This window comes from Syngnathoides biaculeatus, chromosome 4, assembly GCF_019802595.1.
Source record: "Syngnathoides biaculeatus isolate LvHL_M chromosome 4, ASM1980259v1, whole genome shotgun sequence".
Taxonomy (NCBI): Eukaryota; Metazoa; Chordata; class Actinopteri; order Syngnathiformes; family Syngnathidae; genus Syngnathoides; species Syngnathoides biaculeatus.
Window position 1 is genome coordinate 34,453,170 of NC_084643.1, and position 144,179 is coordinate 34,597,348.

The following is a 144,179-nucleotide window of genomic DNA, read 5'->3' on the forward strand; positions in this document are numbered from 1 at the left end:
ATGGTGAGGGGTGCTTTGGGAGTATGGGGTACCGAAGCCCCTGATACAGGCTTTTTTTCAGTTCCTGTAAGATCAGTGTTCAAGGTCTGCATTGCTCGGAGTAAGTCATACTTGTTTACAGTGAGGGTTTTACCCCACCAAGGCTTCCCTTTTTCACTGATGAGGTGGCTGGGGCATTTGATTCAGATACCACCTGGATGCCTCCGCATGGCATCTCCCACCGACTGGAAACCCTGTGGACGACACAGGACACGCTAGAGAGATTATATCTTCCGGTTGTCTGGGAACACCTCGGGAACGCTGCCCAATCCCGCACCCCAGAAGAGCTGGATGAAATGAAAGGGGAGAGGGAGCTCTAGACATCCCTCTGATCAGTGCCGGAAGATAGATGGATGGATGGATGGATGGCTTGATGGATGGATGGATGGATGGATTAACTAATCTTGATTCTCATATGATTCTGACATGTTTTTCCTATAAAAATAGTTATTGAAAATGTAAATTTATTCGCATAACGATAAATGTAAAAAATAAATTAAAAGATAAATATGTCGTTGTTGCACAGTCTGATATGGCTAAAGATGTAAATAAAAGATGCTTGACCTTTGCCAGCGCGTTTGATGACAACAAACACCTTTTAAAAAAGGGGATGTTTTGCTAGAATTTTTACTTAATTCCAATTAAATTTGATCATCTTTTGCCACTTGAGTGTCACACTACCCCGCTTTTCTATTATTTTTGTTGACTTTTTCTGTTGTTTTGCTTTGTCAATGAGTTTAATCGCCTCAGCGCTTGCAGGAATTAGTAACAACCATAAGAAACACACACAAACACACACACATGCAGGGCGAGAATAGTTTGCATGCCGTCAGGTTCTGTCGAAAGCAAACGGTGTGCAGACGAATTAACATTGTAATTAACATCCAATTAGACTTTGATTTGCCAGATAATTATACTGCTGTGTTGATGTTCACATTTATGAGAGGTGTTTGCTGTAATTAGCAGCGGTGGAAGTGTGTGTGTCTGCGTGTGTGTGTGGGTGTGCGGGTGCGTGTGTGTGCGTGTGTACTTGTATTGCGTGTGTAGCCGAGTGAAAGAAGAAAGCTGCAGTAAACTGTAAGTGCTAAAAAATGTTCGGCGAACTGTTGACAAAAAACGAGTTTTGGCATAATACATAATACAGTCAGTTAAGGTATTACTTTTTTCCCCCCAAAATTAAAACGTTTTTATTTTGTGTTTTTGTAATGACTGGAGACCACTGCAGTCCACCTTTCGCTCGAAGTTACAGTGAAGAAAATAAGTTTTTGAACACCCTGCTATATTGCAATTTCTCCCACTTAGAAATCATGGAGGGGTCTGAAATTTTCATCGTAGGTACATGTCAACTGTGTGAGAGATAATCTAAAAAGAAAAATCCAGAAATCACAAGGTATGATTTTTTAATGATTTATTTGTGTGATACAGCTGCAAATAAGCATTTGAATACCTGAGAAAACCAATGTTAATATTTGGTACAGTAGCCTTTGTTTGCAATTACAGAGGTCAAATGTTTCCTGTTGTTGTCCACCAGGTTTGCACACACTGCAGGAGAGATCTTCACCCACTCCTCCACACAGATCTTCTCTAGATCAGACAGGTTTCTGGGCTGTCGCTGAGGAACACAGAGTTCCAGCTCCCTCCAACGATTTTCTATTGGGTTTAGGTCCGGAGACTGGCTAGCCATGCCAGAACCTTGATATTCTTCTTAAGGACTCCTTGGTTTTCCTGGCTGTGTGCTTCGGGTTATCGTCATTTTGAAAGACCAAGCCGCGACCCATTTTCAATGCTCTGCCTGAGGGAAAGAAGTTGTTCCTCAAAGTCTCACAATACATGGCCGTGGTCATCCTCTCTTTAATACAGTGCAGTCGTCCTGTCCCATGTGCATAAAAACACCCCCAAAGCATGATGCTTCCACCCTCATCCTTCACAGTAAGGATGTTGTTCTTGGGATGGAACTCATCATTTGTCTTCTTCCAAACACGGTTAGTGGAATTATAACCAAATAGTTCAATTTTTGGTCTCATCTGACCACAAAACATTCTCCCATGACTCCTCTGTCATCCAAATGGTCATTGGCAAACATAAGATGGGGCTTGACATGTGCTGGTTTAAGCAGGAGAATCTTCCATGCCATGCATGATTTCAAACCATGATGTCTTAGTGTAATACCAACAGTCACCTTGGAAACTGTGGTCCCAGCTCTTTTCAGGTCATTGACCAACTCCTGTCGTGTAGTCCTGGGCTGATTCCTTTGTAAGGATCATTGAGACACCACGAGGTGATCTCTTGCATGGGGGTCCACTCCGATTGAGATTGAACGTCATGTTTAGCTTCTTCCATTTTCTAATGATTGCTCCAACAGTGGACCTTTTTTTCAACAAGCTGCGTGGCAATTTCTCTGTAGCCCTTTTAAGCCGTGTGGAGTTGTGCAATTTTTGTCTCTGGTGTCTTTGGACACCTCTTTGGTCTTGGCCATGTTCCAAGTTTGAGTCTTATTGATTGGATGTGATAGACAGGTGTCTTTATGCAGCTAACGACCTCACACAGGTGCATCTGATTCAGGATCATACATGGAATGGAGGTGGACTTTTAAAGGCGGACTAACAGGTCTTTGAGGGTCAGAATTCTAGCTGATAGACAGGTGTTCAAATACTTATTTGCAGCTGTATCACACAAATAAATCGTGAAAAAATCCTACATTGTGATTTCTGGATTTTTATTTTTAGATTATCTCTCTCACAGTGGACATGCACCTACGATGAAAATTTCAGACCCCTCCATGATTTCTAAGTGGGAGAACTTGAAATATAGCATGGAGTTCAAATACTTATTTTCTTCATTGTCGCTGGGATAGCCTCCAGCACTCCCCCGACCCTTGTGAGGGTAAACGGGCTGGAAAATGCATGGATGGATGGTATTTTTTTTCCTTGAAAAAAATCAATTTATTCCCTCAACATGAACACTATTTTATTGGGAATTTAAAATAAAAAAAGACTTTTAAAAAATATTGTAATTAAAAAAAACATTCTTATTGGATTCAGATAACTTTCTTTTTGCAATATTGTGGCCTTTTTAATCAAAAGCATTTCGCATGTGAGCCCGACGTGGAAGCCTTTGCCGTCGAGCTGACGCGGAAGCCATCCGACGCGCACATCGACACATTTAGCACCCCTGTCTGACGTACGCGAATCTTTTGTTACGTTATGAGAGACGGATTACGTCGTCCCCTGACTATTATTTTTTTTAATAGCTCTATACGCACCTACCTGTCATTTGGAACCCACGAAGCTCTTGTCCTTTGCACCTGTGCAATCCATTTTTCACGACGAACTGGGTATTTTGTAAAAGTATGAAGAGTGGATCCATCCTCCCGAGTCTTCAAGCAATATCCAGCAATACAACGAGCCGGCATTTTGGCGAACATGAAGGAACAAAGAGCTACCTTCCCGCAGGTAAAATTGGTACAAACTCATGAAGCCGCCTTAGTGGACGTCTGCTACTAACGTCACTTCCTGCTTCTTCTCGAAAACAAAGGATTTTCATGGCGGGAGTGACAAAAAGCCATATACGTCGAAATCATGTTGTCTGGCGAAAAAATGGATGGGTCCATTCCGGCTGCCTTTTTTTTTTTCAATAACATACTAAAAATCGTGCATTTCATGACAGTAGACCTTTAAGCTGCTGACCCTGCAAATCGACCTCGCAGAAGTGGAAGAAAATGAATGAATGGATTTTTTTTCTGTCCAAAATCTGATTTTTTTAAGATTTTATTTCTTTTATTTTAGTTTTTCTTTTTCTTGATAAAAATTGATTTCTTGAATACATGTGAACATTTTATAGGGAAACAAATATTTTTGTCTGCAGTGCATTTCACTCTCAAATGTTTTGAAAATCAACAATTTTGCTCATGTGTGTGTGAGTCAAACAACAAACTGTGATGTTTCACGTCCCCTTCCATTATATTCTAATTGTAATCTCTGTAGAATGTGGTTTAATTCCATCCATTCTTCCATATCGTATATGCAAACTTGGGTCGCCAACATGCTGGAACCTGTCCCAGCTACATTATCTTTGGGCAAGAGGTGGGCTACACCCTGAACAAGTCTTCAGACAAACTCAGGGGAAACAAAGACAAATGACCATTTCCACCTACAAGAAATTTTGAGTCTTCAATTAAAATGCAATGCATGTTTTTGAGATGTTGGAGTTGACCTGGAGAAAACCCATGCAGGCTTGGAAAATAGAAACTGCATACAGCAGAGCTTGGAGTTGGACCCAGGTCCTCAGAACTGTGAGCTAGATGTGCTGACCATTCGATCACCATCCCCCTTGTGGTTTAACCGTTGGAATAAATATGTTTGACTCAACATGACTGGTAGTACATGTTGAAATCTGTGTTTTAATTCCACAGCCCGGAGTCAAGTCTTCTATCAGAGGTCCTACCTCTAATTTCAACAAGATAGATGAGTGATAATGTTCATGAAATTTCCTGTTTGTCCCGGAAAACACCTTGTCAGGAAAACTATCTTGTAGTTAACCTGAGGGAATGTTTAAAATATGACTCTTAGAAATACGTACTGTAAATGACCGCCATTTACAGTCTTGAATACTACTGTACACATGAAGCACATTCATCATGATGATTTTAATTGTATTTGTATGTATTGTATTTTTGAATAAATAGAAAAATAACAGTGAACAGATCTTGATTCTCTTAAGTTTATTCATCCATTTTCTTCACTGCTTATCCTCACAAGGGTCGGAGGGAGTGTTGGAGCCTACAGCAGCTGTAGGTACAACCTAAATTGGTTGCCAGCCAATCGCAGGCCACATAGAGACAAACCGCCACAATCACAATCACACCTCGGGGCAGGTTAGAGTGTCCAATTAAGGTTGCACAGGCGGGTCTGGGATTGAACCCAGAACCTCAGAACTGTGAGGCCAATGCTTTACCAGCTGCGGCACCGTGCCGCCCTCATAAGATCATTATTATTTTTTTAAATAGTGCGAGTATTGGCTGTCTCCATATGACCTGCGATCGGGTGGTAACCAGTTCATGGTGTACAGGGATAGAATCACTCAATCACTCCCACGACCATCGTCAAGATAAGCGTCTCAGAAATGGATTGATGGATTTCATGTAATAAGCATAATTTGCCCTCTGAAGACGCTGTACACAAAGCAGTTATAATTGTTGTTATTATAAACTGGATCAAGACTAGTGTCATTGATTGTGTAGCGACACATGCTTGACTTTGGTACACGCATCAAGGGTTCAATTCTCGCTCAGTAACGGTGTTGATATGTCCCCTGCAACCGACTGGTGACGTATTCAGGGTGTAGTCAGCCTTTCACCCAAAGTTAGCAAGAATAAGCACCCCCAACTCTTGTGACGATCAACGGCATTGAAAATGAATGGATAGATAAACATCAAGTTTTCCCTGGTTTGCTTGTGTTAAGAAATACACAAATCCGAGCTTCACCTGAACGCATCACAACTTCAGGAGTTCGACTTGTGCAAAGTTTAGTTGTGTCATCCCGTTACGCCACATTTTCTCTAGTTTTTCCTTCAAAGTGACGTCCACGCAAACCACGGAGTTCGTTTGGAGTTTACCGTGGATACAAGTGAGCGAAATCTGAGTCAACCACGATGACGTCTCAGCGGTAATTTCCTCTATTTCACATGTCGCTGAGGATTTGAATGTGGTGTTCTGACATGTAGCATGTCACCAGTCGTCTGCTTCTTCCGTTCAATATCTCCAGATAAACGTTCGAAAATGGCCAAAAAGTCGCCCCACTTCTCCCCGGCGAGCCAACTTTCCCCCGGGCTCAGTTGGTGGTATGTGGCCGCCCTCGCTGTGCTGCTGCTGGGTGTTTTAGCCTCGACGGGCTGGGCGGAGGAAGCGTCCTGCCACGGAGCTTACGACCTCTACTTCGTCCTGGATAAGTAAGTCGTACTTATTTTCATCATGTCTTGCGTTGGAATCCTGAAGAAGAAGAAGAAGAAAAAAAAACAGCTTGATGGTGCTAATACCATCACAATTTACCCTAACAACCCATGTCAATATTTCCCCGAGTGGCTGTGGCCAGTTGTAGATGGCATAACAATGAATATGGCTTATCCTAAGTTCCCGATAAGTGTTTGAACTCCAATAAGCATTAACACTACTGTCCTGGACAAGCTATGGATTTTATTTTTGATTGCGTTTGAACCCGTTTAAACAATGGAGACGCTAACACATGCTCAAAGTAAAAGCGTGAGAACGTAAAATGTTACTTAGTCTAGCAGTTCTTAACTGTTGTCACCCTTGTGACCTGCATTTCCTTATTGTTACAGTCACGACCCACTTAAGAAATTTTTTTGTATTATCCGCACTCGGATTGCAGCCATGCTCCAGCCTACCCTAGCTATCTTCGGCAGGGGCAGGGTACACCCAGAACTGATCCCAGCCAATAGCAGGGCACACATAAACGGACAACCATTCGTACTCACGTTCAAGTCTACGGGCAATTGAAAGCTTTCATTTAAACTAACATGGATGGTTTTGGGATGCGGTAACAAAGAAACCAGAGTACGCCTGAGAAAAACCCATGCATATACGGGGAGAACATGCAAACTCCACACAGGCAAATGTCAACCCTGGTCTTCAGAACTGTGAGACAGCTATGTTAACCAGGCTTTTGGTGTGCCCATTTAAGAACAATGAAGATTTGGTAAAAAAAAAAAAAATAAGAAAAAGCCTCCGAAAACATGTACGGCAATTTTGAAGCGCCATTTGAAATGAGTTTGACATAGCAACAATATGTTGCTAGCTATGATGCGCCCAAGCCAGAGGCTGAGCTGCACTGTACGTCGCTTAGAGTACTGTTGATGGAGTAAACCTGTGACTGGAGCGCAAGTGAGCAATGTTTCCTATCAGTTACCTAGTGCATTCCTTGTGGGAACTTGGTACCCCTCAGTCCAATTCAGAAAAAGTCCGAGAATGCATGTAATTTTTTATTGGTCATCCATGACCCACCCCAAATAGGTCCACGCCCACTTTGGGATCCCAAATCACGAATTGAAACTGTTTTAAAGAGCATATATCATACAATAATAATCCTAGGTCCCATGCATATTTGGCCCTGAGTGGCTGGAGATGCCTTAATTCTTTTTTTTGTGTGTGTGTGTGTGTATTTGCCAAACATTTTCATTCTGTTAAGTCACTGGAATTTATGGTGCACATCTGTCCCGGACGAGCTGTACGATAAATGTCAATTTGATTGAGAATCAAGATTTCCCAAACAAGAAATAAATGGTTATACCAATGGCCACTACATCACAACATATCATGATAACTCTAGATGCTTTTCAAATATGTGCCCTTGTGGTATGTGCAGTGTAACGTTAGTAAGTGTGGTATATACCATAACAATAGGCTTTTCGTAAACATGCAAATTCCACACAGGCAGTGTTATGCCAGTTGGAATTGGGGCTTGTTCCTTGAAATGAGTAATACAAAAGTTGTGGATTTGGATTAATTGGTCCAAAGACATTAACTTTGTGTGGTTTAAATAAAAGAGTTGGAACATTAGTGTTCTGGGGTGGATCCCCAGCTAGAGTCTGTCCACATCACGACATAGATGGACACTCGACAGGGATCGGTTTCGGGAAACTTGTTTCTGTTGGAAGTCATCTTGCTTCTAATTCAAAACAAATTCATGTGTTCCCTTTGTAGCAATGATGCAAACGCAGGAAGAAAAAGTTGCATCATCACATAACAAACGCTCAACTTCCTGTGTCTCTGTCGCTCTTCTTGAGCCAGCACTTCTCCCTCCTGTATAAGTGAATTCTGACCCCATTGCTGGAAATTTTAGTCACCCTCTTTCATCAATGTTTGTAAGGTGGCGTCAAGTTCATTTTTTTTTCAGATTTAGGATGAAGTCTAAATTCATAAATCCCAGTTTCAATGCTCACAAGGGTCATGGGAGTGTTGGAGCCTATCCCAGCTATTTTCGGTACACCCTGAACTGGTTGCCACACAGTCGCAGGGCACATAGAAACAAATAGATGGATGGCTACACAGAGTGGGTGCGGCCTATGAACATGTGTGGACTGTCATCCGGAAAATACTATATTGAAAGAATCTGGAACAATCTTCCTATATAAGCAGCAAAGAGGAACCCTCCCCCCACCTCCCATTGAATTCCTGTGACCTTCGATCCATCAATTATACTGCATTACAACCCGGCAATATTGTATAAGTCAGTGATTTCCAACCTTTATAGAGCCAAGGCACATACTTTACAATTGAAAAATACCACGGCACACCAACAAAAGTAAATGTCACCAAAAATGGATCGATTAATTACTGTATGTACTTCCTGCCATCTAATAAAAGATGATTTTTTTTGTTCTGTCTGTCATTGTGCCTCACTGGCATAAATAGATGAATAAAGATTCATTATTTCTTAGAATAAATGTTTTCTTTTTTAGCAAATACATAAAATTGGATAACTTCGCACGACACACCTGAAGAGCGCTCATGGGACACTAATGTACCCCGGGACACTGTTTGGGAATCACTGGTATAAGTTATATTGGGATGTGGGCTCAGGGCCGCGTTGGAAATCCTTTGTCAGTTAACACACCTCACTGCTGTATCTATGATTGTAATTAAAAATATACCATACAAAGTCAAAGATATAAATGAACAACACCCAGAAACACAACCAGATTCTTTGAGGGTGAACTCATCTGAGATGGAGAGACACGGAAGTGTGCTGTCGGCAGATGAGTTTCAAATAACATCTTAGCACAGCATGGCTTTGTAGCAAAAGAGTGCGAGAAGTAGACTTGCCCACTCGAAGTCCAGACTTGTCTCCCATTGAAAACGTGTGGCATATTATGAAGTGCAAAATACAACAATGGAGGACCTGGAATGTTAGCAACTGGAGTCGTACATCAAAAATGGGAAGGCGTTCCACCTACAAAGCTTCAACAATGAGTGTCCTCAGCTGTCCTGGGTTTTTGGAATGTGTTCGAGGCAATCAATTCCAAAATGAGCAAATATTTGCCAAAAACAACAAACAAAAACACAACATTTTATCACTTTGAGCATTGAATAGCTTGACTTTGTAGTTTCTTAAATATATTATAGGTGGAAAGAATATGCAAATCATTGTATTTATTTATTTACGTTTTACACAACTTTCCAACTTCAATGGAATTCAGGTTTATAGATTTCTAGGTACAAGATGGTAGAATTCCTAAATTTCTTGTCCTAACTATTGATGTGAATAGCTAAGTAACATTACTTGTGAAATTCAGATTTTTTTGCCATGACAATAACTTTTTTTTCTCCAACAAATACAACTTTTTTTCATTCATATATTCAAATTAAACATTTTTTGACGAAAAAACTTTCAGATTAAATAATCACAATTTTAACATGATGACTTTTTATCAAAAATGTTTATTGTATGCTTACACAACTTTTCAAAAAAAAAAACTAAAAAAACTTTATTGAACAATAAAATTTTTATTTTTCAAAATGTTTTAAATTCTGTAAAACTATGACTTTTTGTAAAAAAAAATAAATAAAACACTTCTATAAAAGATGTTGCATGGAAGGCAAAAATCATTCTAGAAAAAGTAAGTGTGTCCTCAAAAAATATCTATTGCAGGATGCTAATTTTATTTTAAAAAAACATTTTCTTGGAAAATAATTGACACATCCACCCATCCATTATACATTTGATTTATTTTTCCATACATCTCTATGAAGTTATCCATCCATCCATTTTCTGAGCTGGTTATCCTCACAAGGGTCGTGGAAAGTGCTGGAGCCTATCCCAGCTGTCAACGGGCAGGAAGCAGGGGGCACCCTGAACTGGTTGCCAGCCAATCGCAGGGCACATGGAGACAGACAACAGCCACACTCGCAATCACACTTGGGGGCATTTTATAGCATCCAATTAATGGTGCATGTTTTTGGGATGTGGGAGGAAGCCGGAGTGCCCGGAGAAAAGCCACGCAGGCACAGGAAGAACATGCAAACTCCACACAGCTGGGTCCGGGATTTGAACCCCAGTCCTCAGAACTCTGAGGCCAACACTTTCCAGCTGCGCCACCGTGCTGCCAAGTTGAAGCATTATCTGGAACAAAAAAAAACCTTCCTGGTAAAATTGACTATTTTCTCGAAAGCCCTGCAGCTTTTTTACTGGAAAGTAGAAATTCTATAACTCTATTTTCTATGCCACTTTTCAACTGAATTCCTTAGAACAGAGGAGGAACAGAGGAGGAGAATAATCATAAACACGAATCCACATGATACTTCACCAAACCAAAAGATAACATTACGTAAAATTCACTGACGCTTCGTGTCTCGTGAATTTCAGCCTCGTTCTGTTCTTCTATCTCACTTCCACGATCTTTCAGGGATTTAGCTTTCTCTGTATAGCAGAGCAATAATGCTACTGTGTGTATAATATAGAGTATATGCCACAAGATGAGCAGCAGTGTTTTTGTCTACCTTCAGGTCAGGAAGTGTCGCCGGCGACTGGTTTGAGATCTATTCCTTTGTCAGGAATCTAACTGACAGATTTGTGAGGTGAGTGGCAAGCGTTCCAAGTTGCACGCTTTCACAGGATACGAAATGTTCCTATACTCATAATCATAATTTTGACTGCAATAATAATAATATTATTATTATATATATTATATATCGTGTGTATATATATTATATATAATAATAATAATGACCATGAGTGCTTATGACGATGACAAGGCTGTGTAGCTCTCAATGTATTACCCACTCAAATCAAAATGGGAATTAGAAAATTAGAAAAGACATGTCATAAAAAAGGAAGTTTTTGCAATGAAAACTGGAACACTAACACATTGAAATTATTCTGTACAAAAATTACGTTGTTTCACTTTCGGTATCCTAAAATATTTTGTAAAAAAAAAAAAAAAAAAACTTACAAAAAACTCCATCTTTTTCCCACACATTTTTTTTCTTAAAGAAATACGACTATAGTTGTAAGGATTATGATAAGGAAAATAAATGACGTAGAGTTGAAACTTTTAATAAAAATATTCTCAAGTTTTGGCTTTATCCCCTCCCCGTTTATTGGTAACTTTTCTACAACTACATACAGTATAGAGTAGACAATACAAGAATGAATGTCCGTCATAAGTAAGTAAGTTTCTTTCGGCTTGTCCCTTTCGGGGTCGCCACAGCGTGTCATCTCAGATGAACGCACATAATCCCACATTTTTGTTCCTGCTTGAAAAACACTTGCGGCTCCTCTCCTGACTTACGGACAACTAGGCCACACGTCCTCTTCAGACCCAAAAATTGTCCAACTCAAAGTGTTAACGGTGCTGCCGGCTGCCAGCTCAGCTAAAGGACAGACGGCGGTGGCTTCGCCAGTAGCGTCGCTCGCTCGTCTGAAAAAAATAGCAAAGGCAGCAGGTGGGAGTGGGTGGTGGAGTCGGGCACTCTTCTGTGCTGTGAGAACGGCCATTTGCCACGGGAGTGGCCGCAACACGTCCACCCCCCAGCCCCCTGCCCCGCCTCCTCCACTGCCAATCCTGCCACCCCATCTTCACACACACGCGCACACACGCACACACACCCGCACACTTGACTTACACTATATCGTCTCCGATTGACAGAAACAAACTGGACAAGCTAACTTTTAAATATGTATCTTTAAAAAATAACTTTGTTTTTCTAAGTCTACTTATAAAGTAACCTAATACCTTAAGGCCCGATTAAAGAAAAAAAAAAAAGTGCCTGCCTGTGAATATTATCATTCTTCCAGGTCATTTCATTCTCAGGGCATTAATTTGATTTGCAACTGGATTGTTCTGGTTTTAACAGTCCATTTGCAATCGATTGAGTGCCATGAGACAAAATATCTACTCTAGTACAGTTATGAAATTCCTTATGAAAAAATTCTCTTTTTTTCATTCTTGCAAAATTATAACTTTTCTTGAAAAATATTTATCCCCCCATAAAATTCCAGTTTTTCACAAAAATGAAAAAACAAAGAAATGTCTCATGGGAGTATTTTATTTTTCCCAAAAAATGTTACTTTTTAAGAATACATTTTTGTTTTGTTTAATATCTTTCCCTCAAATTTTTTTCAACAAATATGTCTACATTGTCATAACAGGACAGGTTCTCTCCCCTCAAAAATCTATTACAATTACATCTGTTTCATTGAAAACAAGCAACTTTTGGAAAATAAAACTTATTTCTTGATATGATAAAACCTTAATAAATTCAAAAGTATATTTCTCTATTCTGGTAACATTGGAACTCTTTCCTTATAATGTGCATATGTTTTCCTCAATTTTACTTTCCCCCCCAAAAAATGTAAGTAAAATTAATTCTTGTTAGAGTGTAGCAATTCCTTACGGCCGGGTACCCATCCGGGTAAAGCATTTCAGCAATGCTGTAAAGCATTTCAAAAAAGCGTTATTATTAAACAAAACATAACCACAAAGAAATTGATGTTTTTTCAGTCATCAGTTGTATTTGAAAAACAAAACAATATTTCACAAATTCTGCCAGCGTATCTAAACCTATGAACACAACTGTACATACATACAGTCATAAGTAACCCTGTACATACATTTACAAAATGTGAATTTTTTTCCACCCCCATTTCTCCTACATCCATGTATCATGTGCAGTATTTCATACATCCATCCATTTTCTGTGCTGGTTTTCCTCACAGAGTTTGCGGGATTGCTCGAGCCTATCCTAGCTATCTTTGAGCAGGAGGTGGGGCACATCCTGAACTGGTTGGCAGCCAGTCGCAGGGGGCATATAAACAAACAACCATTTCCACTCACAATCACACCTACAGGCAATTTATAGTTTTCATTTAATATATGTTTTTGGGATGTGGGAGGAGACCGGAGAAAACCCACGCAGTTACGGGGAGGACATGCAAACTCCACACAGGCGGGGCCGGGATTTCTACCCCAGTCCTCAGAAGGGAGATGCCAGTCTTCCACCATGTGAAGTATTGCCTTTTCAAGAATTTTTGGGGCAAAAAATGTGCATTAGATGTGAGATTACACGCATCTTTGCGTTTGAATCCAAATAAGACATGCAAACATTCACTTTTTTTTTTGGAAAACGATCAACATTTTGCCTTTAAACATCATTCATTTTCGCATTTTTTCATCAATTTCAACTTTTCAATTTTAAATACTGTAGTGTTCAAAATAACAGCATTCAAATCTGACTAACCAGATTAATCCATGTTGTCACCATATTTTTTGTTATATGTCAAACAAGTTACCAGTACGTGCAGTAGATTCTCGGAAAACCAACAAATCCCAGCATTCATGATATACATACACTTAAGGCTGTGCAATTGGGAAATTTGTTGACAGTGTTGTTAGATTTAAAAAAAAAAAAAAAAAAAAAAGCAGTGTGCCATTGACTTTACAAACTCCCCCTAGGCCCCCTCCCACTGCAACAAAATGTACACGATGTACCGTAATACAGCTAGAAGGCGGCGAGGACAATCTGTTGAAGATTGCTGCACACCAGGAATGCTTCTGTTCCGCCATGTGTGGCTAATGGCTATTCTATATCTGACCAATCCCGAAAGGAAGTCATCCAACCCATCCCGCTGTGTGTTTTGGCATAACTTCATGTATACAATCGCCGACGTCATTTCATGGATGTACAATGTGGCCATTTTGTGGGTGAGTTCCAAGTTGAAGTGGCTGGATTGGACCGGATCCGTGTGCAACTTGACGCCCAAGTCAGATTGTTTCATGCCACATGCTCACTTCAAAACACTTGTCTTTCTCTTTCCATCCAGTACATGTCCCCTCTTATAATTAAGGAGCTATTTAAGACAAGTGAACACAAAGTAGTCAGCGTGTTCATGTAACATTACCAAATAAGGGCCTTGCTATGTCACTAAATCTGTTCTTCATAATGCTGATATGTTTTCTTTGAAAATATTGATCAAAAAGTCTTTTTTTTGTTTTTGTATTTATTTTCAAGGCATAATTTTATGCGACTAAAGTCATATTTTTAGAGAGTAAAAATGTATTTTTGAAGATAACCAAATTCCTTTTCTAGTCATAAGTGCATTTTTTAATATAATTTAAAAATGTAGACATTTAAAAAAATTCAGGACAAAATGTTTTTGGTTTCTGGATAAAATAGTGTTTACCTTTTAAATATAAGCATTGTATAGACATTCTTTTCTTTTACAGAAAGTTTTTTTTAACTGGGTAAAATGTTGTTTTTTAAAGATATTCTTTTTTGATCATTTGTGATATACTCTTTGGCAAATGTTACTTTTTTGAGAAAACCTTTAAATATAAGTTGTCCTCTGATCAGATTGGAGTAATTTTTCTAAAATAAAAACTCAAGTTTACAACAGTAGTCCTATAGAGTAAAATTATATTAAAAAATATCAAAATTTTCAAAACAAATATTTTAGTTTAGTGTACATTTTTTTCAAGGTAATTTTTTTCAAATGAACAAAAAACACTATTACCATCATAATAATTAAAAAAAACTCATTATTTATCCTTGACAATGTCACAATAATCATTAAGGCAACAGTCATTATTTTGTCAGGATGGTTGATCAAAAAATAGGATATAAAAAAAAAAAAAACAACACAAAACCTAAATGTCAAAACTTAAAATGGAACAAGTTTAAAAAGTAAAATATGGTGCCAAGTATTTGTACCTTATGCTCCCACAAAGGTCTGTGGGAATGCTGGAAGTTGGCCGGTGTGATTTGCAACTTCACGCCCGGCAAAGCGAAAGTGGCACATTTTGTCTTTCCACCCAATATGTCCTCATTTACAATTCCAGTTTATACTTTTAACACAAAGGGAACAAAACATACAAACCGGCCGCTACTTTCAGATATTTCCAAGATGATTATTTCTCCTTTAAAAAGTGACACTTTTAATCCTTAAATCTGTTGCTCTACGGTCTTAAAAATGCACATCTTTGCTATATTTCTGTCCAACATTAGAAATGTCCAACCAAAAATAGGACAGCATTTCATTAAAATGACAGATATCGTGATGTAATATTGAGACCCACATTTGCTGGTTGTTGCAATCTTACATTTGATCGACATGATCTTTGTTTAAAAAAAAAAAAAAAAAATCCAGCTTCCTTCAACCTGCAAAATCTTAAATATCCATCCATCCATTTTCTAAGCTGCTTCTCCTCACAAGGGTCTCTGGAGTGCTGGAGCCTATCCCAGCTATCATCGGGCAGGAGGCGGGGTGCACCCTGAACTGGTTGCCAGCCAGTCGCAGTACTGTATCTTAAATAGAACTGAAGAAATATAGATTTTCAACATCCCAATAAATATTCATTTTCTTAGCCAGTACTTATCCTCACTATAGTCGCGGGTGTGTTGGCGTCTATCTCATCTGACTTCGGGTGTGAGGTGGTGCACACCCTCAGAACTGTTATCCACTGTTGCATTCATCTAATAAATAAATTTATTGCATGCAATAGGGGTGATAACTCAAAATATTTAAGATTTAAAAGAACAAAGATTTTGAAAAAAGAATGTATGAATGAGGTTTTCCTGTGTAAATACACAGTGATGCAGAATTTTAGTGTTTAACATTGACTCTATTTGCCTTTCACTCCTCTTTTGTACTACTTGAAGTACAAATGAAATCGCTAGTGTTTTAAAGCTGTGTATTTTTAATTTTCATTTACATATGTAAGGTCGCGGAAATGCTGAAAGATGATTGTGAAAAAGGTGTCGGAAAAACTTTAGCTGGATGAGCTGAATTTGGCAAAAACTCAGATCCTGTTTCCAAACAGAGCACACCATTTGTCACTTTTCAGTGTGAATGTTCTTTTAAAAGCGGTAAAAATTGTGTATTTACATGTATACATCCATGACTTTGTCTCTCGATATTGGAATTCAAATTTATGCAGTGAGTCCTCAAACTTTATCCGGTGTGCGTTAAAAGTGTCAGATACATATCTGTGCTTTGCAGGACATGATTCATATCACAGCAACATGCTAACTGTGACTTCTTTCAGACAGACAGAAGCTGAGCTTTAAAAAAATTGCTATATTTAGTATTATACTTACATCAGGTGTAGGAAATATTTTTTTTAATAAAAACGTTCCTCTGAAAAAAATCTCTCCCTTAAAATCTTTTGCTTCAAAATTAAAAAAAAAATCAAAATGTGCCCCAAAAATCATTACCCGAAAATATTTTTTACCTCAAACTCTTCTCCCCCAAACAAATCATTTTCTTGCTTAAAATATGTCCACAAAATCTTTCTTTAAGAAAAAATCACCCAAATCTTTTCCCTACAAAATCTTTCTTTTGAAAAAATATCTCTTAATCCCCCAAATGTTTAATCTTACCCCCAAATAAATATTTCATCCCCAAAAAATCTTGTTCCCACTCAAAATATCCTCCACCCTTCTTATTTCCCTCCAAAATGATATTCCGCCACAAATATTCCCCCTCCAATTTTTTTTTTACACCAAAATGTCCGAAAAAAGCTTTTACCTCTAAAAAAAACTACTCAATTAAAAGTCTCATGTTATTATGTGCTAAAGTTAATACACAATCCTACTCATATTGCCATTTTTTTTTCCAGTCCCAGGATGCGAGTGTCCTTCATTGTGTTCTCGGCCCAAGCTCACATTCTTCTTCCACTTACTGGGGATCGGTAAGCTATTGTTCTTCTGCTCGCATGTTAGCATATCAAGCGCTAAAATGAGAAAATGAGAAGAAATGAAAATGTTTGTATATCTTTTTCTTAAAAAAAAAAAGGAGAACAGTTTTAGCAGTAGCTTAGGATATAAAAACAACAATTATTTTTATATTTCAAGATATGAGATTGAAGATGGCTTGGAGAAGCTGCGTGCCGTCAATCCGGCTGGCGAAACCTACATGCACGAGGGTATCAAAAAGGTGAGTCACCCTTACCTTGGAAAACCTTTATCAGTTGGAACACCTGTGGAAAATGATGCTTGACTTTTTTGCCCATTTTTACCCTGCAGGCCACGGATCAGATCCAGGAGCAGACCATCAAGTCATCCAGCATCATCCTGGCACTGACTGATGGGAAGCTGGAAGTGTTTGTTCACGAGCTCACCGTCAAACAGGTGCTGTACTTTGTCATGTCATCATCTTTTTCCCAGCAGTTTCCTGGATTTCACATTTCTTGTTTTTTTTTTTTTTTTTTCGGCGTTCCTGCAGGCAGAGGAAGCAAGGAAGTACGGCGCTCGTGTCTATTGTGTCGGCATCAAGGACTTTGATGAGCAGCAGGTGAGGCTTAGGCAGGTTTAATGCTAACATCATGCGAAACACCATTGACAAGATAACACATATGAACATTGATGTCATGGTTATTCTAAACCCTCAGACAAAGACTACTCCACAGACAAGGAACAGCAACACATACAAACAGCTCATACATCAACACCCAGAGGTGATCAAACACTGTACACAGTGGACTTGCTTCTTTACATAAAATGGCCACTTTGGACTGGGACCAGTCCTGGCACCAACTCTGTGTGAAAAAGGGTATGATAAAAGAGCCTCCAGTGTCCCTTGCCGCTTGAGTGAATCCCCTGACCCACTTTCATGCACCCCACCCTGGTCTAAATGGGCCAAAATTACAGGATGCCCTGTGAAATCATTAAGGGTTGCTTTTGTTGCATCCCACCGGGAGAACACAAAGTTGAGGAAGAGACATCAAGGTTTCATTCACTTGTTAAGTCAGGCAGTATCTTCAGGGTTAGTGTGAAATCCTAGCTTTTCTCACACAACAATTGAGCCGCAGTTGCAGATGTTGATAATCATCATTGATCGATGTATCAATTTAGAACACTTTGATCTTACTGCGGCGGCACGGTGGCGCAGCTTTAAAGCGTTGGCCTCACAGTTCTGTAGTCCAGGGTTCATTACCGGTGTGATGGTCGGATCGCTCCCAGCGGTGAAAAGTCTTCTTGTGATTAAGTAATTAATGCGCATGCGATATTTTTGGAATTTACGGCCAATCTGAAACATCTCCATCCATGCTTCAACATGTGCCATTCGACAACTTGTCGCCGAGTGTTCATGTTTGCTATGGACGTCTCAGAAAGACAAAACACAGCGAATGTACATATGTGTGTATATCTCTTTATCAACTGTTGTTTTAGGGTTAGGATAAAACATATGTTAGCTCCCTCTATGTAGAAGAAGGGAAACTATGAGACTGGGGGATTTCCCAGTAAGCGTGTGCTACGTACCCAGAGTTCCCTTGTTAGTAACGCATGCGCATTAATCACAAGGAGACTTTTCAGCACGGGGGAGCGCTGAGACCGTCACACCGGCCCCGCCTGTGTGGAGTTTGCATTTTCTCCCTGTGACAGCCTAAATTGCCCCTAGGGTAATTGTGAGTGCGGCTGTTTGTGCCCCTATGTGCCCTGCGATTGGCTGGCAACCAGTTCAGCAGTTGTACCCCGCCTCCCGCCCGTTGACAGGTGGATTAGGCTCCAGCACTCCCGCGACCCTTGTGAGGATAGACTGGTGAGAAAATGGATGAAATGGATGATCTCGCTGCATGGATCTGTGGTTGACAGTTTAGCCTCCCGGACATCATATATTTATTCAAAATAGTTTTAAATTGTAATCAATCAATTGTGTCATTTCTGGGAAATAACGCATTGGTTTTAAGCACGGCAGACTGTATCACAGATCACATCTCCCATGATCCCTTGTGCACTGTCCATGCGCAGTGCAGGAAAAGATGCTGGACATAGAGAAGAGTGCAAAACCTGAACAAGTGCCACTTCTGGTAACCTTAAATCAGAAGTACAGTGGTACCTCTACTTAGGAAGATCGTTCCATATGTCATTTTGTAATGTGAATTTTAGCCAAGTAGAAGCGCATTTTACATATAAATAGCCGAATTGATGACTGAGAGTTTAGGCCGGATACACAGCCCGTGAGCATCCATACTGCACTCATGTCGGATACATTTACATCCACATTTTAAAATAACTGAATTATACTGTTAATATTGACGTGAAAAAAATCCATTATGTCACGTTGTTGAAAAAAATCTGAATTGACCTGCAGTGCGAACACAGTCATAGTCCTTGAACCAACCATGGATGGCGGTACAACTCGAATGGTTGTTGGAACACATTGACAAATTGTTACAATACTACATATTGATCGGACAACTAACCTATCGACTCAGCAACTGATCAACTATCTTACCTATTAAACACAATGTACTTCCCAACTAACCAATTGGCCTACTTTACTCCCGTCTACGTACCTATCTACCTACTTAATGACCCACCAACCAACTGACCGAAAGCAACCTCAGTTTTCAAATATACAGACATTGTTTATGAGAGAGACTCCCTTTGATTTTAACTCATAGCAAAGCCAGGATTTTTTTTTAATGGTGACTCGGCCCAAAGACCAAGTCAGTTTATGTTCATTTTCATTTCCACTATATTATTTTTCATCAGTTGAAAAAAATGACTGATTCATTCACTAGCAACAGATTTAGGAGTAGCAATCTTTGCTGGCCACATTTGGCCACCGTCAGGGCTTCAGGCGCACTAGCTCCAATTCAGTTTACTGTTCCTCAGTAACCATGGCAACCGCTGGTAACCATCCCGCTCCTGTTAAGTCCCATACAAAGGAAACATTAGTCTCCCATTGCACCACCATTGAGCATTTGCCACAGTTGGCCCATCTGCTCCATCGACCGCTACCAGCTCCCTCCAAACGGAAGGCTCAGTCCAACCCGGACGACGCCGTTCTGAAACCTTTTCTACCCCTTCCGCAGCTCGCCGACATCGCTGACACCCGGGACCAGGTGTTTCCTGTCAAAGATGGCTTCCACGCACTCAAAGGCATTGTCAATTCCGTAAGTGGGCCTTCTTCTTCTTCTTCTTCTTCTTCTTCTTCTCTCTCTCTCTCTCTCTCTCTCTCTCTCTCTCTCTCCTCTCTCTCTCTCTCTTGCTCTCGTGCTCTTGCTCATTTCTGGTGTTTTATTTTAAAGTAGGAAACTGCTCATTTCCTGAACCCAACATCACCCACGCTGGTAAAGAGAAATCCTGAGTGAGGTGTCAAAACTCGCACAGGCACACACAGTGCATGAGTGCATTTAAGTGGTGTGTGATAGCTTTTCAGTTGTGCATGTGCATCTCCGTGTGTGTGTGTGTGAGTGAGAGAGTGTGTGTTCCAGTGGTGTGTGATACTTTTCTACAAGTATTATTTTGTGTGAGCGTTTGTGTCTGACAGAGACCTTTTAACAGTGCATCAGTCGTTTATATGTGAATGTTTTAGTATGATGTGGGAGTGCTGCAGTAATGTGAACGTGAGAGCATTACAGTAGTGTGGTGTGTGTGTGTGTGTGTGTGTGTGTGTGTGTGTATGAGATTGATTCAGTAGTGTGTGAGAGGCATTCAATCGTGTTTGTCTTTGTGAGCATTTCAGAAGTGCTTGAGTGTTTCATGTGCTGAGTGTTATTATTGGGGCTTATTTCAGCAGTGTGAGATAATGTTCAGTAATGTCTGTGTGACTGAGTGTGTATCAGTAGCTTTTGTTGACCCGATAATTTTTTGGTAATGAGTGAGAACGTTTCAGCAGTGTATTAGATTTTTTTTAGGATTTTTTTTTAATACTGAATTTTTTTTTTTTTTTTTTAATTTCATTGCAGCAATGAAAAAATTGTAGTCATGAATCTGAGAGGTTTTCATTTTGTGTGAGAGCGAATTAGGGTGCAATAAAATACAGAGTACAGTTGCCTCTGGAGCGCGCAGATACACACACACACACACACACACACACACCACACACACACACACACAGAATTTGTTTGCATGATGTTTGAAGGCGAGGCCAGAAGAAACATCTGCTTGAGATGTTCCAGCTGTTTTTAGGCAAACATGGAGCTGCCACGTCTGCAGCCGGGGAGGACGCAAGGCCAAAGCGGTTGTTTTTCTTAACACAATCTGTCGTCCTGGCAATTGATTGGATTTCCCCAAAAAATTTCCCGTAAGAAATAATTGCGTCCGAAATAATTTGTTCTGGCATGGAATTGTAAAGTGTTATGGTGTATGTGAAATGTCAGTCATAAAAGTAAAAAAAAAAAAAAAAAAAAAAAAAAAGTAAAACCTATTTAACTAGATGTAATCACAAACAACTTGATTTTAATCCCAAAGGTTTAAGGCAAAATGATTGACATGACATTTTTTTTTGTTAAATGCTGATACAAGTTTAACAAAAAAAGAATAATTAATATTAAAAATAGTCTAAACTTTAATGACAAAAAAGTTGGAGGTAGTTTGCATCCTGTCCTATTTTTAAATGTTATTTGTGCAAACCCATTTACGTTTCATCTGATTTTTTTTTTTTTTCCCGATGTATTTTTTTAATTAATTTAAAGCAATTTCTTTTGACCTTTAATATTTTTAAAGTATCTGAATTTGGTCGGTTAGAATTTAATGAAGAAGGTGTTGCTGGTCAGTTTAGTTTAGGTCAGTTTTGATTTATGTACATTTAGGAGTTGATTGATGTAGATTTAGGAGTTAGGTTTTTTTTGTGGTATCTTTAGGAAAGGGGAGATTGGTGAAAAAAGTACGGCAGGATGACCAAAAAAGGTTGATGGTTTGAAACCTGTGTCAGACTCTCCCCAGTCAAAGTGTCCTTGGACAAGACACTGAACCTTAAATTGCCTCCACGTCTGCATTGTAACTGAGACTGTTATCAATTGATTTACCAGGTTAAATAAAGGATATTATTATTATTATTTTGAACAGTGGTATTGCTGCATGTACAGGAAAGATGAGATGGCTGGTAAATTTCTTAAATCTGAGCTTGCTGGCATGATTAGCAAAGTGGCATGCTGGTATGTTCAGAAAAGGCAGATTGCTGATACATTTAGGATTTCTTTTTTTAAATTTTGTGATTATTTTAATATAGCCCTTATTTAACCAGGACTTGAGATTGAAAATCAGAAACTCTTGCAAGGGAGTCCTCACCAAGTTATTGCTGCTAAGTTTAGGAAGGGTGAGGAGATTTAGATGTGTGGGCATAGCTGCTAGGTTATGGAATGAAGGGTAGCTGCTAAGTATTCCTGACAAATGGAGTGGGACGCTTCGATCAGACTGCTCAGTGAAGGCAAGCAACCCTGACATCTTTTTTTCTTTATCACTCTGTCAAGGAAGTCATTATCTAACTATAAACGCCACACTTCCTTTTTCCTGCAGCATCCCTCCATGCACCCTTGTCTTTTTTTAAATGCTTCAATAGCCCACTGTCACATTTGTTTCACAAACTTGGCAGTAAATACATCTCACTTGTCAGATGGAAGCTGCGACCAACCTGGGATGAAAAGTGCAAGCGCACGCTACGCTGGCTTAATATGCTTCTTTTTAACCACGCACTATTTGCATACGTTGTCTTTTGTTGATTTATTGAATCCAGGCAGTGGAACCCCTCACAAGCCTCTTTAAATGTTAATGTGGCATCCTCAGATATTTTTTTTTCTAAATACAAGCCTCGGATGTAATCGCGTCGCATAATTTCCCCATTAAAGCTGGAGTAGATGCCCCAAAGTCAGACCGGAGACGTTTTTCAGGTGTTGCACCTAATTTTAATCTGTTTTCAAAACTGACGCAGTCGATAACCAATCACAACCATGATGATAACGTGTCACTGGCATCTTTGTTTATGTGCAGATATTGAAAAAGTCCTGCACGGAGATCCTCAGTGTGGAGCCTTCAAGTGTCTGTGTCAACGGTAAGTGAATTTCAACCCAGGTTTTGGTCCCCATAACTCAATAGCAGCTCTGAAAAAAAAAATGGAAAAATTCAGCCAGTTAAATTTTGACGTTTGTAAAGATATTTAGGAAAGTATGGGATTCTGGCAAGTTGAGAAAAGCTGTGATTCACTGATCTGATTAGGAATGTGATTTGTATTTTTAAGAAAGGGGAGATTTCTGGTAGGGAATAAGAATTGCATGGCATAATGGGATGCTAAAGGAAGGACTGGTCCCTACTACGTTTTAATGTTGTTGTTGTTTTTTTTTTTTTTTTTTTTTTTTTGGTATGTTTTGGAAAAGTTCCATTGGTGTTATGTTAAGAAAAGCTTTGGAAAAGGTTGATAGGTTTAGGAAAGGGAGAGTTTGCTGGTACATTTCGGAAAGGGGAGATTGCTGGTAAATTTAGGAAAAGGAGGATTTGCAGTATGCGTAGGAAAGGGGAAATTCCTTGTGTTTAGGGAAGGGTGGGGTGCCGCTAAGTTTAGAAAAGACACAGTTTGCTGTTATGTTTAGGAAAGTGTGAGTTGCCGGTATGTTTAGGATGGGGGAGGTTGCTGGTAATGGCCCCGTCACACCATGACATTCTAGCCAGCGTCCTATAGCATTTGAGGAAACGTTGGTAGTCACCCATGGTCGCCGGGATAGCTCCAGAGTAGCGTTGTTTCCACGCCAGTGAACGTCAATGATCGCTGGGAATCGGCGTAGAACGGCGGTCCGGAAAAAAAGTTTTGAACATGCACAAAAGTTCTCACCGAGACCAGCGTTCATCAATGTTTAATTTTAAACGCTGCAGAACGTTCAAGAAGACCCGTGGAACGTTTTACTAAGGTTCGCTGAGCGTTGCACGCGTTTGCCTATCGTTAGACAGTTGTAACTCTAGCTTTACTTGGTTGTTACTTAATCGTTTGCTTTGCAGTGAACGACTCACTGGCAACATGTCATCGCCCACTGAACACAGCATGTAACCAAAGTGAAACGAACGTCGTTTGGTGTCAATTGAGCGTCATTCGAGCGTTTCCCAAACTTCCATTCATATGTGTATATAAACCGATGTTTTGTAAAAGCAAGGTCCATTTAATATTAAGCTACAGTAGAGAGCACCAACTAAGTTGATGAGCCACACAATGAAGTTATGGGAAAGAGTAGTGGAGGCTAGACTCAGGACAGAAGTAAGTATCTGCGAGCAACAGTATGGTTTCATGCCTAGAAAGAGTACCACAGATGCATTATTTGCCTTGAGGATGCTAGTGGAAAAGTACAGAGAAGGTCAGAAGGAGCTACATTGTGTCTTTGTGGATCTAGAGAAGGCCTATGACAGAGTACCAAGAGAGGAACTGTGGTACTGCATGCGTAAGTCTGGTGTGGCAGAGAAGTATGTTAAAATAGTACAGGACATGTATGATGGCAGCAGAACAATGGTGAGGTGTGCCTTAGGTGTGACAGAGGAATTTAAGGTGGAGGTGGGACTGCATCAGGGATCAGCTCTGAGCCCCTTCCTGTTTGCAGTGGTAATGGATAGGCTGACAGATGAGGTTAGACTGGAATCCCCTTGGACCATGATGTTCGCAGATGATATTGTGATATGCAGTGAAAGCAGGGAGCATGCAGAGGAACAATTAGAAAGATGGAGACATGCACTGGAAAGGAGAGGAATGAAGATTAAGTAAAATAGAATATATGTGCGTGAATGAGAAAAGTGGAGGGGGAAGAGTGAGGCTACAGGGAGAAGAGATAGCGAGGGTGGACGACTTCAAATATTTAGGGTCAACAATCCAGAGCAATGGTGAGTGTGGTAAGGAAGTGAAGAAACGAGTCCAAGCAGGTTGGAACAGCTGGCGAAAGGTGTCTGGTGTGTTATGTGACATAAGAGTCTCTGCTAGGATGAAGGGCAAAGTTTACAAAACAGTGGTGAGGGCGGCCATGATGTACAGATTAGAGACCGTGGCACTGAAGAAACAACAGGAAGCAGAACTGGAGGTAGCAGAAATGAAGATGTTGAGGTTCTCGCTCGGAGTGAGCAGGTTGGATAGGATTAGAAATGAGCTCATTAGAGGGACAGCCAAAGTTGGATGTTTTGGAGACAAGATTAGAGAGAGCAGACTTCGATGGTTTGGACATGTTCAGAGGCGAGAGAGTGAGTATATTGGCTGAAGGATGCTGAGGATGGAGCTGTCAGGCAAAAGAGCGAGAGGAAGACCAAAGAGAAGGTTTATGGATGTGGTGAGGGAAGACATGAGGGCAGTTGGGGTTAGAGAGGAAGATGCAGAAGATAGGCTAAGATGGCAAAAGATGACACGCTGTGGCAACCCCTAACGCGACAAGCCGAAAGGAAAAGAAGAAGAAGAAGAGAGCACCAACTATGGAAGATCCAGAAAGCAGCAGTTCGTTTTCGCGGAAAAACTCCACCAGACTATCCTCAACAGCCCGGTCCAGGATCTTGCAATCCTTTCTCAGCTTCTTTTTTCTCTTTGTCGGACCGTCCTCACTGGGGTTTGCAAGGTGTTTACGGTCCCCAGGGGGTGTCACATGGTGCGTGACTTCGCGGACGTGCTCTTCCTCCTGCTCTTGTTTTTCCTCCAAACACATTGCTCATGATAAAAGAGGCTTAGCTTTCTTACTAGCAGTGCTAATTGCTGAAGTCCACGCCCTAACTTTTTTTCTTCTCGGCGGCATGATGCTCACTGTTCTAACTCACGACACCAACTGAAGTGACTATGAACTTTCCAATGTTTTAGTGCCAGTTCCACTGTAAAAATTACACACCAGCAAAACGCTTTTCAGTCGTTATTCACCCATTGGTCACACGCTCAACACACTCCTCTTACGTTGACAAATCGCTCGTCGCGCCCCAATGACGCGTTTGCACACGCTAATGGTTTTTAGGGGTATCTTATTTGGTCGCTGTTACACGCTTTTCGTGCGTTAGACACACGTCAAAGTCATGCGTAAGACACACGTTAATCACACGGCACATGTGTCATCCACGTTTGAGAACGCTGAAAAATAGAACGATTGAAATGTTCAGAGGACGTTGACCAGAATGTCATGGTGTGACGGAGCCTTTAATGTAGGAAAAAGGGGGATACTGGCATGCTTCAGGAAGGCCAGGTAACTAGTATGTCTAGGAAAACAATTGCTGGCAAGTTTTGGAAAGTAAAAAACATTCAGCCTATTAAATAATTGTCATACATAAATAAAAATCAGCCCCCGACTCCCGTTTCACAGATGGATGTGACATTTTTTTTGGACATGTCGATCATAACAGGACGGGTAAAAAAGTCTCAAGGACCCATGCCGGAAATTAAACAAAATGTTGGCCATTTTGATGTGAAGGGGCCCTATTCTAAGCCCTCTTACTTTGATGGATTCCAATGATGGAATCAACCCGAATGAGTCGTAAAGCGCTCATAAAATCTCCAAACTATTTTCATTCCAGAGTCCTTCGACATTGTGCTGCGTGGGAATGGCTTCGCTTTGGGCCGGAGCAGCGAGAGTGTGGTGTGCAGCTTCATTGTTGACCAGCAAACCTTTAGTAAGTGTCTACCATCTGTGTTCACGAAATATCAAAAGAATTTAGCACACTTAACAAACTAATTTTATGTCGAGTTGAAACCAGATATTTATATAAATTATACAAAGACACATGCTATATTTCTTTATCGTTGCGGGACATGAAATTGGACAGAACCATTAGGACGACGAAAATTATTTCTATCTTCCAAATTTGGATTCTCAGTGCCGTATGTCTCTAGACTATTTACCAATGTATGCCGTGTGTGTGCGTTTGTGTGTGTGTGTGTGTGTGTGGTGTGTGTGTGTGTGTGTGTGTGTGTGTGTGTGGGTGCGCATGCATGTATGTGTACAGGCGGACATGTTTTACATTTATATATGCGGATGTAGGGGAATGTTGTTGTATATATTGTCGTATTTGGTGAATTTCTGTAAAGCACTTTGTGTTGAAGTGTAATATGAAATATGCTATCCATATTAACTCACTTTCATAAATCCCAGAATAATGACTCAGAATGAATTTTTTTTTTTTTTAGGTTTTAATTATTTTCTTTAAAGTTAGACATTTACACACCTTTAATTGGCATTTCTTTCCAATGCATTTAAACTGTACGACTTGGGTTCAATGATTTGGATGTCCTTTCACAAGATTTTTAGAATAGCTGACAGGAATATTGGCCCACTCCTTCTGACAGAACAGGTGTGAATGAGCCAAGTTTATAGGCCCCCTTTCTTACACACGCCTTTTCAGGTCTGCCCGTAAATCCATCCGTCCATTTTTCTACACCACGATTCTTCACTTGATTAGTGTCGCAGCTATACTTTCTTAGCTTTCCCAGTGTGTTCAGGAGAGAGCGAGGTTCCAACCTGAACTAGTTGCCAGCCAATCGGAGGGCACATAGAAAGTAAAAAAAAATGTTCCCACTCATATTTGGACAGCCCGATTTGAACCTGGGTACTCAGAACTGTGAGGCAGATGTGGTAACTACCTATCCATGCCCATAAATCTTGACTGGAATTTAGATCCTGGCCTTGCGATGGCCACTCCAAAACATCAGGGGTCATTTACCAATCATGCATACTCTAAGAATTGTGTTGAAATCATGCGTGTGCATGTTTCACGCACAAATCTGTGATTCATTAAGATGGTTGTACTTGTTTTTGGCATCTTCTTCTTTTCCTTTCGGCTTGTCCCATTAGGGGTCGCCACAGGGTGTCATCTTTTTCCACCTTAGCCTATCTTCTTCCTTTCTAACCCCAACTGCCCTCATGTCTTCCATACTACATCCATAAACCTTCTCTTTGGTCCTCCTCTTGCTCTTTTGGCTGGCAGCTCAATCCTCAGTACCATTCTACCAATATACTCACTCTCTCGCCTCTGAACATGTCCAAACCATCGAAGTCTGCTCTCTTGAATCTTGTCTTCAAAACATCTATCTTTGGCTGTTCCTCTAATGAGCTCATTTCTAATCCTATCCAACCTGGTCACTCCGAGCGAGAACCTCAACATCTTCATTTCTGCCACCTCCAGTTCTGCTTCCTGTTGTTTCTTCAGTGCCTCAGTCTCTAATCCGTACATCATGGCCTGCCTCGCTACTGTTTTGTAAACTTTGCCCTTAATCCTGGCAGAGACTCTTCTGTCACATAACACACCAGACACTTCCCCCTTACTAATCATTGCCACTTCCTGGTCCTTCACACTTGCCTCTTCAACGCTTTCTTCTCTCTCATTTTCTTCATTCATCAACTTCTTAAAGTATTCTTTCCATCTATTTAGCACACTAATGGCACCAGTCAACACATTTCCATCTCTATCCTTAATCACCCTTACTTACTGCACATCCTTCCCATCTCTTATCTCTCTGTCTGGCCAACCTGTAGAGATCCTTTTCTCCTTCTTTCGTATCCAACCTGGTTTACATGTCTTCATATGCCTCTTGTTTAGCCTTTGCCACCTCTACCTTTGTCCTACGTCGCATCTCGATGTACTCCTTTCGCTTCTCCTCAGTCCTCTTAGTGTCCCACTTCTTCTTCGCTAATCTCTTTCCTTGTATGACTCCCTGCATTTTGGTGTTCCACCACCAGGTCTCCTTCACCACTTTCCTACCAGAAGACACACAAAGTACTCTCCTGCCTGTCTCTCTGATTACCTTGGCTGTCGTAGTCCAGTCTTCCGAGAGCTTCTACTGTCCATCGAGAGCCTGTCTCACCTCCCCGCACAACATTCTTCCTTTCTCAGCTTCCACCACATGGTTCTCTGCTCTACCTTTGTCTTCTTAATCTTCCTACCCACCACCAGAGTCATCCTACACACCACCATCCCATGCTGTCGAGCTACACTCTCCCGACCACTACTTTACAGTCAGTAATCTCCTTCAGATCACATCGTCTGTACAAAATATAATCCACCTGCGTGCTTCTACCTCCGCTCTTGTAGGTCACTAGATGTTCCTCCCTCTTCTGGAAACAAGTGTTCACTACAGCCATCTCCATCCTTTTTACAAAGTCCACCACCATCTGTCCCTCAAAGTTCTTTTCCTGGATGCCGTACTTACCCATCACTTCTTCATTGCCCCTGTTTCCTTTACCAATATGTCCATTACAATCTGTACCAATCACAACTCTCTCGCTGTCTGGGATGCTCAGAACCATTTCATCTAGTTCCTTCTAGAATTTCTCTTTCAACTTTAGGTCACATCCTACCTGTGGGGCATAGCCGCTAACCACATTATACATAACACCCTCAATTTCAAATTTTAGTCTCATCACTCAATCTGATACTCTTTTCACCTCCAAGACATTCCTAGCCATTCCTCTTTTTCTTCTGACGATGGATCCGGTTTCCTCTTCTTCTTTGTCTTCGACCCACAGTAGCTGAATTTCCACCGACGCCCTGCAGGTCAGCAGTGCCGGGGGCGGGTGTTGTTAACCCGGGCCACAACCGATCTGGTATGGGATTCTTTAGATGAACACTCATATTTGTTTGGCACAGTTTTTATGCCGGATGCCCTTCCTGACGCAACCCTCTGCATTTATCCGGGCTTGGGACCGGCCTACAGATTGCACTGGTTTGTGCCCCCAATCTAATCTTGGATCAGCGTTTGAAAAAACATCAAACCTTTTTTCAAAATGAAGAAGCTATTGTAACTAGTTATTTATAAAAACAATAATAACGGATGATAATCACTCAAATCGTGAACTTACTAATCAATTGACGAATGTTCTAAATAACTGTGAAAAAGACACTACTCGTAACCTTTACCCTCATTTAAGTACTTGTACAAAATGTGGATTGTGTCCCCCACTGTAGCTGTCAGTCCAATATTGTTAGTCAATGAGCAGGAAATATGAGGGGTCGGATAAAAATTCCTGCATCTGCTCATATTGCTTAGTTTTCTCTAAACTTCAATTTTTTAAAAATCCCCACAATAATCTGATTTATGTCTGTCTTTGATTCTCCAAATGAAAATGTGTTGTAAATTGATTTATTCACATAAACTTTGTGTGATTTATTAGTAACACACTCTGACCGGCATGTCTTGAAAGATGAACAGGGCAGTTTCCGATGTCTAGAAATTTCACCCAAGGATTAAATAGTTTTGTGGAAATCAGAATCAGAATCATCTTTAATGGCCAAGTCTGTAGAACACACAAGGAATTTTTCTCCAACTTGTTAAGTGCTGGTTAAGGTGCTGCCCTAGTACGACATACAAAACAGAAAACAGGACAAGGATCTACATAGCAACAAGAACAAGAGACATTTCCATTTATAGGAATTATTCCTTATAAGACAAGATGTGAAATCTATATAGATAAGTGTGTTGACAATGTCATTTGTGCAAAGGGAGCAGTTTAAGTGATGAATCGTGCGGTCTGCAAAATAAATAAAGTAAAATCAGTGAATATATATATATATACATATATATATATATCTGTTTTCTTTGCTGCTTATCCTCACGAGGGTCGCAGGGAGTGCTGGAGCCTATCCCAGCTGTCAATGGGCAGGAGGCGGGGTACACCCTGAACTGGTTGCCAGCCAATTGCAGTGCACATGGAGACAGACAACGGTTGTACTCACAATCACACCTAGGGGCGATTTAGAGTGTCCTATTAATGTTGCATGTTTTTTGGGATGTGGGAGGAAACTGGAGTGCCCGGAGGAAACCCATGCAGGCACGGGGAAAACAAACTCCACACAGGTGGGTCCGGGATTCAACCCGGGACTCAGAACTGTGAGGCCAACGCTTTACCAGCTGAACAACCGTGCCGACCAAAATGTATGTGCTGTAGTTATTTTTACAGAGTCGTCGTCATCTTTTCCTTTCGGTTTGCTCCGTCAGGGGTCAGCACAGTGTGTCATCTTAGATGAACGCTGATCGCTGATCAGGAATTTAATGACTTAATTGCCAGAGGGAAAAAACCTCTTGAATGCCTGTTACTTTTGACTTTCATTGATCTGTATCGCTTTCCCGACAGAAGGAGCTGGAAGAGCTGGTGGCCAGGATGTTATCCTGCTTGCTCTAGACCTGGTTCATGTTGCGTGCAAGTCCTCGATAGTGGGTAGTTGCGTGCAAGTCCTCAATAGTGGTTAGTGTAGTGGCGACAATCCGTTCAGCAGTTTTGATTGTCCGTTGTAGTCTGAGTTAGTCCTTTTTTGTGGCGGCTCCAAGCCAGACTGTGATGGAGGTACACAGTCCTGATTTGATAACCGCTGTGCAGAACTATCTCAGCAGCTCTTGTAACAGGCCGTGTTTCCTTAGAAGCCGCAAGAAGTACATCCTTTGCTGGGCTTTTTTGAGAATGGAGGTGATGTTCGTACCCCACTTCAAGTCCTCTGGGACTGTAATTCCCAAGAACTTGAAAGTCTCGATGGTTGAAACAAGGCAGTTGGACAGCGTCAAGTGCAGCTGTGGTGAAGGATGCCTCCTGAAATCCACAATCATCTCCACAGTATTTAGAGTGTTCAACGACAGATTGTGTTGACCACACCACACCTCCAGTCTTTCCACTTCCTGTCGATACGCAGACTCCTCGCCGTCTTTGATGAGGCCGATGACCGTGGTGTCATCTGCGAACTTCAGGAGTTTGACTGTAGGATGCCACGAGGTGCAGTCGTTCGTGTAGAGAGAGAAGAGTTGAGGGGAGAAGACAAAACCTTGCAGTGCCCCGGTGCTGATAGTGCGCGTGGATGAGGTGGTGTCCCACAGCCACACCTGTGGTGTCCTGCCAGTCAGGAAGTTGCAAATCCACTGGGAGATGGCAGGCGAGACGCTGAGCTGTAAAAGTTTGGAGGAGAGAAGTTCAGGGATGATGGTGTTAAACGCAGAGCTGAAGTCCACGAACAGGAACCTTGCATAGGTACCCTCGTTGTCGAAATGTTAAAGGATGAAGTACAAGCCCATGTTGACGGCATCATCCACAGACCTGTTAGCTCGATAGGCAAACTGCAGTGGGTACAATTGGGGACCTGTGACCCTTCTGAGATGGTCCAGCACAAGGCGTTCAAAGGATATCATGTCCACAGATGTCAAGGCAACAGGCCTGTAGTCATTAAGACCTGAGACTGCTAATTTTTTGGGGACCGGTATAATGGTTGTGCGTTTGAAGGAGGCAGGTACTTCACCCAGTTCTCGAGACCTGTTGAAGATTTTTGCAAAGACAGGAGCAAGTTGGTCTGCGCAGACTTTGAGGCAGGATGGGGACACACGATCTGGGCCTGGTGCTTGGTGCCTGGTGTTTGAAGATCTGTCGAACGTCCCCTTCATGGATGCTAAACGGTGGAGTGGAAAGTGGTGAGGCTTGGTGGGTGCATCGTGTGGAATGTCTATTTCAAATCTGCAGTAAAAGCCATTTAGGTCGTCGGCTAGCCCGCTCTTGTTTTCTACTGGGAGTGAACGTCACCTGTAGTTAGTGGGTGATTTAAAGACCATGCCAAACTGATTTGGAGGCACTAACACTGAGTTGTTTTTCTAGTTTAACTGCATAGTCTCTTTTTGCAATGTTAATTTCTTTAGTCAGCTGATTTCTTGTGCGATTGTAGAGGGCACTGTCCCCGCTACGATATGCAATCTCTTTAGCCTGGCGGATTTGCCTAAATCTGGCTGAAAACAACGGCTTGTTGTTATTGTCTGATATCTTGTCTCATTTCTTTTGCCTTTCCAATGATGTTACACAAAAGGGCAGCAGATTTCAGTTCTGCCTAATTCAAATGCATCTTCAGGTGTCTCTTGAATCACCTCAAATGTCAGTAAACCTGACATCAGGGTTTTCTCATATTTTTTTAAAAGTTTACTAATCTTACTAGATGTAAACTTCTGACTTAGAAAAAAGTAATAAAAAACTGCCTGACACATCCTTCTCTCATTATCGTGGCACTTAGAAAATGGAACATTTTGGTCATAATAATTGATTAAAATAGGAATGATTTCATGTCAGGCAGTGAAAAACTCATGTCTTTATTTAGTGTATGGAAACATCTGGTTTCAAATGTGAAATGTGCTATAGAATGCAATGTGCTGTCCATCATTGTAAAATCGAAACAAAATAATATTTAATGAAGTACAATATGTAGTTTCTATGTGGGTCAACATGCTTCTTAGTTTGGGCTGCAATCTGTTTCCGACACATTTGTCTCTTTGGAGCTCATATTCTCAAACACTCGTTTGGCATGTGCCAATGCCAACAAGTTATTTTTTGACTGTTGACTGAAATACTTGTGCAGCATATTTTCTTTTTTTTTTCTTTTTAAAGATTCAACTTGTCATCAGCAGATGTCTTCGTGCGTGTCCTTTCTCAGTTCCGCCGCCCACTCGGGGAAAGGCCCGCCAGTCCCTTTTTTTTTTTTTTTTGGCTCCCCGCATGTGTTTCTGACGACCTTTTCGATAGCGGGGGCCACGTTTTTAATTACGGATGATGGTGTAGCAGGGAAGGGAAGAGTGTCTCGACGGCTCTTGAACATTTGCCACATATGCCAGACAGATGCCACCATCTTGTCTGTCACCTCGGCAGTTGGAGGGCCAAAAAAATGCCCTCAGTGGTCGGAGATTACAACATGGACGCACGCATAAACACATGAATCCAGACCTAACCCTAAAATAGGTCAGATATTATGATTTTGCACTGTTTGTGTGGCTTAAATGTGTCTTTTTCATATCAACTATTACGATGATTGTAAATGTGTTGTGTGCCTTTAAATACAGTGAATCTGGTTTTATCAATAGTGTGTGACATTCCAGCCACGCTCTCAGTAGGTGAAAATCCACAAAGAGACCATGCAAAAGTTTTTTTTTTAAATCCCTTCCACACGTGGTAAAAAATTTTGTAACTTATTAAAAAGCACTTTACTAATGTAACATAATACTACCTTGACTTGTGAGTGACCCCAACGTATGAGTTTTTTGAGTTACTGGCTGTCTCCTATATATACAATGGGACAAAAAAAAAAAGTATTTTGTCAGCCAAGCTCAGATTTAGGAGCAGTGTGGTTTTCGTCCTAGTCGTGGAACAGTGGACCAACTCTATACCCTACATCTTCGAGGTTTATGGTTGTTTGCCCCACTAATCTACATGTGCTTTGTGGACTTGGAGAAGGCGTTCGACCCTTTCCCTTGGGGAGTCCCATGGCAGGTGCTTCGGTAGTATGGGATACCAAACCCCCTGATGCGGGCTTTTCGATCCCTGTAATACCCGTGTTTGAGGTCCTCATTAATGGCCAGTAAGTTGGACTTATTTCTGGTGAGGGTTGGACAGTGTCTAGGCTGCTTTTTTCACTGATTCTTTTCATAACTGTTAGGGGGAGACTTTCTAGGTGCAGCAGAGGCATAGAGAATGTTTGGTCTGGTGGCCTCAGTATTGGATCTCTGCTTTTTGGAGATTATTTGGTTCTGTTAGCTTAATCAAGTCATGATCTCCCACTTTCACTGGAGCAATTCAGAGCTGAGTGAGAAGTGGGTGGGGTGAAAATCAGCACCTCCAAATCTGAGCCCATGATTCCTCAGTTGGGAAAGGGTGGCGTGCCCTCTCCAGGTTGGGGTTGAGATCTTCTTCTTCTTTTCCTTTCGGCTTGTCCCGTTAGGGGTCGCCAGAGCGTGTCATCTTTTGCCATCTTAGCCTATCTCCTGCATCTTCCTCTCTAACCCCAACTGCCCTCATGTCTTCCCTCACCACATCCATAAACCTTCTCTTTGGTCTTCCTCTCGCTCTTTTGCCTGGGAGCTCCATCCTCAGCATCCTTCTGCCAATATACTCACCATGTCGCCTATGAACATGTCCAAACCATCCAAGTCTGCTCTTTCTAACCTTGTCTCCAAAACATCCAACTTTGGCTGTCCCTCTAATGAGCTCATTTCAAATCCTATCTAACCTGGTCACTCCGAGCGAGAACCTCAACATCTTCATTTCTGCCACCTCCAGTTCTGCTTCCTGTTGTTTCTTCAGTGCCACCGTCTCTAATCCGTACATCATGGCCGGCCTCACCACTGTTTTGTAAACTTTGCCCTTCATCCTAGCAGAGACTCTTCTGTCACATAACACACCAGACACCTTTCGCCAGCTGTTCCAACCTGCTTGGACCCGTTTCTTCACTTCCTTACCACACTCACCATTGCTCTGGATTGCTGACCCTAAATATTTGAAGTCGTCCACCCTCGCTATCTCTTCTCCCTGTAGCCTCACTCTTCCCCCTCCACTTTTCTCATTCACGCACATATATTCTGTTTTACTTCGGCTAATCTTCATTCCTCTCCTTTCCAGTGCATGTCTTCATCTTTCTAATTGTTCCTCTGCATGCTCCCTGCTTTCACTGCATATAACAATATCATCTGCAAACATCATGATCCAAGGGGATTCCAGTCTAACCTCATCTGTCAGCCTATCCATTACCTCTGCAAACAGGAAGGGGCTCAGAGCTGATCCCTGATGCAGTCCCACCTCCACCTTAAATTCCTCTGTCACACCTAAGGCACACCTCACCATTGTTCTGCTGCCATCATACATGTCCTGTACTATTTTAACATACTTCTCTGCCACACCAGACGTATGCATGCAGTACCACAGTTCCTCTCTTGGTACTCTGTCAGAGGCTTTCTCTAGATCCACAAAGACACAATGTAGCTCCTTCTGACCTTCTCTGTACTTTTCCACTACCATCCTCAAGGCAAATAATGCATCTGTGGTACTCTTTCTAGGCATGAAACCATACTGTTGCTCGCAGATACTTACTTCTGTCCTGAGTCTAGCCTCCACCACTCTTTCCCATAACTTCATTGTGTGGCTCATCAACTTTATTCCTCTATAGTTTCCACAGCTCTGAACATCGCCTTTGTTCAGAAAAATGGGGACTAGCACACTTTTCTGCTATTCTTCTGCCATCTTCTCTGCTGCTACTATTCTATTGAATAAGTTGGTCAAAAATGCCAGAGCCACCTCTCCAAATTGTTTCTATACCTCCACTGGTAAGTCATCAGGACCAACTGTCTTTCTATTTTCATTCTAACTTCCCCCTTACGACTTACTTACCACTTCCTGGTCCGACACACTGGGCCCTTCTACTCTTCCTTCTCTCTCATTTTCTTCATTCATCAACTTCTCAAAGTATTCTTTCCATCGACTTAGCACACTACTGGCACCAGTCAACAGATTTCCATCGTTATCCTTAACCACCTTTACTTGCTGCACATCCTTCCCATCTCTATCCCTCTGTCTGGCCAACCTGTACAGATCCTTTTCTCCTTCTTTCGTGTCCAACCTGGTGTACATGTCTTCATATGCCTCTTGTTTAGCCTTTGCCACCTCTACCTTTGCCCTACGTCACATCTCGATGTACTCCTTTCGCCTCTCCTCAGTCCTCTCAGTATCCCACTTCTTCTTCGCTAATCTCTTTCCTTGTATGACTCCTTGTATTTTGGGGTTCCACCACCAAGTCTCCTTCTCCCCTTTCCTACCAAAAGACACACCAAGTAATCTCCTGCCTGTCTCTCTGATTACCTTAGCTGTCGTGGTCCAATCTTCTGGGAGCTTCTGCTGTCCATCGAGAGCCTGTCTCACCTCTTTCCGAAAGGCCGCACAACATTCTTCCTTTCTCAGCTTCCACCACATGGTTCTCTGCTCTACCTTTGTCTTCTTAATCTTCCTACCCACCACCAGAGTCATCCTACACACCACCATCCTATGCTGTCGAGCTACACTCTCCCCTACAACTCCTTTACAGTCAGTAATCTCCTTCAGATCACATCGTCTGTACAAAATATAATCCACCTGCGTGCTTCTACCTCCGCTCTTGTAGGTCACTATATGTTCCTCCCTCTTCTGGAAATAAGTGTTCACTACAGCCATCTCCATCCTTTTTGCAAAGTCCACCACCATCTGTCCCTCAAAGTTCCTTTCCTGGATGCCGTACTTACCCATCACTTCTTCATCGCCCCTGTTTCCTTTTCCAATATGTCCATTACAATCTGCACCAATCACAACTCTCTCACTGTCTGGGATGCTCAGAACTACTTCATCTAGTTCCTTCCAGAATTTCTCTTTCAACTCTAGGTCACATCCTACCTGTGGGGCATAGCCGCTAACATACATTATACATAACACCCTCAATTTCAAATTTTAGTCTCATCACTCGATCTGATACTCTTTTCACCTCCAAGACATTCTTAGCCACCTCTTCCTTTCAAATAATCCCTACTCCATTTCTCTTCCCATCTACTCCGTGGTAGAATAATTTAAACCCTGCTCCTAAATTTCTAGCCTTACTACCTTTCCACCTGCTCTCTTGGATGCACAGAATATCAACCTTTCTCCTAATCATCATGTCAACCAACTCCTGAGCTTTTCCTGTCATAGTCCCAACATTCAAAGTCCCTACACTCAGTTGTAGGCTCTGTGAATTCCTCTTTTTCTTCTGACGATGGATCCGGTTTCCTCCTCTTCTTTATCTTCGACCCACAGTAGCTGAATTTCCACCGACGCCCTGCAGGTTAGCAGTGCCGGGGGCGTGCGTTGTTAACCCGGGCCACGACCGATCTGGTATGGGATTCTTTAGATGAACGCTCATATTTGTTTGGCACAGTTTTTACGCCGGATGCCCTTCCTGACGCAACCCTCTGCATTTATCCGGGCTTGGAACCGGCCTACAGATTGCACTGGTTTGTGCCCCCATAGGGCTGCATTTTGGGTTGAGATCCTGGCCCAAAATTGAGGGCATCAAGGAACTTGTGGTATTTTTCGCAAATGAGGGACCAATGGAACAGAATATCAACAGGTGGATCGGTGCAGCATCTGCAGCGATCCCAGACTTTGTACCAGTCTGTTGTGGTTGTGAAGATGGAGCTCAGCTGAAAAGTGAAGCTCTAAATTTACCGATTCATCGATGTTCCTAGCCTCATCTATGCTGTCAAGGTCTGATTCGTGACTGAAAGAACAAGACCCTAGATACAAGCAGCCCAAATGAGATTCCTTAGCAGCGTATTTGGCTCTCCCTGAGAGATAGGGTGAGATGGGCTCAGAGTAGACCCGCTGCTTCGCCACCTTGAGAGGTGCCAGATTAGGTGGCTCCAGCATCTGACTAGTATGCCTCCTGAACACACCCTGATGAGGTGTTCTGGGCATGTCCCACCAGGGGGAGACCATGGGAATGACCCAGGACACACTAGAGAGAATACATCCATCAGCTGGTCTCGAAATGCCTCGGAAAACACCCCCCTGGGAATTGCTGGATGAAGTGGCTGGGGAGAGGGAACTCTGGGCTTCCCAACTGACGCTATTGCCCCCGTGACCTGACTTTGGATAAGAGGAAGAAAATTAATGGATTGGATGGATGGATAGATGGATGGATGAAGTCAGACACAAAAGGAGAACATTTCCCAGGGGCCTGATGTCACTCTTTACGCCATACCCCTTCAAGGCAACACGCTTTTGCTATTGCTGTGAATTTCTATTTGTCACAACGTACAGTAATTAAAATATATATATATTTTTTTTCTTTGTGGCAAATAAAAACACCATACAATAATACTTTCAAGCTTATACTTGTCTGTCTGCTGTGAGCACAATGTTCAATGAATGATGAAATGCAAGGAGTTCACTATATAGAGTAAGTTTAACATGAATAGTTTTTTCTCTCTCTCCAGATCACAAGCCAAGCGCCGTGCGTAATGACTACCTGCTCTGTCCTGCACCCAAGCTCTACGACGTGGGACAGTAAGTACTGTAAAATTCTTGTGCTTATCAGCAATTAATAAGTAATATTAGTCATTAAGGTTTAAGAAAAAAGGGAGTGATAAACAGTGAACTTCATTATTCACGGCATCATCATGTAAAAATCTGACATTTCCAGTGAAAATAGACAAAAAAAACATGATTTTTGGCTTTTGTACTGTATTACAAAACCAGTGGTACTGCATTAGTATGAGATGAAATAACATTTTTAGCAAAGGTTTACTGCTGCAACTAATCATTATATCAATGTTCGAGTAATGAGTTATTTTTTTAGTAAATCGATGAATCGAATAAAATACCCATTTATTAAATTGCTGTTATTATTAAATAACAGCAAATGATTTCACAATTATGAACTCCATAGTTAAGTGGTTAGAGCATTGGTTTGGTAAACCAGGGGTCGTGAGTTCATATCTCACTGGGGCCTCCACTCCCCATGAGGGGTTGCGTCAGGAAGGGCATCCGGCGTAAAAACTGTGCCAAACAAATATGAGCCTTCATCTGAGATGTTACGCTGTGGCGACCCCTAATGGGACAAACCAAAGGAAACTTACTTACTAGCAAATGATTTCATAAGTGCGGAAATAGTTTGCTGTATGAAAATTCCAGTGCTCTCAGAGTAATACATTTTGACTAATAAAAAAATCTAAATGTTTAGTCAGCAACTGATTGGTATGTATGTGTTTCACCTACCACATTGAGCAATAGCCATTCCTGGTTGTTCAACAATCCAGAACTCCACAAAGGAAATTGAGAACTAAAAGATATACATACGTAGTATGCATGACTACAACATGCACAAACTACAATTCCAATATGTAGTTGTGTAAAACGTACAAAAAAAAATACAATGATTTGCAAATCCTTTTCAACCTATATTCAGTTAAATACGCAATGAACTACAGTGGTATCTCTACTTACGAACATCTCTAGTAACGGAAAATTCAGGTAATGAAACATCTCCTTGGAAAAATATTGTCTCTACTTATGAAGGAAAATTCAGGAAACAAAAGGAAAAAATAGGCGCTGGATTCGCAGACCCCAAATTCCACTGAATGTAAACATCCTGTATCTTGGTTTGTGTGGCACGATAGAGCTGCTCTGACATTGGCTATTGCCGTATCATATTCCCGGCATCCCATTGCCTCTGAGGGATGTCAAGGTTTACTTTATAATGATACCCCTTGTACACTCAAGTGTCACCGAATCACACACTAGTGCTTTCTCAAGCTGTCACAAGCTAACTCACATTGGTAAAGTTCAACTTTTTCATGAATTTTTCGTTTGTGGGTTTTTTTTTTTTTTGCAATTTATTCATCTTTCTTCATCATGGGCCCCAAGAAACTCTAGTGGAATTTGGTTGTGTGTGTGTGTTTGTGGGTACATTTGTATATATGTTTTCTCTCTGCTGTCAAATGTTTCCCTCCTCTTCCATAACCCATGATTTTTGCTCGTCATTCACCCTTCTCTTGGCATAATTGCCCAATGCCAACGGTAAATGAACATCATTTTTATTATTGTTTACAGTATGTACTGTGAATGCTTATTTTTAGTGGGAGGGCTTGGAACTGATTAGGTTATATACATGTAAAAATCACTTCTACTTACAAAATATTCATATTAAGAAACGACATGCGGTACAAATTGATTTCGTAAGTAGAGGTACCAAAGTATTTATTGTTCAAACTGATAAAAGTTGTTTTTTTGCAAATTGTCACTCATTTTGAATTTAATGCGTGCAACACATTCCAAAAAAGGTTGGACATAGGCATGTTACGCGCTGTGTTATATAATGGTTCAGAAAGTGTTTGTGAACTGAGGGCAGTTTTTCCCATGGAATTCCCTCCCATTCTTGCTTGATGTGCAACTTAAGTTGCTCAACAGTCTGGGTTCTCTGTTGTCACATTTTGCACTTTATAATGCATCACACATTTTCAAGAGATGGGGTGACACTGAAGAGACAACAGGAAGCAGAGTTGGAGGTGGCAGAAATGAAGATGTTCAGTTTCTCTCTAGGAGTGAGTAGGTTAGATAGAATTAGAAATGAGCTCATCAGAGGGACAACCAAAGTCAGAGAGATAAAATTAGAGAGAGCAGACTTCAATGGTATAGACACATTCAGAGGAGAAAGAGTGGGTATATTGGTAGAAGGGTTCTGAGGATGGAGCTACCAAGCAAAAGAGCGAGAGGAAGACCAAAGAGAAGGTAGATGGATGTTGTGAGGCAAGACATGAGGGCAGTGGGTGTTACAGAGGAAGATGTACGAGACAGACTTAGATGGAAAAAGAACACACGCTGTGGTGACCCCTAATGGGACAAGCTGAAAGGAAAAAAGAAGAAGTGAGAATGTGGAGATGATTTCAGAAGCCGCAAGAAGAACCATAAGTGGACACGTATTTGTGGCGCCGTGGTTTTCATCTTCGATGATACTGTAATCCCAAGACACAACACAAACATTTGTCGGCAATCCAGTCAAACGTGTGATTGTGAGCAGGAATGCAGGATTATCTGTCATATTTAGTATACTTACACTAGTGTACATATGCTATTATCCTCTGATTTTTAGGCACTGTAATTCAGAGAAAGATGATTGAACATGCTACACTTTTAATTGCAATATGTTTGTGTGACATTTAGATTTGAACATTGAAAACAAAAACAATAGCTCTGTTGTATTATTCACTGCTACAACAAATATATTAAAGTATTCATACCAAATTTATCTTTGTACACATGCTCATATGTTTGGATGCATGTTCGTCATTGTAAGATTACGTAGAAAAATAAAATGTGTATTACTTCAAGACAAAAATCATCAATTTATTTAGACATTTTTATATTATTCAGATATATTAATTTTATGGGGCGACATTGTGGAGCAACTGTTTAGAGCGTTGCCCTCACAGTTCTGAAGACTTGGGTTCAAATCCCAGCCCCACCTGTGTGGCGTTTGCATGTTCTCCCCATTCCTGCGTGGGTTTTCTGTGGCCAGTTTCCTCCCACATCCCAAAAACATGTATTAATTGGAGACTCTAAATTGCCGTCAGGTGTGATTGTGAGTGTGGATGGTTGTTGGTATGTGCCCTGCGATTGGCTGGCAACCAGTTCAGGGTGTACACCGGCTTCTACCCAAAATTTCCTGGGATAGGCTCCAGCACACCCGCGACCCTTGTGAGGATAAGTGGCTCAGAAAATGGATGGATAACTTCATGAAGATGTATGGAAAATAAATCGTGATATCAAAATTGGATTTGAAACCATTGTGTGTGATAGGTATGCAAAAAAAAAAAAAATGAAATGAGGCGGGGGGCAAATACTTTCTCACGGCACAGTTTTTACTATACGCCAGTGCATAATAACCACAATTGAGTACTAGATGTATAAAAGGAAATCCTCACCTCCGGTCTGCGCTGCTTTTCCATGGCGTCTGCAAGATTTTGTTCTCTTGCTGGTGGTTGAGGTCCTGATGGCCATAGGAAAAATAGTTGCTCCCACCGCTGACTTGAGCCTCTACATCTGTACCCAATGCTTGCCGGTTAGAAGTGATCAACACAGAGTTTGGAAATCTTGCTAGGCACCTATAGCTGATCACATTTTTTTTTTCCCCTGTCGACTGACTTTTTCTATCCACTGATATTCCTTTTTTACTTGAAGACCCAAAACAAAAAAATTTTCACCACTCTCAGAAAAAATTGTACAACCAAATGCCACACAATAAACCATTGTGACATTGTTCAATCATATGACAAGAAATACACAAGGATTGACAGTATGGAACAATGGCACTCAACGTCGAATAATCGGTTGTTTAGTTCGTGTAACGTCACAGTGCTGAAGAGAGAGCCGAAAACTGGAAGGCGCTGGATGCAACAAGTAGAAGCCAGATTCTGCATCATATTTATTGGTTGAACTGCTTTATATCTGCTATATAATCAATTCGAAATGGTAGAAGTAGTTTCTAAAGGGGTTTTACTGTTAACAAGAAAAAAATTGCCATCTTTGTCCTCTGACTTTTAATCCATAACCATGACTATGCTACAGAGGTATCCTATCAGTGGAATAAAAATTATTGTTAGGATTAGATTTTAGAAAGGGTTAGGGTTGACAAATGCCAGCCTTTTCCTTTTTTACCCTCCATGCTCTCTAAATAATTCACCACACTGACAATCTTGGCAGTTGGACCCTCCTGCCACTCCTGCCGCTTGTGTTCTGCTGCCCATCTGTTGGCTCGAGTGCCACCCATACCTGTAAACTCAGACTACAGTCAATTGAGGGATTATACCATTTTCTCCCACCCTTTTTCGTTGTGTTCCATCAAACTCTGTGGTACTCACGTTTCGGGCAGGTCCCTGAGTTTTGGCATAAATTTGCCAGCTTCATCTGCCCCAACAGTTTGGGCGTCGTCCTCTTAATATTGGCCTTTGTTCCCACCCCAGACCCCCATTCAGGGACCCATGCCCGGGTTCATGTTGAGAGGGTCCCCTCACAGCCATCTCCTCGTCTGGTGTTTTCATAATGGGGCTGGGGGGTAAACGATAACCGGGGAGCCCTGTTGACACCTAGTGGTTACAATGCTAATGCTAAAACTTGTCAATTATTAAGACTGCTGCTGTTGTGGGGGCAGCTGCTGCCATCTGCTATGTGAAGACATTCCTGTTTTTGTGCGCTCCTTTGTTTTCATGACAACATTAGTATGTGCAACTTTCACTGTTTCTCACTAGGAGTAAATGAAAACGAGGAGCACCTAGGTTGTCTCATTAGTTTAGCTGTTGAAAGAGTAATTTTTCTCTGGATAAAGCTGTGTGGCCATCTGCATTGTCATTTTGTGCAGGATAAAACTATGCGAAGCTATGCAACTTCCTTCAGTTTGACTCCAGATAAAACATTTACATAATCATTAGGTTCTGGAAAAAAAAATTGTGGTCGTCTGCACACTCATTCACCTCAGGATATACTTGTAGTTATTTCACTCGAAATAAATCTGTGGCCTTCCGGATTTGGCTCTGGATAAATGTATCGAAAATTACCCCAAACCGATGCAATGCCTGAATCATACTACAAGACAATTTTTGGTCTTTCCAAATGCACCATGTCCGACAACTGCAGTAAAATCTTTCTGTATCTTGGCGAAACTGTGGCAATACTACATGACACGTATACCGAAACCATTGTATCCTGTATTTTATGACTACTGGGCTTTATCTTGTCAAATTAAATGCTTTCGGGGAGGCATGACCTGAAAACCTGTCACCTTTCACCAGAATGGGATATTGTACAACCGTTACCATGGTAGCAAGAAGTTGTTGTTGGATAACAGATCGCTGTGGCATATTTGGCGAAAAGAAGAACAATGAGACAAAAACATCCATAACTTTAGAGCATGATTACAGAGAACATATCAGTTCTTTTTAATCATGCTTTAAAGCAGGGGTGGCGAACCCGGAGCTCTCTGGGTGCATGCAGCTCTTTGGCCCATTTCATGCAGCTCTTGTGAAGACATGAAAGCATATTAACATTCTGTTGTTTTAATTTGCATGCGTGCACGTACTTTGCATGAGTTTTTTACGGTATTTGCGTGCGCCCTTTGCTTGAGTTTATTACGATAATTTCGCAAAACTGGCTTGCACATTAGAATGAAAATAGGTCAGTTTCCCATTCAGATAGTGATCTTTGGAGAACATAATGTATCAAATTCGATCTCAAAATGGAAGCCAAAAATGCACAATTAAGTGAAAATATGTGGATGAGCACAGACGTTTTTACCAGAGATGCAGAGGTCATATTTTTTGTTGAGCTCAACAGCCAGCCAGTGCCTTTTGTGTCAAACGTCTTTATCGGATTTCAAAGCTTCAAATCTTCAGTGACGTTTCCACTCAGTCCATGCTAACATTGACCTAAAATTTCCAAAAAGTGACTGAATTTAGCAGTAACAAGTCAGTCACTTTGAAAAATCAGACTGAAAAACAGATGCAGTTTAAAAAAAAAAAAGAAGCATCCAGATTCTAACTCTTGCATCATGCCAATAGGCTTGGAACATTGCAAGGGGCAAAAAGCCATACAATAAAGGGGAATTTATTAAAAAAAAATGCCATGATGACATGATCGCTGAAATCTTGTCCTGAAAACAACAATTTTAAACGATGGTATGATGGATGGTATGAGACCCTCAACTGTCCCGCCACACGATTGAACAAAGAATATTGGACATTAGCATGGCTACTGATTCACAGTTGCACTCAGACCTCCAATCATGTGAGTATTTCAGTCTTCCATTAGATGAGGGTTGTGACATACAAGACAAGACTTGATTGAACTGATAGTATGTCTGTGAGAGAGCACACTTTTTTTTTTAAAAGGAGAAATCCAGTGCTTTGTATGAACAGTGTATCCAATAGGTCGTTTAATATGTACCCTATTTTGACAATGTGATGCTAAATCCTCTCACATTTAATAGTGTTTTGAGAAGATTTTTGGCAACAATTCAGAATTTTCAGGGGCGCTGCCATTTTCGCGAGTCACATGATGTATGTGGGCGTATGTGACGTGTACCGTGGCGTTCCAAACGCTCAATTACATGGGTCACCATTATGCCCAGCTGTGATTTCTCGGATTTTTCCTCATCAGATGAAGAAATAGCAGTATCGGTTGATTGGGAAAACGGAGGAATACTTTCATACAGATGTGGACCTTTGGCTGTAATTAATGTTGAATATTCGGATGGTTCTTCGGGCGGAATGACGCGGTGTATGACTACTCGGAGGCCTACGTACAACATAAGAGCGTAAACACAGGCCCCTGGGAGCTCCGGGCCGGCAGCCGCGGATGGTTCTACGGACGGGAATGACGTGGAGTCTGACGAGCGAGCTCCGGTGGCGGGCCGCAAGGCAAGCTTTCAGACGGCAGAGGGCTTTAGCCAAGCTTCGGTGGTGGCTTTGTTAGCCCCGGACGTCGAAACTAGGCTAAAGCCCTCCGCCACCACCAAGGCTCGGCTAAAGACCTCCCCGGACGTTGACGCTCGACTCGCGGCCTGCCGCCGGAGCTCGTGGCCCACCTTCGGTGGCGGCGGAGGGCTTTAGCCTAGCTTCGGCGTCTGGGGCTGTCGAGAGTAAAGTGAATTTGTTGACCACTGCATAGAAATGTTGTTTCCGTTGCTAGATGACTATGCAGATAACCACGTAGCAAATTGCTCGAGACAGGAAAATTATTTAAATGGCCTATCCAGAGTCAAACGATAACGCCGACTACCATATAGCTAGTCATAGTTTTATCCATAGCCAAATGACAATGCTTATGACAACATAGCTTTACACCGCATAGCTTTATCCGACAAAGTTTTATCCAAAGCCAAGTGACTGTGGAGATGATTGCATATCTTTAGCCCACATTGCGTTATTCTGCATATCTTATTCAGAGCTAATGATCCTATAAATTTTGTGTTCCAAATCATTTTTCCCCATTTGAAGCTAAGGCACACAAATTGTGTCACATGTAAAATACTTGTGAATTCCGTACCATCTGTCAGGAGTCCAACATACACGTCTGTCATTCTGTAACATTCTGGATGTTCTCTCCACTGTCAGCAGAAGTCGCAGCAGAGTGATGCCTGCTGACAGCTCTCGCATATGCTCCCCCGTCAATTATTCAGCCTCCTCCATATTCCCGTCTTTACGGGAAAGTTTGAAAGCCATTAGCGCGTCCTGAATCCCCTGCCGTCATGTCCAGATGTACGGCATCGGCAAGGCTTAGCGTCTTCTGTGGCATCCGGATCATCTTCTGTTGCATTCTTGACAGATCCCGCAAAGAGCCAACTCACTACCCTCCCGGGTAGCCGTCGCTCAAGAACGCAACCTTAGAGACTCAAAACAACTGCAACGCCTTTCTGCGGCCACTCCAGTATTCACACTTTTTTTTAATAAAAAGTATATATATATATATATATATATATATATATATATATATATATATATAAAGTTATAGGCAATGCACTCATCACATTTCTAACTTTCATACATATTGAATAAGTTTACCTCTGTTAATATTGCAACAAAAAAATAAAACAGATGATCTGAAATGACAGGTGTAATAATGTGCTGAGGATGTTTCACAGTGTGTATAGTGTATTTTTAGCGTATAGTATTATGTTGGATGCAAACTGAGAGAAGACACAAAAACATTGAACAACAAGAAAAGAAATGTTGCATTTAAGATCCATAAAATCTGGCCTAAAACGGTCCTTGTGTGACAGCTTTACAGCGTCTGTGGGATCATACTCCCTGCTACGTGTGCTGGTTTAATTTATCATCATTGAACATTTTTAAAATACTTTTTTGCTGCTTGAAGACTGCAACATCAGGCTGTCCTTTCATTTAAGTTGCTTTCAAAGAGATTGGATTTTGATTTGTAGAACCGTGTTTGTTCTATTATGACATTTCAATGTTTTTAGCTTGTAATGTCAAACCTCTGTGTTTGTTGTAGGGATGTTTGATCTAGCAAAAAAAAAAAAAAAAAGTCACGATTCATATTTATCACATTTTTAAAATATTTTTTGAAAAGACAGTTTTAAAGCACTTTTAAAGAAAAAGTGTAGAAGTAAAGAAGCAGTTCAACATTTTGTGAACACCTTTTGTCAACACTCCTAATTAAAACACTAACTGCATCATGATATTGGAATACTGACTAAGCAAATAAGATACTTGTACACAAACACAAGAACAGTTTTCACTCAACAATGCAGGTAATGTCAAACATATTACGATAGTTTGAAGTTCGGAGTATTTTTTAAGGTACTACATACAAAATAAACTGCAACCTCGGGAATTGGAAAATACCTTGAAATGGAAAGATTATCATTTTACGATTTTGATGCTCCATAGCCTGTTTACATTATTGTCACTTTCAAATGTACACAGTATTTCCATCAGTACAGAATAAGTAGTTTTGTTATTTTACAAAACACCTGAATAATGATAACATGATTCCTTGTTGTTACCAGTGGCTAACTGCGAATGCCACTTGTATTAGCAACAGAGCCCATACTAAAATTATAGATTTTTTCCACATAATCACTTGGGTAGTAATTCTTCAAATGTTGTCTTTTTTGAGGGCGCACACATACCTTACACTTCCGCTAGTTCGTAGCATTTCTTCACGTCGCTTTGGAGATTCCATCACACAATTGACGTCTGCTTTGTTGCTAGGGAGAGGACAAGTGGCCCCCAACTCAGCACGCTCCTAGGACGACTAAGTCAACGTCTTAATTTCACGATAGGACGGCACACTTTCTTTTTACTCCTGCGACTTGGCGGAGATGGAGCAGGAAAAGGGCGTCTGTGATAGACGGCTGTCACACACATCCCATCCCACAAGTTAGATTGAGGAAATATGCATACAGCTGATAAATGAGATCAGCGTTATTAGGAATTCCTCTCTGGTTCCTGGCAGGACATGACTTGAATCAATATTACTGGCTCCAGGACATATGATACTGACTTGAGCATGTATGTTTTTGTACATGGGTACAAACATTCACTTGCCAACATGGCGAGTAGCACTCTGAACTTCTCTCGCCAAATGGATAATTTAGTCGGATTTGGCAACTGGCTAATGTTAGTTTTGGACCCTGCTCACAGAGGTGTCTCACTGATATCCAAACAGTACCATTAAAACACACCAGAATTGAGAGTCTACAAAAAAAAAGTAATTGATAAATAGGCTTTGGCTTTAACACTATCTCCTACTTCACTTGCTGATGACGCAGCTTTAGGAGCAGCAAAGAGGTTCAGTATCTTGCACAAAGATACTTGGACTTGGGTTACGTGGCATAATAGTTAAACCCACAACTTTTAGTTTGGGAGATGGCCACTCCACCAGCTGAGCCACACCAGGTCTGCATTAAAGTTCACTGATAATTGGATTTCATGTTAAAGCTCACTGACGTTAAAATAATTTGGATGAAAACCGAAATTGAAAGCGGTCCACATTTAATCTCACTGAATAAAGCTTGCCAAAATTTGAAAAAGTTCTTTAAAACTTGTTAAACTCAAAACATCCATCCTCAATCCACATTCAAACTGAGAACATTGGAAGCATGTGTGTTAAATAAAGCTCAGTGAATCGCAAAATAAGCACTAAAGCTCATAAAAATTCTTAGAGCACTTTAAATTTCAGCCAAATCTAAAGTTCATATGAAGCCTCACCAATGTTGAGATTGTATCAGATCTCCCTTAAAATAGAATGAGTTTCCCTTAAAGATCACAAATATCGGAAAAGTCCACGTTAAACCGCATTGGCTGAAGCTTGCCAAAATTCAGTCCACTTTAAGACTTCAAGACAGACATACATTGTAATATTCCATGTTACAACTGACACAAATCGAAGATGAAAGATCACCTCTACTAAGAGTTTTGATTAAAGCTACTTGAATTTGGAAGAAGTATTCATTAAAGCTATCAGAAATCAGAAACAGTACTTACTAAAACTAACAAACAGGGTTCAGATTAAAACTCAGATGTTTTTCCAAGTTCATAATGAAGCTCACCAAATTTGGAAAATGTCTCTATTAAAATTCACCAAATTTGGAAACGGTTCTTACGGAGCTTGTTCAACATCATGTTCTAACACGAAGAGTTCAGATTTGCTTTTCCTTCCGCGAAGGGATGGATACACTCTACACTCGTTAATATGAGATGTATGGGGCTCTGGGAGCATTGTGGTGCCTGTTAATTCTAAAATGCAAAAAGAAAAACCGTATAAGCGTAACACCAGTGGAAAATATTTTATCCTTGATTTTTTTTTTTTTTTTAACACTAACACAGTTTGACCGGCAGCATGACAGTGCCTATTTTTTTTCAACATATAGTAAGTTTCTTTGAACTTGTCCCTTTCAGGGTCGCCACAGCGTAGCATCTGAGATGAACTCACATTGTCTGGCACAATTTTTATGCCGGATGCCCTTCCTGACGCAACCCTTCTCAGGGAGTGGAGTCCCCAGTGGGATACGAACCCACAACCCCTGGTTTACCAAACCAATGCTCTAAGCACTGAGCTACATACTTCTAAGAATTAAGGCCAAAAATTTCTGTCTTGGTATGATCAAACCAGAGTGCCTCGTTTTTCACCATCTTGGAATTCAGACCATGAAGCCCTGTTTGGTGGAGGGCTGCTGTGCAGGTTGACTTTCTCAAACTTTCTCCCATTCCCTTGACTGGATCTTTGGAGCTCAGCCAAAGTGATCATTGGGTTCTTCTTTAGCTCTCTCCAGACAGCCTCCTCTCGGAAGGGTTTTTGTTGTCCTCAAATCTTCCATTTAAGAAAAGACCATTGTGCCCTTCGGAAGCTTAAGTGCAGCGGATTTTTTATTTTTGGTAACCTTGGCCAGTTCATTTTTTATGATTTCACTTACAAACACGATTAGATTTTTGATTGGATGATCAAAGATATTGAGATGGAATTTCAAGCTAAAACCAATTTCCGCCTTGCACCACGGAGCAGTCTAGTTTTCAGCATGTATACAAGTTTACAAGCGTTATGTGCACAGGCAGTGATCGTCATTCAGATTGAGTAGAATCACAACATGTGTTCATCCATGCTGAGTCAGTTCGCAAGCTGCAAATATGTAACTAGAGGTAATTTTTCTACATAAATTTTGTATTTCACCCAAATTATTTGTAAACTGAGGTGTTCTTAACCTGAGATTCCACTCTATTTGTATTATTTTATAATTTTTTTGCCCCTATATTATTTTAAACATTAAAACATTGATCAATCCATCCATTTTCTCTACTACTTCTCCTCCATAGGCAATATTTTTTAAAAATTGTAAACTTTTAAGAGGTCAGTCTGACTTTCAACATTTTTAAGCGAGGGTTATTTTAGATGGTATTTAAAAAAAGTTAAACATATATATAGTTTACAAAAATCCTCTATATTTTTTCTATATTTCAAATACCCTACCATTATGTGCATGAAATACATGGACGTTTGAGAGGTTTAATATAACTGATATTGTAAATACACTCTGTGATGATAGTGATACCACTGTTTTGCTCATTTATTTAATTTTTTTGCCATCATCAAGTGAACAATGTGTGGCAAATTCACTGGATGTTGAGCAGGTATGCGGTAGCAAGCCTCACAAAGTACTATGAGTTTTTTCGCTGGGCATGGCTTCCGGGGCATAATGGCCCGCAATTAAAACCCTAATGATGAACGGCACCGCAATTTCCATATGTCTACTACGCTCCGTTACCGTCACCTTAATGAGAATTCAGGATAGCTCGGAAACGCCTCAAATCCTCTGCCTGACAAAAAAGGTCTACAAGAAGAAGAAGAAGAAGGAGGAGGAGGGGGAGAGGAGAAAAGAGGCGTGTTGCCGAATGGTGAGGCCCTGGCCTGGAGTGCAGAATACTAACAAGGAGGAGTCTCTTTGCTTTTGGATTTGGCCTGAGGCGGCCAATCCTCTCGTGAATCCTAACAGATGAGCGAGCAGACCCTGTGTCCATTACGCCCCCCCATAAATATTCTGCTGCCTTGGCACCTTACCCCTTATTTACACGCTAAATATTTAAGCAGCACAAGGCATCTCGAACCCTCCCCCAACACCCCTCTACACCCCAGTGCACTCCAATGACGATTTTGGTCAACTTGTTGATGCCTCCCCTCTCATTTTATACTGTTAAACTAGCCAGGAAAAAGAATCCAATTTGTTTTCATTTCACACTGTTAGATCACTATACCGTGGTTCATTGTTTTCCAACCTCAATATACTGTAGATTTTTATTACTATTTAAGTTTAGATTGCTGCTCCTTCAGTGTAGTACTATAATCCAGATCCATAAATGTTTTTCCCTCAGAACAGAGGGAATATTTGCTTGAATGGTTGTATGCTTTGTTTGCATGTCTGATGGCTACATTCCTCCACCCCCCACCAAGCATCAAAAAAGTTGAGTAATTTTTTTCGTTCCCAGGACCATGGACGTGCTCATCAGCTTGAACAATGGCAAGTCATTCATCTCGAGTGCGTACACCATCACTGCCTCCACCTGTGTGAGTTTTTTTTTTTTTTCATTATTTGAATAGAAATACAGTGGTACCTTGACTTACAGGCTAAATTCATTCCTGACCTCAAATTACTCACACAGCAACTCAATTTTGCCCATTTAAATGTACTGGTATTAATCTATTCCAGCCCCCCCGCCCTCCCTCAACCTCTCACACACACACACACACACACACACACACACACAAAAAGGAATTTCTTTGTCACCATTGTTGCTGTGGTTTTACCACTCTATTGTAAACTTAATATACCTAAAAAACATTAGTCTCTCAGGTTGTCCGTTTGCCATTCAACATTAGCGTCTGCTCCGTGCTCTTTGTGTTTTCATTTTGAGTTAAATGATTCAATTCCAGCCAGCCCTTTTCAGAGCAGATTTCCCCACATTACCAGTTGTTTTGCTACATTTTGGTTGATTTTTCAAGACTCAAAGTACAAAAATAGATGGATGGCACAGATTTTTTTCTGTTGTTTAATAATCAGATGTACAATATAGAGTTGGTTTTCCCCCGCCCAAAAAAAAAAAAAATACTGGTTTCTGAAACAACACATACATATTACTGCTTGCATCATCCAGGTCACTCAATTCTCAGATTTGGGCTCACAATGCAAAGAAAAATTGTTCAAGCAGCAGGTTGGATGTCAGGTCACTTGTAAGTCAAAATCGTACCAATCTGTTAATTTATGATAAAATGAAACTATAATGACAATAATTAAGACATGTTTGCAGTCCAACGGTCTGGTGGTGGCCATCGTGTTCCTGGTCCTTCTTGCTCTGGTGGCTCTGGCACTCATGTGGTGGTTCTGGCCCCTGTGTTGCACTGTGGTAAGTCTATTATAGCACACAATTCAGGACTGACTGTAAAAAGGGACTTTGTATCCAGCACTCATATCCATCCTGCCTCTGAAAGTACCTGTAAAGCCGTAAAATTGTTGAGTTGACCTCAATGATGCAGAAACACAGGGGGAAAAAAAACAGAAAGCGGCAAATTTGATAGGCATTGTGAAAGGGGCTTTTTGCCTGGTTCCATTATTCCTAGTTCTGTTATAATCCATATGTTTTAGCGCCTTATAATATGGTGCAACGTATGTAAGTCAAGTCCACAAATAGACCTCATATTTGGTGTGGAAACTATGGCAAGTGTTGAATGTGGAACTCAACATCCCTGTCCCATTTTGCTGGGACACCTTACACAGGAATTACAATCCTGCTTCTACCAGTATCACCAAAGACGGAAAATTGCTGGGTCCACCCTCCATTCCACATTGATGATGTAATATAGAAACAGAGAAAAATGCCATCTTTTTCAAGCAACGGAAAAGGGGATTTCAGATGGGTCACATTAGTCCCTTCATTCCATATTACTGCCTTTCAAATAGAAAAGAATATGTTGCTTTCAATGCAACAGGATGACTGCCGAGTCACAACTGTTGAGTCGACTTTGTGCCCCTATTTTGCGTTGTTGCCATTTATACAGAATAGCAAAACCGGGAAACTGGGGGTTGAATCTTTTGAAGGTAGTGACAATGGACTGTTTTGCCTGGTCGCATTAGCCTTACCATATGTGGAGGTACCTTTTTTTACAGAGACACAAATGCTTTCAACACAAGAGTAACTATCTTCTGGGTTGGTTTCATGGCCCCATTTCAATGTTGGTACCTTTTACTTGGAACAGCTATGATGGAAAAATACCACCTTTTACAAACAATCTGAATTTTTTTTTCTGGGTCATATTATAGCTACCATTCCACACATGCACCAGGAAGACAGTCTTGTTACAATTGGCGTATTGATTTTGCACCCCCAATCTTCCAACCTTTTAAACAGAATCGCGATGCTGAGAAAAATGACATGAGAATGTTTTACGCAGTGTAAAAGACTCTTTTCGCTGGGTCACGTTCGTCCTAGATTGTCATTGATTTTCACACAGAAGAGTGGCAACTAATTTTAATACAATAGGATGACAGTTGGTCAGTCACTTTTTACAAGCAGTGTAAAAGGTTATTTTATTTCTGTCTTCCAAACATTGTGACTGAAACAGTGCGAATGACAGGATTAGCAAACAGAGCAATAACAGAACAGCGTAGCAATGGCTGCAAATCCGACAAAAAGCGCCATCAATCTCCGCGCTTATTATTAATCACGTCTGTCCCCCAGGTAGTGCCGTGACGCCAGTGGTGCTCAAACAAAAGATTTTGTTCGCTTTCACACAATCTGTCACCGGCGGGTGGCTGCCATCTTTTGGTGACCGTCTTTGCTTCCTTTTTAAGCTTCTTTGTGTGCCGTTGCTAGGCGACATTAGCGGCCAGCCGGCTGAGGTCCATAGGTTGCTCTGTGCTCTTGACACAATTTGCCAACAAGAGAGGCCATTTTGTTTCCTTTGAGGTGCTTTGATGTGGTTATTATGTTCGTCTTTGGCCAAATTCCAGACCAAATTTTGGGATGAAAGCAAAGTTCGGCTATCGAAGAATTAACTCTGCTTGTGCCCGTTGTGTATTGTCTGGGACAAAATGCAGCCTGGGAAATTCCTGGTTTTCAAGATTGTGTCAAAGGCAGAGAAAACACCAGACGATGGTTGAAATGACTGGTCAATGCTTCAAGTTTAGCAGTGGAATGACAATTATAAGTCCATTATAGGTCTATTACCGTAATTTGTCGTACATATTTTTTTTCCGCACACAAGGTTTCAAATCATCAAACCAATTTTAAGGTTACTCAGAGACAACCAAAGGAAATACAAAATACAGTTCTCAAATGATGATTTATTTGGCCACAAAAAAAATCCAAACCTTTCTGACCCCCTGTGAAAAGGTAATTGCTCCCCTCCCGCTCACTTGTTTAATTGACTAACCGCAAATTTGGGAAAGGTGACTTCACTTTCATAAGCCACACCCAAACCTAATTACCAGCATACTTGTTGACTCAATAAATTGTTTAAATGGAATTTGTCAGAGAATGTGAAGTAGGCTACAATATTTCAAGAAACAATGCATCATGCCACGATACAAAGAAATTCAAGAAGAAATGAGAAAAAGGGGATTGAAATCCATCAGTCTGGAAAATGTTACAAACCAATTTGGAAGGCTTTGGGGCACCAGCGAACTGCTGTCAGAGCCATTTATCCACAAATGGAGAAAACTGGGACCAGTGGCTAACCTTCCCAGGAGTGGACGACCAAATAAATTATTCCAAGATTGCGATGACGATTCATCCAAGATGTCAGAAAAGAACCTCAAACAACATCTAAAGACCTGCAGGTCTTGCTGGCCTTAGTTAAGCTCAGTGTTCATGACTCTACCATAAGAAAGACACTGGCAAAACCCCCTGCCATTCAATACTGAGTCCATCAGACTGCACAGCCTCTATGCCTGTGCCGCGCCTAGAAATTCTGTCCATTATGACCTGAATCAGTGAAAAAGGTCACCCTGAGTGGAATCCAACCCTCCAAGACTCCAAAAAGGGTCGCTTTTGCTGTTTGTTGTATCGGTACAAACGATAGTCGTGCCCCCTAACCCCCTTGAAGGCGGAGGGGGGCTACTCTCTCTTCCACTGAGGTGAATCTCAATGTATAAGTGCCAAGCCAGGGTGGAATAAGTATACCTACACTTGCTCAGCACCTCTCACCATGGGCCACTCCAAAGTGGAAGAGTGTCCAGAAGATTCGATTGCCAAGGTCCCTACCTTCAGCCACCACCCAGCTCTCACTCCTCCTGATTATTTATGTTGCAATTCGGTTTGATTTTGAATTTCTTTTAAAAGATATGATTCAATATTGATTTTAAATTCTCTGATAGTGATTCAGTAAAAAGTAGAAATATACAAATGAGCATTTTGTCAATTCTGAAATCTTGAAATGTGTTTTTGATGCCTTGTAAAACTCGTCACATTTCTTCATGAAATAAACATCTGAAAATACTTACAGTATTTGCATGTATTTTTGCAGGAAAGCAAAAATAACATATGTACATCCATCCATTTTGTGCTGGAGCCCATCCTACCTATCATTGGGCAGTAGGCAGGGTACACTGAACTGGTTGCCAACGAATCACATGGCACATAGAAACAAACAACAATTTGGACTCAGAGTCACAACTAAAGGCAGTTTAGAGTTTCCAATTAATCATTTGTGTACAGTCCCCTCTAAAATTATTGGAACAAGATCAATTCCTTTGTAAAGTATTGAAACATGTAACTAATGCTCAAATGTTTCCTTTTAGATTGTTTGCTTAAATATTAGCTGGTGCTTGTTTTGGCTCTGGGTTTAACCCAGTGAAAACTGCATTTTCTGTTAAGCAAGCATGGAGCCCAAACAGCTGTCAATGGAAGAAAAGCAAACTATATGAAGCTGAGAGAAGTGGGGAAAATCGATCGGAGTTATTGCACAAACATTGGGCATAGCCAATACATCAATTTAGAATGTCCTGAAAAAGAAACTACTGGTCTACTAAGCAATAGACTTCAAACAGGCTGCCTAAGGGTATCAACAGCAGTGGATGACAGAAACATTGAGAGATGTGAAGGTGTGAACTAGAAACACCCATCTGTCGCATGTTCCAATATTTTTGCTCACTTTAAAAGATGGCTTCAAACAAAAGGTGCTTTGTCCTTAGTTGTTCCACACATCAAGATGTAAATACAATTAAATAAAAGGTGGTAGAAAAGGTGGAGAAAGTGTTGTCTCAGGTTCATATTTTGACCTGAACCCAAATGTCTTCAGTACAATGTTCCCACATTATTCCCAGGGGTTACGTTCCTTACACCCCGCGAATAACAAAAATCTGTGAATAATGGATGCAGTATCAATATATCTGTGTATATGTACCACATTTTTGCAACCATAAGATGCACTTAACAGTCTTAAATTTTCCCCAAAATGGGCAGCATACGTTATGTGCACGATTGTTGTGTGACTTATCCAATGAAGGTACATTTGAATACACTGGTTACGATTTTAGCATGCATGCCAGCATGTGTTTTAGCGTGTGTGTAAGCTACTATATGATGGGGCTCACGGGGCAGTGAAGACCAATTGCATTACACATATGCAAGCAGAAGAAGCTTACATTGCTTATATGTTAGGGTTAGCTAACACTGCCTGTGTAGGTCGGTCATTACCGACGATGTTGTACACACTCACTGTGTCACATCGAGACTAAAATGATCACACCAGAGCAAACAAAACTAACTAGCAAATAATAAAACAAAAGCATGACTTGAGAAATAATTGACACAATACATGCGCTATAGATGCTACTTACATGCTCCCAGCATGCTTTGCGTCACTCCCACAATGCTTTGCGACACTGCAGTGTTTTCAGTGTAAAAGGTTTTTACAGTTTAAAAATGTAAAAATAATAAATTTTAGAGCTGTAATTGCAGTACCGTGACACTCTGAAACCGCGATACTGCAACAGGCATCCACATATGCAGCATCTACGCAAAGATTAAAAATCTGAGGTGCTATGCAGACCATACTGCCAACAAATACCGTTCCACGCATAGAAACCGTTTTGTCGATCCCAAAGTTCCAACTCACGGCCCTTCAGTTTCTTTTCCTCATCACTTCTGTCACCGCAATTCTTGTGAGAGTGCGACCTCCCCCATTGTTCTCTTTGAGAGCCGCTTGTACTTTGTGCTCGAGTAAACTCAGCGTACCCTCAGGCCCTTTGGAAAACACTAGCAGCCACTTTAGAAAAATCCACAACAGATTATGAGGGACTGGGGGATTGGGGGGGTGGTGGGGGCACAGATGGCGCTTTTTTTCCCCGTGTCCCTGCTTTTTCTATCCACGAACACAAACCCCCTCTTGCCCCCATCACCAGAAAGACGTCACCTGGCATGGGTGGAACCTGCAGGGTCGGCGCCCAGCATGAGACGGAAGCATATTTTGGAACGGCAACAAAGGCATTAAAATGTAAACCCCCTGCAGCATGTCTGGCCGCCGCTGTGTTTGTCTTGGTGCGGGGAGCTGCTGTCGCCTCGCACCCGGGGAACGTGGCATAAGAGGAGGGCCATGTGTGCCTTGTTAATATTTAAACCCCCCCCACCCCACCCCCCTTTATACCCCTGCCAGTCTGCGGCAAGTTGGAATGAGACTCAAAATCCCGGCTCGGAGTAGAGCCAGCGGATCACTCACTCGATCACTCACTCACTCGATCACTCACTCACTCGATCACTCACTCACTCACTCGATCACTCACTCACTCACTCACTCACTCACTCACTCACTCACTCACTCACTCGATCACTCGATCACTCGATCACTCGATCACTCACTCACTCACTCACTCACTCACGTTGATTTTCTTTGCCAATCATTTATTTATCGATATCAGAGATCAATTGGAGCCACATTTACATGGCACTTGATGTGCTGCTAACAGCAGTAACAATGAACCCCCTCTAGATAGTTCATTTTTAATGCAGAAGGAAAGGGAAAAATATTTTGCCAAAGTGTATGTTTATTTGCCAGCATTACTCTATCCGTCCATCAATTTTCAGGTCGCAGGCTTGCTGGAGCCTATCCTAGCTATCTTCGGGCAAGCGGAGGGGTAACTGCTTGCCAATCAGTAGCAATGCACAAGGGAGGAGGAAAAAAAACATTAATACTCAAATTCACACATTAGGGCAATTTACAGTCTTCAATTGACCCCTTTGTAGAAATTGCGTCATCCGCGTCGCTAACCAATCAGAGGCCAGAGATCTGCATAAACCACGCCCCATGTTGGCGTCCCCTATTACCTCAGACATCGTTGCATGGTCCAGTATAGATTTTGTTTAGCGTTTTTTCACGCATTTGGGTTCTTTAACAATAGAAATGGTTAAGAGTCATAGTCACGGACTTTATAATAGTGACGACAGGTATCCTGAAAGGCTAGTTGGTGGAGTTCAATTCGTACCCTTTCCAAAACCGAAGACCCAGTACGAAAAATGTCTTCGATGGATCAAACTTTGTGGAAGACGGCATGATCAACTGAATCCATCTAAAATCAACCGGAACAGAAGACCGAGTACGAAAGATGTCTTCGATGGATCAAACTTTGTGGAAGATCGTATGATCAACTGAATCCATCTAAAATCAACCGGAACAGATATGTTTGCACAAATGTAAGGCCTGTATTTGATTTTCAATACATGTCTCATATAAATTAATTAGCAGTTCTTCGCTTGCATAACATAGCTACGTGTGAATGATTGACACACTTGATCTGTGTTGAGCAACATTTTGCGATGATCTGACTGCACAAACGTGTCTCTGTTTGGCGGTGAGCTAAGCTAAACCGGACTAGCACTCCTAAAAGCCTTCGACGTGCACCGAGACACCAAGACTGAAGGAAGGATGTTTGAGGACACTATAAAGTAGTGATTGTCGTACTCGGTCGGGACTTACGTAGGTTCGGCACTAATTCAAGAATAATTATTGAGGGGAGCGCGTGACGTTACACAAAGAAAACGAGAGAAACAACTCGTAAATCAAGCCTCGCCTTCTTTTCCTTCATACAGCGGTTCACAAACGGCTATACAGATACACATACAGATTCTGCACACAAGTGTGATGTGTAACACGAAAATAGGAAACTGTCAATGACGAATTCGTCTTTGGGTTATAATATATTATATTGTGTGGCTTCTCGGTCTTCCTCTGACTCAGGAAAGATCTCGCCCTGATATCAATGGTTTCTCCGTCGATATGCATGTAAATACCATTGAAATACCCCTCGCTGAAATACTTGCCTTGCTGTCTGCTTTTCAACGATATTTCACTATTCGCTAAGAATGGGAGTGAGAAATCAGATGGTAAATCGGACAATTTCGCTCTAGTCTTTTCTTCCTACGCCACCATTTTTGCTAATTGTTTGTCTGAGGTTAGCACACGTGGGGTGACGTAACTTCAGGAGGCGTGGTTAAGTGCCCTGTACGGAGGGGTCTATTAACCAACCATGGATGTTTTGGGGATGTGGGCGGAAACCGTAGTACCTGGATAAGACTCACACAGACATTAGGAGAAAATGCAATCCCCACACAGGCGAGGCTGATTGAAGCACCAGTACTCAGAAATTTGTGTCGTGTTTGTGGTATAAGAATTAAACATAAAGTAAATGAATCAGTTTTCACCTATTTGAGGAGGCAGTCATGTTGGGCAATGTTACGCTCTGCTAACGACTGAAATTAACGTCACGGAGGCCTTCACAGGCGTCACATAACCCAACCCAGCAATCAGGATATTAGATATCTTGATTGATATCATTATGGTTTGGACAATATTGTACAAAGTTTGAGTTCAAGCCATCATGTAAACAATATCTGCCTCCAGTCAAAAAGTCAATGTCCAGCCACCTCCAACAACATTGTTCATATTGAAACACAAAATCAAAACAAAAAAGCACAATGGCAACACGCTGGACATCTCCAGCGTGCAAACCAACTGCCAGCTTCAAAGTAAAAGCTCCAACATTGGATATTATTGCCTTGTCAGGCTTTTGTGTGAATATTCTCATTCATCCAGGTCATTTAATTCTCACAGCATTTAATTGATCCCAATTGGACAAACTGAGCAGTTCATTTGTCATGGATTCAATGCCGTGAGAATTGTCAGGCTTTTATTTTGAAGTTGACTTCTCCAGCTCTTCAAGGTGTCAGGCAAGAGCAATCGCCCAGGCCGTAGCTAACCAAGCTAGCATCCCGGTAGCAGGTGTCCTTGATGTGAACACACAGTCCGCTGCACAAAGAATGGACACAGCAAGTCCCCTGCTTCAGTAGAGAGAATACACACACGTAGTGGGGCAAAAAAGTATTAAATCAGCTACCAATTGTGCAAGTTCTTAAACTTAAAAAGATGAGAAAGACCTGTCATTTTTATCATCACCTAAATAGCAAAATAAGAAATCAATAATATCCCAGTCTGATATTTAAATACTTAAATTATGTTGAAAAATAAGTATCTAGTCATTGACAAGCAACGTTTCACACCTGTGAGCTCTTTGATGCGATGACCCTTGTGGAAATAAGCGGCTCAGAAAATGGATTGAGGTCTTCAAATCATCGCAATTTTTCGTTTTGATATTATACTGTAAAGGACATGAAGGACCTGCAATGGGTAGTGAAAACAGCAGAGTGAGTGATTGTCTCCACACCCCCAGGGAAACCTACACTGTCAGACTAATAAGGAAGTAAGGGATTCCTCCCACCCTGGACCTTCACTTTTCTACCCTCTTCCAGCTCGAAAATGCCAGAGGACATTAAAGTTTACAGTAACACGGGTCAAAAACAGCTTCTACCGCCAATCTGTGACATGCCCCAACCCTCTCAGTTAGAACCAGTAATTCCCCCTCCACACCCCCCTCTTCCGCCCCCTGCATTTTACACTCAAGTGCAATGAACAAGGACTGTGCAATACCATCTTAAAAAATTGTGCAATACCTATATTAAATTATGTAACCATATACAATACTATGGCCATTTTCACAAATCAATTGTTTCTCTGTCTTTTGATAATTGTGCTCTTTTTACCTCATGCTCAACTGATACTCATCGTTTCTGTGACAATGGCAATAAATTCTACTCTTTTCTATCCTAGTCTGTATTGCTTGTGAAGCAGTTTTACAATAAACCTGGGAGTGATGAAGAAAGAGTGCAGCAGAAGCACACCCTTTTTTCCATTTTTGGAGAAATATGTTCAAGTGAGAGTCTTCATTTCTTCAAAGCGATGTTAAACAATAGTCTCCCATTTCTTTGACAGGGAGTGTGTAAGAACAGGGGCGATGGGATACTTTAAAAAGTGTCTTCATACTAGCACCATCAACTGCTGTTAGTGTTAATACAGATGCCGTCCAGTTTTGGCCTCATGCTGAAAAGTGATAACTTTTGGTTAAGACCAAAGCCGGGCTTTTTTGTTGAAACACAATAAAATCTGTAAACCCAATGCATCTGGAAGTTATTCATAGAGTTTAACGTTGAGACTTTTAGAATTTTGACTGGAAAAAATGAATTAATTCCATTTTGGAATGAGGATGCTTACCCCATCATGGTTGCGTGTCTGTCGTCTTTTTTTCAATGGATTTTAATTCGCCATCACATCTGTCCAACAGGAATAGCTGGGACAAAGTTCCCTCTATTTATCCTGCAATATGTCCTGAAAATCTGCTTCGGTAATTACTCGGGATGAGCTAATCCGACGAGCGTACGGTGGCGGTGGGAATGACGCCGGGCAGCGTATGGAGAGGTCACAGGATTTGCTGACGAGCGTGTCAAAGAGGAATTAATTAAACCTAATTGATGACTTTCTTTCATTACGCTAATGGCCACGCCAGCCCTATGTTTTAAACACAGTGTGGGAAACGGCTGTTAGTGTCTATGGTTGGGTGTCAACACTTTTTCTATTCGGCAGAAAATTCAATTTCAAGAAGAGCAGAGGTTTCAAAGAATGGTTTTGGATCCCATGATAAGGTTTCAAGACAAGGCTGGCGTTTCAAATTTGGGTTTCAAGCCAGTGTTCAGCTTTTCAAATGGCATTTCAAAGGTTAAAAGACAAAGATTTTCAAAGATTTTTTTCTTGATAGCTAGGACCCCTTAACAAACCACATCTAGGTTTTTGAAGCGATAATATACTTAGCAGTTAAATTGAAAAATAGGATGCTGAATGCAGCTTTTGCTTTTTCCATCTATCCCCCTCCGGTCTTTGGCTCTATTCTGTGCTGTGATATCACATGAACCAAACAGCCTGTTCATTCGGCGTTGCGTGCTATTGTTCCATGATATTGTTCCCATCCTTGTATATTGAATGGTGATTTATGGATTTCACGATAACAGCAGTTTTTTTTAAATTTTTTTTTTTTTAAGTGAAAATCAAGTACTTGACCAGTGGATGGGAAAGTCAATTGACCAGAAGAAACTTAATCAGAAAAGGGTGCATAGGAAACGTTCCAAATTCTGTGCTGATCACTTTGAACCGGCGTGTTTTGAGAAAGACTTAGCACAACGCATTGGATACAGAGGTAGAGGCTGAAACCAGCTGCGGTAACAACTATTTTTCCTAATTTTTCCTACAGCCATCGGTACCTAAACCGCTAGCAAGTGAACAAAATCTTGCTTTTGCCTATAAGACAAGCAAAAAGACATGAAAAAGACTGAGTGCGGCGTGTTATAACGCTACTCGAGTGAGGGGCAAAAAACTTTGGAATATCAGAAACGTTGAGGAGAGAGCTGAGGAAATTTGCCACAACGGCCAACAAAGAACAGAAAGAACAGTCACATCTGGAAGGCTCTTATTAATAACTGTGGATATCGAAAGTGGGCCTTTGTTGGATCCACCTAGAGGAGACACGCTACTACATCCGAGGCTGAAGATAGAAATGGGAGGCTCAGTATGGTCGTCCTTAAAGCCCTGTGTCATCCCTATAAACATTCTAAAATAGATATTGTGATGAAAAATACATATGACATTATTCACTTCAAAATGAAAAAATAAATATGAGCGGAGAGCGCGTCATCCATGCGCAAAGTTGCAGAAGTGTCATTCTATGATATCCAAGTCGTCGCCATATTGGCTGCGTCCTCCGCCCGTGACATCACCCGGACATTCGCAATTGAAAACACGCGGTGCACCCTAACTATTGGAGACAAACGCGCCAATCTGACACGGGAGCTCTTTTCGAAAAGGACAACACCACACAACCGAGTGAAGTTACCGGGGTAATATTACACTATTGTTTCGAGCCATATTCAGATGATATGTGATCACGGACAAACCTCATCCCCGTCGCGCATTCTTCGCAGAAGCAGTGACCAGTGAATTTTATTTCATTATGTTGGTGGTAATGTGGTGTGAGGAACAGATGCTAGTGTCTACAGTAGGCACTCCTATCATTTCTTTCCAGCAGAAATGAATCTAACAAATACTGAAATGCTCCATCTTAAGTGACATAAAGGTCAAGTGTCATGAAATGGATGATTTTTGGTATATTATTAATGGAAAACCCCACAGCCAATATGGTCCCATGTGTTTTTTCACCACAAAACATGATTTTGACGTATACAGCTTTTTGTAACTCCCGCCATGAAAATCCTCTCGAGAGATTTGTTTTCAAGAAGAAGCAGGAAGTGTCGTACAGGACAGAGGCGCCCCCTAGTTGACTCGTTTGTTGCCATTAGTTTTACCTCTGGCAAGGTAGCTCGTTGTTCCTTCGTGTTAGCCAAAATGCCGGCTCATTGCATTGTTGGACATTGCTTGAACACTCGGGAGAATGGATTTAGCCTTCATAAGTTTGCAAGAGACCCGGTTCGTTGTGAAAAATGGATTTCACGGGTGTAGAGGACAAGAGCTTCGTGGGTTCCAAATAACAGGTGTAGGCAGTAATGCGCCCCGGCACGACGGTGTTCAACAAGCGGCTTTGAACGTTCCCCTAAAAGGAGCAAGGCTCGGCTCCACCTCCTCCATATATGGCACCACCGGCATAGAAAATCAGCCACACTTGCTGAGGTGCCGCGTTCGGCGGTCACTGCTTCTGCGAAGGCTGCGCGACGGGGATGAGGTTTGGCCGTGATCGGATATCATCTGAATATGGCTCGAAACAATAGTGTAATATTGCCCCGAGGACTTGAAACAATAGTGTAATATTGCCCCGGTAACTTCACTCGGTTGTGTGGTGTTCTCCTTTTTGAAAAGAGCTTCCGTGTCAGACGGAGCGCGTTTGTCTCCCATAGTTAGGGTGCACCGCGTGTTTTCATTGGCGAATGTCCGGGTGACGTCACGGAAAGAGGACGCAGCGAATATGGCGACCACTTGGATATCGTAGAATGACACTTCTGCAACTTTGCGCATGGATGACGCGCTCTCCGCTCACATTTATTTTTTCGTATAGACATTGAAATGAATAATGTTATATGTATTTTTCATTACAATATCTATTTTAGAATGTTCATTGGCTTGACACCCGGGCTTTAAGGACAAAAGGTCTGCCTTACACTAAATGTCCTCATCGATTAAATGCAGACCACTCAAAATGGTGAAGTAGCATTTAGCTGTTATGCTGCATCAAATGGAATAAAATGCCAACAGAAGTGACGCCAGCCCCAAGTGTGAATTTTTTTAAACCCAAACTTTATTATTATTATTATGTATTTCTTTTTAAAATATTTCTTGCACTGTACGCTCTTTTAATGGTACTCTTATCATTTTTATTTTTGTATTCTTTTATGTTTTACATTAATTTCTTTGTTTTTAAATGCTTTTAATCATGTAAAGAACATTGAGTTACCTTGTGCGTTATATAAATAAATTTGCTTTGCTTTGCTTCCCCTCTTCCTCATACTTGTACTCCTTCCTTTCTCTCTCCATAGCTTCTTCCTCCTCTTCCTTCTTCTTCCTCATCTTATTTTCCTCCTGTCTTCATTCCCTCCTCACCCCATTTTCTTCATTCTCCATTTTCTTTTAAACCCTCATCTTCTTCCTCTTCATTAGCCTCCCTTCCCCTCATTTATCCTTGTGTTCTTTTTCCTCTTCCTGCTCAATCCTTCTTCCTCTTGCTTTCTATCCTTTTGTCTTCCTCATCATCCTATTCTTCCTCATCGTCATTGTCCGTCTTCATTCTGAAGGCTTTCTCATCTTCTTCCTTTTGGTCCTCCTCCCTCTCTTTCCTCTTCCTCTCCTTGCTCCTTATTCTTCCTCTTGTCCTCCTCCTCCTCGACATTCTGCTGTTGGTCTCCCGTCTTATTGGATTTAATGAACTCGTCAGTACTTGAGTCCGCTCGGGTGCACTGAACCTAGTCCAATTAATTTAAGACTCTATCCCTCTGTCAACAAGTTGATTGTTCATTTTTCATGAGGGGCCCTCATGTTGCTCTACAAGAACACTAATCAGAGTCAGCAGTGAAGTGGGATGGGGGTTGGGGTGCTCTTTTTGACTCATTGGCCTGTCAGCCGTTAAGGTTCCGTCATAACGTCAGTGGACATCATCTCCTGACAGACTTTCTGCTGACATGTGTAACTTTTTTTTCTCTTCCTGTTTATCCAGGTCATCAAAGACCCACCGCCGCCACGACCCCCGACGAGACCCCCACCACCTGTGAGTGACATTGTATGCTTTTAAAAATAGGGTTTCAAGTAGAAGTTAGCGTTTCAAATCAGGGTTGCAAACAAGTGTTAGAGTTTTAAGTAGGCTTTACACGCTAAGGATTTATGGGGCCGGTCACTGCTCAGCAATAAGAAAGTAAATAAAATAACGATAACCGATCGAAGATGGAGCAATGTGTCTATTTAAATTACTTGTTCAATTTCTGTGTATCTTTGTGTAGTCTACTAAATATCTTCAAAATATTCTCTAGTGTTTTAGACAACTGGGAAACAATGACTTATAGAGGAGATTCAAGGATTGGCCACTGACATAACTTTAAGTTTTCATCCATCAATCCAGCCATTTTCTTTTGCGCTTATCCTCAAGAGGGTCGCAGTGGCTTCTGGAGCCTATCCCAGCTGTCAACGGCCAGGAGCCAGAGTACACCCGGAACTGGTTGCCAGCCAATGGCAGGGCACATAGAGACAGACAACAGTTTCACTCACAATCGCGCCTAAGGGGAATTTAGACTCTCCAAATAATGCATGTTTTTGGGATCTGGGAGAGAACTGAAGTGCCTGGAGAAAACCCACGCAGCCACTGGAAGAGCATGCAAAAAGAGGCGGGGCTGGGATTTGAAACCTGGACCTCAGAACCGTGAGGCCAACCACCTAACCAAATGGGCCATCGTGCCTAATGGGTACTGATTTAGTGTAATTCATTTACTTTATTGTAATCAAATTACTTCACACACTCCAAAAATGTTGTGCATGATTTGATAGAACACTGTGACTTTACGTACAACCATTCGGGCTAGCACTAGCTTCCCAGGCTAGATAACGTTTGGTTGCCTGCTTGGGAGCCGTATCGTATTAAAAGTATGTGAAAATAACTCAAGCAATTTGTGAATAAATGTCCTCTTCCGAGCATCAATGACCGCCACACATTTTTCCTGATCCCCCCCCCCCGCCCCACACGCACACACACACACACACACACACACACACAATACATATGCACAAGATACATTTGAGTTAAAAAGATAAAGCCCAGTGATCATAAATGATGGGATGAGGCGGTATCGGGATACAAAATTTCATTGCAGTAGTCTGACATAGTGCAATCATGAAAGACCAATTTGTCTTGTCTGATCCAGGCCTGATCAGCATAGAATGCGAATTATCAAATGATACTAATCAAGCCAATCAGATTGGTGTATAGTCTAGTTTCAAGCAAGGGTTAGCGATTCTAATTAGTTTAAAACCAAAGTTAGGTTTGCAATTTGGTTTGCTGCCCTGGGTTGTGATTTGAAAGAAGGATTAGGGTTTTAAAACAGGATTAAAGTTACAAGGGGTTAGAGTTTCCAATTAGGGTTTAAACCCACTGTTACGGTTTCAAAAAAAGGAAAAAAAAATTGAAATTAGGGTTTCAAATTAGCCTTTCAAGCCTTTGTTAGGTTTTTAACTTAGGGATTCAAGACAGTTAGGGTTTCAAACATATGTTAGGGTTTCAAATTCGCATTTGAACTCCGGTTTCGGATTTGAAAAAGCGATTACGATTTCATTGTAAGGTTTTTAGACGACGTGAGGGGAAGTGTCAGGTTTTCAAGCAAGGGTTAGGGTTTCAAATTCAGATAAACAGCCAAGCTAATATATTTTATCTTATCTTTTCAAGCCTGTTTTAGATTTCACATCAGGATTAAGATTGGGTTAAGAAGGGTTGGGGTTTGAAATTACAATTTCACGACCGGTTTGGGATTTCATAGTAACGTTTTGAGACAAGGTGAGGATTTCAAATTTTGTTTTCAAGACACAGTTTAAAGTTAAGTTAGGGTTTCAATTTCAGGTTAAAGTTGGACATTGGGGTTTTAAGTCAGGGTGAAGGTTTCACTCAAGGGTTAGGTTTTCAAAGAGGATTTGAACCCTCTCTTTTATCGTACAATAAGAAGATTACGTGGAGTGTAAATATATGTAATTATTCCATTTCAGGAGCCTGAGCCAGTGGGCAAAAAGAAATGGCCAACTGTGGATGCATCTTACTACGGAGGACGAGGAGCAGGAGGCATCAAACGCATGGAGGTCAAGCAGTGCAAAATACAGCTGCAGTACACCCTGCAACAAGATACTTTCTTCCTTCCTTCTCCTGTTGCTCTTCGTTTGTTCCTTATCCTCTTCTTTTTCTCCTTTGTCCTCATGCTCTTCATCCTCCTCTTCCTTCTCATCTAATCTTTCTCATTTCCCTCTTCTTCCTCCTTCTCCTGTTGCACTTTCTCCTCGTGTTCCTCATCCTCTTTCTCATTGCTCTCACTCTTTCTCCTCCATCTCATGATTTTTGTCCTTCCCCCTTCTCTTCCTCTCTCCTCTTAATCTTCTTTCTCCTTCCTCCTCCTTTTACTACTCTTACGCCTTCACTTGGTCTTCATCTTCCTCCATCTCTTCTTTTTACTCTGCTTCCTACTTCCCTTCCTCCTCTTGCTCTCCATCATTCAGTCCTCCCTTTCTCGTATTTTTTTCCATCTCCACCTCCTTCTTCACATGCTCCTCTCCCTTCTCCTGTTGCTCTTTCATCCTCTTCCTCATATTCTTTGCCACCTCATTTCCCTCTTCCTCATTCTCCTACCTCCTCTGATTAATCCTCCTTTTTGTCTTTCGGCTGCATTTTGTTCATCCTCCTTCCTTCCCTTCCTCCTTCAGTGGCTCATCCTCTCTTCCTCCACCTCTTCCTCATTCTCTTCCTGCTTCTCTTCCTCCCTGTCCTCCGCTACTTCCTCTTCCTTATTGTTTGTCCTTCTCTTCCTCCTCTTTTTGCTCTTCTTCCTCATGGTCATTCCCCCTTCTCTGCTGTTTTTCCTCCACCAACCTATTCTTCCTTCTCATATTCCTCCTGCTTTTCCTCCTCTTTTCATTCTTCCTATTCTTCACCCCCTCATCCTCCTCTTCTTGTTCTTCTTTTTTTCTTCGTCCAGTTGTTCTCCTTTCGCCTCTTCCTTCAACCATCCAATCAGATGTTTGAACAGTAGAATATCTTCAAAAAAAGTTACCTCATCTAAAAGTCATGTTCTCAATATTAAAGTCAGGTGTATTGTCGTGTAACCTTAATGCAGGTCAACATAAAAGCGCTTACGCTTGTTTTTCCAACGACCCTCTGTCCGTGTGTCAATCTGCATGTTGACAACTCTGACGTGACAGGCTGTCCTTCATCTTTCCGTCGTAATGCCGTCACGTCATGTCTGCTGTCAACATGTCCGCCTCCTCCTCTACCTATCTAAGTCATCACAGGGTTTTCCCAGCATCATCGGGGAGTGCGTACCTCTTTGCACATTTCCCCCGTGAGGACAGCGTAGAAGGGAACACTTGATACCTTGCTTCTAGTCTTAGCGTAGTGTCTTTATAAGCTATGTCATTTCACGTCTGTGAAGATAGCAGCTAACGGTGAGGGCGACCTGCACAGAATATAAATGGTGAATAAGTTGTGCCAGCTTGATTCTGTGCGTCTCATTTCTGCATGGAATATACATGCTTCAAGGATTTTACAGCGCAGACATGATTGAATACCCAAAGTGGAATGAAAAATTATTTTCCCTCCTCACAATTATATTTTATTTTATTTTTTGGATAGTTTCCGCTTGAGGACCTACGGTGCCATAAGAACTATTTGCCCTCCTCTCAATTTTTCTCCATCGTACCCCCAAATTCAAAGCTACCTGGGGCTTTGTGTAAAAGTCCTGATACCCCCCCACCCTCCAACACACACAGACAATACAATGGAACGGCGTATTGTAGATCCACCCATAAGTCAAAATACCTTTTTGTGTTAAAATCGAGCCTTTTTGTGAGCAAAATGTTTTTTACTGGTGAAGATATCACCAAAACAAAAAAAAAACATGTGAATATCTAGAATATTAATGATGAAATATAGTCATTTAACTCAAAATATAGTTTTCTTGCTGGACCAATCAATAATTCAATAAAAGTTTATTTACATTTATTTCAAACATTGATATGCATCTGTAAGTGCTCTATTAAAGCCTTTGTAATATGTTTTTTACTTCAAGGTAAAACACAACATAATAACCATAGTCTGGTGTAGCTTTTTGTGACCATGTGTTATGTTCTGATGAAAGCATGTTACTTTTTGTGCTAATATGGTCAAATGTACATTTTTCTGCACAAATAGATTGGGTTAATGTGGTACTGCTTTACCTAAACGTTCTGAGTGCCTTACCGCTTCTCTTACATGCAGGTGCGCTGGGGTGAGAAGGGTTCCACAGAAGAGGGCGCCCGTTTGGAAAAGGCCAAGAATGCTGTCGTGTCCATGCCCGAGGATGCCGAGGAGCCCATGGTGAAGCGGCCCACTCCCAAACCCGCCGCCTCTTCTTTCCACCGAAGGGACAACAAGTGGTACACACCCATTAAGGTGAATCATTTTTACTTGTGGGTTTGGTAAAGATTTTGGAACAGAACTATTAGCTAAGTTCTCAGAGCATTGAATTGATTGCAACTGGACAGTTTTGTTTGTCTTACATGCTGTTTCACCTGTCACCCAAGCAAGCTTCATCAGTTCATGCAACCAGGCTTAGTTAGGCTGCACTAGACTGTTATATGGAAAATGCTTCTAGATGCACCAATTTAGAGGCATGCTCCACACCACATATGGTATCATTCTTTTGGAATGCAAAAAAAGGGGGGAGAGCCATGAAGCCGGCTGCCCGAGAGCCCATTGTCAGTCCACCAGGGTCGTTTGGTGGAAACTCCCTCAATAATATTGGTTGTGAAGTTACATAACAATCAAGAAGGTGCTGTTTGTTGGAGGCAGGTTTGTACATTCTGGAAAGGGAAGACAGATGGTTTGAAAGAGGGTGAGAGATTGCACGACTACTCCACAGCCACTTCACAATTGAATGGAAATTTAACGAGGGAGTTTCCGCCCAACAACTGATGGACTGACAATGGACTCTTGACCAGGACACTTAATGCCTCTCCCCCTTTTTTGCATTCCAAAAGAATTATAAAATATGTGGTGTACTGCATCCTTCAAAGTTAGACACAAGTAGTTGAGTTTTCCACAGAAACACTGGCTTGTGTGTCCGAACGGTGTCGTGCTGCGTGAAATGATGAAGCTTGCTTGGATGAGAGACAAAGCATCTTTTAAAACAGACATTGACTCAATACCCTGAGAATAAAATGGAGTGGATGATTGAGAATATTCACAGGCACACAAGAGCTAAGCAATAATGTTTTGCTTTCAGGGTCGTCTAGATGCTTTGTGGGCTTTATTGCGACGGCAGTATGATCGAGTATCCCTCATGCGGCCCACCTCTGCTGATAAGGTATTTCAGAGTAAAAGCTTTTGAGATTTTGTCAGTGAACCTATTGATTTTCCCCATTATTCCTTTGAAGATACTTGAGCTTGTTGGGTCCTCCGGTAACATCTTTTGTCTTAAAAGGTTATACGTTGCCATTATTGTTAAAAATGGCAAATAAAAATGATTGTAGTGCAAATAGCTTAGTTCCTGGTATGAAAGCCTCTTTTTGCTATTAAAACGCTACATTTGTTTCCAAAAAGGTTGGATTTCACCACAAAAATATTTGGCTAGAAAAACTGCTTTTTCCGTACAATTTTTGATTTTAGCTTAAAATCGAATATCCTGTGATATTTTGCAGACTGTTTGACCACAAAAACATTATATTTTACCTTTACATGCTACAATTTCCCATTAAAATTATATTTTTGCTCAAACAGACGAGTTTCTAATTTGAATGTCATATTTTGCTATTGAAACTATTTGGTCACAAAAATGATCCATTTGACCACAAAAACATTTTCGCATCAAAAGTCTATACTTTACCATTTATTTAAAGATTTCAGTTCAATCAATCACATGCAATTAGCCAGAGTCAGTGACACATCTCTATCTAAGACGAGGTGGATGATGCTATCACCATCATGCTATATACCCACCAGAAGTGTTTTGGGCATTTCATTCAACATGATCACATAGAAACTCAATGCAGTTCGCGCGGAAAGATGCGAATCCATGTGAGGAGGTGCAAATGAGGCAGTCACATGGAAATTCGCCTCCTTTGCCTAAATTCTCAAAAATGGGAAGAGCTGAACTTGCTTGGGAATTAACGTTGGTGCCTCGTGAAGGGGAACCCCTGCCCCTTACCGAGTTTACAGCGCTAATCAAGTGCATTTACTTTCAAAGTGTAGTAATATGTCACGCAAGCAAACTGAGGACATGAGGCGATCTTTTGCATCCGGTGGGTACGTAGCATCAGACTGTCACATGAGCTTGGATGCAAGACGTGAGACTAGTACCTGTTCATGACCGCCAGTTCTCAAGTTTGTCTGTTCTTGTTGGCTGCCGGTTCAGCTTTCTGACTTTATCCCACACCTGGGAATTCTGCCAGCTCAAGGTTGCCTGTTGCTATAGCTGTTAGACCTGCTAAAACTGTGATTCTGCTCTAAAGTTAACTCTGTGTATTTCCCGTTTTCACTTTTCTGCTTTCTGATTAAGGTATTTACGGATTTTTTTTTATGGCTTAAGAAATACATACATACATACAAGGTAAGGCTTTTCCTCACCTGCTGTCTGTGAATTACTCACCATTGCATCGTTAGGCCAAGATCAAGTTATCCATAAAGCCTGACCCCTTGACTTTGAAGTGTGAAGTAATTGCTCTTTAGTTCAGTGAAGGCTGGCTTTGATTTGACCTGTCACAGTTGATGGGCAATGGGTTAAAATCTTTCCCAACTTTTCTGGTGTATTTGGTCGAAACGCACTTTTTTATTTTCAGCAAAAACAAACATCATGCTCTGATAAGAGTCTTTCAAGGCAAAGGCAATTTTTGTGATTTAATACAGCCTTTTTGTGATCAAGTGTTCTAATGACTCTCAAATTACATTTACGCTGGAAATGGGCTTTTAAGAAAAATGTTAATTTTTATGCCACAATAAAATGGTTTTGTGGTCAAATACAGCCATTTTGTGAGCGTTTTAATAGCAAATTAAACATTTACATCAAAGTTAGTCCATTTGAGCAAATTAAAATATTTTTAATGGAAAAATATGAACTTTAAATGGTCTAATGTAGCCTTTGTACTCTAATCTAATGTGATGTAGTCAAATTTTATGCTCTAATGTAGCCTTTCTATGAGGAAATACATGTTTTTATGACAAAAGAAAAACCCTCACATTTACATGAAGGCCAGCATGTTTTTTTTTTGTTTTTTTTTTTTTTTTTAACACAAAATGAGCCAAAGGGGAGTGAGTCATTCAACTGTGTGGATGAACTACTTCTTTTCTAAAATTAGACAGCAGTAAATTCTAAACAAGTGAAGCTGGGTGAGATTAACCAAAAATGACTTTAGGCCAGTCTGACCTGCTGTATGTGTAACTCTTAAAATAAATGACTAGACGATAAAAGCAAAGAACAATAGTTCTAAACTACAATTGCTAATTTGTCCCCCGTCTTAACAGGAGATCTTAAAAAGCAGCAGACATACAATGGCATAGCGGATTGTGGTCAACGGCAGACATTGGAGCAACAAAAAACAAACCACAGAAACCGACTTATCTAGATGTCAAAGGGAGATGTTGAACAACCCAAACCTGCTTTCATCTTCTTTTTTTTCCTAAAAAAATGTTTTGAAGAGAAAATGTTTTCCATTCAAATGTAGTTACTTTGTATTTGTAGTGTCTTAATTGCAAAATTATCCCATTTACACCAAAATAATAGCTGCAGAAATCCATCATCCATCTGTTCTCTGAACCAATTATCCGCACTGGGGTCGCGGGTGTGCTGAGGCCTATCCCATCTGATTTAGGGTGAGAGGCACAGTACACCCAGAACTTCCAGCCAATCGCATGGCACATATAAACGAACAACCACTCACACTCATTTTCACACAATCATTTTACTGTTAGAGAGCAAACAAACTCGTTTGTATTATTTCATTCCCCACACCCAATGAGAAATGATTAAAGAATCAATCCGGAATCACGTAGAATCGGATACATGGGCGGTATCGATAATGGAATCAAATAATTAAATGATCAATTCCCATCCGTATTGCTTGTAGAGATTTAAGAAAGTTCGCCGTCTGTGTCACTGCCCCCCAGCCGTCCCACAATGCATTGAAACCCCGCCCGGCACCTCGCACCCGCACTCATTACAGTTAATGGTGTGGATAAGGTGGTACTCGGTGTTGTTGGCGAGAGCATTTTTGGATGGTGAACGGGAACCCTCCTGGTTCGTGAATGTTTGAAGTTCTTGGGTACTCGTACGTCAAGCATTCATCTACTGGGTAGGGTTGCCCCACTCCGTTCTGATGAAAATCGCCTGTAAAAGCCCAACGTTAACTGCCTCAAAATATTGCATGGTCTATTGAGGAAGTTTCACGAAATATCAGTTTAGGTTTTTTTTTTTTTTCACTCCAACGTGATGATTCCATAGCATCCCTTTGCAGTTGGCTGTCAAAAGTAGGACTGGGGGGCAGCTTTTGATGGCGGACAGGAATCCTCCTGGGTCATGAATCATTCAGCCAGCGTTTCCTGGGGTATTCGTACAGGTGTAAGGAAGCAAGTTGTCACCAACATCTGTTCGGCACGGGTCACCGTCCTCCAACCGGTCCCACAGTGGAATAAACACCCCACAGTTCCCTTTTCTGCCCCCCCACATTCACTTAGTTACACAGTTGAATTCTGTGCCACTGCCCTGAGCCACTGCTGCATGTTCCAGTCGATGCAGACGAGCAAGACAAAAAATGAGAGGGAAACAGTTTTTTTTTTTTTCCGGGGGTCTCACATTTAGTGCCTGAGGGCCTTCGACACCAAAGGTAGGCGGCGGCGGAGCGGGGGGCATCCACAGCTGTGGTGCCGAACTCGCCCCAGGCACAAATAAAGAGATTTGATGCGTTTTGACTGTGTTGTCGGGCAAGCGCTGGGAACCAGGGAGGCACTTCAGAGCCAACTTGGTGCTCGCAACATCTGCCGCCAAGTTTTTCGTGGGATCGGCTGGGGACGGCAGGTAGAGCAAGATGGCGGGATTGGTCAAGATATGGGGGGACAGTAAGGGGGGCATTCTTATTCTTGCAGCCCCCCCCCAGCAGCTGTGCGTTCAAACATGGCAGTCTTCTCCCCCCCACCCACCCCCCACCCCAACGTCGTCTGACAGGAAGCCAGGCGCGAGTAGGCGAGCTGCGACGAAACAGGCGGACTTGTTCTGGGTGTGTGTGTGTGTGTGTGTGTGTGTGTGTGTGTGTGTGTGTGTGTGTGTGTGTGTGTGTGTGTGTGTGCTTCCAGTTGGATTTCCATTTGTTCCTCTCGCTTCGCATCTGTTCCTCACCAGGGGAACGAGTAGGCTGAGTGCTGGTGGAGGTTAATGGTACGAGCTGCTGGACTTCCACGCTGCTAAAATGTCGTACTTTGTGTGTACATTAGTATCTGTATGTGGGAAATGTCTTCATGTAATACTTTTTTTTTTTTTATACAAAAGTAGCACTCAGGTCAGATTTTTTTTTTTTGCATGTTTTTTTTTTTTGGCGCTTGCTCTGCTACTCTTGTTCGTGAAGTAGACATGATACGCCGTGAAAGTTTCACATCATCATTCCAGTGACCAAAATTCAAAATAGCGAAAACCATGAGTAATTGATGGTTCTACTGTAGTTGTCTGTATGAATAGATAAATGATGATCTCAAAACATATTAAAACCATTTCAAAAGCATCTTAGAGGTTTACCCTTCAAAATGCAAAGCTCAATTTGACTCTGAGTGATTTGACTTTGGGGGGGAGGAAATGCACTGGATTTGGAATACCCTCCCCCTAAAAAAACATTCAGAGGTTCTAGGTGTTATTTCCTCATTATTTTTGTGCTCTCCAGCAAAAGAACATGACTCATGCTGCAAGATGTGACTAAAAAAATCTGAGGAAAAGCCTATGACAACAGCTGAGCTTTATTTGAGGTTAATCAGAGGCACTTAAACTGATGGCAGGCAATTCTTGACTCAAATCTGTTTGAGTTTGATTAGTTATATTTGAACACAGCTTCATCCCAATTTTGAAAGTATCGGACTTGTGCAAACACACTATATCTATAGTTTTTTGTTTTTCTTCCCCTCCAGAGCATATTTTTCAATTGAGTTGTACCGGTCAATAATTCATTACCAACCCGATGCTGGTGGGGTATGATTTTATGGTGTCCAATTAACATCAACATAAACGTGATAAATTATATCTCGTCGCTGTCAGGCAGTCTCCTCACATCTCCAGAATTTCTACTTTTGACTTGGTATTACTGTAACTTTAATTGATATCATATACTTTTGTACACCAAGAGCAACATAGCACAACCCAAAAATCATGTTTACTCGCACAGTGCATCCAGACTTTCAATCTTGAGGTGACATAATGCAGCATAGCTTCCAAAGAGTGAGGGGATAAGTGGAATTTTGCGACACATCACATATTTCAAGTGTCCAAGACAGGGTGCAGACATGGGCTACAAATGAATCCGATCCTAGGCTTCTACAGAGAGCCAGACTAGGACCTATGGTGTTTTATAGGGCATAGACCAGGGCCAGGGCCTTTATCCATGAATAAAAATGAGAATGGGGAAATTTACCAGAATGGGCTGCTTCATGTGATTGGGTTAGCATATTTTTGCTTAAAATTTGGTGAAGCGGCTTATGGTTCATCTCCTACGTTTGCATGTCAACTATTGTAAGTTTGTGATCTTTTTGTTTTTCTTTTTACATTTTGCAGCACTCTAGCCTGGTCTGTGGTCTCCAGACGCTTTATTAGCCGCACCGCTGCAGTTTAGTAGCAATTAGCCACGTTAATTACGGAATGTCACGGTCCCTGATCCGGAGGCGCATGATAAGATGGCTTGTTTACTTTCCAATAAAAGCCTTTTATGGGGAAATTACTGCAATGTGGGCTTCACACAAAGGTGCGTGCTCTAAACATCTCACCGGCTTTGAGGCTATCTCTTGTGTTTTTGTTGTACGTCAACTCTTTCTTTGAGCATTAGTATTAGCATATAGTCTCCTTACACGTGTAGCTAGCTATCTAAAGACGTAATTGGTATTTTTAAGATGTCATTTGGAACTGTAGCCTCTTTTAGTACCACTGTTGTCACACTCTAAGACAAAAGCAAAAGGCATGAAAAGCTGCATCTGTAAGCGCTTGGTGCTAACAGAAGAGTAGCCAGCAAAAGTTTGCATTCAAAGTTGGGATAATTTATATCCAGGCTGAACGAGAGCTTGAAATATTTAGAGGCTATTAGTAGTTGGAATAGTAGTGTTAATGGACTTTCCGCCAATAATGAGCATTTCATGCTGATCGGCTTTGTCATAATTTGCAGATACGATCAATGATGTTGTTAAAATAATAATATAATATATTCAATAAAGTTATTTGAAAAATTTGCTGCCGGCATCAGACAGACAACATGTAATGCCCAGATCAAACTACAAGACAAATTTGGACTTTTGCGATTGCACTATGTCAGATTACTGCAATAAAATCTTGTATTCTGATACCACGGCATCACATTTTTTACAATCATTGTGCTTTATCTTTTCAACTCAATTGCAATCTGATACGCTCGTTACCGTGGGGATGACAACATGAGTGGATCACACGGACTGTATTACAAAAGAAAAGGGGGGAAAATGTGTTAGTTGTCACAGGAGCTCAGGACGGGAGATGACATTCATGAAGGCTTGCTTGAGGTATGTTCATGTACTTTTAATATAGTATAGATTGCAAGCAGGCAATAAAATGTTGTGTAGCCAAGCAAGCTAGTGCTAGGATTAACAGTTATGCGTAAATATCCAGGCGTTCTGCCAAATCATACTGTAAAGTTTTGCTGTGGGCGAAGTATTTTAATTACTCAGTACAATTAAGTAATTCAATTACACTAAGTAAGGACCCATTATATATGTCATGTTGTAGTGTTTGTTTGACCTGACCAATGAGAATACATGATCTGACCTGAGCAGTGATTTCCAACCTTTCTGGAGCCAAGACACTTACTTCACTATTAAAAAAATTCTCATGGCACACCAACAAACAAAAATGTCACGAAAAGTAGATACATTAATTACTGTATGTACGAACTGCCATTTAATAGAAGACCGTGAATTTGTTCTGTCTGTCGCGGTTCCTCGCTGGTATAAATAGATGACCAAAGATACGTTATTTATTGTAAATAATATATATTTTATTATTTATATATATTTTAGAGTACACAAGTAAATACAGTAAATGAACTGGTCTTCTTGTGATTGGATTGGAGATTGACTGTTTTTTTTATGTATTGTGGAATAGACATTTGTCCCCTTGGGTCCCCCACCTTTCTCTCCCCTCTCCTGGTGAAATGCGCCCGTTATTGCTCGTGGCGGGTGCTTAACATGGGTTCGCTTTTGGAAGATTGGGACCTTTTTTTCAGTTGGCACGTAGGCCCTGTGTTTGGTTCTGTTGGTAGTTGGGGCCCCTGTTGTTTCCGGGTCTGGCGGTGGGGCGCGCTGGGTTCGGGGTTTGGGGGGATGACCATGGGGGGGTGTGGTCTGGTAACCGCTAGGGGACTGCCCTGACTCCTGAGGAATGACCCCCCCAGGCTGGGTCCCAATCAAGATAGGCTCACTGACATGGCCATCCATTCCTGAATATGCCGGCTCAGCAACTCCGTACACCAGTTGACTAACATGCACTTATATGGTGTTCATTCAGTAATAAGTTCCATACACACGTTATAGGTGTGAATTGCTTCTGCTGGAAGAACAATAACAGAGGTTATATTGATATATCGACTCACATGTTCTTACAAGGGTTTAGAGATTATAAAAGGATCCCACCATGCCACTCGTCAGTACCACTGCCTTTTCTCATTTTCATGTTCAGAAAACCAACAACACCCAGCATTGATTACACAGTATAAACACTTAAGGCTGTGCAATTGGGCAATTTTTTGAAAGGGGTGTGCTTAAAAAAAAATAAAATAGCAGTGTGGGGTTCAAACAATGAGGTCATCGATTTTGTGAAAAACAGGTGTGAATCAGGTGGCCCCTATTGAACGATGAAGCCAGCACTTGTTGAACATGCATTTCTCCTTGAAAGCCTGAGGAAAACTGGTCGTTCAACATTGTTCAGAAGAACAGCATACTTTGATTAAAAGTTTGATTGGAGAGGGGAAACCTTATAAAGAGGTGCAAAATATTGTGGGCTACTCAGCTAAATGGCTAGTATTTTTTTCATTTCTTATGTTTAAAGGGTATTAAACCCCTAACCACGCACATTATAAACTTTTCTTAGATCCTAATTCAGGCCAAAACATTTATTTGAGAAATAAATATGTAAACCCCCTTCCATCCGTTTTCTTCCGCTTTATCCAGGACTGGATATAAACATTTTCCTGTTAACAGAAAGATATAACAGCTTTTATAAATAACAAATATAATTGTAGTGAGCAATTTATTATTTTGGACACAAAAGAAATTATTTATAGCGACTCAGGCTTATTTTACAGTTCTTCCGGCCAGTAGGCGCAGCTTTGCTGTAGCATCCTTGGTGCAGGTGTCTTTGCGTGTAAAAAACATAGCTATGGGTCATTTTTTGTGCATTTTATTTCTTCTGGGTGAGAATATTCTTATAAACAGACATGCCACCTTCAATTACTTTTGAGAACTGAAGCCGCGATGCTTTGTGCGGGTGCGCCAAAACGCCGTGGGGCCTGCCGGCCGCCCCCGGTACTTAGGGCTTCCGTTCGCGGCAGCCCCCGAACCCTGGGCTCAGCGCAGTTCGCTGAAGGTCAATCAATATCCTCCATACCAAGTGTTCTGTACAGTAAAGAATGCGTTCGGATTTCCTAATTTACATAATTGTTCAATGCTAGCAAAGTGGCATTTTTTTGTGCTCAAGAGAAAGATGTGGACACAAGTGTTGGGAAAGTGGAGGAGGACAGTGGAGTGCAGGACCGCTGTTTTGGCACAACATGTCAGCACAATGCGTCACCCGAAATGCTGCGGGGGCCGCCGGACCTTAAAATCTCTTGGCTAATCGGGATGCAGACCACGATGCGGGGTTTCCCGTAGCGTATCAGGATACAGAACAAAATGTGCATTCATACGCTGTAAAAAAACTGTTTTAAAAAAAAGCCTGGTACACTGTCAAAAAACTTACAGAAAAACCATAGCAACGCCGCATAAAGTGAACCGTTTTGTAGCGAGGGAACATTGTACTGTGTATTATGCTGTCCCCCGGTGGCCAAAGTGCAAAAGAGTATCCCATTGTCTGTTGATTTGGAGTACCAAACTGGTTTTTAAATTTTTAAAGTTGATTATATTGTTATTACAAGGTCTTTTTATGACATACAACACTAGTTATATTTGTATTATTTTAAAAAACTAATTAGTTTAATGATAATAATTTAAATGTTGTGTAATAGAGGAAACAGCATTTTCATTCATTTCAAAGGTGAAAGTTGGTCTAAGATACGAGTGATTTGAGTGGTCAGGGAATGAATGAACATCTTGAAATGTTTCTTCATTGAAGCGGCTGTAAACAAACCACTAATCGTGACTTGAGAAGTAAGTGAAAATGTGTTTGAGCCTTGACTCCCATTCTTATTGTTTCCCAATAATGCATCTTGAACGACTAGCTCCATCACTGCAATGCGCTAGCGGTGCGGGAAGCCCTGGGCCTCATTAGTTGTTTGAGTGGAGCTGGGCCTCATTAGTTCTATCAGTGGATGTCCTCGTTACCGCTAACAAGTAGCCAGCTGACAGCTCCATTCCGTCCCCCTCCAGTGCCCCCTCCTGCCTGTGTCGTGACAGCTTTAACCACGGTGGAAATAGCAGGCAACCATTTACGAGCAGCGACCGCTCCCTCTTAACCAGATGACTTCTTTTTACATGAAGCTAGCAAAAGTAGGGCAGATGTCTCTGTGACTGGTTGTAAACTCGATAATGACCGCCACGTTAATCCTACCCCCTGCCTGCCTCCTCTCCTGCTCCGGACCTGGCTGGTAACAGGATTAACCTCATAAAGCAGGAAGCCTCTTGTTATTGCTGAATGCCGACTGAATGACGTGACAAAGCTTAGTGTAGCAAATTAAAAGAATACTGCTAAACAAAAAGACCACAAGATGTTAGCGCTCATGCTAATTAATGCTAATGCCAACAGCTATTTTGTACCAAATCAAGTCAGGTTGAGCTATGATTTGGAAATCTGCTTCACCCTGTCGCTTGGGATAAAATTTACTCTACATACAGTACATGGTATTTTTTTCATTATTGTTTTTACTGTTCCAATGAGGAATTTTGCATTTTCAAAGGTAGAAATGAAACATTGTAAAATACATTTAAAAGTAAAAAAAAAAAAAAAAAAGGTTCAAAATTAGAAGGAATTAAAAATTGAATAAAATAAAATGAAATCGTGTGTTCTAGATTACAGAAACAGAATTGAATTTTAAAAAGTCAATTAAAAATTTAAACTACAAACTTTACAGTAAAATGGAAATTCAAAATACAACAATTAAAAAAACAAATTCAAATAAAAGGAAGAATAAAATTCAAATTGTATTCAAAATAATTAAATTAAGTTAATTCAATTTAAAATAATCCAAATCAAATTATTTTTTAGGAGGTAAAAAAATGAACCTTAACACTTGAAAAACTAAACATGAAAACATCTGAACAATACGATAAGTACAGTAAATTCAAAATAACAAATCCAATGAAATTGAAAAGATGAAAGACAAATTTGGAGACAAATTCTAAATGACAAAGTACATTCAATCCTAATTAGTTTTAATTAACATAAAATTCAAAATACATTATTCAATTTCCTGTTTCATGAGTTTTCATTTGCTCTCTAGATTATTATTCTTATTTTATATTATGCATCTTTACTGTGCCTTAAATTATTGCCGTCTTGTAAGTATTTGTTCAAAATATTCTTGATTTTGTGGAGTTCAGCTATTGTTTTTTTAAGTTTGGAAGAAAAACAAGTTTAACGGTATCCTGTGTTAAATGTCAATGTATATCTCGATTTGATGGAATGTATTTGTGATCCCATCTCTTGAAGTTTGGGATTATTGCTCTTAAATCTCATCCCTCGCTAAAACACTTAATCCCAAATATGTTTTTGGCCTTCTCGCCATGGTTGTTGTGGTCTTTTCTTGACCCCTGGACACCACTCCTCTTTCCTCTCCATTAGCTGATGGCTCATGTTGTATCTGGGTGGTCTGGGCTGGTACCCGCACCTCGGACAAAGGGAAGGGGAGGGTGGTTGGGGGGCTAGTTTGGCGGCCCCCCAGCCTGATTCAATCTGACCTGATGTTCCCGCCGCTCCTCTCTTGCCTTCTTTTCTTCATCGCCTATTAAAATCAAAGCGAGAAGGAGAGGCGGCGGGATCTTGGCTTTAATTAAATTACATTATTGTTAACGTCAGCGTCGCAGGGGCCGACTCGGGCTCGTGCGCTCTGCCTTCCTCCTCCTCCTCTTTCTCCTTTAACTCCTGACAGACCTATAAAGGATGAGGAGAAGGAGAGGGAGTGACCAAAGGGGATGTGTCACAGATCCTCTCTGTAATGTATTCTAATGTTCTCCTGCGTTGATTTGAATTTTTAAAAGGGTGGAAGCGGGGATGTCATGTTATGCGGGGAATATGTTCACAGTGAATATTCAATGAGCGGGTGCTTATTTTGTATACATGAATGTAACAAGGTGGCCGCCCTATCTAATGCGGAGTGAAGGGCCCTCGCATGCACGCAGAAAGCGTTTCGAACACCGCCATCGCGTTAGGAATACACGTGTGGACGTCAACATGTTGTGTTCATTACCACCTACAAGCGTCTGTTGATAAACACGGTTTAAAGTCATTATGGGAGCAGAAAGCCAAAAGGCCAAAATGGATAGAGTTCTCCCACAGATTTTCATAACATTGAGCCCCGAAGCACGTTTCACTTAGTAACCTGAAATTGGCGTATGTCTATTTTGAACAGACTGACAAAAAGGTCTCTGGAAGCCATGCTTGATAATAAACAGCAAGTCTGTAATTTTGGACTTTTCCAGCAGTCCTTCAAAGAGGAATTCCTCCTACAGAGTTCTCAAAAATCAGCCACCATTTGGTTGTCATTTCGATCATGAATAGACCCACAAAAAAAGTCTTGCTCAACAAGGCCGGAAAGCTTCCATTTTGGCACTGTGGTCACATGCAGTGGACCTGCAAATATAAATTCTTAGAGAAATGTGGACTGTTGAAACCACTTCCATATTGCTGTATGAAATTTGGTATGCCTGTTACGATTTATCCCACAAAAAAGTGTCAGTAAGTCATGCCTGAAAAAAAACATAGAAAGGCTGCCATTTTGGATTAAAGCAGACATTATGGCCATTTCAAAATGGTTCTTTGAGGAAAAACTGCTCGTGAGCTGCAATTCAGCCACTGTAGCTCGTTTCATGCAGCAACATAAATTTTACTTGGGTTTGGTCTGACACAAGTAGACCCACAAAAAGGTATCATGAAGGTCAGGCCTGAAAAGATGGAAGTCTGACATTGTTTTGAATTTTCAGGTAATTGAAATTTTACTTTTTTTTTTTATTTTTTTATTCTGCCTTGCGAAAGTTGTTTGACTAAATAACATGAAATTGGGTAGGCATGTTACATGTTCATGTGTAAATCCACAAAAAAAGCCCCTTAAAACATGTCCTAAAAGAAGCAGGACGTCTGACATTTGAATTTGAATGTTGAGTTAATGCTACTTCCCTATAGAGATGTTTTGAAAATTCAGCTCCAGAACCGTGTTTCAACAAACATGAGATTTCATCGAATTGTCTATTATTAGTAAACTACCGAAAAGTCTCAAGATGCTATATCTTTTGGAGTATTTGAATGTTAATATTACACGTAATGCCACTCGTGTTCTGCTCTCATCCAGCAGCTCATCAGTAAGCACTTTTATTTACAGCAAACAACATCATCAACGTGGAGACTTAATGCGGTCGCAGTTGTCGTTTTTGAAGGATGTATCTCTTCTTATGAATAAATCACTGCCTTCCATAATTGATGATGGAAAAAAGATGCAGATGTGACAATAGTTGGCGCGACAGTTGTTTAAAACGCTCTTGGAGACCTTCCAGATGTGCTTGTCTTTATTCCCCCACCACACACACACACACAAACACACACAGTTGAGTGCTGCATTTTGACTTTTAATTCCCTGCATTGGCTGTCTTTTTTTGCCTTTGATGGATGCTGTTGGAGTTAGTTAATAAAGCAGCTGATTAACCTTAATGACAAGGTGATCTTTTACCACTGATAGCTTGTCTGGGACTTAATTAAAGATGATACACTTTTAATTAAGCACTCTCGCTGCCGTCGTCACGCCGACCTCTCCTCCTGCAGTTTGTCGTTAAAAAGCCGACGCGGCAAAATCAGGTCAACCACGACGAATACAGTCCTTGTCTTTAGCAAGTTAGCCCATCAGCTGGTGAGTGTCTCTGTAGTTTTTCACTCTCCAGAACACGTTTTTATGTGCCTCGTTTACCCCTGCTTGACTCACTGTAGAACTCATTTTAATCTGGGACATATTCTGCATTTAACAATACATTTAATACAAGAAAATTATCTATATCTGTCCATCCATCCATCCATCCAATTAATTGTGGGGTTTAGGTTCCGTACCACCCCAGCAATAGGTGAAATCTCAGAAGTAGGAGCAACTATTTTTTTGGATTATCAATCCGTATTTTAAAGTTGTGTGAAGCCGCCCAGACTCTTATCTTCCCTACACTTATCAACAGCTACAATACTCTAATAAACACTTTCTATACTCTTAAAGTGCTTTTAAAGTACTGTACGTTTTATTCCTTCTCTTGTTCAAATGATTTTTTAAACAGTTTAAATGTTTCAGGTTAGGAATTGTTTATAGTATTTTACTCTATATTTTACAGTTTTTACTAAAAATCCCACAATGTGGTGAATTATGTGTTGTAGTTATATGAAAAAAATGTCAGTGTAATGATTCTTCAATAGGTCAACCGCTATTTAGGAAAACAACTATTTTTTTTTTTTAAACTAGCCTTTCCATCAAATATACATGAAATAGGAATAATATGTTGACTTTACATTTAAATACAGCATCTACAGGTCAGATGGAAAGCTGTAGAAAATCTGTTTATGCCTCAGTCTCATGCCATCTTTGTTCATATTCCTTTAATAAGAAGTAGAGAGTTGACATTTGTGTTCATTGTCTTTTTGCAGTAGTTGCGCTTGCAGTTGTGGAGTGCTGTGTGCGATTAAAGAAGACTGTTGTCTTTTGGGGGCCCTGCAAAGGAAAATTGATGATTACGTTGGCCTGAAATGTGTTCCCATAAAGTAAAACAATGTCAGGTGAGGATATTCAGGGCTATCGGGTTTCATGATGATGAGCCATTATAGGTTACAGATGAACTTCGATGGCGGCGAACATCACAGTACTGTATTTAGAAGCGACATTACTAGTACAGGTACTCCTGTTTCCTCCCAGCTCTCAAAAACATCCCACTATTGGGCAATGTCTACGAACAATTATAGGGCCTCTCAGGACATATCACAATATAAAAGAAAAAGGGAAAACATTCTGACACCTCAGACTTTCCCCATCATTGTTGTGATGCGTCCCAGACGCCAGATCGTCAGTCTTGGATGATGTCACACTTCACAAGACGATGTCGCTTGGTCGGGGGCTCATAACTCGAAACGATCAGCCAAGACATCTTACATTTGTCTGGGACCTGTCTGTCAGAGCCAAATCAGGCTGCAATAATGTGGACTGAGCTCGTCATAAGAAACACTACAACTGCACACGTATCGAAAAATCCAAATATAATTGAATAGTCAGCTTTTGCCAAATAAATAATGCAATCTCCTTGTCTTTGGCACAGCCTCGCCCTCCTTCTGGTTGTTGTCCGTGGTGGCCCACTGCAGTGCGTTGCGTGTAATTAAGACAGCAAAGTGCAGGCAGAAGGTTTTTGGTGAAGGTTATGCTGTCTGTTGTGCCAGCAAATGAAGAATGGCGGCCATGATGAAGAATGCTGGCCCTAATGGCATGATGTTTTTACCAACAGATGATGCAAAAAGTCACTAATGAACCGGTTGCCGCCACAAAGGGGACGTGTGTGTCTGTGGGTGCAGATTATGTGTATTATACTATGTTCTGTGTCTGAGAATAGAATCAGTAGCCTCCAAGCAGTTTTGTTTTTGTTGCCACACAACTTTATTTTGGTGCAAGCCTCTGAGCTCTTGTGTGGCCAACACACACACACACACACAGCCACACACTGGCTGTATGGAAGATTTTCAGTAAGCCCCCATGCTTTTTCCATGAACGTACCCAAACTCTAGTTGTGTCTTGATATTTACATTCCGATAAATGTTTGAGCTCTGACAATTGGTAGCACACCCATCCCACACAAGCTGGACATTTGGATCTTTGACTGCACATAAATCCATGGAGATATCCATGCTCATATGTGCTTGAATATAATTCTTAGTAAAAATGCATTATGTTCCAAAAGATGCTAGCAAGATGTTTTCCCAGGACAAAAAAAGAACATATTTAATCGCAGATAGTACAGTTATATTGTATCATAACTCCCAGATAAAATGCAAGTCGGCTTTCTGGTGGTGGTGGCCATCTTAGAGATGGCAATGAAAACAAAACTGTTTGTACACTCCTGATTCTATTCGCATACACAGAATACAGTATAATACACATAACACACGCACACGGGCTGTATAGAAGCGTTTCAGCATGAGTGTCTTTGTCCATGCCTATATGTGAATGTGAAAATGAGTCGCACACACACCATTGCTCCCACCACATTAATTTTAATGCAAAGAAAGAAAAAACATTTTTTCTTACGACTTGACAGCAGCCATGCAGTGCATTCAACCAGCTCACAGACGAACTTGAGAATTCTCACTTTTCCTTCTCAATATTATTCCAGCTACGTATTGTAAGTTCTTCGGTGAGTCAGTCCTAACGCTCCAATGATCACACTTTCTTTATGAATAATATTGATAAGTTATACTCACAAAGTTTGTAACTCTTACTTTTTAATCTTATTTCTTTAACTTCGTCACGAACATGGGAAAATGGGGAGGACCCATATTCAGGACTTTGAAGCAGTGACATGGTTTCAAGGGTTTTATTCCAGGCAGAGGTCATACACAGGAAGGCAGTACAACAAAGGCGAAGGCACAAAAACCTGTGGCAAAAGCCAAGTTTAAAAAATATGAAAAGTTCACCATTATAAATAACTACTAGGCAAAAATAAGACTTAACTGGACTTGGCCGCGGTGGCACAGGAATACTGGCCTTGAAAAAGAGGCAAATACACCAGAAGAAGCTCGTATACTCACGCAGACTAATGCGGTCTCATACAACGAACTGGCAACGAGCAATATAACACAAGGCTTAAATACATGGCATAATTAGAAACAATAAGGTACAGGTGACGGGAGAGATACACACACATACGCACACATTCGCGCTGGGTGATCAATTAAAATTTAGGCATGATTTCAATTTTGGCTTCTCAAGATCATAAAAGTGTTAAATCAAACAAAAACCATTAATGTGCTGTGACACCGATTGCTTATGCAAGTTGTTGCATCCTGAGCGCACGCTGATTGCACCGTGTTGCTTGTAGCAAGTGTGCAATACATGTTCTTCCGCCTTTCTGCCACCCTAGAATGCTTTAAGGTGTTTCTTGACACCCCAGTTGGAGTTTACTATAAAACTAGACGCACAACAGAAATAATTACATTGAATATTTAAATACAAGACATACATCATTTTAGAAATCGCCATCTTATGCTATTGGTCAATGGAAACCTTATTGATGGACTAACATTAGCCTTAGACCAATGAGGGATTTACTTTCAAATAATATTTACACACAAATGTTGAGGTAATACATGCAGATGGACAATATAACAACAGTCACGGGCATATATTCTTCCTCATCTGTGACAAACGAGTTTAATAAAATGTTTTTGCAACCTTCTTCAGTAATTTTATAGCTTCGTACAATATGCATCTCAAATACGTCTTCATGCTTGCAGCAGCCCACACTGCAAGAGGCCAAAGCATGTACAGCACTGTAGATAAAGTCATGGTTTTGGACAGAAATGCTCTTTTCCCCCGTTACTGTCTGATATGAAATTGAACTAAAATGTTCCTATTTTGGTCAGTTAGAATTATCAACATTATTTCAATTTGCTATATGTCAGAACATTGAGAGGACCTTTTTTTTTTTTAATCAAATATATACGGTATAATAGACAATGCAGTCTCCCCATATGTCCTGTAGATTTCAGCCATGGCTGTATTTGTTTTTCTATTTTTTAATATATTATTATTTTACCCGTCAGGAATTTTTTTTCTGGTTATTCTATTATTATTTAAAGTTGATGTTTGGCTATTAATTAAGTTTTGTTTTTTTATTTAACATGATTTCAATAAAATAATTGTGATAATTACTTTTTCACCATATGTATATATACAGTATATAAATATGATCTGGTTATATGAAGTAAATACTACATCATAATATTGCTTATCAGTCCTGTTTAAAAAATTTTCCTGAAGTTATTTCATCACAATAACTATCAGTAGCACACTGACCGTGTCACTTTTTTAACATTGAAATCACAATAGAATGTTCTGACATCACTGTAATATTAATTCTGATTTATAAAAGTGAGTTTCTGTTTTTTTAATTGTGTCTTAGTGTGACATTCTTGCACTTTATTTGCATTTACTTGCATTTTATCATACAATATAGTATGTGCCTGCTCATTTTAGCTGTATGACTAGGCTGATTCCAGCTTATTGTTAAGCAGTTGCAATTCCTTCTAAAATTGCTCAAAATTCATAATTGTGTATTTATTAGCACACCATTAATAAGACTGACATATATAGCAGCACATTGTGCGTGTTTGTGCTTGTCCGCCCGCAGATGAGCGAACTTATGGTTTGTTTTGTTTTTTTTTTTTGTTTTTTTTTTTGCTGCACTTTGGAAATGTTTGTGACATCTCCGGCGGGGCCGCTTTGTGACGCCCACGCATAATTTAAAAGTACACATGAGCCTGATGGCCCCCCACCACAGACACAGACACACACTGACGTTGATACATTCTGGCACTCACAGGGGAAATTAACAAAATGTACGCTGCCTCAGTTTTTCGTTTGTAGTTGCTGTTTGGACTCGTGTTTTGCAGACAGAATGGCTTTGGCATCATTGAGCCCATGCGAAACGTCTGACTTCATTTCTTTGGACAGGGAAACAAATTTTGACATTTATTTATTTTTTTATTTATTTTACCTAATGATGACAGATTAAACTGTTGAGGCAGTGATTGTAAAACTCCTTTGAATATATTTAACTTTCATATGAGTGGGTGAAAAAAATATGAAGGTAGAAGTGATCGGTTACATGGTGTTGCATGATTGCATTACCTGTAGAGTAATTCTTTAAATTATAATGTTGTGGCTTAATTCTCAAAAAGTTATGACTATTTTATTGTGCCTTTAATCTGTTAATATTACACAATTTTACAACTGTATTCTTATATTACACATTTGTCATACCTTTATGACTTTTATATACTAAAAAAAAAATTCTAAAATGTAATGTTTTGTCATTTTGTTACGTAACCCTTTATCATTTTAAAAATGTATTTTTATTTGTTGTTATATTTCAACTTTAGTCTTGTAAAATTTTAACAATCACGATTACAACTTCTATTCATCAAATTGTTTTAATGTAATATTACAATTTCACTTATAAAATCCTGACTTTTTTCCAATTAACTTAACTTAAACTTATTTCTCATATTACACCTTCATTTTCATAGAATTACTTTGGGATCGATTCACACTCAGTGATGGTGTTGATATGTGCCCTGGGACTGACTGGCAACCAGTTCAGGATGTAGTCTGCCTTTTGCCTGAAGTTAGCTGGGACAGGCTCCAGCACTCCTGCGACCCTTGTGAGAACAATCGGCTTGGAAATGGAACAGAATATCCTGATTTTATTCTTGTACAATTGTGTGTGTTTGTGTATGAGTATGTGTGTGTGAGTATGCGTGAGTTTGTTTGTGTGCAGCTATAGAGCGTTGGCTTCACAGTCCTGAGGAATGGGGTTCAAATCGAGGCCCCGCCTGTGTGGAGTTTGCAAGTTCTCCCTGTGCCTGCGTGGGTCTTCTCTGGGCACTCCGGTTTCCTCCCACATCCCCAAAACATGCATTAATTGGAGACTCTAAATTGTCCCAAGTTGTGATTTTTAGTATGACTGGTTGTCTGTCTCTATGTGCCCTGCAATTGGCTGGCAACCAGTTCAGGGTGTAGCCCACCTCCTGCCCGTTGACAGCTGGGTTCGGCTCCAGCACTCCCCGCGACCCTCGTAAGGATAAGCAGTAAAAGCAAAGGGGCCCCCATGGGCTTCTTCATTGTTAAGAGAAAGTAAAGTTAGCTGTTAAATTGCAATAAGGTTTTTTCGGTTTGATTAGGACAGTTTGAGACAAGTTCCTGTAGACCAAGGTTTTCAACAAATACAAAATTGTTTCTTCCACAATCCATGGTTAGCGACTTGGGAAGAAGCAGCGAAAAGTGAGTCAGCTGTTTTTTGTCACTTCTCGGCTCTCATTTGCTCTCAGAATTCCTTCATTGTGGGAATAACAGAACAGTAAATTCCACGTCTCTGTTGGGTCTGCTATAGTCTGTCGTCTAAGTAGCAGAGCAGTTTACAGGATTCGGAATAATGACTTTTGTCTGTTAAAACAGTGACTTTTCTCAAAATATAACTTGATTCTGGCAAAATGAATTAAATTTTTTTAAGTCTAAGTCATTTTTAATGCGCAACATATCTAGGTTAATGTATATGTATTGCACTAATATACCGTAACTTCTCAAGTATAATGCGTCCTGAAGTATAATGACAAGCGCAGGCTCTCGCCCGCCTGACGCCATAGCTTTCCTATGGTGTCAGGTAGCTATCAAAACCACCTGAGCGCAAACTACATAGAAACGAGGGTAATGGGCACATTAAAAAAAAAAAAAAAAAACGAGCATTTCGATTGTGTGTGCTCTTCCATTTATTAATTTATTTTAATGTGCCCATGACGCTCGTACTACGTAGTTTGACCTCGCGTTGTTTTGATAGCCAACTGAAGCCATTGAGGCGAGCTGTAGTTGTTTTGGACAGCGACGCTACTTCCGGGTTGGCGGCGTCATCGGCACGAGTGGTGACACATTTCTTTTAAAAGCAGCTGAACAACTCGCCGTTGTAGTTGACATTTTTTGTCTTGGTTTAAGTTAAAACAAACTCATGGGCACTCGTTTCTGATCTTTAGTGCAGTAGCAACAAACATGCTACGCTAACGATCGTAAAATGCAAGCTCCCTAAGGAGGCGATAGAGTTCAGGTTGGGGGCGCACATTACCGTAATAAATGTGGAACATGAGGCATTAAATATCATATCAAAATGTATATGTATACCTTTTTTACTACGCTATGTACCTGTATACAACTATACAATGTGATTATATTTTTTTGGTTAACTTTTTGAAAATAATTTGGGAAAAATTTGCACATTATTTTCAAGAAATTACAGTACATTTAATAGCCACTAAGCTATTTGTACACTTTTGTCTGCATTGGCCCGGCTCCACACCGCTTCTAACTATTTCATACTCTTAAATTCTTGATGCGCGCCTCTGCGGCTAGCGAAGCGGGAGCATCCCTACACGGCATTCACACCGCACAACGATTTGGATGTTGCGGCGGCGCGGCTCCACCCGAGTCCCCTCGGTTGGATCCCATTCGTCCATTAGCGCCATCTGTGCCATCCCTGCACCGTCTGCGAGGGCCCCGCTAGCCGCGCCAAAACTATTGGCATTTCTCTGGAACAAGCGCAGGGATGATGCCCAGAGCACTTTGCTGCCAATGATGTGTACTTATTCACGTACAGAAAAAAAGGAGGGAGAGGAGAAGGCTTCAACTCCAGGGAAGCAGATGGGCATCAAACATCTGCAACCATTACAAAATGGTAAAATGGCTACAAGGCAAGAGACAAACACCATCGATTTTACTGCAAATCATAGCTGACTTCAAACCAAAATGACTTATGAGATTATTTTTGTGGGTCTACTCATGATTAACCTGCCTACTAAATGTCATATTGCTGAATGAAACTGTTTTCCTATGCTGAATGTTTCAAAGTATAAGAGGAGGCCACATAAAAGAGCCAAAATGACCCCTGCAAACCTTTTAGAACATGACTTCTTGAGACTTTACTGTTTTGATTTTAGTGCAAGCCTCTCTCTCTGTTCTGTATCGACATCTTTCAAATTTCATTCTGCTAAGTAAAATGGGCTTAAGGGACTGAACTGTCTCTTTAACGCTTGACTTTTGAGGCCAATAGAAATGACCAAAATGAGCCTAAAATTAATTTCAGGTTACTTAGTGAAAATGGCTTCAGGGACAGAATTTTTAAAAAGTTTGTCTTTGGAAAATCAATGTGTGACTTTGCAAAATGAACCTAAAATGGTAGTTCTAAGACAAAATCCCAGACTTCCTGTGTCTTTTGGGCCATGGCCTCTTGAGAGATTTTTTTTTTTTTTTGTCATGTAGCTCATGCCTGGATCAGTCAATAGGACTTTAGTCGCAATTAACTATCACAGGCAATTTCCCAAGTCACTAACACAAAAACTTTTTGTCGGGTTAGATTATCTACTACCAATGATTTGGCCACTCTATCTACTCATGATAGACAGTCATCCATCCATTTTTTTTGTACCGCTTATCCTCACTAGGGTCACAGACGTGCTGGCATTTGGCTCAGGTCAGAGGTGGGAGAAACCCTGAACTGATCGCCAGCTGATCGCAGGGACAAACAATCATTCAGCTCATGTTCACACATAGGGAGAATTCTTGAGTTAACCTAACGTGCATGTTTTGGGGAAGTGGAAGAAAAATGAATTACCCAGAAAAAACCCACTCAGTCACAGGGAGAACCTGCAAACCCCACAAAGGCGAGGCCAGATTTGAACCCAGGTCCTCACAACTGTGTGGCAGATGTGCTAACCGCTCGTCCACTGTTCCACCCCAAGATAGACATCTCTACCAAATTTCATGTTGCAAAGCAAAATTGGCTGACATCATCATCTTGTCTTTTGGGTACCGGTAAATTAAAAAAAAAGTGCACCATGAGAGACTGATTGGTGCAGACGCTGAAGTTCAGAGATGCTTTTTCCAGACTTCCAGGCATATGTTGCTGCCGTTTGCTAACTTTTTAGCGCAAGCTGTCGCAGCTGATCCCTGGGTCAACTGATTACGGCGACATTGCGCTCTGTCAGCTTTCCTGTTCAGAGTGTTTGATACTCAAGCACTGCATCACAGGCAGACGGTTTAATACCCTCCCGTAAATTGTGCTTCTAACTCTGGTGCATGCATCAGCGCTATCTGTTTGTGGACTCATCTGTTTAGCATAAAGCTAACTCACGAATGACTGACACAAGGTCCCATTGAGAACATTCATGAGACTTGATAAAATGCTAACATCAGTTATTATGGTACATGTATTCCGATTTTTAGTTTTGATTCCACCCCCCACTCTCATCACCATACAGCGGTGGAGTCAATTCCTACACAAAACATAGTTGGAAAATGACCAAAATATATTTTTTCTTGTTCTCTCTAGCCACTACTTTCTCTATAATTGCAGTCCGGTGGCATGGTGGTACAACTGGTTCGAGCGCTAGCTAGCCTCACAGTTCTGAGGACCGGGGTTTAAATATGGGCCCCACCCATGTGGGGTTTGCATGTTCTCCCCGTGGCTGCATGGGTTATCTCTGTTCACTCCGGTTTCTTCATACATACCACAAACATGCATTAATTGGAGACGCTAAATTTCCCTTAGGTGTGATTGTGAGTGAGACTGGTTGTGTGTATGTGTCCTGCCAATGGCTGGCAACAAGTCCAAGGTATACCCCACCTCCTGCCCAGAGATAGCTGGGATAGGCGACCCCTGTGAGGATAAGCGTGCTATGCATTCCAGTTTAGTTTTGGATGGTGGACGTCACAGCAAGCAATATGCCTTTGGCAGGATAGCAAATGTATTAATCTCCCTTCATGCTTTTTGTTCTTATGTTACTATAGTTTAACATATCAACAGTTCATTTAGCATTATTTGTTATCATGGCATGATCTTGTATCCTTATTGATTTTGTTTTACCATTTATCTCTACTCAGATTTTCTCTACGATGCCGTATTCTCCCGTTATCATGTTAGCGTTACATCACTTCTTGTATTTTGTTACGTAACAGTTGCCGCTTATGTGTAACAACATCGATCTTTAAAGAGAAAAAATGTCGGTGATCACACGTTTGGCCGAGTCTCAGGTGGCTGCCGTTTCCCAGCAGCCCAGATGGCAGCGCTGTGTGGGCAGCGTGTGTGCGTCTATGAGGGGCTAGCATCAAGATGGCCAGCAGTCCTGTGGATGAGGGAGGATTGCTCACGCACTTTGTCCTTTCCAGCTGCGGTGTTGCTGCTGCCTCTGAATTTTATTTTTAAGACCAAAAACAACAACCTTTTAAACAACATAACTGACTTCCTGTGGCTTTCAGACATACAGGGTAGTTTCTTCAGACTTGTGGGGGTAACAGACATGCCGTCCACGTTTCCTATTTTTATGTCAAACTTGTTAAATTTTGGAAAAACACTTGGAGGGGTTTGTCTTTGAATGACCACCCAAAATATCCGCATTAATACAAAAGGGTAGATTGTGAGTCAGTGTAGTTTGTCGATTGACTACATTTTGTTTTATGTCACATTTCACAGCATCATGACTTTCGGAGACTTCGGCTTTCCCACACACACAAAGATTTTTATTTGGCGATTGTCGGCACTGACATATCAAACAACTCTGATTTAAGGATTGATTTATAGGGTAATCTTTTAAAATACATGATGGCATGATGTGCTCGGTCAGGAAGGAGCAAAATCATGACCAAAAAAACCATCCAAATTGTTTTTGTATGCACCGGCCCTAATACCACAAAAAGCATTTGTAAAACAAAGAGCGCGTTTATTCAGAACGTTTCAGTCGGACTCGCTAAATCCCAGATTGGCAAAATTGAAAAGTATCTGTGGTACTTGCTGAAATCTTCTTAAGACAGCAGCTTATCACTGCAAAATAAACATCTTGCCACTGGATTACACGTCGACTTTTTCCATGCTGCAGATGGACGATTGTTCCTCGATGATTCCGTCTCACGTTGTTTTGCGATCTGCTTAGTAGAAGTAAGTCATCCATCACTTCATACGAGACGCCAATAAGGGGAAAAAAACGTTTGGATGGTGTCTAATTCGCCATCAAGCTGTCTGTGCAACAAGCAACACATGGCTGGTTGATTTACATTTTGTACTTTTTCTTTGATTTGTAGAGCAAGCTGGATTTGTTCATTATTTACTAAGCCGTGCAAAGAAAGTAACAGAATTTGACACAAACGTTATATGGGTGTCCCATAGTGGTCGATCAGTGATGTGAGGTTTTCTATGTTGATTCTGCTCACGATTAAAAACTTTTTAGATTTATCAGGTATGTTAATGAGCACTTGTTTTCATAGGAAGGGTTGAATCATTGATTCATTTATTTATTCTTCATCAGGTGGTTATACTTTATATTTACGTAATTAATAATTGTAATGGGTAAGGAAATATTTCACTCCGTTATATTGCAGCATTTTGCCAAAATCACCCCCACCCCCATTAATGTACACACAGCATCACTCAGCCCCAAAAAAAAATGAATTGTTGAAATGTTTGAAGATTGGGGTACTTTGTGTACATTTAATGTGGGGAAAACAACTTTAATGATTTGAAGAAATGACTCCAGCGTAATAGATTTAATTTAATGGGCTCTGAATATTTTGCACACAAAATGTATCTTCATCCATCCATTTTCTTAACCGCTTATCCTCACAAGGGTTGCGGGGAGTGCTGGAGCTTATCCCAGTTGTCAATGGGCAGGAGGCGGGGGATACCGAGAACTGGTTTCCAACCAATCGCAGGGCACATCGAGACAAACAGTCACTCTCACAAGCACACCTAGGGGCAATTTAGAGTGTCCAATTAATGTTGCATGTTTTTGGGATGTGGGAAGAAACGGAAGTGGCCGGAGAAAACCCACACAGGCACGGGGAGAACATGCAAACTCCAAGTATCCCGATGGAAAGTCGAGTGGAAAGACAAAATGTGGTGGGAGAAGTTGCACAAGCAAAGGAGATGACCATGGGTTACAGTTAATTATCAACGAGAGAATATTCAATAATCTAGCAGAGATCCAGAAAGAATGGATTGAGGCAGTAATCAGAGTTTAAAACCACCACATTCAGACCCATCCAGGAGATGGGCTACAATTGTTGGTGTCTTTGGGTCAAGCCACTTCTGGGCCTGAGCCAACACACGAAGTGTCTCATCTGGACCAAGGAGAAGAAAAACTGAACTGTATGCTAGCGGTCCAAGGTACTCTTTTTTTTTTTTTTTTTTTTTTTTTTTTTTTAATTGAAAGTCAAGTGTAACTTTCATTCTGGAATCAATGTCCAGGGATTTGGAGGAAGACTGGTGAAGAACAGAACATGGATGTCTGCTGCTTGGCTGCTTGCTTGAGGCCCAATGTGAAATATCCCGTTTCAGTCATGATTTGGACCACCACCCCAGTCTGCTGATCCCGAGGCACTCTCCACAATGTCCATGCAATGTTGCAGAGGCATGTCAATCAGGACACCCCCACAAATCTAGAGCCATTAGGAACTCCATGCGACTGTCATCCACACCTAGGGCCTTGCCGCCAAGAAGCTTTTTAACCTTCTTAGTGACTTCAAACCCAGAGATAGGAGAGCCTGCCAAAGACCCTAGACTCTTATTCCTCATGGGAACGCATGTTGGTGGAATTGAGGCTTTGAAATTATTCTCCCCACCAGCTGACAATGTCCCAAGTCGAGGTCAACAGTACCCCATCGCCCCTATACACAGTGTTGATGTTGCACTGCTTCCTCCTCCTGTGATGCCACATGGTGGACCAGAATTTCCTCAAACCCATCTGGAAATCATTCTCCATGGCCTCAGTTAACTCCTCCCACACCCAAGTTTTTTGCCTCAGCAACCACTAAAGCTGCATTTCACTTGGCCAGTCAGTACCAATCAGCTGCCTGCGCAGCCACAAGCCATGAAGGCATTATAGGAATCCTCCTTCAGCTTGACAGCATCCCTCTCTCCGCTGGTGTCCGCCAACAGGTTAGGGGGTTGCCACCACAACAGGCACCGGCCACCTTATGGCCACAGGTCTGGTTGTTCCGGTGGGGACATCGAGTCTGAGTGGACCATACTCAGACTCGATGTCTCCTGCCTCTCCTGGGATGTTGGTGAAGTTCTGGCAGAGATGGGAGTTAAAATTCATGATGAGATTCCTCTAGATGTTTCCAGCAGACCTTCACAATACCTTTGGCCCTGACAGGTTAGATGGGCATCTTCCCCCACGCGGCCGTAAGTCTGATGGCACAATCACAAAGTCCATCATCAAACTACAACCGAGGTTGTCTTGTTGCCAAGTGTACTTATGGGCACCCTTATCCTTGAACTTAGTGAGAGGTGACGTTCCACAACCCTAGAGCCAACTTCTATTGCCGGGGATTGGATCGTAAAGGTCTGCACCCGACCCCTATGGCCAGTCTCATAGGTGGGGAGTCCATGGGAAGGATGCATCATTGTGATACACAAGTCACCACGATAAGGTGACTGCTCAAATACCAGTTTAGTTGTTCATTATTTCATCTTCCATAACACATACTCTCATTAGGTTCGCAGCTGTACAGCCAATCCCAGCTGAGTCTGAGAGGCAGTACACCCTGAACTGGTCACCAGCCAATTGCAAGGCACATATAAACCAACAACAGTTCACACATAGATTCACACCTACGAGCAATTTAGTCTTCAACTAACATACCATGCCTGTTTTGGGGATGTGGGAGGAAACCGGAGTACCCTGAGAAAACGCAGGCAGACACGGGGAGAACATGCAAACTCTGCACGGCAGAGAGATCGACAGCCGTCCCACTGTGCCACCTGTAATAAAATAACAAAAATAAATACATTTGGAGGCAGACATTGTATGAAGGAATTAATAATGTCCCCGTCAAGAACTTAGCGATTTGTTGTTATTTAGCTAACATATGATAAATAAATAAAATAAAGTAAAATAGAACCAGTTTCCACCCCCGTCCCGAAAATATAAGTCATACTGTGTTGTTTCGGTCCAAAGAGACTACGCAGAGGAGTGTCAAGATGGGTAATCATAGATAGGACACAAGGAAGAAAAGTGAGGAAGAAGAACGTCGTTTTGCGTTAACTTCTGTATGCTAACTGGAAAAATAAAGTGCAACAATAGGAATTACAAATGATTATAAATTTCTTTGCAATACAACACACACAGGCCTCTGTATAAAGTCTGCCGTGCAAACATCCAACACGTTATTTTCAAATGTCGATACAACTGATTCTCTTTTAAAATAATTTCATTCCATATATTTTTGTCTGGTGGAACGATGGCTCAGCTGGAAAGCGTTAGCCTCACAGTTCTGAGGTCCCGGGATCACCTGCGCGGAGTTTGCATGTTCTCCCCATGCCTGCATGGGTTTTCTCCGGGCACTCCGGTTTCCTCCCACATCCCAAAAACATGCAACATTAATTGGACACTCTAAATTGCACCGAGGTGTGATTGTAAGTGGGGGCTGTTTGTCTCGATGTACCATGCGATTGGTTGGCAACCAGTTCAGGGTTTATCCCGCCTCCTTCCCATTGACAGCTGGGATAGGCTGTAGCACTCCCTGTGACCCTTGTGTGGATAAGCAGCAAAGAAAATGGATGGATATTTTGTTTACAAGACTAACTTGCTGGGCATTGATTGATGTATGTGTGTGTGTGTATATATATATATATATATATATATATATAAAATAAAGATGTAACAAACGGAATGACTGAATCGTTACACCCCGAGTAAATAAGTAAACTATAGATGTTTGTTTTCTAATGAAGAGAATGAAGTTAAAAAGTCATCAAAAACCTTAATACTCTAGTAAAACACAGATCGTTGAAAAATGTATACTTAGGTAATGACGTATTTGACTTTCCAACACTAGAATTGATTCTACACTTCAGTTCACAAAATGTGAGCTGTGTGACCCTGTGCAGCACGTTTTCTTTTCCTACTTTGATTTGTTTTTGTATGTGTGTGCGTGCGTGCGTGCGTGCGTGCGTGCGTGTGCGTGTGTGCGTGTGCGTGTGCGTGTGCGTGTGCGTGTGCGTGTGTGTGTGTGGTGTGTGTGTGTGTGTGTGTGTGTGTGTTGTGTGTGTGTGTGTGTGTGTGGAGGGGGGTCCTTGCTTGCTTCAATCCCATTGTGGGAGTCGGACTGTCGCAGTGTGAGAGCTCCCTCTTGGTGTCAGCTTGGACAACTGTTGGCGAGCATACTACACACACACGCTTTGTGTGCATAGGGACAAAATGATGAGATTGCAAAATTGGATCTTTTGACTTCCGTTTTTTTTTTTTTTTTTTTGCAAATATTGTAAAAAAAATGCATTTATTTTCATGTATTGACTTTTTTTAAAATTATAAATTAACCTTGTTCGAATGTTTTGTGAACGTACTATTTTGTTTTTATAGCTCAAATTAGCTTTATTTATTATTTTGCTTGTATTTTAATCAAATATTGTTCAAATATATGATACATGTAATGTATTTATAATATTTTCTTTTTCCTGAATAAACTTTGTCATTCAAATCTACTATATCTTTCAGCTTGTCCCTTTCAGGGTCGCCACAGCGTGTCATCTCAGATGAACACACATTTATGTTAGGCACAATTTTTACGCCGGATGCCCTTCGTGATGCAACTCTTCTCAGGGAGTGGAGGCCCCAGTGTGATACGAACCAACAACCCCTGGTTTACCAAACCAGTGCTCTAACCACTGAGCTACGGGGCCTCAAAAACTTTGTCATTCAAATGTCTTATGGAATTCACTGATAGTGTAGTTGTCCACTTGGCTGACTTGTTGGGCAGCCTCTCTTCAATTCCCACTCAGCAACAGTGCGAATGGTCGTCCGTGTCTGTGTGTGCCCTGCGACTAACTGGCGACCAGTCAGCTCGTTGAACTGCGTCTTTTGCCCGAAGTCAGGTCGGTTAAGCTATGGCAACCCTTACCAGGATAAGCGGTGTTGAAAATGGATGTATTATATATATATATATCTAGTCTATAATACATTGGATATGGATATATGTATAAACATCCATTTTTGTTAATGTTTTTACATCTTTTTTTTTCACTATTCTTTAAAAATGTGTTACAGATGAGTTATTCATCACCTCATATTATTTTTATATGTAACTATGGATATTTTAATATTGTAACATGATGTTAAATAATATATAAAAATAATATTTAAAATTGTGTTATGTAGAGTATTTGAAGACATGATGGAGAATTTTTTAAAATCAAAAATTAAAAAATATATTAAAACCATGAATCATTTATAAAATTATGTTTTCTGGATTTATTTTTTTATGGTTTGTGTAGCAGTTTGTCATTTTTAGTTGTAATCATGTATGTGAGTGCGAATGATTGTTTGTATGTGCCCTGCGATTGGCTGGTGACCAGTACCCTGCCTCTCACCCAGATTCACCCAGGATAGGCTCCAGCACGACTGCAGTATGGAAAATGAATGAATCAATGACTAATATTATATTTTAGTTATGATTTTATTGTTTACCAATATTTTCTAACTGCATTGTTGCGTAATATTTGAAGGATAATAATCTTGTACGTCCAATGTAATAAAATGAGTGTTTGTAACCATTCATTGACTGAATTGTGTTTTGTTTGTGTTGCTTTCAGGGTCGCTGCGTAAATTTCAGCCGTGTTCGGCGTTAGAAGATAACGACGACATCGCCAGCAGCTCGCCGCCTGCCATGGACCAGAGAAGAATTTTAGACTTTTTTTCCTCAATATTTATGTTTACTTTTACTTTGTTCCCTGGCTTTTTTTTCCATTATCCCACTATCGTTCCGGGACCCTGAACGCGTCACAAGCATATTGAAGGAAAAACAAAACAGTCTGTCAGAACAATTCTAGTGGGGGTGGGGGGGGGTGTCCTCCCGACAATCCTGACCATCTTCCTCTCGGCGACGTCTCGTCAACGTGGAAATCGCCCACCCACCGGCGTCCCTTTTTTGTTTTCTTTTTTTCTTTTTTCACGCGTGACGGGCGGCGGACAGGATGGACGCCCCCGAGGTTGATTCAGACCCGGCAAGACTGCCCTTCCCGAGACACCTTCCCGCCCGTCCGGCGGGCGTCAGGGAATTAATAGAGCGTATCTCTCTCCTCCACCACACGAAGCGAGCGGCCGTGCCCTCCTCATTATCTTTGTTTTGTCCGTCGTCCAAAACTCATTTCACTTCATATAAAAGAAATTAATGATGCACTTTGTACATATTTTGCTTTTTGGACATTTTTAAATGTTTTAGCCACCAAAGATGAAATGTTTTTTGTATTCGCTTTGGCACATTCAGCTAAATCAACATACACACAATTTAAATGCATTCACTGTTGACATTATTATCAGTGTTTAATTTTCTTTTTTTTTTACAGTTTTGTCATAATATTTTTAAAATAAATAGGATTAATTATCTTCTTTGAAGTCACTTTTTTTAACATTCAAAAATAATCTTTGGAAGTGCTAAATTTAAAATTTGATCACATAATAATTGAAGGAAATTTGCATAAAATATTTTTGTACATAATGGTACACAATTTTTTTTTATTACATAATTTATGACTGTAAATGTTTTGTTTGTTTCTCTTCTTTAGACAACATTGTGATGTCCCTTTAAGAGCAGCTTATATTCAAAGCATAATGCGTGTAGTCAAAGTATTTTTAAAGAAATAAATATTTGGAATCTGCAATTAATTTATAATAAAATATTATTTCTTAATATTAGTATTGAATTTTTATCTAAAGTAAAATTTTCAATACAGTTTTATGACGTCATTGTTATTATTTTCTAAATATGTCTCCAAGTACAACCAGTTATGCACAGTTATTCAAAGTAGTTTTCCCATTTTTCCCCAAAACATTTTTAATTCAAAACTACTCCATAAGATCTATATATGCATGTTTTTACTAAAGATTGTTACATCTCTGTGGACAGTTTGTGTGTACAAAGCCAAAAATTTATTATTCTATTAAAACTATTTAAATGATATTAAACCCATTTTAATTATTTTTCTTTAAAATGAATTTTTTATCAATGATATATATATTTTATTCACAAAGTTCTCACAAAAATGTCACGTGCACATTATTATACTTTTTTCCAAAAACACAAATACCATTTTAATAAATTTGAACAACTTTTTTCCATGCAAAACTTTACTATATAAATTTCATTTTATGCAGCAAGTTCCACCAAAAATGTCAATTCATTTTGTTTAATGATGCCATTAACATTTTTACAAAACAAGATGTCGCTTTCAGTGCCGTTTCTATTAAAAGCAACAAAAAAATTAAAATATAATTTAAAAATTCCAAATGTTTTCACATGTTTCAAGACAAGACAACCCGAGACACATCTCTGTTTGACGTCAAGAAATTAATAGAGCGTATTTCCACCGCGGGGCCCGGGCAACAACGTATGAATGGACGGACGGACGGACGGAAGGACGAATGGATGGATGGTTGGCATTCTGAAGGATTGATGCCTTTAATTCGCTTGACGTGTGCTGGTGCTCGGCAAGGCATAAACTTTTTTTTTTGGGTGGGGGGACAACAAAGAGCATCAGATATGTTCATTAAAATAATTAAAGCCACCCGTTAAGTGACCCGTCGATGAAAAACGGGGGGGATGTGCGATATGTATATATATGTAATATTCCTAAACCAAATTATACTTGAATTCAAGTCAATTATATTATATATATATATATATATATATAAACATATTTACATGTGGATTATTTCCCAATTCTCTATTATTTTGTCAAGGCTCAAGAACATAAAAAGAGGCAAAATATTTTTTATTCTAATGATTATTGCTTTGCAATGATCACAAGAATCCGTGAATAATTTTGAAAATGCGGAGGGAAGAAAAAATATCCAGGGCCGCACGATGAACTTGTGGTTGGCATGTCTGCCTCACAGTTGCAAGATTCTGGGTTCAAATCTCTACTCAGAAAAATAATGACCAAAAAAATAAATAAATAAAATAGCTCAATGGTAGACTGACTCTACTGCTTTTAATTTAAGGACTTTATGAGTAGTAAAAAAGAAATTATATATACAAAAATTTTGCACAAAAAAAGTTACATTTTAATATTGTATGATTTCTTTTCATTACAATTTCAAATAAGAGGGTATTTCATATAACCAAATATTTTTAATTGGAAAATACAATTTATTTTATGGCATAAGTATTAAAAAATTCAATAACTTAACATTACATTTAACAACAGCTAAATTGATTTCATGACATTTTAGACCTTTTCTAATTGTATATTTTTATTTAATTTAATGTAAGTAATTTTATGATCATTTAATTTTCCCAATAATTATTTATAAATATTTACAAAATATTTTAACCTTTTAAGTATTCAGAGTTATCATCTATTAAGTTTTATTTATTTATTATGTCTAACTGCGGTGTGACTTTATCATAAGCGAGTGGACTCTTCTCAATTGTTGACATTTCAACTTTCAAATGTTTTTGGCTTCCATTTTGAAAGTCATTTCCAACTCCTCATTATCTTTTAGAAGTGAAGTAGCCTTTTGGAATTGAAACGTTTTGCGCAACTGCGAAGACTCCACTTGCCTCCTTTTAACTTTTGTTCTTTCCTATGACCTGAATGACTGACAATACATCCCAAAAATAAAAAACAAAAGGGTGACGCGACTAGTCCGGCATGTCCACCACCCCAAACGCAAACCCAAAGCAACGGATGCGACGGACGGATAAGTATTGTTCATTTCCAGAAATGATGTAGCCTATTTTTGCTTTTCCAAATGACAGAGGGTGGGGGGAGTACATGTGTGGGAGGGGGGGGTGTCCTTGTTGTTTCTTCTTCTCTGTGTGAAGAAAAAGAACGGAACGACACAGTCGCTTTGCGATTCGGCCGCGTGGAGATTGGAGTGGAAAAGCTGACAAGGCCACCGCCCCTTTGACGGCAAACGCTATGGACAGTGACCGGTGGCGGCTGCCCGCCCGCCCGCTCGCCCGCCTGACGTGCATGACACCAAAAATAAGTACAAGCGCCGTCAATGCAGACGTAGCCGTCTAATTATTATTCCTTTGTTCGCCACTCGTCAAGCCACTCCCGAACCACGATGTCTTCGACGACAGACATTTGATCCATTTTCGCCAAAAAGGTTTGCTACATGTGGTACATGATGCATACAAATGTTCCAACGTTATACATTATTGATTTACATAAATGTATGGCATTATTTTAAGCATCTTTTAAAAATGAAACCTGACATCTCTTTAAAATTATCCAGTTTGGATTCAAAGCAGTTATTTTTTTTTTGTTTACAAGTTTTTTGTAACTAAATGTAGATTTTATTGCCCTTCATACATGTTTTTCTTTCAATTAATATAGCATTTGATGAAATGTTTGAGCTATAGATTACTATATTTTTTAAATTGAATGTTCAGGGAAAAAATTTTGGTTTGTAAAAAAGAAAAAAAATGAAAAAAATTACAGTTGTTGCAAGCATTTTGTAAGAATATATGATGGTGTTAAAATAATTTTTAGCGAAAACCAAAAATGTGCCTTTTTCTCAAATGTAGAACTCATAATGTCTCTTTATACTTAAACTTATATTGAAATGGATTGTAGGTGTTATACCAGCCTTGTAGTTTCGTTCCCCACCCAAAAATCCACTACTGACACGTATGACATCTTTTAAAACTCATTTTTCCCATTGTCCCAAAAAGTTATAAATACAAAATACTATCCAAAATTATAAACTTTATGATGTTATTATTATGTTTTCCTTTTTTTTTAAAAAATTAACTTCATGTCCCATTAAGATTTTAATTATATTTTCTATGCTAGAAATTTTGTCCATCTTTACAAAAAAAAACCAACAACCTAAATTCAAGTTTCAGAAAATTACTTTTGGACGCATTTTTCTTTTACGTCCTTTGCATTTCTTTTCAGAATATTTTGATATATTTTGATGAAATATTAAATGATTTTTAGTTGAACAATTTTGGATATTTTCAGTCAGCAAGCACATGAAATGTAGTTAAACTAATGTTTTTGTTTTTTTTTAATTACAGTTCAGTGACACAATAGCTTTTTACAATAATTATAAATACACAAGGTATTTAAATGTTTAAAAAAATATGACAAACCTGAAAAAATATTACATTATTTTGTGACAAGCATTTTGGTGTTTGTAATAGTTTAAGGTTCTATTAACCTTTTTAAAATGTATTTTATGATGTTTAAAAGGAACGACGTTGATTTTACAGTTTGTCTTGAAAGCACACTTTTAGAAAATATTCACCATGTAAGAAGAAAAAAAAGTTGTATGTCAAAGTCAAATGTATTAAATGTAAAGTGAGCTGTGTGTTTTGTTGTTTGTTTTGTGTCCGTCTGCACACGCGTGTGCTGGTGGTGAACACGCTAAAGGGGATCTTTAATTGGGCCCTCACAGATTTATGCGGCCCGACAGGGACCGCCATTATACACTACTGTCTTTGTGTGTGTCTGTGCATGTGTGTGTGTGTTTGTTTGGACCACATGGACAGTGTGCAACTTCTCCGCCTGTCCAGTCACCGGAGGGGTGGCGTGCTCACACACACACACACACACATATGCACCTACGATCCCTCCGAGGCCTTCATCGCCTCAAAAATCAGGTCTCGCATTTAGAAAAAAATATGCAGTTGTACACCTTCTGCTTTATCCACATTTGCATGTTGTGTGCGTGTGTATATGTGTGTGTGTTGCGGGGGTGGGGGGTTGTTGGTGTGTGGTATTGTGTGGGTGTTAATGCGAGGGTTGTGTTCATGTCTGTGTTTGTAAATGGATGGGTGAGTGTTATTGTGCATGTGTTTGAGGTAATGTGTGTGTGTGTGTTGTGTGTGTGTGTGTAATGTGTGTGTGTGTGTGTGTGTGGTGTGTGTGTGTGTGTGTGGTGTGTGTGTGTGTGTGTGTGTGTGTGTGTGTGTGTGTGTGTAGTGGGAGGTTAAGTGTAGGGATCGTGCACGTGTGTGTGGTGATTTGTATAAGTGAGTGTGGTGTTGAGAGGGGATGTGGGTGCATGTGATGGTTTTGTGTCTACGGTGGAGTGTGTGTCAGTGTGATCGTTGTGCATGTGCGTTGTCGTGTGGAGTTTGGATTCCAAATGAGGGTTTTAAAACATTATTTGCGTTTCAAGGTATTTATCCCTCCATTTTCCATATCGATTACCCTCACTAGGTTTGCCGCCATGCCTGAGCCTATCCCAGCTATCTGTGAGCTAAAAGAAGGTCACACCCTGAACTGGTCGTCAGCCAATTGCAAGGCACATACAGACAACCAACCATTCCCTACAACGGGCAATTTAGTCTTCAATTAAACTCTCATGCATGTTTTTTGGAATGTTGGAGGAAAGCAGAGTACATGGAGAAAACTCATGCAGACAAAGAGAGAATATGCAAGCTCCACACAGGCAAGGCCGGATTTGAACTCGGGTGCTCAGAATTGTGAGGTGGATCTGCTAGACAGTCGTCCGCATTGCCTCCATTTCAAGGCGTCTTTTTGTTTAATTTAGGTTTCAAATTAAGGTTTCAAATTGGGGAAATTGACTGGCAACCAGTCCATTGTTTGCCTGTATGTGGTAGAATTCTGCAAAAGTGTGTCAGTGTTTACACGCCTGGAAGTGAAGCAGGACATGAGGGTGGTCTTTGTCTCCATCTATTTTCAAGGCAACGCAGGCGGCGCGGCAGCTAACAGCTAGCTGCTAAATCCGCTGCTGAGCTCGTGCCACAAGGTTGTGTTTTGACAGCGCGACGCTCGCGATTCCTCCTGCTCACCCGAGCCGTCTGGCTCGCCGGGCTGCCCTCGTTTGAACAGGTGCCGGTGGGGAAACCAAACTTGGCGAACCTACCCCAAGGCAGAGGGACACACCATCATCCAGCTCGTTAAGAGATGAGACGCAGGCTGTACTGGAAAGTCTAACCATCGATCAACCAGCCAAATCTCACCCAGCTAAGCTAACGAAGCTAGCTGCACTTTTGTATTATCTGGAAAATAGTATGGCGTTAGCTCATTCACAAAATGCTTCCGTTATGCTACTAATTCAAGACCTGTATTATCCAGGCTAACTGGAAATCTTAACGAGTTAAAGACTTGCCCTGTGCTTGTATTAGCTGTAAAAAATAAATTGGCCCGCTGTTACCTTGGTCGTTGAAATGCTCACATTATGCGACGAACATGAGGTCACAGTTTCTTTTGAGATTAATAACAGAATTATCTGTCTAGTAGTATATCTATGTATCCATCTTTAGGCTTTTTTGGTCACTCAGTTCATCTGTCTAACGATTCATCTTTTGGCCGGTTTTGCTTGGCTACAACAGTATCATTTACATCCCTATGATCCAGCTACATTGATCTATGCTCTAGTGAACAATGGATCGAAATTTGACAACAACGCTTGACACCATTGTGGAAGTTTGTCTTTGGATGGATGGTAGATGATGGATTTCACAACCATCTACTGTACAAAAGCACCACGGGAATTTCATATTTCTCGCCACCCGTTCCAAGGCCGCCCGTCGGGCACCCCAAGGTAAAAAAAGTTTTTGCAGAACATTATTGCCTCAAATATCACCATAGAATTTTTGGTGTGTGGGGAACGTGACTTTCAGAACATCAGTAGCAGAAAACTAGTCACTTTTTACACAGTAAAGCTACATGTCTGTAAAAACTCAAACCATGGTATCCTTCGCCCACCGGCAAAACTCTCCATTTTGCACTCAAAGTAGGCCATTTATGTCAATCACATAGCTCCAAAGTGTTTTTCCTATGGAGGGGGAGGGGGGGGGGACTCGCCTTTGCTGTGGTCACAGGCTGTTTTGTACTACTTGAACACTGGCAGCTTGAGATAGATCTAGATTCACACACCACCATCCACACACAAATGCATTTGTGAATATTACTCCACGCCGTGCTAGTATGCGGCCACCTAAGGTTCCGCCTGTGCTCTCGGGACCGGCTTTGGATAAATCACAGGAATTGACGAAACAAGAAAAAACACTCCACACCACTATCAACTATTTTGTGACCGAGACTACGACTTGGGCTTCTGCAGTGGCGCTGTTTGTGCACCACTGACACTACACAAGAAAGCCACTTGACCTTACACAATGTGTTCTATTGGGCTTCCTGGGCATTGTATTGAAACTACATAAGTCAGCCCGGTTGATCGTCCAGCCTACGTGGTGGCCTTGTTGGAAAGGTCTTTACTATGAAGGCAACAGCGTGTTGAACAAAAACAACAGCTTTCATGTATTAGTACAGTATAGTATTTGCCTGGAAGTGTCTGCTCAAACACCAATATTCCTGCAACCCAAGTAGGGATATGTGATGTAGAAAATGCAGGGATGGATGTTGTGTGTGTATATATATATATATATGATGTCAATGTTGAAAAACGACAGCAGAAGTTGAAAGTTACTAATCATCCTGTTAATTCCACGTGAAGAAATGTTGGTTTGCTGGTTATTCTTATAACCATGATTAATTTCTACTTGATTCCCTGACAGGAAACATGGATATAGGAATTTCCATCTTCATTGTCCAGTATCTACTCACAGTATTTGTGTCACACTCAACTTGTTTGTTTTGTGAATCCGTCCAATGAATTCCGTTTTCCACACAGCTGACATCACGTTCTCGTGGGTTGGCCTGCGCCGGGCCTCGTTTGTGCTTCCGCTGCCGATCTGAACCCTAGCTGAACCGAACAGGCTGCTGAGCTGTCGGATGGGCGAGTGATTCCAATAGCGTGGCGGGGAACGCTCGGAATAGGCGTAGGGCTGGAGTCACCTTGCCGGAAGCGCACTGCATGGGGCTTTAATGAAGGCGGAGGGGGAGCGTGTCCGGAGGTGTTGCTGCTTCTGCTGATGTTGTCACGTTGTCATGACGCGAGAGGCAGCAGATCACTTCTGACTCAGTCAGCAGATGTTTGGAAATGGCGCTAATGTGAACACGCTGCCGCCTCGACGGGCGGTGGAGGAAACTGATTTTGAGCAGAGCTGAAATAAAAACAAGACTATATTCTGCCTGCTGCCATTGGCCAATGGAGAGCATTTCGCAAGAAAGAAATGCGGACTTTTATATAGCTTTAGATCAACATTGTAACCACCAGCCTTTTTAAAATGATGTCCCAGAAGTCAGTTTTACTAAACATGAAATTCGGTGCCGATGTCATGAGTAGACCCACAAAGAAGTCTCAAGACATCATCACGCCCCAAAATTTGTGATGCCGCCAAATTGTTTCTGTTGAAAATGGTCCAAAATGTTTATTTTCAGTTTTTCACGGTGACACAACTGGTTAGAGGGTTGGCCCCACAGTCCTGAGGACCATGGTTCAAACACTGCCCCCCCTACCCCCCATTCCATTAACTGGAGACCCTAAATTGCTCCTAGCTGTGATTGTGAGTGTGACTGTTGTGCACTGCAATTGGCTGGCAACCGGTTCAGGGTGTACCGTACCGCTGGGATAGGCTCCAGCACTCCCACGAACCTTGTGAGGATAAGCGGCTCTGAAAATCGATGGATGGATTTTTTTTTCTTTTCCTTTACACCTGTCCCATCAGGGGTGGCCACAGCATGTCATCCTTTTCCGTGTCAGCCTGCATCCTCTTCTCTCACACCAACTGCCATCATGTCTTCCTTCATTCCATCTGTCACCATCCTCTTTGGTCCTCCTCAAGCTCTTTTATCTGGCAGCTCCATCCTTATCGACCTTGTGGCAATATACTCACTCTCTCCCCTCTGGATGTGTCCAAACCATCGAAGTCTGCTCTCTCTAACTTTGTCTCCAAGACATCGAACCTTGGACGTCCCACAAATGAGTTCATGTCAAATCCTATCCAACCTGCTCACCCCTGGAGAGAATCTCAACATCTTCATTTCTGCCACCTCCAGTTCTGCTTCCTGTCGTCTCTTCAGTGCCACCGTCTCTAATCCGGACATCATGGCCGGCCTCACCACTGTTTTGTAAACTTCATCCTAGCGGAGACTCTTCTGTCACATAGAACACACCAGACACCTTCCGCCAGCTGTTCCAATCTGCTTGTACCCGTTGCTTCACTTCCTGACCACACTCACCATTGCTCTGGATTGTTGACACCAACTATTTGAAGTCTCCCACCCTCGCTATCTCTTCTTCCTGGAGCTTCACTCCTCCTCCTCCACCCCTCACATTCACACACATATATTCTGTTTTCCTTCGGCTAATCTTCATTTCCCTCCTTTCCAGTGCATGCCTCATTCTTTCTAAGTGTTCCTCCACCCGCTCCCTGCTTTCACTGCATATCACGATATCATCTGCGAACATCATGGTCCAAGGGGAGTCCAGTCTGACCTCATCTGTCAGCCTATCCATTACCACAGCAAACAGGAAGGGGCTCAGAGCTGATCCCTGATGCAATCCCACCTTCACCTGAAATTCTTCTGTTACACCTACGGCACACCTCACCACTGTTCTGCTGCCCTCAAACATCTCCTGTAATATTCTAACATATTTTTCTGCTACACCAGACTCACGCATGCATAAAACGCTTTCTCTTTTGGTGCTCTGTCATAGGGTTTCTCTCTCTCTACAATGACACATTGTAGTCCCTTCTGACATTCTATGTCCTTCTCCATCAATTTCATCAAATTGTCTATCTTATTCTTTTATAAGTAAAACATTTTACATATTTGTACATAATTGTATTTTCAACTTTTAAAAATAAGACATAAATATTGGGAGTTTACCAGCTTCTGAAACATGACAATAGCTGTAATTGTAGCTTGATTTTTGTCTTACTTTATTTTTGTTTTATTACACCAAATATATTTTTTTCATTTCATTTTTTTTTACACTGGTACAGGGTTCATACACGTTTTTTTTTAGAAATATTTTTCCATGACTTTTCCAAAACTTTTCTGAAAATGATTGAGATGGACGCACCCGCGTGCAATTTGTTACAACACTTTTTTAGTAGCACCATCTTAACATATGGGGCACACCCACAGAGCGATGGGTATGGCAGTTTTTTTTGAGTGCACTGAATCATGCGAATCATTTTTTTAAAAAAAAGATTCATTCAAAAATGTCATTCATTGAATCATTCAGTTCTTTTTCACAAAATCATTCACGAGGTTCCACATTCAGTTACTGATCCATCCCTTAGGTTCAGGTTCACCGAAGGACCATGTCATGTCTTGTAAACAAGGAAGGCTTGGGAGATTTGATCACTTACCGGGTGTGCTTGGCCTCTCAGCAAGCTCTCGAACACTTGGCTTCAATTGTGACTCATGAACATGCGTGCAGCGAGCTGAGCTAATGAACTCAACATCGCTGACACCAGCCCCCGCCATCCGTGCTCCCTGCTCATGCACCTTACTGTTATCGTCATCTGGGTAGTTAAAAGCATCTTTGAGTGTCTTGAGAAACGCTAAATAAGTTTAATGTATGATCCATCTATCCATTTTCTACCCCACTTATCCACAGTAGGGTCGCAGGCGTGCGGGTGAAAGCATCCCTCGTGAGGTTATCAGGACTTGCAGTTAAAATCGCTCATGAGTCTCTTCGCTTGAGCAGTACGCCCTTCCTTGTACAAACGAATCACTCATCATACTCCTTAGCAGATCACAAACAAAAAGTTTAATGAACACGTCACTCGTGTCTACTTGATTACGAATGAAGAGCAATGGAGGAAGTAGTTTTTAGCACACAGGTACACGAGTTCAATGAAGTCCCCCCACCCCCCTCCTGCACGGCATTGCCTGACACTGGCTGCTCATTGGTCATTCACCATTTTGAGTGACAACGCTGCCAATTTACAAATCACGCGGCAGTACATTTAATAAAGTCACGTACCCTCCTGAACGCTGTTTGCTCATTGGTCATTCGCCGAAAATTTAGGAGTGAGTGACGGAATACTTCAGCACTTCGGTTTCCACTTATAGCTGACTCACGGTGGCGGCCAGCGGCCGAGCTCAAATAAGGAATTGTTTCAGAAACTGATTCAGTTCAGTTCGTTAGCAAAATCCGCTTTGTTCTTCTGTGCAAAACATTCGCAAACAAAACAATGCTACGCCAGTATGTGAACATCCAACCGCAGACCCTTTCACAACACTCAAACTTACTCACTATCTGTCAAGAAACAACTTGAAAAGACAACTTACACAGTACGTCTTCTGACGTCCTTGTAAGAATCGCGAGAATTCATAACGTTTAATGACCGCAGAACTTCGACTGTTTTGAATTTCTGTAACTGTTAGGTCCAACCTCATCTCCTTGACTGTTGGAATTTTAGACCCTGCAGCCCGTAGTCCCGTAAGTGTGTGGGAAACGAAACCTGAAAACTACCTGATGAAGTTTTTACAGTCTTTGGCAGCTGCCATCTACTTGTGCCTCTCTCATGTTTGTTGCATTATGAGATTGAGCCAAGTTGCCATTTTGTACGTTCACATGGTCAGGATCTTTATGTATCCAAAGTTAAAACCTCTTTAAGAAAGCCACTCATTCTTAAAATGTCCCTTTCCTGGCATTGCTCTCTATTTGAAATACACGTTCGGAAGATGTTTGAGTATGCCAGTGAACCCTCATCAAGGTCATCACCTGTCTCATTTCCTGTATGGCGGCATACACCCGACGTGCTTCCATTGCTCTTTCAATTTGGATTGAAAACATTAGAATTTTAATTACTCATTCCACCATTTTATTTAATTTACGTGTTTTGAATATTATCCATGCAAAATTTCCATGATATTTTTCAAAACTTTGGATACATACAGGGCAGCACGGCGTAGAGTGTTGGCCTCCCAGTTCTGAGGCCCGGGGTTCAAATGCTGGCCCCGCCTCTGTGGAATTTGCGTGTTCTCTCCATGCTTGGGTGGGTTTTCTCCAGGCACTCCGGTTTCCTCCCACATGCCAAAAACATGCGACACACATGCAACCAGTTCAAAGTGTACCCCGCATCATGCCCGTTGACAGCTGGGATAGGCTTCAGCACTCCCGCGAGCCTTGTGAGGATAAGTGACTAAGAAAATGGATGGATGGATGGATATATATATACGTTTCATGTTCTGTATATTATATGAACCTTGATGTAAATATATGACTTAAATCTTTGTCTGTATCATTAATAAGGTATTAATTGGGCAATGGCCACAATTTGATCCAGGGACGGATTAATTCTTCAAATGGAATTTTTTTTTTTTTTTTTTATCTCAAGTATGTTATTGACTGGCATTGTGAAACTCATAAACAAGCTAAGAGGATTCATTCAATTTTTCCCCCATGTTTTTAATCACATTTATCTTCACGATATAGCTTAGTGCTGTAGCTTAGCATCATATTTTACTGAAAAGGTACCATAGGGTGGCGACATACACTATCTTAGCAACATAGTACGATAGCTTTGCGATGTAGCTTCGTGACATAATTTATTCACCTAGCGGTGCAAACATACAGTATCTTAGCAATGTATTTTGGGATTTCGTTTAGCGCCATAGTTTAACAACATAGTTTTGGAACACAGATTAGCGACATAGCGACGTAGCTCAGTGAGGCAGCGGGGGCCTCAGCCACTCCGACCCCGTCTTTTTTCCACAAGGTCAGCGGACTTACTTTTCTGTGTTTAATCTCTTTAACAATTGCTCCTCTTCTCGCTTTTATATGTCGTGTCTTTAATAATCGCTGCGTCTGCTGGTCATTTTTAATTGAGTGGGACCTTTTAACGAGGCTGTGCATCTTAAAGGCGTTCTGTAATCGTTTTCATTTGGCCCAATGTCGCACATCAATCTTGACAGACGACTCAACGTTTTTTTTTTTTTTTTTTTGGGGGGGGGGGACGCCTTTAAATGGATCTCAGAGTTCTGAAGTACACGTGACATTGTTAATTCATGTTGACTTTTTTAGTTGTTACACTTTGCACTTTGGGCCAGTACAAGACACATTATGTACGTTAAATACATCATGTTAATTCTGTATTTTATATACATTTGTTCCATCATAACAAAGTTTTTTTTCCCATAATTGACCTCCATAAGCACAGCTACATATTAAAAAGTCTTTCTAAATAAAAACTTTTTCAAAACATCACATAACAACATGCTGATATCCCGCCATCATGAATGTATTCAAACTAACATCATAACGTCCTAAGTAATGTATTTTTTGAATGTATAATTTCCCTGCCTTATAAATAATTATTTAAAGAAATGATAAGGGGGTGAAAATAAATGAATGAATTAACATTTTACACAAGAAAGCAAATATTTTTTTCATATGATAGTTGAATGTAAAAAGCATTTTTAAATAATATACTTCCATAATACGTTTGAATATGTATTTCATATTCTTTGTAAACAGACAGTAATGTCCTTCTACCATAAGTACAAAGTATGTTTTTACATACTTTCCCTTTTTAATAGATAACTACTTTCACAAAAATGTTTTTACATAATTTCCTTCCTTTGTAAATAAATGTTTTAAAATTGGTATTGACCTTATTTCCTTCTTGTCTGAAAAGCGTTTTAGAAAAAGTCTGGCTACCCTGTCATAGGCTTTCTCAAAATCTCCAAAAATTCAAGAAATATGTTTTTTTTTCAATGCCAATACCGATTACTGGTAGTCAAGGAGGCTGATAAGCGATATTTCAAGCAAATATTCATCTGATGTAAAAGGGAAAATTTTTGCTTCATTTAAAAAACTATTTTAAAGCTTTTCAGATTTACAGTACATTATTATTGTGATTATTTTGTTAGACAGTACACATCTTTGTTTTTAAAATTCTTCCAAAAAGTACAGACAGCTCTCAGACTCAGCAGCAAATTAATGAACTCACTTTAACAAATAAATAGCTCCCTAAGATTTTTTACAGTAAATTATCCATCCATCCATCATGTTCTTGTTTGTTTTTAAACTATTTATTCGGACACGTTCCTTCCATCAAAAATACTGTATATGGCACATACTGTATACACGTACACACGCAATGGAAAAACAGATTGGACATTTGGGCTAAATCCCGTCATGTGTCCCCCCCCACCCCTTTCGGCCTTTGTTCAAACAATCATATTTGATCTTTGTATCAGAATTGAGATGATGTTTTTGATCTTGTTTGTCCAAAGGAGATTCCACCGCGGAGGATTAACGAGAAGTTTTGGAGGCTTAGCGGAAAAAAAAAAAAAAAAAACATTAAAATCACTCATATTAAAATGAGAAAATGAGAATCTTTTTTTAACCAAACTTAAAATTGAATAATGTTACAAAAAGATGCATAACAACTTCTTAACAGTTCTTATGAATACCAATACAGTACACACACAAGCTCAAGTACAGTAAATTATTGCATTCATTATTTTTCAGGAAAATAGACCCCCAAAAATACCTGCATATTTGATTCTATTTTATTGTGCTAGCTCTGTTGTAGTTGTATCAATATACTGTACTACATCAGCTGAGATAGGCACTAGCATACCCGTGACCCTAGTGAGGCTAAGCGCCACAGAAAAAGGATAGATTGGTGTGTGTATAGACTGCATATAATACAGTTTATTGACATTATAATCAAGTATATTTGTTAGTTTGTTGTGACTTTATTTGTATTTTCACAATTAATCTAAACTTATTTTTGTGAATTCGGTATGCATTTTTATTCAGAAATTTCAAGTAATCTTTCCATAATAGAGGAGTTTATACAATATCTCCCCCCAAAAATGTGGCAGGATTAAAGTGTTCAATGTTAATAATACCCTGCGGTGAACAATGAGGATGTTTAATAATAATAACGTAATGCAGCTCGAAGCGGCTCATTTAGGTGTAAAAATGTTCTCGTCTTCACGCTTTGGGCTAAAACAAGCAACCATTAAAAGACGTCATTAAAAATATGCACACTTTTTTTTTTCAATGCACCTCGGGGAGACAGGCTTCTATCAATCAAAAAAAACATGAAATCATACCATGACATGCATTTTGTAATTATGTGGAGTCAGCAGATGGTTACCTTTACACAATATAGAGGCGTTATAATGAAGTTTAGGAGTTGAAGGACGTGAATAATTGCCGACATGACTCCGAGGCGGCGATGGTGGGAGAAAGGAAGGAGAGTGACCGAAAAGACGTCCATCATCCTCATCGTTCACCTCCCTCCGTCTTTTCTTTAGCTGTCAAAACATTAGGGACACCTGCACAAGCTGATCAGAGCAGTTTGATGAAACGGAGCAAAACGTCAAATTAACTCACTCAATGGGGGGAGGGCTCGCCACTTGAAAATGTTTGTTAATTTGAAACACTTTTTTCTATCGCATTAAAAACACCTAGTACAGTACAAACTTACTGTAGAAATAAATAAGGTTGAAAATGTTTAGAAAAACTTGAAAGGTGAGTGCACTTCCTTTTCTCACCTTTGTCACGATTGGATACTATAATGAAGGCCTCAACACAACACAAATGTACACTGGACCAAAATGAGTACAGAATTTTCGCGAGGAAAGACACAACAAGCTCCCAGGTAAACAACAGCCGTAGACAAGTAGAAGACACGTGGGGGCAAAACTGTTATTGCATTCCATATAGGAAGAAAACTGAAAAAAAAAAATGAAGATGCCAGCACATTGAACTGCATACAGTTGCCCAAAATGCTGTACTGTACATCCACAACAAGCGAATTGGGAATAACCTTTTACAGGTAAAAAAAAATCTTTTGAGGGCTTCTTCTCAATTGATAGCGCACACCTTGACATGGATGAAAAAGTAAACCTCGTAAAAAGCTGTTGAGAAATGGGCAAGTTACACTGGCACATCAGTGAGCTATGAGACAGTGGAGCGACTGGTTCGAGCGTCTGCCTTGCAGTTCTGAGGACCGGGGTTCAAATCCTGGCCCTTCCTGTGTAGAGTTTGCATGTTCTTCCCATGCCAGTGTGCGTTTTCTCCGGGCACTCCGGTTTCGTCCCAAATCCCAAAAACATTCAGGGTGGGTTAGACTCTAAATTGACCCTAGGTATGATTGTGAGTGTGATTGGTTGTTTGTCTCCATGTGCCCTGCGATTGGCTGGCGACCAGTTCAGGGTGTACGCCGCCTCCTGCCAGATGATAACTGGGATTGGCTCCGGCACTCCTGTGGCCCTCGTGAGGATAAGCAGCTAAGAAAATGGATGGATGGATGGATGGATGGATGGATGGATGGATGGATGGATGGATGGATGATGGATGGATGGATGGATGGATGGATGGATGGATTTTGCATTACAGTGAAGAAAATGAGTATTTGAACACCCTGCTACATTGCAAGTTCACCCACTTAGAAATCATGGAGGGGTCTTAAATTTTCATCGTAGGTGCACGTCCACTGTGAGAGAGATAATGTAAAAAGAAAAATCCAGAAATCACAATGTATGACTTTTTTTAATGATTTATTTGTGTGAGTGAGCTGCAAGTATGTATTTGAACACCTGAGAAAACCAATGTTAATATTTGGTCCAGTAGCCTTTGTTTGCAATGACAGAGGTCAAATGTTTCCTGTTGTTGTTCAGCAGGTTTGTACACACTGCAGGAGGAATTTTGACCCACTCCTCCACACAGTTTGTGGAATTATGATTAAAAAGTAAAATTTTTGTCTAATCTGACCACAAAACTTTCTCCCATGACTCCTCTGTATCATCCAAATGGTCATTGGCAAACTTAAGACGGGCCTTGAGATGTGCTGGTTTAAGCAGGGGAATCTTCCATGCCATGCATGATTTCAACCCATGATGTCTTAGTGTAATACCAACAGTCACCTTGGAAACGGTGGTCCCAGCTCTTTTCAGGTCATTGACCAACTCCTGTCGTGCAGTCCTGGGCTGATTCCTTTGTAAGGATCATTGAGACACCACGAGGTGATATCTTGCATGGGGCTCCACTCCGGTTGAGATTGAGCGTCATGTTTAGCTTCTTCCATTTTCTAATGATTGCTCCAACAGTGGACCTTTTTTCAACAAGCTGCATGGCAATTTCTCTGTAGCCCTTTTAAGCCGTGTGGAATTGTACAATTTTTGTCTCTGGTTTCTTTGGACACCTCTTTGGTCTTGACCAAGTTCCAAGTTTGAGTCTTATTGATTGGATGTGATGGACAGGTGTCTTTAGGCATCGAACGACCTCCCACAGGTGCATCTGATTCAGGGTAATACATGGAGTGGAGGTGGACTTCTAAAGGCGGACTAACAGGTCTTTGAGGGTCAGAATTCTAGCCCATACTCAGGTGTTCAAATACTTATTTGCAGCTGTATCACACAAATAAATTGTTGAAAAATCATACATTGTGATTTCTGGATTTTTCCTTTTAGATGATCTCTCTCACAGTGGACATGTACTTACAATGAAAATTTCAGACCCCTCCATGATTTCTAAGTGGGAGAACTTGCAATATAGCACAGTGTTCAAGTACTTATTTCCTTCACTGTACATGACAAGAAATGTTTTAAAGTATTTTTTTGATTTCCTGTGCCAACTGGAATGCTTCTGCGTGGCGTGCAATTCAGCTTTTCGCCCCCCTTGTTGCTATGGCAACAGCAGCCTAACCGCACGCTGCATTGTGAACATGTGCTGATGTTTAACACCAGCACAGTATTGGCACGCAAGTGAGTGACACGCCGTTCCTTTTTTCATGCGAATGCATAAAAAAATGAACATTTCACCCCGGCGTGAGGAAGATGCGACGAGGCAGGCAAGGAAAGCACGTCGTCCTCATCATCTTCATCACGGTCGTCCTCATCTTCGGCGCGGTCCTTTGGCGTCACCCCGCTGTGGGGCCGCAGCGCTGACATTGAGAGCATGCGACAAGGCCTGGACCCGGGGTGGACGGCGCCCCCTGCAACATTAACTCTCATTTGTGCAGCAGCTGTGCTGAGCTGAGAGCATGAAACATTGAAGGAAACAGCTGGCCGGCATCCGGGGCCGTCGCTGCGGCGATTAGCACGCCCGCTTCTCCCCCGCCGCCCCTACGCTGCACTCCCCTTAAAAAAGACACCGCTGTTTTCCAGACCTTTGGCAAACTCACGGAAAATGACGGGCGGTTGGAGACGTGTGATTTCAGCAAGCATTTGTACACGATGGGTGACTGTAATACAAGGCATACCACATCATGTGAACGTGTCAATAAGTATGTTAGAGATTGTTGACGATATTTACCTTTGAGATAACAAAACGTGAAAAATATACATTGGAGATTTCACAATGTGAGAAGATGGGCCTTTAGTACATTAGAAATCATCCATCCATCGATTTTCTTTGCCACTTATCCTCACGGAGGTCACGGGGAGTGATGTAGCCTATCCCAGCTGTAAACAGGCAGGAGGCAGAGGACACCCTGAACTGGTTGCCAGCCAATCGCAGGGCACATTGAGACAAACAGCCACACTCACAATCACACCTAAGGGCAATTTAGAGTGTCCAATTAATGTTGCATGTTTTTGGGATGTAGGAGGAAACCGGAGTGCCCAAAGGAAACCCACGCAGGAACGGGGAGAACATGCAAACTCCACACAGGCGGGGCCGGGATCGAACCCGGGTCTTTAGAACTGGGAGGCCATCGCTTTACCAGATGATCGACCGTGACGCCACTTAAAATCATAAAGCAATAAATATGATGTGAATATTTCGATTCAACATTTATGTTTAAATCACATATAATGTCACACAAACACATATTATGCGTGTCCATTAAAGATCAAATTAATTATGATGTGGACATGATACATTAGAGATTATAGACAACAAGATATGTTAATGTGTACAGGAGAGATCATAGAGCAAACAAATATGAATATATGACATCATTTAACATGATGTAAATATGCTTTACCAATCAGAGATTATTAGATATTTGCATTAGAGATCCCAGATAATTAAATATGATGCAAATATTTGCATTAGAGATCATAGACCATTATGATTTCAGTAGAATTACTGGAAGATAAAATAGCTTGTAAATATGTATAAGATTTTAAACTAATAATGTGAAGGTAAATTGGGAGAAGTATCAGCCCAGGCCCCAATTTTTTTTTTATTTAATATATTTATTTTCTCATGTTGTGTTTTTATACTTGTAATATTGCATGTAAAAATGTAAGATATAATCTCAGATTGAGAGTTAAGGCTCTATTGTGTCTGCTCCCGCTTTCCAAGCACCTGTTCCACCCGGACCCTTCTGAAGTGGCCCGTTTGTCAGACAGGCGGCGGTGGCGTCTAAAACAATTTCCTCGGAGACACGCTGATTCGCTTTTGCTTTAACGGGGAAGTGGCACCAGCACTATCGAGGGGGCATTACAGGTGGGCTTACATTACGAGTGACAGCTTGAAAGTACGGCGACACGACATCGCCGGCGCCTGAACCTGAACCTCCGCTGGGGCCCGGACCTCCTGGTGGTCCACACCGCATGTCGCTGATGACTTCTTTAAATAATTGATCACAGCCACTGGAAGGGATTACATCGTTTTTATGTGTAGCAATGTACATTTTGTGTTCAACACTGGATGTTTTTGTCATTTTAAGAAGTTGAGCCAAACACAATCAAATAAAAGGAAATCAACCATTTATTGAAATAAAAAATGATTTTTAAATTATCAGTTCAATTTAACCAAATATTTAAGAGCATTTCTAAAATTATTTATCTTGCAAATATTGCATTTTATATAACTATTTGTTGTAATAGTTCACATTTGCAATCAACCAATTATGTCATGAGAAATGCATGAAATAAATATGAAAATATGGGTAAGTTTATTTTGAGATTTAATTCATTCTTATATTTTATTTGATCTATAATTTTATCTATCCATCCTTTTTCTGAGACGTGTATCCTCACAGGGGAAGGACTCTATACCAAGTATCTTCGGGCAGGAGGCGGGGTGCATCCTGATCTGGTCGCCAGCCAATCGCAGGGGACATGGAGACAGACAAAAGCCGCATTCTCAATCACAGCTCAGGGCAATTTAGGGTCTCCAATTCCGGTTGCATGTTTTTGAGATGGGGGAGAAAACTCACACAGGCATGGGGAGAACATGAAAACTCCACATAGGCGGGAACACGTCCTCAGAACCGTGAAGCAGATGCAAACCCCACCATGCCAGACTAAATATCAAGTCAAATCAGACTAAACATCTTCTGGTTCAGGTCAGTCAGGATCACCGAAATTGTTACTGTAAATGTCTCAATAATGAGACTGAAAATTTCTTAGAGAATTTTTATATTAATTTTTTTATATCAAAACTTTACATATACAAAATTACCATGTCCTCAAAGAACATGCCTAAGCTCTGATGATGAAGTCATGACTTTGGAGGCTCCTGATAGGTTAACTGACAACATGTGAGTTAATTGACAGCACACCAGGGGATGTATTTAAGGCCACACCTCAAACACTGCTTCGTTGTTTTGAATCATGGGGAAATCAAAAAAAAAAAAAATTGACCAGGAAATCAGAAAAAGAAATGTGGAGCGTCACAAGTCAGGCTCATCCTTGGGTGCAGTTTCCAGATGCTTAAAGGTTCATCTGATCAAACAATTATAGGTAAGTATTAACATCGTGGGAATGTCCAGCCATCAAACTGCTCAGGAAGGAGACGGGCTCTGTGTCCCAGAGATAAACGTGTTTTGGTCCGTGTGTGCGAATCAACACCAGAACAAAAGCTAAAGACCTTGTGAAGCCTCGTGAAGATGCTGGAATCATTATCCACAGTGAAACGAGACCTGCACTGACATGGGCTGAGAGGGCACTCGCCGAGAATAAAGTCATTACTCCTAAAGAAACATAAAAAGGACAAACAAACCACAAAAAAAAAAAAAAAAAAACCCAGACAATTTGCAAGAAGACACCAAGACCAAGATCTTAGCGTCTTAAATGTGTGGGCAGATCTGAAAAGGCGTGTGTGAACAAGGCAACTGACAAACCTGACTCAGGTACACCAGTTCTGTCCGGAGGAATGGGCCACGATTCCACCAGAGTACTGCCAGAAGCTTGTTGAAGGGTACCCAAAACTTTTGACCCAAATAGTGTGTGGCACATGGTGTTTGGACATTAATAAGATGTATAGTTAGAAACATTTTTATTTTTGGCCCACCCACGCTACAACACACAACTTTTTTTTTTGTTTGTTTGTTTTTTTTTTTTTTTCACTATTTGACCCCTCAATTTCAACTCTTGTATGACTGGACATGTATAGTATTTGCTTCGTTTCAGTGTGTTCGTTCTTATAGTAACAGCAATTCGCCAGCGGAGGGCGCTGTGTTGCAGCCGCCAACTGATGCCACCCAGCTCATTCGCAGAAGAAGTTGCAGAGTACATTATAACGTATCGCGTGTGATAACTGTTAGCAGATGCTATTTATGTGCTCTGAGCTAAACGTATTCTGTGCTGTTTACAGAAGTAAAATAACTTTAATATGCTGCACAAAGAATTGGATGACTCAAGTCCTTAAAGTGTAACAAGTGCAGTTCAAAGGAAATTGTATGAATTGTTTTGACCTCAAAGAAAATATGACATTCAGTCTGTCATTATTGTGGCATTTAACAAAATTAAATAATTTTGGTGAATCCGACTGACCTGAAACAGGAGATGTTGAGTTTGATTGGACTTCAGACAGTGACACAAAAAATGAAATCTATGTTTTTGCACAGTATACAGGTATGTACATTTCTGGCTTCCTCTGTCCATGTCCACCCCTCCATTTTCTGTACCGCATATCCTCACTTGGGTGGGGGTTGTGCTGGAGCCAATCTCAGCTCGCGGGTGGGTGGCGTATTACCCTAAACTGATTGCCAGCCAATTGTAGGCCACATAGAAACAACCATCCATTTGCACCCACGGGCAATTTACAGTTGTCAATTAACCTAGCATGCATTCTTTTGGGAAGTGGGAGGAAACCGGAGTACCCGGAGAAAACCCACGCAGGCACGGGGAGAAAATGCACCCTCCATACAGGTGAGGCCGAGTTTGGACCCTGTCCTCAGAACTGTGAGGCAGATGTGCTAACCAGCACACCATGCAGTCATATATACGGGGTGTCCCAAAAATGATTGTAAACAGGATGTTTATTATAATTCAAATAATTTTCAACATGTAAAAGAATTTAGAAACATCAATATTTAAAGTGTGTGTACATTTTTTTGGGACACCCTGTACATGTCAGATATGTAAAAGTGCATCTCAATAATACAATATTCACTGTTAAAAGTTTGTTTTACTAATATTAAAAATTGCATTATTTACAACAATTCAGTTAACCAAATATAATGAGCTAAACTATAACAAAACTTAATTAGTACATTTTTAATGAAACCACTTTAGGGGGGGAAAAAATGCTAAATGGAGGTAACAAATGTTCCCGGACTCTCAGACCATGAAGGCAGGCGTTCTGAATTATTCAAGCATGGAAATAATTAATGGCGGTGGTGACAATTAGCAACACGACTAATTACATTCACAGACAATTTGTAATGGCCGACAGTCTTGACGCCATGCCTCGTAGCGACAGGTTAAGGGGCCGGGACGAACTGATTGATCAGCAGATGTTTGCTTTTGTTCAACCATGTGTACAAGCCTTTTATCTATTTTTTTTTTTTAAAACAATGTGCAGGTTTGCGCCACGCCCTAATTAATTAATGTCACTATCCACAATATAGGAATCAAGCTTTCAGTTTCCCAGTGATGCTATTATGAAAATGTCTTCTTTGCATTTTTCAAATGTTTCCATCGCCATCCAAAAATGATCTGTAATTTGAAAACATACTTCGATATGATAACACTTAATGTGAAACATCAACCATGAATTACAGAAATACATTTTCAATATGACATGACGTAAAACAATTTTTAAGACATGATTTCTATTGGGCGGCACGGTGGATCAGCTGGAAAGCGTAGCAGAAATGAAAATGTTGAGGTTCTCGCTTGGAGTGAGCAGGTTGGATAGGATTAGAAATGAACTCATTAGAGGGACAGCCAAAGTTGGATGTTTTGGAGACAAGGTTAGAAAGAGCAGACTTGGATGGTTTGGACATGATCAGATCAGAGACGAGAGTCAATATAATGGTAGAAGGGTGCTGAGCATGGAGCTGCCAGGCAAAAGAGCGAGAGGAAGACCAAAGAAAAGGTTGATGGATGTTGTGAGGGAAGACATGAGGGCAGTTGGTGAGAGAGAGAAAGATGCACCAGATAGGTTTAGATGGAAAAAGATGACACGACGTGCCGATGCCTAAAGGGACAAGCCAAAAGGAAAAGAAGAGGAAGAAGACATGGTGCTGGAGAGGGCTCTCGCTGGGATGCCACCATTCTGCTGGGTGACATTAATGCTCATGTGGACAATAACAGTGACACCTGGAAGGGCATGATTGGGGGGAACCACCACCGTCCCCTGCTCAGAATCTGAATATGTCATGGTCCTGCCGGTCCCAGTCCTGGCGGTGCGGGTCCCCTAGACACCTGCGTTGATTAGGAGGTCCAATCTCATCTGCGACAATGAACCCCAGTACTTATAGGACCTAGCGGACAGTCTGGCTTTGCCAGATCATTGCCACCCATGCCTCGTTCCAGCACTTCCTTGTTTCTGATCCTGAATCCCGGTGTATCAACCTCTGCCTGTCCTCCGACCAACCCAGTAAGCTTAACGTCCTTGATACTGCTGCTCTCTCTGACTGATCGCCCGGCTTACGACCTTGGAACGAAAAAAGACCTTTTTTTCTAACTGCCTTCCTGCTTACCGAGCCGTGCATTTGGGTCCACAATAGAGCTCTGGGTATGACAGAATGGTGTTCTGTTATTGGACATCTCTGCTCACGATGGATTGCTCATAACAAACATGTGCACTTGGCTCCAGGACACCCTCGGATCCATTTCGATGATCAATTTTGTGGTCATGTCATCGGACTTGCGGTCGCATGCCTTGTACACTCCGGTGAAGAGAGGGGCGCCGCTCTCAACTGAACACCACCTGGTGGTGAGTTGGCTTCAATGGTGGCAGAAGATGCTGGTCCAACCTCGCAGGGCCAAATGTACTGAGAGGGTCTGCTGGGAACATTTGACGGAAACCCTCATCAGGAGTTTCAACTCTGACTCCATCAGAACTTCACCCTAGTGCTGGAGGGGAGGAGAGGGACATTGAGTCTGAATGGACCATGTTTCATGCCTCCATTTTTGAGACAGCTGAAAGAAGCTGTGGCTATAAGGTGTCACGTCCCATCGGAACGGGGGTAGGACCCAAATGCAGGACTCGGGCGATGCAAGGTAGTTCAAGGAGAAACGTTTCTTATATGTCGAGGTCGGGGATCGAGCAGGCAGTCCGGTGCAGCAGCGGTAGTGGGGATGTCGGGCGAAGAGAGCAGGTGAGCGGGCAGGCAGGAGTCGGCACACGGGAGAACAATCAAAGCAGGCAGAAATAACGAAGGAGTCAGGCTTACAAGGTTGGTCGGAGAACAGGCGAAGGTCGGTACACACAGGTTGTCGATCAGGGATACGAGTGTGCTGGAACGGGACATGAAGCTCAACGAACTGGCGCCGGCCAGTAGTCATCGGGGTGATATAAATACACAGACTAATCAGCCCGCATGAGACGCAGGTGTGGGCCTCAATCAGCACACCCGCGCAGGCACCCGCACAGCTCGTGCTGGAGCGGCAGGATCATGACATAAGGTGGTCTGTGCCTGTCATCGTGGCAACCCCGAACGCTTCGGTGGAGACCAGCAGTGAGGGATGCTGTAAAGAGGAAAGAGTCCTATTTGGCATGTGGAACTCCTGAGGCAACTAGTGTTGTCTCGTTCGCGAACGTTTCATTCAGATGTCCATAATGTGATTATTAAAGCTTTTTCCATGATATGCATGCCTGTGGAGGGGTCTCCTTACTCTGGGGATGACATTACCGTGGTGGTTAAAAAGCTCCTCGGTGGTAAGGCCCCGGGGATGGTTTTGATTCCCCCGGAGTTCCTTAATGCTCTGGATGTTGTGGGACTGGTTGACACGCCTCTGCAACATCACGTGCACATGGGAGACAGTGTCTATGGACTAGTCCCCAGTTTTAAAAAAAATGTTCACTCAACTATTATTCAATTTAGTTTAAAGATGAGCTTGGTACCAGAAACTACTTGCAATATCTCAACATTATTGAAAATGAAAACAATTTAATTTTGGTATTAAAGCAAAAACAAGTCAGCATGTTATTTGCTTTTGCGGGCCGAACTTGGCCACCAGTTTGTCTTGATAGTGTCTGATTTCAAACGTAGTTGTCCGACAATCTATATGTAATAACATGAGATGAGTATACATTTATTTGGATTCACTGTAATAACGACCCTCCGAGTGAAACTGTCATCACAACAAACACCCCTGATAAGTCACATTTTAATATGTAGCAAGGCATTTTCATATTACATGGTATGTGTTTACATGTCTATGTGGGTTTCCTCCTACATTCCTAAACATGCACGGTAGGTGGATTGAAAACTCTAAATTGCCCATAGGTGAGAATATGAGTGCGAATAGTTTTTTGTTTGCATGTGCCCTGTGATTGCCTGGCAACCAGTTAAGCCCGAAGATGGCTGGGATAGGCTCCAACACTCCACAATCCTAGTGAAGATCAGTGGTTCCGAAAATGAATGGCTAAATCTGCGAGGGGTGCGTAAATAGTATTATTACTGACTGGGGTAAACAGGGGGCGCTCTCCGCCTTGGAGCACCCGCAGAGTAAGACACCGGTTTGATTACTTCAATTATAAAAGTTGAATTACCGCAAATTCATCATGCCCAAATTACGCACCCAACATACGTCACACACATAAATGTAAATACATATGAATATTAAAGTATTAAAATCATTATCCTTGAATGGATGGAGGATGTCGAATGTAATCCACGCGTATGAATGACCATCACACTAATGACAATAAACTGGAAAATGCATGTGTATGCAGCCAAACAATAACCCAAATGAAGGCCCTCATGCTGGACCACCTTAAATACCAACAGTTCTAATCCTAATGGTGAGTGCTTTTAATCTACGGCAACTAGATTAAGGACTAACTGATGTAAAATCGCTCCAAATAACTATATTAAAAAGGGATTTTGATTAATAAATAATTGTCTACATTCTGGGTCAAACTACAGTCTTCTTCTTCTTCTTCTTTCGGCTTGTCCCGTTAGGGGTCGCCACAGCATGTCATCTCAGATGAACGCATATTTGTTTGGCACAGTTTTACGCCGGATGCCCTTCCTGACGCAACCCCACTGCATTTAGCCAGGGACAGATGCCTTACAGCACCTGGTATTCCCAAGCGGTCTCCCATCCAAGTACTAACCAGGGCCAAACCCGCTTAGCTTCCGAGATCGGGCCTTCTCAGGGTGCATGACCGTAAACTTATTGAATCATATACTGTATTGTTTTGGGGTTTTTTCCTCTTGTTCACTACCACTTGTAGAGACAAATTACCTGTTGCGGAAACATCACCAGCAGATGGTAAAATTACTCAAGTGGACCCAAAACCTGTCTTGAAAGCCTTTTTTAGAATGTTAACCCAGGTTTATAACCCTGGCCCGATCTTGAAATCCTAATTTTAAATGTTAACCGTGGCTTCACACTCAATTTAACATTCTAACAATTATTTAAAGGGCGGCTGACATTCATATATACATTTTAAAAATAGATATTGTCAGGAAAACTATATATAATATTATTCACTTCAATATCAATACAAAAAAAAGAATGAGCGGAGAGCGTGTCATTAATGCACAAAACTGTGGAGTCTCACTCGACATCCCAGTGGCAGCCATATCGCCTGCAACGTCATTTGCAGAAGTCACACTGGGACAGTCGCCATCGAGAAGACGCTGCACCACCTGCTATGGCAGACGAACAACAGAGATTTTCAGATTTTTCTGACGCACCTTTGGGGACAGAAGCTCTTTTTGAAGGGAACATCTCAGAAGCAAGTGAAGTGACCGGGGCCATATTACCCTATTGTTTTGAGCCATATTAGGAGATATGCGGATCACTTCTGACTGTCAACACTCCTCGACAGACAGACGAGGAGGGCAAGGAACCCGATCAAATATTCAAAATGACTGGCCCATAATTATTTGATTTCCTAATCCTTTTACAAGTCTTGTGTATGTACTTGTAAGTATGTCAGGGGTGCACAGACACCAGTGGCCGGTGGCGGGGGTGGGGGTGGGGTGGGGTGTCCTTTCTCCTCCCCACATGCAGCTGCCCACCTCCCCGCCGACCCACCTCCACATCGGCGGGGAGGTGGCTCGATGCGGAGGCTAACAGCCTTGCTGGAACATTCGCTGGAAATAACATTTGTTCAAGTTTGATGATTGTACGTCATTTTGGCTTGTTAGCTCATGTTATACGCCACTAAACTGTCTTTGTACTTCCATTTTGTCATTGTTTTGTTTGGTATTGTATTGTGTGTTAAACTGTCTTCAATGCAATACAAGTGCTTTGTTATATTTTGCTGCTTTGACCAAGGATTTATTCTAAATTCACACGTAACAAATGCTATAAACTGTGAGACAAATTAGTCCCCGCCAACTCTTATTTTTTTTTTAATAGCTCTATACACACTTACCTGTCATTTGGAGCTCACAAAGCTCTTGTCCTTTCCACTTCTGCAATCCATTTTTCTCGACGAATCGGGTCTTTTGGAAACATGTCAAGAGTGAATCCAACCTCCCGAATGTTTGAGGAATATCCAACAATACAACGAGACGGCGCTTTGGCTAATACGCAGAAAAAAACAGCTAGTTTCCTGTCGGTAAAAAAGGTATAAACACATGAATCCGACAGTGTGGGGGTCTGCAAAAAAGTCACTTCCTGGTTCTTCTCCAACACAAATGCCTCAAGAGGATTTTCATGGCATGGAGAGATGCAAAAATCCACATACGGCAACATTCTAACGTGCTGTGAACAAACGGATGGGTCCATTTCGGCTGTTTTTTTTTTTTTTTAATTTTTTATTAACAACATACTAAAAGTTATGTTTTATGTGTCAGTGGCCCTTTAAAACTTTACTCTGACTTCTGGGGCCATTTTGAAACACTAACCCTTGGATAAAACCCTAAAACTATTGAATCCCGAATTTGAAACCCTACTTTAAAACCATTCCCTTCTCTTAAAAACCCTTCTTTGAAACTTTACTTTGAACTTTATTTTAAAACGTAGCCTATGAAAACATATTATGAAACAAAACCCTGTTATAAAAATTAGAAATTTGAAATACTTAACCTACGAAGATTGCCAAACCTTGTACTGCAAGCCTAATTCTGGTTTGAAAGCCTCATTTTAACTGTTTTAATTGACCTGACGAAGAGGGCTGCCACTTCCAGACTCGCAGACCCCCCCCCCCTCCCCCCCAACATTGTGATATTGATTTTGTTGCATTATGGTTCTCAGCTGCTTAAACCGACCGCTGGTAAATTGGTTATCGCTCAACATGCAAACACGGATTAGGAGAGGGAGGTAACCCCCAATCCGCCCCCACCTCGCACCCCCACCTCTCACGTTAAGGACACACAACTGGCTTTAAATGGGGATTAGCACATTTCAAAATGCAGGTTACACTCCATTCGGAAGTGAGTGGCGATATGGCGCCCAAGCTAAACCTCTTTTGTTTGCTCAACAATAAAAGCCAGCGCTTATTTATCCGCTTGTAATGCCGCAGAAACAGGAAGACGTGTTTACAGCATCTCAGGCCCGGGAATTTGAGATGGACAAGCATGGGAGTGCATTTAGCAACAACCAATGAGCAGCGACAGTGATTTCGTGACATGCTCAGGCTTGTAGGTCCGCTGCCTAAATTGTTGGTCGCACCAGAACCATCAACACACGTTGATGACACTTTCCGAGACTCTGGCTGGGCCACTGGGACAGTTTGTATTTGTTGAACAGTATGCTCTATGTTTGGTTAAAGGTTGGCTGCTGTGTATTGTAAAATATGGAAATTACAGGCTGTAAAAAATAAATGCTGGGCCAAGACGTCATGCTGGGATGAAGCGTCTGTTCTGGAATTTTCCCGACTTTCCCACTTCCCATCCCTCATCCTCTGGTGTGTGATTGGACAAACTGATATTCGACATGAATGGACAGACACCTTTACTTTGTTTGTCACTTTCTGGATTTTTTAAAAACAGTGCTTATTGATACACTTTTATGAGGTACTGGCAGTAGGGGTTTGATAACGTGTCTCTGTGTGTGTGTGCAAATTAACAAACTGATGTTTAAATGATATGAGTATAGACATAAGGCGGCAGAGTGGATCTGCTGGTAAAGTGTTGGCCTCACAGTTCTGAGGACCCGGGTTCAAGCCCGGGCTTGCCTGTGTGGAGTTTGTATGTTCTCCCCGTGCCTGCGTGGGTTTTCTCCGGGCACTCCGGTTTCCTCCCACATCCCAAAAACATGCAGCGGGAATTGGAGACTCTGAATTGCCCCTAGGTGTGATTGTGAGTGCGGCTGTGTGTCTCTATGTGCCCTGCGATTGGCTGGCAACCAGTTCAGGGTGTACCCCGCCTCCTCCCCATTGACAGCTGAGATAGGCTCCAGCACTCCCCGTGACCCTCGTGAGGATAAGCGGCTAAGAAAATGGATGGATGGATGGATGTGAATGGACAGACATCTGCGGAATAAAAAGCTGTGTCCATTTCTGGTCTTTGAATGCAGCGTGTCAGGAAGGCGGCGTCAGTGTCTGTTGCTAATGAAGATAAACACTTGACGCTGGCATTTTTTAACAAATGATAAACAGGAAGTCACATCACTCAATGGCCATTAATGTTAGCGTATGACTAGACCATTAGCATTTGTGATGGAGGAAGGTGGGGCGGGGTTAATTAGCCTGTATTTATTATTACTCATAAACGATAACGAGCATTTTGTTTTGAAGGCAGTAAAAATGTAAAAAAAAAAGTGTTATAATTGTAACGTTCGTGGCTCATTATGCTGCTATCGCCATTAATCAAGGCGGGACATTTGCTAATCATCATCTTCTTGAGGGGGAGACGATCAACCAGCGCGACAAGGAAGTGTCCAAATAAACTTGACATCATAAGACTTATTTTTGTCATTGCCATAAATTTGGCATGAGGCATGGTGTAACTTTGCATTGGGGGCGGGTTAGTTCTCTTTTTGGTAGTTTTTTGGTCCCACGTAGCCCGGCGAATGTAAAAGAGGGACATCTGCGCCACAATGGGAGTGATCACAGCCGTCTTCAATAACGTCCAATCAAAGTGATTCCTCTCATTCCCTTTCAATGCGGCGTCCTAGTCGCGCACTTGAAGTCTCGATCTGATTTGACGCCTATCAGGTATTTATGAGCCCAATACTCACCATGCTAATTATCTTGATGGGTGCCCAGTGTGCCGATGACACCCGTCCCTCCGTCACGTTTGATAGCATGTCTGCGGTGGAATTTACAGCACAGGAAGAGATATGAGGGTTGGTGACTGGTTGTGTCACGAATTAGTCATCTCAGGTGTTCGGTCGACGGACAAGCAGACGACCGGTACTGTCAAGGCATTCACAAAATTTGTGCTATATATTATATATTATATAGAGTACAATATGTACTTTATGTTTGTGAATGGACAGATGTTCTAGGATGTATATGAGTAGGGTTCAGATCTAGTAATAGTGTGGACAGTTTAAATGGCACATATTCATTTGCCCTTTTGAAGTCAGCGCTTATCCTCACGGGGGTCGTGGGCAGTGTTGGAGCCTATCCCAGCTGTCAACCGGCAGGAAACGGGGTACACCCTGAACTGGTTGCCAGCCAATCTTAGGGCACATTGAGACAAACGGCCGCACTCACAATCACACCTCAGGGCAATTTAGAGTCCCCATTTATTGCATGTTTTTGGGATGTGGGAGGAAACCGGAGTGCCCGGAGAAAACCAACGCAGGCACTGGGACAACATGCAAACTCCACACAGGCGGGTCTGGGATTGAACCCAAGTCCTCAGAACTGTGAGGCCACCGCTTTACCGGCTGATCCACCGTGCCACGCCGGCCAATATTCATTTTATTATTTTTTATTATTATTTATTTTCGTTTTGTTTTCCCCCCAACAATAACAATAACAAACAATAATACTACATTTTCAGAAAGTTTCAGCTTTTACATATAATGTATTTTGGAATTAATCGACTCACTAATAGTTAATTAAAATTTTATTGAGCTTGAAAAAAGTCCATGTCTGTGGGGATCTAATTATAAATTTACTTGAACAGACAACTACTACTAGAGTTATTGTGTCTGAATGAACAAAAAGAAAGGTCTATAAAAGCTTTTTTTTTTTTTTGGTATTTCTAGCGCAGGAGTCTCGCCTGTGCAGAGATGAATCATCAAAACATCTGTCAGCAGATAGCAAACGAACGCTTGCAGATGTTCCTCTAATGCAACCTGTCGAAAGTAAACACCCCCTCCCCAGGGATATGCTAACAATGACAACCGAGAAGGAAATGTGGTATTAAACGCCACCTTCTGCTTTTATCCTGACACAAGATGGAGTCTAATGCATATTTAGCTTAGCTTTGCAGCTAAGTGAAGATGGAAAGTGTAACAATAAGCCGAGGATTTAACATCAACAATAGCGGCAGCCTACATTTTACTTAATCTTAGTCGGGATTAGCGTGCGCGGCTAATGTCGGAGGATATCAAAATGCATTATTTTTCCCGCCCAGATGCTACGTGACAATGGCCCAGGCGGCGGGATAACAGCGACTGATTTTTTTTTTTTGCCGACTTTCTTCATATGCTGACGATTTACCCGCCAGAACCGTTGTTATTAATGGCTGGGATGTCGTGACTTTTGGGTGCTAATGGCCTCCTGTTTCCAAAGAGCTTAGCTTACTTTCACTTTCATGTGTGTTCATGTGGATGAAATTACACATTGATGTCATGCGCGTATGGATATGAGAAATGTATCGTGTGTTACTAATTTAATTGTCAGTTTATATATGTGAACACAGAGTCATCCCTCCATTTTTTTAGACTCCTTATCCTCATCAGGGTTGTGGGCATGCTGGAGCCTATCCTACCTATCTTCGGGCAAGAGGCGGGGTACATTCTAAACTGGTCACCACCACACATACAAACAATCATTTGCACTCACATTCACAACTACGGGCAATTGAGTGTCTTTACTTAACCAACCATGCATGTTTTTGGGATGTGGGAGGAAACCGGAGTGCCCGGAGAACACCCACGCAGGCACTGGGAGAACATGCAAACTCCACACCTGTGGGGGGGAGGGGGGATTTGAAACCCGGTCCTCAGAACTGATGCAGGGATGCTCCCCACCTCTACTTGGACAGACAGATATTTCCATTATATGCAAACAAGCACAAATATGTTTTCACAATGTAAATTGACAAATACATGTTGAAATTTGTAACAGGGGTTAGGTTCTGCAAAACCCCCCACTGAAGGTGAAATATGCAAAGTAGTAATCACACATTTTGGGATATTCCTATTTTCAAGATATTTGACTTCTACACTTATTTAGCTCCCCCAAAATGTAATTAACATCAACCATATACTTAGAAACACCTTTTATTTTACTAAACACTTTTTAAATCTTAAACATACAGTATTTATTACACAGTATTATTATGTACATGTTATTCATTTTACTGGGTGTTTAATGAATTTTTCTTCCCAGTTTTGTTGGAAGCAAGGAGGTTTTTAATTTACCTCAAATAATTTACAGCAGGGCAGCGCAGTGGGGCAGATGTAAAGCGTTGGCCTCACAATTCTGAGGACCAGGGTTCAATCCCGGCCCTGCCAGCGCGGACTTTGCATGTTCTCCCCATTCCTGTGTGGGTTTTGTGTGCGAACTCCTGTTTTGTCCTACAATAATTGGACACTCTTAATTGCCCCTTGGTGTGATTGTGAGTGCGACTGTTGTCTGTCTCCATGTCCCCTCCGATTGGCTGGCAACCAGTTGAGGGTGTACCCCGCCTCCTGCCCGATGACAGCTGGGATAGCCTCCAGCACTCCCGTAACCTTCGTGAGCATAAGCGGCTCTGAAAATGGATGAATGGAAATTTACAGCATCTAGTCACAATCACACAATATTGCAAATGATGCGCGATAAGAATATTAAAAAAAAATCTGCAATGCACTGAATCTTCAATAGCAAATTAACACTACATCTAAATGACTGTAGCGGTCTTTAGGTTTTATTTGCATATATAAAGGCACAAACAGAAATTAAATTGTACGTCTGGATGTGAATGGAGAAGATTAGAATGATGTTGGAATTATACGCACTTTATAAGTGAATTTACACCGAGATGTTAACTTTATGTTAGTATTTGATTGGCCAGACATGTTTCCCTCGTGTGCATTGAGAGACAAATTTTTAAAGGGCCACTGACAGGAAAGGCATGATTTTTAGTATGTTTTTAATTTAAAAAAAAAAAAAAAAAAAGCCAGCCGGAATGGACCCATCCGTTTTTTGTTTTTTTTTTTTACCACACAGCATGATTTTGACGTATATGGCTTTTTGTAACTCCCGCCATGAAAATTCTCTCGAGGATTTATTTTGGAGAAGAAACAGGAAGTGATGTTACTAGCAGACGCCCACTCGGGTGGACTCGTGTTTTTCTACCAGTTTTACCTGCTGGAAGGTACCTCTTTGTTCCTTTGTGTTAGCCAAAATGCCAGCTTGTTGTATTGATGGATATTGCTCGAACACTCGGGAGGATGGATTCGGTCTTCACGCGTTTTAAAAACACCTGTTTTTTAGTGAAAAATGGATTGCACAGGTAGGAAGGAGGAGACCTTCGTGGGTTCCAAATGATATTGGTAGATGTGTATAGAGCAACTAAAAAAATAATAGTTGGGGGTAGGGGGGACAGACGTAATCCTCTCAGAACGTAACAAAAGATCCACCTACGTAGGTTCGGGGTGCTAAATGTGTCAATGTGCGCGTCGCCGCTGCATTTGCTGGTCACGGCTTCGTCGCACCGCGTCCGCCAATTACACCTTCAGCATGCTGTATCCGCCGATCACGGCTTTGGAGCGCCGCATCCACCAATCACAGCTTCAGTCAGGGTGGCTCATCGACACGGCACAGAGCTCGGGTGGCTCATGGTGGCGCCGTGCTGGGCTGCTTTACGGCGTTGTCGTCGCTCATGGCTGAGTACGCTACATACTGTCATACATACTGTCGGGGAGTCTGTTGTTAGTTACAAGTGATCCGCATTTCATCTAAATATGGCTCGAAACAATAGGGTAATGTTGCCCCGGTAACTTCACTTGTGAGATGTTTTCTTCTTTGAAAAGAGCTTCCGTGTCAGAAGGGGCGTCAGAAAAGTGCAAAAATCTCTGTTGTTCGTGTCCCATAGCAGGTGCCACTACGTGTTTTCAATGGCAAATGTCCCAGTGTGACGTCTGCTGATGACATTACAGGCAATATGGCTACCACTTCGATGTCAAGTGAGACTTAGGCAACCTTGCACATGGATGACACGCTCGCCACTCATATTTATTTTTTCGTAAAGACATTGAAGTGAGTAATGTTATATGTATTTTTCATTGCAATATCTATTTTAGAATGTTTATAGATATATCTGTGGCCCTTTAAATAGCATCTGAATGCATGAGCAAATGTTTACTTTGCGTGTTGGTTTGTGGATGGACAGATAGACATTTTCTAAGAGTGTGTTGCTCATCCATTTTATTTTGTCTTTGCTGTCATTTCTCTTATCGTAGCATTTGTGGACGACGTTGCAAAGATAAATCCCCTTCTTCTACTTGCCAACTCTCTCCCGCGCAAACCAGCAAGAGGGAAGTCACGGAAAGGACAAGTCACCGCTGCTTCGCTAATTGCCCTTGATGAATATACTCATCAGCCCGCTGTGTCATTATTAGTATTATTACAAATAGATAAACTGCACCAACAATATGAGGCTGCCGGCTAGCGATAGCGGTGCTAACAGTGCTGTAGGATCCGTCAAGCAAAACAGCTCGGTGGGTTATTACACCGTGGTGGCCATGTTGCAAAGATAAGACACACGGGGACTCGAGGGCTGGGGGTTATCGGACGGCGAGAGTCCCTTCTCACTGACAGCGCGTAGCCAAGGGCAATGACGGATAAGTAATTTGTGGATTATTGCAATTAGCATGGCAAAGTACTTACAGGGATCAAATTAAAAAATTCATTAAGGTGCACAGTTAATTAAGGAACACTTTTGGGGGCGTGTGGGATAAATTATGACACCTAATATAAATGTCTGACGGTTCGCCTTCGCTCCCTCGTTTGCTCTCGACTCCCTCGCTGGAAATGCATTGCCTCTTAGCAGGAATAATGTTAGCCTCGCTACTTTTTTTTTTTTTTCATGGTTAGAACAGAAACCTTAAATGAAAAATGAAAAGTTAGCCCACTCTAGTACTCAGAGGCTCAAGCGACAATGTCAGAAAGCTAACCCTGTCCTTAAAGCCTCTACCCCGGTTTTAAAGCCAAATCTCTAACCCTAAAATCGAAGGCTAATTTGTTCCCCTAACCTTGATCTGAAATCCTATTCTATCCTATCTTGGCTTCAGCACTCTCGGCTTGAATGCAGCTCCAATAAATTCACTGCATTGAAGCTTTTTCTGTCTACTTACAATTTGCAGCTGTGGATAACTTCCCTTTAAAAAACAGAACATGAATCAAGTGAAGTGTTAGAAAGCAGGACTTAGCTGGTTATTTGTTAAGTTAGCGCCCGTGACCTCTGCGAGTTGTCAATCACACAAAGCCGAACGGTAAGCGGAGGGCTGTTTGGCTGCAGATGTGCACTCGTGTGACTTGCAGAATGATTTGCTTGGCAATAACAAAAGGACAAAACGATGGTGATTGTTGAAGGTTGAACAAATGAAGAAGATGGCAAATTGTTGTGAAGATGCTCATTTGCATACTGATGAAGTCATCATGGACTCAAAATATGATGACACTCAATACAACGTTTATTAGCTTTGATGATAACATAACGGAATTGCCAATACAGTAAGTAAATATGAAACCCTGAACCGAGATTTCTAACCCTGAAATTGACCCTCTTATGAACCCGTAAATCTCATTTGAGCACAGACTTGATACTTTTAAAACCCCATTTGTTTGCTTCAGTCAATCATGCCACCTGAATTATTGTTTGAAACACTAAACAAGGCTAAAACTAAACCCTAAGCATTGTTTTGTATCTTTACACCTGTCTTAAAACCTTGTTTTTAAGCCCCAATGGATTCAGACACATTTCAAACCCTAACCCTTGTTTGAAACCCTAACCCTGTGTCATGATCCTGCCGCTTCAACACGAGCTGTGCGGGTGCCCGCGCGGCTGCGCTAATTGGGAGGCACACACCTGTGGCTCATGCGGGCTGATCATCCCCCGTGTATATATAGGACCCGGTGACGACTGGTCCTCCGCCAGTTCGTTGAGCTTCATGCCTCGTTCCCGCACTCCTGCTTTCTCGACTTCTGACCTCCGTGCACCGACCCACGCCTGTTCATTGACCACCCTCGTAAGCCCATTCGTACTGGTACTACGGATTGTTTGGACTGTCTACCTGATCTCAGACCTCGGACCGAATAAAGGTTTCCTCTGTACTGTCTGCTGTCTCTGGAGTCGTGCATTTGGGTCCACCCTTGAGCCCCGCATCGTGACAGAACAATCTAGCCAATACAGGACTCAGCAGGAAAGACCCGGCGTCGCCGGGACCGACGCAAAGTAGACCGTCTGCCGAAGGACCAAGCCTGTCCGATCCGGGTAGGCTCCCTGATGTCCTCCGATTCCGTGTCTTACGCTCCGCCAGCGAAGTACGAATACGTCCCGAACACGACCCGTCCGGCTCCTCATATTCTTCTGGACTCTGACTTTTCGGAATATGAGGAGGACCGTGATTTGTATGCCGGGCTGCCTGAGTACGACTCTGACGACATTGATTTTGAGTCTCTTTGCCCGGCTTTTGACCCCAGTCAGTTTGCCCCGCATTCCCGCGTTTCCAGCACCCGAGCGACTTCGCCCGGTAGATCCAAGTGCACCTATCGGTACGAGGGAACCCGCTTGGCCATCTACCTGGGACCTCCGCGTGGCGGCCAGAGGAGACGCCCCGGCCGGGCGCTCCCTGGTGTCTCTCGCTGTGCGGCAACGAAGACACCGTCCTCCCACTCCTCGCCGGCAACTGTGAGACCGGCAGACCCGCAGCTGGTGGCGAAGCCTCAAGCCCAGAGGGAGGAGGAGCCGCCAAACCACGAGGCGTTCTGTCGCGAAATGCGGGCGCAGTTAGAGAGGCAGAGCGCTGAATTGGCGGCTCTCACGGCCCAGGTCCGGCAACGATTGGCGAACCAGCCGAGCTTCGCTGACGTCGCAACGGCGACGGACAAACTGCTGACTCAGGTTCACGTTGCCGTGGAGACCGACCCGCTCCCTTGCCAAGTGCACGCCACAGTGGGAACAGACTCGCCACCTCAAGTGCACGTCGCAGTGTTGGTGGTTCCGAGCAGAGCTCACGCGGCAGTTGGAACTGACCCGGTGCGAGACACGCCCACGTGTCAGTTTCGACTGACTCTCCGCCTACTCAGGTTCACGTTGCCCTGGAAACAGATTCGCCACCGCGCCACGCCCACGTTGCTGTTTCAACGGATGCAGTGTAAGCTCACGTGGCAGTGGGGAGGGACCCGATGCCGCCTCACGTTGCTGTCCAGGAGGTGGCGAGGTCTCCACAGCCGCTTCTCGTCCGTGCTCTGGAGTGGCAGTGGCGACCGGCCCGCGGACGTTCCCCGTTCCTGCTCTGTCGGCGACCGGCCCGCGGCCGCTCCCCGTTCCTGCTCTGTCGGCGACCGGCCCCCGGCTGGTCCCCGTTCCTGCTCTGTCGGCGACCCGCCCACGGCCGCTCCCCGTTCCTGCTCTGTCGGCGACAGGCACGCTCTCACGTTCCTGTCCAGGAGGCGGCGACGGGGTCGCTGCCTTCTCACGTTCCTGTCCAGGAGGGGGCGGTACTGGCGCCGCCTTTTCAAGTTGCTGTCCAGGAGGGGGCGGTACTGGCGCCGCCTTCTGAAGTTGCTGTCCAGGAGGGGGCGGTACTGGCGCCGCCTTCTCAAGTTGCTGTCCAGGAGGGGGCGGTACTGGCGCCGCCTTCTCAAGTTGCTGTCCAGGAGGGGGCGGTACTGGCGCCGCCTTCTCAAGTTGCTGTCCAGGAGGGGGCGGTACTGGCGCCGCCGCCTTCTCACGTCCCTGTCCAGCAGGAGCTGGGGAGTTCTGTGGAGCCACCCAGGAGCTGGAGAGACTTCGGGGTGGCGGTCATGGCTCTGGTCCTCCTCTCCATCATCTTCTTCAATCCTGAGTTCGCCCAGCCGCTTCAGGACCTGGCCTCGTTGGCGACCAATCCCTGGTCGTCTTGCAACGACGGCGTGGGAGGTTCTCGTCTGGAGCAGTGGCCTGCCTCGTTCTGGTTCCTGCCTCGCCGTTTGGTTCCTCACAGAGGTCGTCCGCCCGAATCGCCCCGTGGGGACCCTGGTGCTTGGCGTCCGGGTCGTCCTCCTGACCTGTCCGCCCGGACGCCTCGTGTCTGGTGTTCAGGGGGATGCGTGCCCTCCTCCGGACCCCCTTCCGCCCACCCCTGCCGGTGTTACTTTTGTCTGTTTTTTCGTTTAGGCACGTCTGGGAGCCGTGCCTTTGAGGGGGGGGGGTACTGTCATGATCCTGCCGCTTCAACACGAGCTGTGCGGGTGCCCGCGCGGCTGCGCTAATTGGGAGGCACACACCTGTGCCTCATGCGGGCTGATCATCCCCCGTGTATATATAGGACCCGGTGACGACTGGTCCTCCGCCAGTTCGTTGAGCTTCATGCCTCGTTCCCGCACTCCTGCGTTCTCGACTTCTGACCTCCGTGCACCGACCCACGCCTGTTCATTGACCACCCTCGTAAGCCCATTCGTACTGGTACTACGGATTGTTTGGACTGTCTACCTGATCTCAAACCTCGGACCGAATAAAGGTTTCTTCTGTACTGTCTGCTGTCTCTGGAGTCGTGCATTTGGGTCCACCCTTGAGCCCCGCATCGTGACACCCTGGCTTACAACTGAAATTTGTAACCCCTTCGCTGTCTTAAACCCCAAATTTTAAACCCCTAGTTTGGCTTCAAACAATGAAAAATCCGTAAAACTCATAATTGAAACTATTTTAGAACTCTAATTTGTTTTCATAACTTCAGCTATAAACCTTAACGCAGGCTTAAGACACTAATTTGCAAAGTTGAGCCTGTCTGGACAGGCCGAAAGAAAGAAAGAAAGAAAGAGAAAGAAAGAAAGAAACAAAGAAAGAAAGTAAGAAACCCTGTCATAAAACATTAAAAAAATTCATTCATAAAATGAAATATCTGGACCCTTTGTCCTTGGTTTGAAATTTGAATTTGAAACCTCAGACCTACCTTGTTACCTTGCCTTGAAGCGCTAACATTGTTTACAATAAGCTTAGCGCTCTAATTTATATCCCTCACCATGTCTCAAAACCCTGATTTAAACACTAAACCTGTCTTAGAACACAATTTTCTAACCATAACTTTGGCTTGAAACCCTAATATGAAAAGTGAACTGCCAGTCCTTACTAAAAAATAGAAGTCAGACTTTATTCTTATAAAATTATTCACATTTTTTTAAATATACCCCCAAAATATTAAAAAAAACATTTTTTAAATCTCAATCTCAACATTTAAATATTAGACTATTTTCTTAAAAGGAAAAAATTCCAACTAATCTCCCAAGATAATGAATTTCTGAATCAAGTCGCTGCACGTCAAAGCAAGAAACTCGCGTGACAATCAACCAAGCGCATCTTTTTTTTTTCCACTTCTTGCGACTAAATTATTAAGCGTGTATTTCATAACGTTAGTGACAATATGTTCAAGTGTTTCTTAGCTCCCCCTGTGGTGAACGGATGGCTTCTTTAACTTTCATTTTTTGTATGTGTGGGGAGGACAAGGAAGGGGGGCGTGTTGGTCCATTGGCCACCTGCCCTGTGTCATTATTGATGCTCACAGCAGGACTTGTTAGCGGCGGCACGGTGCTGGAGTGTATTGACGCGGGCGGCCGCACGTCAACATATTGACATCATGTTCTAGGGGAACATTCATCATCACTTAAAGGAAGATCAGGGGGTGACGTCCGGTTGGGTGCCAACGCCTCAGAAGCTGCTGACCTCCTCTTGTTTCCCGCGTTCTCGATCGCCGCACATCTGACAAAGGCGTTGGGATAATTAGTTTGGGAAAATAGCCCGAAGACGATGTCAAAGGCGAGAAGCTCAAAAGCAGAATGATTAGGAAGCACGTATGGGGTTTTTTTTGTTTTTTTTAAATGGGAAGTTGGATTGGTTTGGGAATTTGATGCATGGATGTAAAATATATATATTTTTTAAACAACTTTATTCTTCTAAGGTTTAAACTGACTTTTCAATGGAGAAATGTAACTTTTTTTCTTCGCTCAGACTTATTTATTTATTTAGTTACACCTTTTCTTGAATATACCCATGCTTTTTTTATTAGTACGAGTTTTTTTTTCTAACAAATTGTCATTTTACTTTGCAGAGCACCTGATTTTTAATCCTAAAAAAAATTATTATTAAAAATCTGATTTTACATCATATGCAACCTCCATCCATCCATCCATCCATCCATTTTCTTAGCCGCTTATCCACACAAGGGTCTCAGGGAGTTCCAGAGTCTACCCCAGTTGTAAATGGGCAGGAAGCAGGGAACACCCTGAACTGGTTGCCACCCTATAGCAGGGCACATGGAGACAGACAACGGCAGCACTCACCTTGGGGCAATTTAGAATGTCCAATTAATGTTGCATGTTTTTGGGATGTGGGAGGAAACCGGAGTGCCCGGAGAAAACCCACGCAGGCATGGGGAGAACATGCAATCTCCACACAGGTAGGGCTGGGATTGATCCCTGGTCCTCAAAACTGTGAGGCCAACACTTTGCATCTGATCCACCGTGCCGCCCATATTTATACATTATAAATAAAAAATATTAAATTATAATAATACAATGCAATAATAATACACTTATTCAATCAATTGTTTTTTACACTAAAACTATCATTGTCTTACTTACTCCCAAAAGTACACATTTTTACAAAATCATATTTTTGTCAACCCAAATTGTTTGTTTTAAAAAAATAAAGCTATTCTCAACAGTTTCATGGGTTTTTCCTCAAGTATCAATAACTCAATTTCCAGGGGAGGAATCAGACGATATATATATATATATATATATATATATATATATATATATATATATATTACTTACTCCCCAAGAGGAGTTGCGTCAGGAAGAGTATCCGGCGTAAAAACTGCCAAACAAATATAATCGTTCATCTGAGATGTTACTCTCTCTGATATATATATATATTACTATTACATATATTACTTGTTGTAAATATCTTACACATAGTAAAAGTAGTAAAATATCTTTATTTTACATACCTGACTTACAGTATTTCTTGAAAAGATGTTTTTTATTAACATGAGGTTTTATGATAAAAAGTAATTTTAATTTATTTTCTATTAATTCTTTTATTTTTAGTGACAAAAACATCTACCTAATTCTTACAAAGTTTTGATTTCATTTCTCTTGAAAAAAATGCAAAAATTTACCTGCCCCCAAAATCAACCACTTTCTTTAAAATAAATGTGTTTTTCATAAAAGGAAAATGGCTCTGGCTCATCTTCATATAATTTCATCAATAGCAATAAGAACACTTGGAAAGAAAGAAAAAATAACAAATATTTTTTTAATTCTGTTTTGTATTAATTTGGGTATTAATTTGTCTCCCATGCTGAAACAGACAAACTTAAAGTTGTATATTTGAAAATTTCTTTGATGATTTAAAATTTTCAGCATTTGAACTTTTGGCAATCCTCTAGATGACAGCCCATTGGAAAAAAACGTGTTACATAACGGAAAAGAAAAAAATTCATTTTGGCATTCAAGTTTGAAAAGTATTACTTTATAATATTTATCTACACAGGATATTCTTCATGAAAGAGAGAATAATGACCATAAGTGTCAGTGAAGTAAAGTATTGATATGGTTTATGAGCGCGGATCCACAGCGGGACCTTCATTTTTAATCACGCCGTTCTCTTCTGAAATGTGGAACACTTCCATTCCCTTTAATCCCGTCCCGCCACCATTACAAGCACTCCCTGACGTTTTTTCAACTCGGAAATATGTCAGGGATGAGAAGTTGAATGCATTATAATTACTGCGGCGTCCGTCCCGTCCTAAGCCTCTCTCTCTCTCTCTCTCTCTCTCTCTCTCTCTGGTCCCGTCCCGTAAGCACACGTACCGTCGCACTACCATTAGCGGTGGGGCCGATTTAAAAGGCTTATCTGAGCTTTATCTACCCATTTAAGGACATGTAAGAGTGCATTGTGGCGCTGAGACAATGTGCATGAAAGTGTAATAGCCTTTAGGATTAGAGAATATGCTGCAGCACTTTAATTACATATGAGACGCAGACCAGGGACAGACGGAAGGGAAATTACTACAAAAGCTTCAAGCGCTTTCATCTCAGTGAAAGTTTTGATGCCGTAATGGATCCGTGGCGACACGCGGGACCCTCGCTCGCTCATTCGGTCGCAATGGTTTGGACGACACGCCCGCTTTGAAGTCAACTCTGCTCTACTTGGACAGCAATTAACTTTTGGCTCCACAACTTTTAAACGCAACTTGTTTTGGTAATGTTGTTAAATGACACCAAGGTTAGGGTTTGAAGCCGGGTTTAGAGTTTCTAACAACTAAAAGGGTTTCAAATATAGAGTGACATCACGGTCGGTTTCCAGGTTTCAAATTGAAGTTCTAAAATTTGCTTGGGACTTGATACGAGGGTTGTATTTTTGAAATCAGGATTTCAAGATAGATCTGGGTTTCACATTAAGGTGTAAAGCTAAGATTGAGGTCTCAAAATGGGATTTCAAGCCTCGTCCAAGGCTTCAACCAACGGTTATGGTTTCAGATTTCAGTTTCAAGACTGGATAAGGCTTTCAAACAAGGGTTTGATTAACAGATTTGGATTCAAGCTAAGGTCAGACCTTCAAATAAGGGTTATACTTATAC

General features: G+C 41.4%; 2 protein-coding genes across 9 annotated transcripts; one reads left to right on the forward strand and one right to left on the reverse strand.

Annotated features, from left to right (window-relative positions):
• The first annotated feature begins 4,906 nt into the window (after positions 1-4,906).
• Positions 4,907-101,484, forward strand: antxr2a (ANTXR cell adhesion molecule 2a). Of its 2 annotated transcripts, none has more exons than XM_061816518.1 (18): positions 4,907-5,703; positions 5,803-5,986; positions 10,560-10,631; positions 16,670-16,741; positions 16,905-16,986; positions 17,076-17,180; positions 17,275-17,343; positions 19,871-19,951; positions 22,770-22,830; positions 26,289-26,384; positions 38,488-38,557; positions 51,541-51,619; positions 52,360-52,455; positions 65,643-65,693; positions 67,670-67,759; positions 69,924-70,097; positions 70,930-71,010; positions 73,164-74,714. In XM_061816518.1, the coding sequence occupies exons 2-18, from the start codon at positions 5,817-5,819 to the stop codon at positions 73,197-73,199; spliced, it is 1,485 nt and encodes a 494-aa protein (XP_061672502.1). In that variant the 5' UTR covers positions 4,907-5,703; positions 5,803-5,816; the 3' UTR covers positions 73,200-74,714. The 2 variants fall into 2 exon arrangements, with proteins under 2 accessions (XP_061672502.1, XP_061672501.1); XM_061816517.1 differs by lacking the exon at positions 73,164-74,714 and adding an exon at positions 100,692-101,484 and having other exon boundaries at positions 4,922-5,703.
• On the reverse strand, positions 26,397-48,001 carry LOC133499039 (uncharacterized). 7 transcript variants are annotated; one of them, XM_061816519.1, is made up of 7 exons: positions 47,691-47,997; positions 41,974-42,091; positions 39,269-39,332; positions 31,986-32,132; positions 31,576-31,638; positions 31,357-31,451; positions 26,397-31,288 (listed from the first exon to the last, which is right to left on the reverse strand). In XM_061816519.1, the coding sequence occupies exons 1-7, from the start codon at positions 47,741-47,743 to the stop codon at positions 30,974-30,976; spliced, it is 855 nt and encodes a 284-aa protein (XP_061672503.1). In that variant the 5' UTR covers positions 47,744-47,997; the 3' UTR covers positions 26,397-30,973. The 7 variants fall into 7 exon arrangements, 4 of the variants coding, with proteins under 4 accessions (XP_061672503.1, XP_061672505.1, XP_061672504.1 ...); XM_061816521.1 differs by having other exon boundaries at positions 41,974-42,038; positions 47,691-47,992; XM_061816520.1 differs by lacking the exon at positions 39,269-39,332 and having other exon boundaries at positions 41,974-42,038; positions 47,691-47,995.
• Positions 101,485-144,179: the final 42,695 nt, after the last annotated feature.

Excerpts from the sequence above, each read along its gene's own strand:
- antxr2a (XM_061816518.1), top strand. The coding sequence starts at position 5,817 with ATGGCCAAAAAGTCGCCCCACTTCTCCCCGGCGAGCCAACTTTCCCCC. Across the intron at positions 38,558-51,540 it reads AAGCTCTACGACGTGGGACA|GACCATGGACGTGCTCATCA; the intron begins GTAAGTACTGTA and ends TTTCGTTCCCAG. Across the intron at positions 70,098-70,929 it reads AGTGGTACACACCCATTAAG|GGTCGTCTAGATGCTTTGTG; the intron begins GTGAATCATTTT and ends TTTTGCTTTCAG.
- LOC133499039 (XM_061816519.1), bottom strand. The coding sequence starts at position 47,743 with ATGGAATCTCCAAAGCGACGTGAAGAAATGCTACGAACTAGCGGAAGT. Across the intron at positions 31,639-31,985 it reads CAACAGGTCTCGAGAACTGG|CTCAGCGTCTCGCCTGCCAT; the intron begins GTGAAGTACCTG and ends AAACTTTTACAG. Across the intron at positions 31,289-31,356 it reads AGGAAGTGGAAAGACTGGAG|GAGGCATCCTTCACCACAGC; the intron begins GTGTGGTGTGGT and ends TGTGGATTTCAG.